Below are 144,179 nucleotides of genomic sequence, written 5' to 3'. Positions count from 1 at the left end.
GATACAATATGCTTCTGAGCTACCTCTGTTTCCTTTGACTCAGGGGAACCCACAGAAGGCAAACTCAGTCTAGTCACTGAGAGCCAACAAAATAGAGTCTGTCATTTCCAAAATACTCAATGCATCCCAAAGTCAAATATAAAATGGGAATGAGTTAGGTATGTTTCTGGCTTCCATTCAATTATTGCAAGTTGACTTGTTTTTAAAGTTTCAGCTTTAATATTTTTAACAGTCATTAGTGTACGTAAATATGACTCATAAAGGTTTTACAGCCTCTCCCCATAGAAATTCTGGGGAACAGGTCATTTTGGGCAGGGCAGCCTTTGCTAGAGTTCAGATGCTAGAAGAGAACACCCAGCCCCACATCAGTTCTGTAGTTTATAGGGAGGAGAGCAAAATCACACAGTGGGTGAAGAATATGGACTTTGGAGTCAGATGTGTCTGGACAACTGTTCAGGTTGTTCAGATCTCTTCTTGCTGTGAGATCTTGAACACATTAGTTAACTTTCTGGTTTCTTCATCTGAAAGATGGGGATGACATAGAACTTAATGATTAGAAGTACTGAAGGAGATAAATCACATAAAGCACTCAGCACTGAGCCAGATACGAAAAGTGCTCACTTGGTTGGAACAGCTACAACTTCTGGTAATATTTCTACTCTACCGTCATCTCCTGAGAGCTGTTTAAATCCACTAATATGCAGAACAGGTTTTTGCTTCATATACAGCGACAAAGAAAAATCTGGGTTGAGGGAAGCACTAAGGGATGAAGTAGAAAGTGTTAGGTTTGTCTCTCAGCAGGCACCATGCACTGAGTTTGAGACTGTACAGTCACAGGGGTGACAGGCAGACAGAATCCTTGTGTCTTTTTTCTGTTTCATTTTGATTTATTTGTGTCTCTATTTTTTTTACGTGTGAAGCTTGGCAACATTTTAGCTCAAAGCAGAATCGCAGTTCCTAGGATAAATGGGGAGACTCCGGGCATGAACAGGGTGGCCTTGAGGTCCAAGAGACAAAATAGGACAGGCTATGGAGAAGAGGCTCTTTTCACCATTGCATGGTGCCCCCTATACTCTGGCACCCCTGCTGCTGAGAGCCTTAGGAGCACACAGAAGCAGCCTTGTTGGAGTTCTCAAGGTGGGTCCTGAAGACTGGAAGTTTCCACCCAATGGTTGGGCACTAAGTGCTGGGAGAGCTGGGTGATGGGTGAGGCAGGTGGGGACAGCAGTTCACAGGTCACAGGTCTGTCTGGGTGTGAGTCAGAGGCATCATTGGGGGAAATACCTAGATGGCCAATTTCTAATTAAGGGGCAACAAATGATCATAGAATTTGATCACTTACTTTGTAGCATGCCTTTGAGTCATTATCATGGGGTCTGGGGATCTATGAATGCCAGATTGGAGTTCATATACCTTGTACTAAGGTTAGCATTCATAAAAACATGCAGACCTTGTTAGTGAAGCAAAAAGACTTCCCAACTTTCATCAAAGTAGTGTTGTGCTATCTTTGCCTTTATGCATCTACTTTCAGCCAGAATTCCCCACATCTGGCCATCAACTCCTCTAAAGGGAGAAAAGGCTAAGATCCCCAACCAAAGACCTGTTCAGGATGCCTGGCTTTTCATCCAGCTCTGGGGAGTGGCCTCATGGAGCACTGGGACCCCTGGGCTAAGGAGACCAGGGCAAATATCCAACTCAATTTCTGCAGGTCTTGGTTTTGGGATATATTTTTGCATGTTTTACATCTCAGAGGTGAAACTCATCTCTAAACAACTACCCCCTTGGATAATATTTGATGTATTTTCAAACTTACAGAAAAATGTGACAAATAAATACAAAAAAACCCCCATGTATTCTTCACCCAGATTCATGAATTTTTAAAGAATTTATCTTGTGGATACATATTAGTATTTTTTAGGAATCACTTAGAGTAGGTTGCATACTTTATGTCCCTTAACCTCTTAATACTTCAGGGCATGCATCCCAACAATAAAGGTATTCTCTTACATTACCACAGTGCAGTTATCACATTCAGGGAACTTAACTTTGAGGTACTATTTTTATGTAACCTACAGTGCATTCTCTAATTTTGACAATTGTTAGGATAATGCCCTTTGGCCAATATTTTCCCTTTAGTCAAGGTTCCAGTCTAGGATAATTCACTGCATTTTGTTCTTATGTCTAGAGTGGCTTTTGAGAGACTTACAATCTCTGTTCATTTCCTAAAATCCTGACTCAAGGTGTGATTGGAGGCTTTAATCTGTGTATCAAACATTCTGGTCCATTTGGCATAGAGGTACACCTCCTGCATTCTTCCCTGGGCCGCCATGCTCATGCTGGTGGCCTTGTGTCTAGGGATCCTGGATGGGCTTCACATCAGTGCAGAATCTCTGTATTTACCTCACTGTAGGATGACAGAGACAAGATGCAGAGTCCTACAGTTTCTCTATCAGGGCAGTCGTAGGAAAGGTCAGGTTAACAATCGTCACGAGGTAGTAACATCCACTGTCCCAAGATGCTGAGCTAAGATGCTAGTGGCCTCCCCCAACCCAATCCCCAAACCTACTGCTTCTAAAAAGACCTCAAACTAGACTGTTACCTTTGATCTTTTGTAGCCCTATTATAGCGGGGGTGTTTTTTTCATGAAAGATTTGCAGGGAGGCAAGAAGTATCTGGTCCGCAGGGCCTGAAGTGGCATGAGGACAGAGAGGCATGGGCAGGGCCATACAAAGGAAGCCATGGTGTCTGATATTCAATATATCCAGTAATGTCCTGAGTGTCAGTCCTACCCCACTCTGGGAGGAACACCATGGCATGGTGCTGGCAGTGCCAGACTGGCACCAGGGAGGTTTCCCAGCTTTGGGGATCAGTCTCATTAGAAGAGCTGCAACTGGGCACACATGGAGACCATGATGCTGGTGGAAGAGCTCAGAAGCTCCGCCAAAATGGGAACTCTCAGAAGATACGGCCAGTCCCAAAAGCTACCCTGAGGGCAAGTGACAATGACTCACAGAGTGAACTTGTGGACCCCTAGGAAAAACATGGAGTGTAGGGACCCAAGCCCACATTGAGAACTGCACAAGAGAGAGTAATGGGTTGTTGACATAGGGGCCTGGTCTTGCCTGGGCATGCTCATTCCAATGGCAGTGGCGCACAGCACAGCCACATTTGGTTGTCTCCCTTCTTAAGGGCTGAGCTGGGTGTTTGGCAAACAGGTACTTTTCTGCCTTTGGACAAGAACTGGCACTTACAACTATATCTCAAGTGTGGAGTTTCCAAAAGTGTGTTCCACAGATGACCAGCCCCATGACATGGTCTGCCAGAAGAGACTCCTTGGCCTAAAAAACTGTAGAAAACACTCCAAGCTGCAACCCTTTTTTAGAATTAAGACCTCTGAGAGAAAACAGTTTAATCCAATGTTCCTGGGTCTTGCTTAGCCAGGGAACCATTTTATATCCTGGTTGTAGCAGTGTGAGTGTGTGTGTGTGTGTGTGTGTGTGTGTGTGTGTGAGAGAGAGAGAGAGAGAGAGAGAGAAGAGAAAGAAAAAGAGGGAGAGAGAGTGCAGATGTGCACGTGTGCCTATGTACATGTGGTAGCCGATAACATCCTACAGACTCCACTCTGAAAACGTTCTCCTGATAAATTGACTGCAAGAAGCCTCCAGCCCATTCTGCCTCAAGGCTCCCCAAGCCCCGAAATGCATTCTGCAGCTGGTACTACCCTCTGAGTACTGATGGTAGCTCCTGACTTGGAGGGTAGCCCCTAAAACAGGATGTGTTTCTGGGCACAGAACATTCTTACTCTGGCAGCAGAAAGGAAGAAAGGACGTGGTCCACATGAGCCTTGGGAATTGAGACTTTTGGGAACTAGGATGTGAAGGCAGAGCACGGGAAACCCAGATACCAGCCATAGTCCCATTTGCAAAGGCAACAGGATTTCTAACCAGGCCTCAGGCACTGTTACTTGAGTTGTTAAGAGACAGCTGTCTTCACCTGATAGAGGTTTTCAGGAGGCCTGGAAATAAGCCCTTCTGTCAAAAATCCATCCTATATACCCATGAGGCGCTTCCAAAATCCAAATGTTATAAAGTTTGACAGCACAAAGGAAGCTGATATGTACACCTAACCTGTATTTTCTCATCCAAATGGGGTACCCAAAAGTGTCTGGAAATAGAGTGCACAAGAGAGGAAGGAAAGTGAAGTAGGGACAAAGGGAAGAGGGGAGAGGGGGAGAGAACAACAGAGAGAGATCTACGGTAAGGCTTCAGAACTGTGACACTCCGGCCAGTGCTGGCCATGAGACACCTGCTGAGGAAGGAAGCAAAGTGCCCTTTGCTTCTTTTTATTTTTAATTGATAAATAATAATTGTACATGCTTATGGGGTCCATCGTGAAGTTACAATATGTACAATGTATAGAGGTCAAATCAAGATAAGTCACATCCATCAACTCAAACATCAATCATTTCTTTGTGTTGGGGATATTCAAAAGCCTCTCTTCTAGCTATCCAGAATATATAATAAATTACTGTTAGCTATAGTCATCCTACAGCACCCTTTGCTTCTGAGCCAGAGAAGAGAGACACTCAAAAAAGACGTAAAATAACTCTGCTGAGACGAACATCTTGCATGCCCATTTGCTCTGCCAAACAGTCAAATCCCTCCAATAATTTAGAAATACGGGGTTATCTTGGGATATGGAGTGTGTTCCTAACACCAATCTGGACTCACCAACTGGGACTGTATTTTTGGTTTGGAATTAGCATGGACACAAGCTTGGAGGCAAAACTCACCCAAAAAAAAAAAAAACCCATAGAGGCAAAGAATGGAACATCAAGAAAATGCTCTTACAAGCAGAATCTCAGACTAATGATGAGGCTGCCATGAAACCGAGGAATATACAGTAGGAAATTCATTCAGAAAATTAAGACACAAGGGCCATTAACTTAGTGACAGATTCCCAGCCCTAGAGTTAACTGCTGTTTGCTAACTGTGTGACTTTAGAAGCACTGCCGAACCTCTCTGGGCTTTATTTCCCTCATCAGTAAAGTGGTGATTAAAAGTTCCTACCCAGTAATGCTGCTGTGAGGTTTTAAGATTTTCTTAGAATAGCACCTGGCACATAGTAAGCGCTGAATAAATGATAGTTGTTACTGTTGTTGCTGTTATTATTAATTTAATATGTAGTATGTTCCGCTAACCAGGACATAGGAAAATAGTAGCAGAATTAAATTCTAAGCAAAACGGACAGGTTGGCATGTTTTTATTTGAGAGGAGAAATCCTGCTGTGAGTTAACTCTTGGTGGCTTTCGTCTGGTGATGCTGAGTTACTTCTGGAACAATAAGCACGAGGCTGCTGCTATAGTCTCAAGATTCAATAGTAAATCACTGTGTATCCCTGCATCGGGTTGTTATTCTATGGATTAAACAAGATAATGCATGTGAAATGCTTAGCCCATAGTGGCATTTAATAAATAGCAGCTATCATTTCTGTTATTCTCATTATCAATATCATTACAGTAACAATAATATTGTCACATACTAGCACCGAGTGATCCCATTTACAATCTGACAGCCACGCAGATGGAGGACTCATCTGCAGCCTACCTGTTTTCCAAAAGGGGGTTAAAACTGGTTTTCATCTTTTCCCTTTTTACGGTGAGATAATGAATGCAAAAGTGTTTTGTAAATTCTAATGTATATTTCATCTTTTGTCTGAAAAATTAAAAAATATTAAAAGGCTCTCCCAATTTGTGGTCTCCAAGGTATTTTGCCTGCTACATTTTCTATTCAAAATGTTACCAGTGCTTATTCTCCCTGGTCCTCGGCAGTGGAAGTGCTAAGCCAATTGAAAGCCTCTGGCTGGAACACAGGAGAAATTCCGCCATCTCCTGGCCGCTCCGGAGAACTGCTCGGGAGAAGCTGCCCACAGACAGGTAACTACCGGGGGTGGTAAAGGTGCAGGGCGGCTGACAGTCACCTGCTCGGTGGTTTGAGATCCAAGGGGCATGGAAGACCCAGCCATCATTGTGGTCTCTGGAGGGTCACAGCTTGAATCCGTCTGCCATGCTGCTGCATGTGTGGCGTCTGCCTCTGCCTGTATCTCAGGACAACACCTGCCTTTGCAACTCCAGAAGCAGGTGATAATTCAGATAGATAGCGCAGGCCCGAGGTGTCAATCACTCTGTTCCTTGGCATTTTGCCCCATTCCTGGTCTGGCGGCACATCAAAGCCTGTTGCTTTCTGGCCTCTGCTGGAGGCTTAGGCGACCACAGGCTCCAGGTCTCCTTGGCCAGGTCCTTTCCTCTCCCCAGGGCCTCTGCCACGTGTGTGACAATGCAGCCCACCAGGAACAGAGGCAGGGGCCACCCCCACTGAGCTGGATGAACAGAGACGCTGTCCAGCCCCAGGGTTCACTGCGCCAGGTTCCATCTCTTCTGGGAAGTGAGCAGCTCTGGTCAAGTCCTTATTTTAAACACACATTTCTACACAGAGAAGGCCTCACATACAATAGAAGGCTCTCAGCACCTAGGAAGAGGACTCTAGGAGACTGTTTCTGAGCCAAATGCATGAATGTGTGGACAATACAGAAGCTGACCCACGTTAAGCACCTACCATGTGCCAGGTATTGTCACATGTGTTTTCATGGATTAGGCATTTAATCCTTACAACTCTCTAAGGAAGATACTATTACTATCCTTATTTTACAGGTGAGAAAACTGAGGCACAGACAGTCCCAGCAGCTTACACAAGGATTTCTAGCTTGCCACTGGTGGAGCTGGGACTTGAACCCAGGCTGCCTGGCTCCAGAATTCACATTTCCAATCCCTATGTTTGATCTAAATACTTAACATTGAAAGACCAAACGCAGTAGTACTCCTTATGCACAATTTTGCTTTCATGGTTCCAGTTACCCAAAGTCAACTGGGGGTCAGAAGATATTAAATGGAGAATTCCAGAAATAAACAACTCATCAATTTTAAATTGCATGCTCTGTGATTGTGATGAAATCTCACGTCATCCTGCTCTGTCCTGCCTGGCATGTGAATCCTCCCTTTGTCCAGTGTGTCTGCACTGTCCACCCTCCCTGCCCACTAGTCACTTGGCAGTGAGCTTGTTTATCAGATCGACTGCCAAGGTACAGTGTGCTTGTGTTCAAGGAACTTGTATTTTGTTTATTAAAAGCTCCAAAGCATAGGAGTAGTGATGCTGAGATATTGTTGTGAATTGTTCTATTTTTAATGTTGTTGTCATTAATTTCTTACTGTGCCTAATTTATAAATTAAACTTTATCATAGACATGTATGTATAGGGGAAAAAAACATAGTATATATAGGTATACAGGGTTTTGTACTATTCGTGGTCTCAGGCATCCACTGGGGGTCTTGGAATGGTCACCTGAAGATAAGGGTGCATAATGCAACAGCATGAGAGGTCATTGACATGATGGAGTCTTATGATCACCAGCAGAGGCTCCCCGGTACTGACAATGGGGACCCAACTTGAGAGATCACAGATGAGTGATGGCTAGAGTGAAAAAAGGAGGTCCTGGGAAACAGAGGAACTCAGGGAGAATCAGGGATGGGTCAATACAGTCATATGAGAACATGACAGAGATAGAGCCCAACAGGAAAACAAAGACCAAGGGGCAAAAGACTTATGTATTTAGTCTTCATATTTATTTATGTTTATTATTGAAACTGAATAAGCTTAGCTCAACCATAGACCCAAGCAGCTGGTGGAGCTGAGGACGGGCACTGCTGATAAATAGCATGAAATAGTTCAATTGCCAGCCTGGGGGTTGGCCTTGGTGTTAAACTACTGCCCAACATGGCAGAACTGGTGGACCATTTTCCATGCCCTCTGGTGTGGTGGATTGCTCACACCTACCCATCCCACCACCAACAGGCCCTGCGAATGGCACTGTTACTCTCACAGGTCTACAGAAGGCCAGGCACTGAGGATGCTGGGGAGACCAGGAGACTGCATTACATACTACATGTACCCCACCTCATGGAGCTTACATTCTGGTGGGGACAAGGGAAGGGTACAGAATGCAAACAGGTAAAGTAAGTAAAATAGTTACAAATTGGCAGATACGCTTTAAAGGAAATGAACAGGGTACTGTGCTGAAGAACAATGGGGAAAAAACCCACTGAGCACAGAGAAGAAGAACCAGGGGTGTTTGGCCAGGCCTCTCATTTCAAAGGGTCTCCCATTCCCAATGCTGTGGGGACATACAAAGGTGCAGGGGGCAACTTACAGACTGAAAGATGTCACACTTGTAGCTCTGATGGGTCCTGTGCCAGAACGTCATCACCGCACCGCAGGACTCAGCTTCTATGCTACATGTTCTGTTCATGAATTCTCCATCTTCTTGCGTGTGTCAGTGAATTTGAGTCCCATTGTATCTTTTATTGTGATAGACAAATGATGTCATTTTAAATATTCTGCAACTTTGGGCCCTTGATTTGGCTTTTCATTTTGGGGGGTGCCTGGGAGCTTTTAATAAACAAAATACAAGTTGTGTCTAACTGCTGATGCTGAAGGAAGGCCTCCAGGAGTGGAGGGGTGGGGGGGTGGCCTTCAAGTTGAGAGCTGCAAGAAGAGCTGGGGGAAAGAAGGGCACTTCCAGCTGTATCATGAAGCTACTGCCTGTTTGTGGGACAAAAGCCACCTTTCAAGGACTTACATTAAAAAGAAAATTTAAATACAGTTAGGAAATAAAAGATCTCGGTAAGCTCCAGTAGAAGGGCTTAGAATAAGTCCAAGACAAACCGATTCTAATTTAACCAAAAGTGGGAAGAACAAAGACCTTCTGTACAACTTAACACTATCCTTAAGCTTGATTTCCTAAGATTCACAGGGAGAGATTTTGAAATGAATCAGTGAATTGTAAGCAGCTAGGTCAACTGGCAGATTGTGTATCTCAGATTCATCCTGCTTCTGAAAATAGGCATTAAAACTGCAGCAACCTGGAAAAAATAAAAGCCGAGGTGGAATTTTAAATGACAGCCATAAGGACATGCCTTGTGGTGAAAGATGGTGGTTGGACAAGGAAGGGCTTCTCAGTTGTCTACTAGGGGCTGTGGTCTCTGGTTCGTTCCTCAAGAGTTTCCATAGGCTGTACAGGAAAACCAGCTTTCTCATTTAGGCTGAAGTTGAGGACACTTAACGTTTTGTTTTTTCCACAGCTACCTGCACTTTGAGGGCAATAAAGTGAGACTGACGCATGAGAGATGGTCCTGTTTGGACCAGAGGCAAAGCAACAACCAGCCCATCTGGAGAAAACTTGTCTCTAGGAGAACAATGTTTGTGTATTGATAATATAAAATCAGATGACAGCATCCCCTTGTTCTCCTTCCTACCACCAAGGAGGAACTGAACCTTCAGAAATCCACTGTTTTTTTTTGTTTGTTTGTTTGAGACGGAGTCTCACTCTGTCGCCCAGGCTAGAGTGCAGTGGTGCAATTTTGGCTCACTGCAACATGTGCTTTCCAGGTTCAAGCAATTCTTTGGCCTTAGCCTACCAAGTAGCTGGGACTACAGATGCATGCCACCACGCCCAGTTAATTTTTGTATGTTTAGTAGAGATGGGGTTTCACCATATAGGCCAGGCTGGTCTCGAACTCCTGACCTCTTGATCCACCTGCCTTGGCCTCCCAAAGTGCTGGGATTACAGGTGTGAACCATCACGCCCGGCCTGCCACAATTCGCTGTTTAAATTTCTCTTTCACAAGTGATGCCCTGGTTAAAACCCTTCATCACATTTTGCATCTCTACTCCCCTAGATGAATTTCCCAAGAGAAGTGTTCAATCAGTCTCCCTCCTTGGTTACTAAACCAATGTCTAAAACATCACTGGTCTAACTGTTTATTAAATGACTGAATTGCCAGATTATCAAAATCCATACATACTACCAGAGAAGTCTCTCTGGCTGTTATGAAAAGATTGGTTTTTCCTAAATCAACAGTCACTGGGAACCAACCATTCATTGAATAACCCATTCACTTCACCACTGTATATCTAGCAAGGATCTTAGTGAGGCCAGACCCCTTGCAAGGTTTTCCAGACACAGCAGCAAATAAAACAGACAAGTTTCTGGCTCCCAGGGAGTTGATAGCGGGTAAGACCAGGGATCATCACACATTTCTATAAAGAGCCAGAGCATAAATATTTAAGGCTCTGCAGGCCACATGCAGTCTCTGAAGTATATTTTCTTGGTGTTTTTTTGTATACTTGTTTTTAATAACCCTAAAAACTATAAAAACCATTCTGCTATCAAGGGTCTTTCAAAAATAGACCACAGGCCAAATTTGGCCCATTAGCCATAGTTCGTCAACCCTTGTGTAAGACAGACATTAAACAAAAGTCCTTAGGCTGACGTCAGTATAGGTGAGATAAGCATGTAGGAGAGTGAGACAGGGAAAAAAGGCTGCATATGGCTGTGATTTTGGAGAGGTCAGGGAAGGCCTCCCAGAAGAAGCATTCAACGTGTGATGTGGTGGAGGAGAAGGGCTAACTCAGCAAAGAATGAGGAGGGCGAGGGAGGAGGGCGAGGGGGCTGAATGAAGGTAGAGGGGCTACAGGTAAAGACTTTGAGCAGCATAGCTGAGCTGGATCCAGATAAAAAAAGCCTTGTCAACCACATCAGGAACTGGGATTTTACCTTAGGTACAAAGGAAGCCTTGTAGGGGTGGGTTTTAAGGAGAGGAGTGCCTGGATCTCCATGAAATTGAAGGAACTCTCCTGGCTGCTTGGCAGGTTCTACTTTGAGAAAGTAAGAGGCTAGTCCACTGTAGCCTTGTGCTATGGGTCCAATTGTGTCCTCTCCTCCCCTGCCAAAATGTGTTGAAGCCCTAACCCCCTATTCCTTGGAATGTGACCTTATTTGGAAATAGGGTCATTGTAGATATAACTTGTTAAGATGAGGTCACTGGAGTAGGGTCCAACAAATGCCTGGTGTCCTTATAAAAAAGCAGGCATGTGAAGACAGGCACACAGGGACAACCCCAGATGACATAAAGGCAGAGTGTGGTGTGCTGCAGCTGCAAGGCAAGTAAGGCCAAGAATACTAGAGACCACCAGAAGCTAGGAAGAGGCAACGAAAGATTCCCCTGCAGGTTTCAGAAGGAGCCTGGCCCTAGTGACACTTTGATTTTCAGATATCTAGCCTCCAGAATGGTGAGATAATATACTCCTGTTGCTTTAAGTTACCCAGTTTGAGGTCCTTTGTTCCAGTAGCCCTAGGAAATAAATACACCTAATGGGTGACAATGGCTAGGAAAGAAGGAAAGAAATGTACTGCTTTGAAAAACATTTTAAAGATAGAATTCAAGAGCTTTGAGATGGGTTGGATGTAGGAAAGTGGGCAAAAGGAAATGTGTAGGCTGGCAATGCACACCCAGCTACTGCCCTTGGTTACCTGCGGAAGGGCAGCAGTGATTAGTGGGAAGGAAGAAACAATGAGCATTTCCTTATAAAATACACCGCTCCATCCTTTGTCTTCTTAAAAAAGGGAGTCGGACTTTCATAATGAAAACAATAGAGTAGAAAAGTAAACAGGAAAAGGAAGGAAAAACTGCAGGGCTCCTGGGGCTGGCCTGAAAACCCTGTGGATAGAGAAAGCCTGACTGTGCTTGTGAAACTAAAGCAGCAGCGAAGGTTGGGGTAAGGACAGACCCAGATTTCAGCTTGGGGCATAAGGCTGAGATGCAGGAAGGGTATTGCATGATGGGAAGCTTGCCTTGCTTTGAGAGGTCTTCTGAGTTTTAACCAAAAGAAAGCAGAAGAGGATGTGATAAACAGACATAGAGATATTTGTGGGAGACAGAAACGTGTGGCTTTAGGGAACAACTTCCTAAGTCAGCCCGTCGTGGACACACATTCTGCATCGGTCTTCCCACGTCTGTCTGGTGCAGGACGGGGTAGCCCTTCAAAGCATTATGTTAGCTTTGGGCACCTCCTTCAGAGGAATCACACCATGAAAGAAATAAAAAAGGCTGAATGTTATTTTAATTGAATTTGTTTTCAATTTATTTTCAGTTGTCTAGGGAAAAACCTTTTACACTCACATCATTTGATTCCTTTTTACTTTGTGTCCATTATCCTCATAATGAGCTTTTAACGCATTAACGCAGCCCTGTTTGCCAAAGAGTGATTCACGTTGGTCAAATCAATAAGTAGCAAAAGCACAAAAATGTACCAGATTGAGACACTGAACCAGTGTATAAATGGAAACCTTGGTCTTCCACTTCCTTAAAAGTGGAGGCTGCATTCTGGTGACCTTCTAATGCTACAGTATCAAGGTGAATATGCAGAAATTCCTCTAGTTCCTAAATTCCAATTCTCAAATGTCCATCGAACAACCAGAGCTAAATGTTGGAGCTGGCAGAAAGCTCCCCTGCCTGTCAGTGGCATTTAGCCTCAGCCTTCCCCTCTGCAGTTTTATTCCCAGCAGCATGCGGTAGTTGAAGCAATATCTTGTTATAAAAGTATTTGCGACGAAAAGAGGGAAATAATAATGCAAACTTCTCTGGATTTTAAGGTTCAAAGGAGGTAAAGAAGAGTAGGAACTTTTGCCGTCTACCTCTATGGTTCATGTCCTTAAACATCCATATAGATGACATCTATTGCTCATTGTGTAGTGCCACCTTAGGCTTACAGAAAGTAAAACAGCTCTTCATACTGTAACATAGCAACTCCTTTTGAGGGTTTAGCATACTGCTTAATCCCAGCAAGAAGGAAGATTTGCTCTGGTATCCTCTCCACAATGGTAGCAGAGAGAGGACGATGCCTTGGGATTCAACTAATCCAGAGCTTCTCCCATGCCTGTCTCTGCCAGGATCTTAGCCTACACCAGCTGAGAAGCTCATAATCATCAAGTAGAGAGCTTATATATACCTTTCTCCTATGAGTTCTGTCCCTCTAAAGAACCCTAATACAGAAGTATGAAACAGCTAGAAAAAGAGGAGTCCAGAGTCCAGATAATATTTGAGTCATCAAACCTCCCCAGCTTCCCTGATCCTTGCCTTTCTGAGACTTGGCTGCTCACCATGTCCAGACAGGTGTGCTTCCCCCAGCATTCTTTCAGGAAGTACTGAGGAGCTCATAATGATCGAGTGGAGATCCCAAACTGTGTTCAAATCAACACTGCTTCTCTGAAATTTGATCAGACATTGCAAGAAAAATGCATTTGCTTCAGGAACTTTGGGAATCCCTGCATACTCAATTGGTCTCTATGATACTCCAAAGTGCATCAGCAACAAGTTCTGCAGCAAATAATTCTACTTATTTTGGTTTAACTTGACATTTACCATACTTGTTTGACTGAGAAAGCTTAAAAAAAATTAAAATATTTTAATAAAAAACATCAATTCACATGGTGGAATACAAGGAAAGTATTTAACCTAAGAATCATTTTAAGAAAACTTAGTGTTATCACTGGACATTAGAGAAATGCAAATCAAAACCACAATGGGATACCATCTCATGCCAGTTAGAATGGCAATTATTTAAAAGTCAGGAAACAATAGATGCTGAGGAGGCTGTGGAGAAATAGGAATGTTTTTACACTGTTGGTGGGAGTATAAATTAGTTCAACCATTGTGGAAGACAGTGTGGTGATTCCTCAAGGATCTAAAATCAGAAATACCATTTGACCCAGCAATCCCATTACTGGGTATATACCCAAAGGATTATAAATCATTCTACTGTAAAGACACATGTACACATGTTTATTGTAGCACTATTTACAATAGCAAAGACTTGGAACCAACCCAAAGGCCCATCAGAGATAGACTGGATACAGAAAATGTGGCACATTTATACTATGGAATACTGTGCAGCCATAAAAAAGAATGAGATCATGTTCTTTGCAGGGACATGGATGAAGCTGGAAGCCATCATCCTCAGCAAACTAACACAGGAACAAAAAACCAAACACCGCATGCTCTCACTCATAAGTGGGAGTTGACCAATGAGAATACATGGACACGGGGAGGGGAACATCACACACTGGGGCCTGTCAGGGGGTGGGGGGCAAGGGGAGGGACAGCATTAGGACACTTAATGCATGCGGGGCTTAAAACCTAGATGACAGATTGACAGGTGCAGCAAAGCATCATGGCACATGTATAACTATGTAACAAACCTGCGCATTCTGCACATGTATCCCAGAACTTAAAGTAAAAGAAAGAAAGAAAGAAAGAAAGAAAGAAAGGAAGGAAGGAAGGAAGGAAGGAAGGAAGGAAGGAAGGAAGGAAGGAAGGAAGGAAGGAAGGAAGGAAGGAAAGAAAGAAAAGAAAGAAAGAAAGCTTAGTGTATCACAACTGAAACTGGGTTTTCATGTTTTGACAAATGTTTTCATGTCACATCATCCTCCTAACCAAACTATGCCACTGTTGTCTCTTTCAGTCTCCCCCGCAAAGCATCAGATCCTTTAGGGCAAATGTGAGGCCTTATGCATTTGTAATGTAGGTATTCTTTACCTACTCAGTGACTCATTAGGCAAGTGAGCGTGAAAGAAGAAAAGCTATTTAGGACTCATTTCTTTTCCAATGACAAAAACCTAGATCAGACAGCCTGAGAAGGTTAAGTACTTACTGAAAGAATGCCGGGAGGAGCACACAGGTTTGGACTTGCTGAGCAGCCACGTCTCAGAAAGGAAAGGATCAGGGAAGCTGCGGAGACTTGATGATTTAAATATTATCTGGACTCTGGACTCCTCTTTATCTAGCTATTTCTTACTTGTATTCTCTATTAGGGTTCTTTAGAGGGACAAAACTAATAGGATAGATGCATATAAAAAGGGGAGTTTATTAAGGAGTATTGACTCACATGATCACAAGGTGAAGCCCCACAATAGGCCGTCTGCAAGCTGAGGAGCAAGGAAGACAGTCCGAGTTCTAAAACCTCCAAAGTAGGGAAGCTGACAGTGCAGCCCTCAGTCTGTGGCCAAAGGCCTGAGAGCCCCTGGCAAACCACTGGTGTAAGTGGAAGAGCACCAAAGCTGAAAACCTCGGAGTCTGATGTTCGAGGGCAGAGAGCATCCAGCACAGGAGAAAGATGTAGGTTGGGAGACTAAGCCAGTCAAATCTTTCCATGTTCTTCTGCCTGCTTTTATCCTGGCTTTGCTGGCAGCTGATTAGACGGTGCCCACCCAGATTGAGCATGGGTCTGCCTTTCCCAGTGCACTGACTCAAATGTTAATCTCCTTTGGCAACACCCTCACAGACACACCCATGAACAATACTTTGCATCCTTCAATCCAACCAAGTTGACGTTCAATATTTACCATCACATGTTCCTTTCTGCAAGTTGGCTTTGTTCTCCCAAATAGCCAATCCTCACAGCTATACAACTAAAGAAAAAAAGTGACACCCTCTTAAAAATGTCCTGAGAAGAATTCTAATTGACTTGACTCATGGCCTGGGCCTACTATGATTGGCCCGCTTGAATCTTGTGCCCATTCCTGAGAGCAGGTACTATGTTTAGCAGCCCTTATGAGAATCACGTAGTTGGAGTAGGGAGAAAATGACCCCCTAAAGAAGCAGGAGAGATGTGTTTCACACAAAAGGAAGGTTTTCAGGTTGACATATTGTGCTTGTCAATACAGATATGAAGAAAGGACTACTGGTTCTGGCGAAAGAACCATAACCATTCTACCCCTTCCTTCATGCTCTCTAAAATCACCCAAACCACATACATGTTGTTATGGACAAAGCAGCCCTTGTAGCTCAGGTGCTGCCCTTGCATTCTGCACGGAACCTGTCTCTGCTTCTCCCAGGAGGAAAGCACACGGGGCTAATTGCTTTAGCAGGTGCAGTACTTTGTTGGTGATTCTCTGCCTAATCTGCTCATTATGCAGCTTATGTCATTCTATAAGTGGGGAGAAATAGTGTTATCACAGGAGAAATGAGCTCTCTTGTTTCTTGAGAAATTCTCTTAAGCCTAGACAAAGGGGTTTTAAGTTTATCAGCCTCCCCTTTGTGATACCTCATTCTAAATGATGTATTAATCATTTGTTGATTATACAGATCAATTAAACGTGTTTTACAGGTTAGGTTAATTAAATCTTTGGTAGAACTTCCTATTTATTTAGACCTTCTGCTTTGCAATTATAAAACACCACCTAACCAGCATGTTGACTTTTAATAAGTTGCAAACAAGGGTCGTAAAAGAACATATTCCCCTCATTGTATTCCTTATAAAGTGTTCTTTTTGCTATCGTATCTCTCTGCATAGTTATATCCACCTGCTAATCCATCCCATCCAGCCAGCCATCTGTCAGTCAGCCTGTCTGCCTATCTTGGTATGGTTTGTGCTACCAAAACTCATGTTGAAATTTGATCCCTAATGTGGCAGTGTTGGCAATGAGGGCATAGTGGGAGGCGTCTGGGTCATGGAGGTGGAACCCTTGTGAATAAATTAATGCCTTCCCAGGAGCTAAATGAGTTCTTAGTAATAGATTAGTTCCCAGGAGAGTGGGTTGTTACAAAGAGTCTGGCTTCCCTGGTTTTTCTCTCTCACTGTGTGATCTCTTTGCACACTTTCTGCCATGAGTTGAAGCAGCCTGAGGCCCTCACCAGATGTAGCTGCCAAATCTTGAACTTCCAGCCTCCAGAATTGTGAGCCAAATAAACCTCTTCTCTTCATAAATTATGTAGCCTCAGGTATTCTGCTATGGCAATAAAAAACAAACTAAGACATCTACCTACTAACAAAGGTTTTTAAATCTGGTAGCCTTGTCCAAGTAGATGCTTATCATCAGTATCATGCAGAGGCATGTGATTGTTCAGAGTTAGAAAATGGCAACCCCACCTCCTACTTGAGGAATTTGGGTAGATCCAGGCTCAGTGTTCCCTAACTGCCTTACTCTCTGGACTAATCACAAGAGGTGATGCTCTGGTAGCAGAAACAGACAATTCAAATGCACATCAATGTACTATATACTAGAGCCATTGGAATGAAAACTATTACCAACACCAGTTTGTCTGCCCAGCAGACCAACCACAACTACACAGACTCACTCATCAACCATAAGGTCTGTAGAATGTTTTTTTTACCTCCCAACCCCTGCCTTCTTCAACTCCACTGGCTCTTAGATCTTAACATCTCTCCAAACTCCATCTCCAGAATCAGGTTATGTTTGCAGCAGAGAACAACAAGGAAAAGGTTGGGCTCCCTAATGAACAATCTCTTGAGGAAGTATCTTTAAAAATAAAACCCTGTTCTCATGCACACCCACACCTCACAGAGCTCGCCTGGGACCATAGAATCCAGCACGCTCTCATTCACCACTTGCTCCTCCTCACCTCGCACTCCTAGCCAAACTCTCCTGGTGCTCACGGTCACTTTTTTGTCTGGTTTTAAGTATTTACGTCTCAATGAAAAATTTGTGATTTTATGCACACTCAGAACAGACAGACCCATGACCCACGTTTAATGATATATGTAGCTCATTTCATGTATTTTTGAGGGTTCCAGTTCTTTCCAATGCTGCATTTTTCCTCACATGAAATATAATATTTTGTATCCAAAAGAGCCTTTGGTTTTAGGATAAGGTCTTTTGTTCCCATGTCTGGGCACTGTTTTCTTTTGTCTTCAAGATGAAAAACCAACATTCAGCAGCAAATGTTCAAGGGGCATCTACCATGTGCCAGAAACTGCTTTGCAAGGCATGGGGGACCTGGCAGTCAGTGTAGTCTACCAGGGAACAGTTGCCTGTCAATTGAAGTGCAGCCTTATACAGAACTGTGGGGGGCAGGACAGGGTGGTGCTGTGAGCCAGAGGACTCACTCCCAGCATATAATCAGGTGGTCTGGGAAAGCTTCCTAGACAAAGTGACTCCACACTGAGGTCCCAATAACGAGTTGAAGTTAGGCAAGTAAATGAGGGGAGAGGGCAGAGGATGACTGGTTGCTGAGTGGTGCAGGTTGGAGGTGGAGCTTCCATGCAGAAAAACAGCCTTTTAAATTAAAACAGAGACAGACAGAGAAAGAAATTGGACAAGACGGAAGAAATGCATCTTGATAGGAACACAGTAAGAGACGGATGCTATTGCTGGAAGAACTTTGTAGGCCACATTCAGGCTGATCTTGTAGTGAGCAACCCTCTTAAAAACCTTCTAGTGGGCTTGGCTCCCTCTGGCCACCTACAGGGACTGGATTGGAGAGCAAAGGGCAAGACAGGAGTCAAAGCAGCCTGCATGGCAGCTGAGGCAGTGATGAGCAGTGTGAACCAGGGTAGAGGCAGGGTTTGGGAAGTAGTGCAGCACTTGGTGACTTGGCTGGAACCTGGGGAGGTGGCCAGGATTATCCCAGGTTCCTTGAGTAAGGGATGTCATTCACAGGGCTGGTCACACAGGAAAAGGAGGCAACCTGGAGGAAGACCATGGACCTGGGGAAAGTTGACTGTATATATATGTGTGAATGTATGGAGCCTGCCCACCATGTCAAGTCACTCAGGGCAGGCCAGATCACGCTGTGGTGACAGCCAGAATAAGCCTGGTAACAAACGTGGCTCACACTGTATGTCCATCGGCAGTGGGCTCTGTCCATATCACCTTCACTCTGGGATCCAGGCTAAGAGGCAGCCTCTGACCAGAACACTTGCCTGTCTCATGGCAGAGGAAAAGACTCTGAAGTGACACACTTCACTTTAACCTACTCATATAGTTTGGATATGTGTTCCTTCCCAAATCTCTTGTTCAAATTTAATCGCCAATGTTGGAGGTAGGGACCCTGTGGGAGGTGATTGGATAATGTGAGCGGATTTCTCATGAATGGTTTAGCACCATCCCCTTGGTGCTCTCCTCATGATAGTAAGTTCTCATGAACTCTGGTTGTTTAAAAGTGTGTCACACCTTCCTGCTCTCTTTCTTGCTCCTGCCCTTGCCATATGATAGGTCTGTTCCCTCTTTACCTTCTGCCATGATTAGAAACTTCCTGAGACCTCCTCAGAAGCAGATGGTGCAATGCTTCCTGTACAGCCTGCACAACTGTGAACCAATGAAATCTCTTTTCTTATAAATTACCCATTCTCATGTATTGCCTTATAGCAATGCAAGAATAGCCTAATATACTCACATTGCATTGGCCAAAAACAAGTCACACAGATTACCTAAGTGGGACAGAGGTGTATAAATCTCTCAGAGGGAAGGTCACTGGGAGATTTGATGGAATAGCTAACACACTGTACCACACACAGGAGAGGTGGCTAGAGACCCATTTGCAACATCTACTCAAAACAAAACACTAGCTTCTCCCCTTCCCAGTTGGTGGAACTGCTTATGCAGCAGCACTTTGGGATACTTAAGAGAAGCAAATGGACAGGTGAAAATGGCATATGACACCTTCATCCATGCAGCCTCGTGTAAGTCCACTGCCTGTCTAAATTTGAGTTTCCTCATCTGCCACATTAGGGTACTAAATATAGAGGCTCTTCAAAAGTTCCTTCCAGTCCTAAGATTCAGTGGATCTGACCTCTACTCTGCTTCTGTGGTCTGAGCACCTGATTCTCAGGCCTTTTACCTTTCACTTTCAAAGGCAAGGATCTCTCTAAGTGCCACATGGTTATGTCACAGGAGTCAAGATTCAGAGGGGTACCTAAGCGTCTGTGATTCTTGGGGCATGTGTTCTGCCAGCTCATTTCTCACTGCTCTGAGAGGGTCTGCCTTCTCTGCCAGGTCCTGTCTGCTGCACTGCATTAGGGACTAACACCTTACACTTGGCCTACTTCTTAATTCTTTCCTCAGAAGGCCTCGTGGCACCTTTAGCCATGGCTTGTCATCCCATCCAACTGTGAGGAGGCCAGAGGCTGAGCACTTGGACCCTCCCCCTTCTACCCCAACTTGTTGACTTCACTTGATCATCCTTCATCTTGGCTGATTTCAGGGCCAAGACTGCCACCGTCCCCTGCTTCTCCTTTAATTTCTGTCCCCTGATGTTCATCTAGTGAACAATGATGCATTACAATGTCTAGGTGCCCAGGGCTGCAAATCCTTTCAAGATATAATCAGTTGAAAGGAAGGATTTTTGCATTCAAGGCTGATGCCAACCTGACTATACACTTATTACCAAGCCTGTATAATTAAAATGAACATTTCATATACACACAAAACTGTCACCTTGATGCAGAAAAATATGAGATGAAAAAATTCAAGGAGGCACAGAATAGAAAGAAAATGGCACAGGAAGTGGGGTCAGCAGAGAGAGGAAAGAGAAGACTGGAGAGGCCTTCCGCTGAGAACCACAACGGCTACATTAGCCTTGTTAGTTAAAGTCCACCATGCAGAATGCAACTCGGTTTACTGGTTAATCTGTTTAATTAAGGAAATGGCATTTTGCTGGATTCCCTTGGTCTGTGTTCATGTAAATGTAGAAGAACTTCCAACAGCAGCCACTCAAAAAGTCTGTTACAAAGCATCCCTTGGAGGGAAGGTATTGTGCAGTGTTCCACTCCCAAACACTGTAGAACTCAGTCGTGGGCACTTGTGATGGACATACCCTAAGATGGCCCCAGTGAACCCTGCCTTCTGGTATTAATGCATTTGTGTAATTCCCTCCCAGTTAGTCCTAGATAGGACTTGCTTCTAATCAACAGAATATGGCAAAGGTGATAGGACGCCACTTCCGTAATTACGCTACATAAGATTTTAACTCCCATCGTGCTGGTAGACTCTTCCCCTTGCATGCATGAATGAAGCAAGCTTCTGCATTGTGAACTCCCCTACGTAGAGGGTCACAGGTCAAGAAACTGAGGGCCACCTCTGGCTGACAGCTAGCAATGAGACCCTCTGTCAATCACTGAGATTGAATTTTACTAAGATGCTGAGTGAACTTGAAAGCAGATCCTTCCCCAGTTGAGTTTTCTGCTGAGACTTTACTCCTGGCCAACACCTCAATTGCAATGTTCTGAGAAACCTAATAAATGGGTGTTAACAGCAAAGACTGGAATGACACAGTCGAGATGCAGGCTCAGCTGTGCAGTGGGGAGCAGGATCACAAACACATGGACCCCTTTCCAGAGTTGATTCCCAGTACTGCAGACTCTAGAGTCAGACCTATGAATCATCTTGCCCCTTGTTTCTCACTCACTGGGAGAACACAAGGTTACTTAGCAACTCTGAGTCGTACATTATTCTACTTCATCTATAGTGTATTTCAACACTGACATCACAGGGTTGCATCACAGAAGACAGTTGCCTTACAGAACCCAGCACAATGCCTTGCTGAAGCGTATGCTTCAATCCCTCACCATCTCTTTTCTCCTGTGATTCGAGGTCCTGCCTGAGGAGCCTAGAAATCCCATGCTCATTTTGGACAGGCTCACACAGTTCATGGCTTCAGCACTCTCCTGGAGGGCAAACCAAACCTGATAGGAACCTGACTTCTCTATCATTCCAAGATTCAAATATCCCCATGTTCAGTGTTTGGCCCTTTTATGATGTTAGCAGAGTTGATGTCTCCCTTCTCCTTTTCTCTAGGGAGGGAAGATAGGGTATCATTTAGAACATAAGCAAAGAAGTCTGACTCTTATGTTGAAATCCTAGCTGAGTCACCTAACATCTCTTATCTGAGCAAATCTCACTTCCCTGAGCGTCAGTTTCCTCTTCTGTAAAATAAGGATAATAGCATTTATTTCATAGGATTGTTTTGGTAATTAAAAAAAAAGGATAATCCATGAAAATACTTAGTATGCAATCTCAATATCTGGTTCATAGTAAGAATTCAATAAACAATGACTGACGCTACTGCTGCTATTATTACTCCTTCTATACTGCTGCAACTATTGACTAATCTCACTGCTATTAGTATTGCTAGTGGAGAGCCCATAGAGTATAGTGATGAGAAGTATCAGCTCTGGGGTCAGTTTCTGGTTTTGCCCATTATTAGGTGTGTGCTCTTGGGACAATTTTACCTGCCTGGTATGAATTCCCTTCTTCCCAATTCTGCTCCTCAAATCCGGCATCTTCTGGACATTGCTTTCGAAGGTACAAAGTAATTGCTTTCACTATCTGTTAAAATGATTAGGCTCTTCTCATCAAGATAATTGTGGGCAAATAATGAAATCCCAGTAAATATTTGGATAGTAATCATAAAAATGTAAAGTGGCTTTGACACACAATGGCACCTAGAATGTGAGGAGAGACCTCCTCTGTTTGAAAGCGGATTGGACTTCATAGTGGCCAGGAAACTCATCATATGGAAGCCATGATTTTTGTCTTTGCCCAGACCCAGGCATCTTGCACAAATCCAAGAATATACTATGTTTTAATCTGAATTATTTTCTTAGCCATATTCCTTACTTTACTGCTAGAGCAGATTCAAGAGAATCTGGGAAGTAAACACTCATCTTTCTGTGGAAGGAAAAGCATTAATAATTAAGTTTGGTTAGGAATTTCTATACTTTTGTAACCTCTATTGAAAATTAACATGGTTTTCCACTTGCAACCTATATCCTCTCCCCAGGAGCTGACTTCCTAGGGAAAATAGCTAATATTTTGCAGCAGCTATTGAAAGCAAGAACCAGGCTGGTGTAAAATGTGCATGCTTCTACATTCCTGTTTCCCTTTGCACAAAAAGCACGGCATCAGTTGGATGAAATTATAGCTATTCAATTGGTCATTCCCTTATGACTGCAAGCCATTTGGAGCTCAGTCATGCTTACGAAAGCCAGTATCGACTATGTGTAGAAATATCTGGAATGCGATGCTTTGCCACTGACATCTTTCATTCATAATTACTGCAAAGTCTGCCTGCATAGGCCTAGTCAATGGTCAGTCAATATTCCCATTATAAGTTGGAGCAGGGTGAATGGCCAGGGCAGAAATACGAAGCAGACATATACTCAATGGGGCCCACAGACCCAGACATCAGAGTTGGTTGGAGAGGGTCTCATGAACCACTGAGCTCAGAGGGATAGGCAGGCATGATTTGATGTCTTCTGGAATCTGTGTTTTATAGGGTTGGAAATTAAGTCTCTTCACAACAACACAACGTAGAAGAACATCATGTAAGGCATCATCTTTTATACAGAAGTGGATCATTCTTTTTTTGAGTTGCTTGTTGCAGTTGCTTTTGCATTGTGATGGTGCTGAAGGTCTTGTCATAGGAGAACACATTTTAAATGGGCATGAGTAACATGGTTACACCCAATTGATAAATAATTTAAATTAGAAAGCATGAGCAAGTACTTCTCTTCCCAAAAAAGATACCTCACTCTGTGGCATTGGGGTAAAAACCCTACTCTGCAACAGCAAGGAGTTGATGATCAGGGATTATCACAAAGTAGCTTAGGAATGTTAGAAAGTGATTTGGCTTTATATGGGTTGCTTGCGTTGTACTCCAATTTGGTGATTTCTACTTTGCCAGCATGAAGTCATTCTGAACCTTAATTCAGAATCTTCTCATGAACCCTGTAAGTCAGCCAATGTTAAATGTTGTATGTGCTTGGCACCTGCTACCAAGGGGGACTTTTCTTTTAAGCCACTATTTTGTAAAGACTCGTCCACTGCAAATAACTGAATAAGGACATCAGAGTTTTTGGGTTTATGAATGTCCCTCACACAGAGAGTTTCACAGAAAATCCTTTTAGGTACCATTATTCTTGGCCATGATGGATATCAATACCCAAATCTAATTTAGCTAATTTTCCTGTCTTTCTCATGTACTAGCACAGAAATGAGTATTAATTTACCATTAATTTAGTGTGCTAACCCTTAATTAGCAACCAGCCTGTTCTGAAATAGCTGATATTGAAAGCTCAGCAAACTTTTATTCAAAATAAAGTCACCATTGCATGTGTGTGTGTAAATACAGTCACACATACTTTCACTTCTCCATCCAATAAATTTTAGGGATCCACCACATAGATATTTGCTTTAGGTACATTAGTAAACTTAAATATTACCATAATAGTGTGGCTTATCTAAGAAAAAAACAAACTTGGACATGAATAGCTGCATGAAGAGGTCTTCAGAAATAGTTCACAGAGCCTCTCAGGTTCAGAGAACCTGGGGAAGCTCCCAGTGAAACTACATGTCTATAACAATGGAGTCAACAGAGTGTCCTATAAAACAGATATTCTTTCATTTAATGTCTTCATCATGACCTCTGAAGATGGTCTTTATTAATTCCTTTTACTGCTGAGGAATCCAGGGTTCTGAGAAGTTCATTTATTCATCCGTCCATTTATCCATTCAACTAATATTGAATGCCTACTATAGGAAAGGGCTCTCCTAGTGGATGGGGCTACAGCAGGGATAAAACTCCTCTGCTGTCAGAGGAGTTTACATTTTAGAGACAGTAAATAACTAACCCAAAGTCACACATTCAAATTGGGTCAGGGCCAGAATTCCAAGTCATGACTTCTTGATTTCTGTGCTATGTTCTTAACCGGAACACTATGCTCCCCTCTATGACAGGAGGATATTAGGAGCAACTAACAAGTCTTGCCTAGTATTTAATGTTGCTTTCTCCTAAAGAGATACTGGGTGTTGCTACGCCATAATAGCTCCTCTGTTAAACCAAGCCACATGCAATGTCTTCTTTCCCTCTCTCTCTCTCTCCCCTCCTCCCTCTCCTATTTTTAAGACTTTAGACAGGCAGACAGCAATTCTTAATGCCAAACTATGGAGACACTGCTCACTCAATATCTATCCTCCCTTCTTTCCTTACTACAAGAACCACAACTTTGCTTGGGGGAAGAACTATCTAAAAAACAGTTTCCCAGGCTCGTTTGTACGAGGGATGCCCACGTGACTGAATTCCAGCAAATGAGGTGTTAGAGGAAGCGCACTGGCTGGAGCTTCTAAGAAAGCAGTGTTTGCCTGGTGAAAAAGGACTGACTTTGTTGGCCCAGGTCTTCCAGGAAGCAGGGGTGTGATTCCAGAAGGGGTGGGAGGATCTTGAGACTGTGAGGATAAGGATCTTTTGCTAAGGATGGCAGAACAAGAAGCTGGAAGGAGCTTGAATGGTTGAGGATTTACTCATCAGCCATACAAGCCCAAGGATATCTCTCCCTGGACATGAGAAAAATACACCAACATTAAGCCATTGAATTTGGCTTTTTGTATATGCAACTGATTTACAATACCATTCTTACACACACACAAAATATACTATTGATAAACTCAATGTTGAATAACCACCACCTCTACACCATCGCCATTTATAGTACTTTGCCCTGCACAAGGCACCATGCTGTTTCACTCCATTGTATCATTTATTCATCATAGGAAACTTATGAGGGAGGTATCATTATCTTATTTTAGAGATGAGAAAACTGAAGCTCAGGGCGGTTAAGCAACTTGTGCAAGTTAGAATGAGTCAGAATACAGTGGAACTGGTATCGAAATCTGGCTCCAAAGCCTAACCTTAAGCACCTGATTTGATCTTTATAAAAATCACATAAGCAGCCATTGGTGGTATCTGAAAAATACTATTATCTTGATATTTAGCTAAGATAAATCTGCATCTCTAATTTCTTCATAATTGTTTCAATAAAATGTTATTTCCCGACATTATTAAAGCCTAACAATTTCCAATTCCTTTCTCTTTGTAACTTCAAACAACATAATAAAGTGTGCAAAACGTACCTCCATGTTCTCTGCATATTCAGATAGAAAATAAAGCCTATTTGCCCACCAACTTTATATGAAAGATTTCCAAGAAATCCAATATTGTGAGTCACTAATATCCCAATCTTCAGTCTCTCTCCCCCTTTGACTTATTCTGACCATATCAGGATGGAGATTGTGTTGAAAAACGTCATTAAAGGAGGAAGTTTAAGAAGGATGAACAAGCTCAGAGATGTCAATGCAGACGACAGCGGAGAAATGCTGAGAGAGGACACCCTTGGCTTCGGCTTCCAGCCTTTGCTTCTCTCTTTCCTCTGCCTAGGTGTCTTCCTTCACACTCTGAAACTTTTCCCTTCTCTCTTTCCTCTGCCTAGGTATCTTCCTTCACACTCTGAAACTTTTCCCTTCTCTCTTCCCTCTGCCTAGGTGTCTTCCTTCACACTCTCAAACTTTTCCCTCCAGATCCCAAATGCCCTGGGTCTAGTTTTTTGTTGTTTTTGTTGTTCTCCTTTGCAGGCTAATCTTCCACCTATTACCCATTTGGGATTTCTTTTAAGCTGTTTGATATTTCATCAGGGAGGGTCTGACTTTTTTTCTTTAGTTTGTTCAGGATTAAACACATATTTCGCACACACATTCTCACACACACACACACCCCTCCTGAGCTATGCTTCATCCAGTCTTTAATTTATGTACATCATGCCTGGTTGAGTCACCTACATGAAAACACAAAAATTCTATCAGAAAGCTCCTGGGAGATGTGTTCACGGGGCCAATTTGAGTGGTTACCTGCCCAAAACATTAGAAGGACTTTGGTACTCATTCTCCTCATTCACTCACCCCCACCATGTAATTAAAAATTAAATCAATACCAGAGCATAAGGTAAACATAAACCCAACTCTGAGTTTTCTGATTATGATTGCTTGCAGTCTTTCAATTTGAAATCTCTTGTTTAAAACTGTCTATGTATATACACACATATATACGTGTGTGTGTGTGTGCGCACGCACATGTGCATTTGCTCTACTTGCCCTTTAAGCCCAGGCTCGCATTGTCAGTCTGTCAGCCAGTTGGACAATCCAGCACTAGGTATTCAAATTTTTATGTTGGGTCATTTTACTCTTACTTCATACATGAGGTAAAAGCTTGATTGTTGAGTGCTTGGGTCTTAAACATAGAAAAACATGAAAATTCGAGAGAACGAGACCATACTGTAGAGAAGTACAGTATACTGTTTAATTATATAAAACGAATAGGAATTGGTGTCTATATTGCCCACAACCAAGAAAAGCCATTGCTTTTGGTCTGTATGTGATAGCAATATTTCACTTTCGATTCACATATTGGCTTAAATGCTTCGTTGAAAAGGCTGTCTATATTTTCCATCCATACTATTAGACGATGGGTCTATGTAATTATCTTGTCCATCCATACTCAATTAGGTACTTAAAATACGTGAGCCTTAGTTGATTGATGATGCATATAAAGAAACAAAGTTCACACTTTCAACTTTTTCACTCCACATTTAAAATTTTGAACTTAACTTAAACCATATGTCACTAATAAGGTGAATAATACTTTCTAACTGGCTTTTTGGTTGTTTTTGGAAAATAGTTATAGATAAGTATGAAGAAAAGAGTGGCACTCATCCATATTTCTGTAACTAAAAATTATCATTAGTTTGATACACTTGTTTTTTCTATACATACATTGTTAAAACAATGATGAAAGTTGAATGTGAACACAGCTCCCCTTTTAAAAAATTAATTTAAAAAAATTAGAACATTACAGAGGAAGCCAAGTGCTTTTTCTACTGTCATCACTCCTATCCCCACCCACCTTCTTTCCATTTCTCTCCCTCTCTCCAAAAGTGCCACCTATAATCAGTTTTGTATGTTGTCTCACAGTCCTTTAAAAAAATGCTTTTACATCTATCTATGTCCAAAGGAAATATGCAGTATTGATTTTTATGTTTTTCAAGTTCAGATTTTACTCAGGCAGAGCATTAGTCTTCAACGTACTGTTTGAGAAAAGCCATGTGATTATATTAGTAGATTCAGGAAAAGAATCTAATACAATTAACACCGATTATTTAATTCAATTTTTTACCACTTTTAGCAAACAAAGAAGACAAGCGACCTTCCTTCACCTGGATAAAGAAATTAACAAAAGCCCTAGAGCAAAAAGCATCTTTAATGGCAGAATATTAGAATACCTTTTAAAGTTAAGAACAAATAGCTTTCACAACATCTGTTCCATAGATTCAGGCCAGTGTGGTACAGACACAAAAAATAAGTGAAAGGCATAAGGGTTGGGAAGGAAGAAATAAATCTACCCTAAGTCATGTGTGGTATGATTTCGTTTTCATGACAATTCAAGGGAATCTACAGAGTTGGAACTAATAAAATATTTTGGCAAGTTTTCTAGATAGAAGTTGAATACATAAGAATTCTCTGTGTTCTTCTGCACTAGCAGCAACTCAGTAAAAATGCCACTTGTAATAATAAGCCAAACTATAACTTGTTGAGAAAAAAATCATCCAAATGTATGTAGTAATTTTATGGAGGAAATTATAAAACATATATAAAATGTTTTCTATAAAAATGAATTACACACACACACACCATGTTAATGGTAAGATCCAACTACAAAAATGACAACTTCGTTCATATTCATCTCTATGTTCAGCAAAACATAAATTAAAACCTTAACAATTTTATTATGGAACTTCATAAAATTCTTCTAAAATGTATACAAAACATTGAAAAATCTAGAATAGCCTGTCAAGTTTGGAATAAGACAATGTGGGGGGACTGGTCTTGCTGGGAATGAGATTTTAATGCTATATTAAGACAGCATGTTGCTCATGGGCATGAACTAGACCAATGACACATAGCAGAGATTCTAGAAATAGATTGACACGAAAAGGAACCAACACACCTGAACACTGAATATATGACAAGGGTAGCAATTTAAAAAATAAAGTATTAAAAATAGTCTGGAATAAGCGGTTATCTTTTGGGAAGAAATTTTTTAAAGATATCTGTATCACATTATAAGCAAAATAAACCCCGGAGCATTAAAGACATAAATATGAAGAGTTAAACTAGAATTTTAAAAAGACAATCTAAAGGAACATGACTTAGAATATAGACGGATTTTCTTGACTAAAACACAAGCATTAAGCTTAACAAAGACCAAATTTGTATATTAGATTTCAGACTTCTATATCACAAAAGATGCTATAAACAAAAGGGGAAATAAGCCAGATTATGAGTAATATTAACACTACATATAACTGACAAAGATTAATATCTAGAATATATAATGAATCTCTAAAACAAATTAGAAACAGACAACCAGTAGGAAAAATATGGATACAAACAAATAGATAACAATTCATAGGCAAGGAAACAAAACGACAAACAGATGGAAAAATGTTCACTCTAAATCAGAGACATGCAATTGAAAACTACAATGCAGCGCCATTTGTTCCAACCAACTTTCACACTGATTTTCCTCTCTTCCCCTGCTCTTGTTCATATCACATGTAGCTATTTCAAGCTTCCAGGTAAGTCTGACCAGTGGAAGGCACTGGGGGAGGACTGAACGACAGGAAGAGGGAGAAGACAGGCATTCCTCCCCTTTCCACTTTGTTTCCTGCAGCACCTCTGGCAGCCTCCATGAGCCTCTGGAGGCCTTGTTGTGTCCAACTCCCACCTCACCTCCTGCATCCCCCCTTGGTGTTAATTTCAGACAGGCGACCCTAGTTTCTGATTTCTGTTAACACCACCTCCTCCATTGGTCCTGGAGCCGTACCGTCGAGAGTGGCGTATTGTGAATGTTGCTTCACTATCCAGTTTGGTTTATCAGCTATTCTATCATCTGTCTAGTCAATTGCCTGTGTTAATTTTCCTCTGTTGAAAGGCCAAGAGTGTTCCAGCTGGACTCTGACTGATGCACCATTTTATACCCATTAGATTGACACAAATTTAAATGTCTGTGAATACCACGTGCTGAAAAAGATATGGAGTAATATGAGCCTTGTACGCAGCTGGTGGGGTGTAAACTGATAAGACCACTTTGGAAAGCAGTAAAGTTTTAGTAAAATTGGACATGGGTGATTCCTGTGACCTAGTAATTCCAATTTCATGTCTGCTTACAGATACTCAACCCATACCCAACCCATACTCTCTCATTTTCACAAGATGAGAAATTCATTGTGTCTTTAAAATATGGTATACTAAAGAAATAATATACTATTGATCAGTTCAAAAATATCAACTAGAGCTTCTTGTGTCAATATGGATAACTCCCAGAAACGTAATGCTGAGTAAAAAAGAATGCAGAATGATACATATATAGTACAATGTCATTTATACACAGTTATTTTAAAATGCCAATTCTTTATATTCTTTCAGGATACATAAGTAGTAAAAATATACATACACAGAAATGATAAACTCCAAATTCAGGATAACTTTTCTCTCTGGAAATGGAATTGGAGAGTGGTATACATGGAAATTTAACATATCTGTAATGTCTTATTTCTTAGAAATACCTCATGCAAATTTGGTAGAAATCATATTTAATAAAGCTGGGTAAAAGGCATACGGGTGTTTGCTATGTAATTTACCATTCTGTTAGTATTGTCGAAATGTTTTATTTAATTTTTTTAAAAGAACTTATCTTTCTAAAAATAAGTAGCCTTTATTAATGTAGAAGGGACAATAACAGGTATCTAATCATGACCCCTAAATTCATGTGGAGTAAAAACTTTTGGAGAACTGAAAAAGGCTGTCTATAACACCTACCTAATTTCCTCTGAAAGGAAAGTCATATTTTACCCACACTCACCCCCATTCATCTTCAAAATAATAATACTTTTTCCATGTTCGTCATCATCAACCATGTCTGCCTGCTGAGACCTACTTCTGAATGGATGCAACTTCAAAACACTCTTCACTATTTTCTAAAACACTGTCTGTCACTGCTGGCCTTCCTCTGTCCACTACAGTACATCCATCTCTTTGATGTGTAGTTCGTCTGCCTTGAAGTTTCTAGCCATTAACAAGTATGCTGTTTCTCCTTGGGTCTTGGGCTCTAGCCTAGCTGCTTGGCCTCATTTCACTTGTTTTTGCCCTCCATCATTGGTTATGGAAAGCCTTCGTTTTTGGGCAAAGCCTCAGTATGTTTTCACAGTTCTCATTACTTCACTGTAAATGGTGTCTCATGTATTAATCCTGAACCAGTTGCAGTTGTATGGAACTTCTTTGCATCTTTGGGTGTCCTAGAGTCTCTCTTATACCTGAGCTCCTGCACATGATCCCTGTTAGTATAGAATGAACACTTGTAGCCACACCCCTTACTTTCCCTACTGATTTCTTATTCCCTTAAACCCCAGCTTAACTCCATCCTCCTGTAAACTATCCCAGATCCTTGAGACCAGCACCCTCCACTTACCCTGCTATTACATTCAGCACATAATATCATAATCACTCTCACCCACCAAATATAAGCTCCATTCAGCCAGGGAAAATGGCTGTATCATTTATCACACACTAATTGTCAAGCACAAAGCCTGGCATATAGTAGACATTCAATAAATATTTTATGAATAAATGAAGGAAAATCAAGTCAGACTAACGGTCTGCCTGCCCAGTGAATTATTCTTTTTCTGATGAGGAGTGTAGCTTACATCCACGAAGTCAAGTTCTCTAAACAACTCAAAGTTTCTCAGTATCTCATTGTAGATCCATCTTCCAGGTATTTACCTAACTTTTTTTGCAGAATCTTCACTTTTTAACCATTTCTGGAATAACAAATTCCACAGAATTATGTCAAATTATGCAAAGTTTTAGTTCTTTTATGAACATCCTTTTTTCAAGCCTGATGTCTTTAAGTCTAAAATGCTTACAATGAAAATTCTTTACTTTTTTTCCTTCCAGGTAAAAGTAGAAAAGAAAGCTTTCTAATTTCCATAGCACAATGAAGGAAGACATAACAGAGATGAGGGAGAAAATGCAAGACTGAAGTCACAGCACTCACAGAAGGCAAATCAGTCAGCTCTCGTTAACACACACAGAGTCTGGCATTTATGTATTAGTGATAATCACGGATTATTGTTCTATTCTATCAGCCTTTGAGGGATTTGCCTTTGCTAAATCTAAAACAACAACATGCAAATGCAAGTGCAGAAAAGGGAATTCTTACTAATGGAGCCTGTTTGATAGCTCTTTTCATACCAGTTTAGAAGGACTCTTTAGTTTGCTTTTGCAGCAGCAGCTGGAAGCAATACCGTTTTCCAATTATCAAAAGATTTAATGGTGTAATGTGATCCAAGAGCAGAACTAGTTATAACAAAAGAAAAGCAACAAACAACAGTATAAACAAGTTATAATCTACTATAATTGTACCAACGTAATTTTTAACTTGAAGAATATTTTATTATGTATGTATTTATACATATTAAGTATATGTATAGATATATTTCACTTTTCTATATATTTCATCTTATATATTACATATAAGTTTATACATTTAACTACATGTATGCCATATGTTACAGAAATAAGTGTATTTTGCATTTAGTCTTTCTTAGACTATAAGCTGGTTTTTCCCCAGGGAACTTTTCTTGATGTTTCCGTAAGTGATTTGTTTTTTAATATTTTTAAGGGCACTTTAAGAAAAAGTTTTTGCTTAGCTTGAGGATAGAAAATCCTCAAGGGTTCTACGTTCTAATTTTACAACATGTTTAATATTTTATAAATAAACTAAGTAGCATTTGTCCTAAATAAGCATTAGGAAATTCTTTGAAAATGCCCATCAGAGCATGCTAACCAGTATGTTTTAATAGACTTATTCTCTACGTAAGCATTGTTAATCTTTTGCATCTTTTTTCTGAAGAGCTTTAAATTGTACTCTAAAGCAGGGCTTATTACTATGAATTTCAAGTAGAAAAATTATTGTTTCTATATTAAAAATATGTTTTGAAACGAAGCTGCTCATGCATGTGGCTAACAGCAGATTTGGGACACTGAGTTTTGCAAGTTGGAGGGAAGCACAGTGTACTAACAAATAGCTCCAGTGTCTTTTTTTTTTTTAAACCAATGCACGTATCTCAGAAAAACTAATATTCGGAGTTTGGCTCTAGGTGGCTGCAGAGATAACTTTAGGTGGCAACAGCTAATATAATTTGTAGACCTAAGTGTTTAAAAACTGTAAACCATTACCTGTTTCCCTGATCCTGTCCCCCCACACCTCCAAAAATCATTCCCCTCCTTTTTATCATAAAAAGAATTAAAACAATAAGCCAATATGCCTCCTTTCAAACTCATACTTAAACCTATGATGTATGGTCTGTTCCTGGAATTGTCTTACACATGGTTCAGTAAAAATAACTTGCAGGTTTATTTTCTCTTAAGGTTTTGTTAGGACTATTTTGAAATCGTATGGCTTTTAAAAAAACAGAAGTAGAACAATTAAGTGTATGCACGGTTAGGATCACAAGTTCTGAGTCAGACAGCTCTTTTATTCAAACCTGAATCACGAATTCCAAGCTATGTCCCACTTAGCAAATTACATAACCTCTCTGTGCCTCAGTTTCTGCATAAATGGTATGATATAACAACAGTATTTTTGGCTTAGAATTGTTGGGTGATTAAATTTAAAAATTGATATACGCTGGTAGCACAGTGCCTGGCACAGATAAGACCTCAAATATTGGCTGTATCTGCTGCTGTTATTACTAGGACTTTTGTATTATAGTGAACAAACTTCTTTCATTTTTCTCCAGTGTTGAATGAGCGCATTGGGGTGATAGAACTCAATACAGAGGAAAATAACCAAGTGCCACCCTATATTAATATGGTAGGTGCTAGTTAATATCTTGGCTCTAACCTGAGCATATTTTGAGCCCTCTGAGGTTTTGCAAGCAAAATGAAGTCATATTTCATTAGTCAGGTTTCTTAGTTGCAAGAAAAACAAAACAAACAAAAAAAAAAACTAGACTCTGGCTGATAGGAGCAGAATAGGAATTTTAGCATAGGATTTTGGGGAACTCATCAAGAATTACAGGGAAGGCCTGAAGAACTAGGCTTTGAACAAATGGAAGCCAGGTGGGTGGGATCTGGACTTGTATCAAACTGCCCTTAACCTTCAGCCTGCACCCCTGTGTCATGTCACTACTCCCAGATTCTCGGCCACACCCCCGTTGTCCCTGAAAGTGGGGTACTACTGCTACCAGCAAGAGTTTCTCTGTGTTAATCATTCTTTATGGCCTCAGTAAACCTCTTTTGGATTCTATTCTTCTCTTGGGATACCAGATGACCAACGCATTTATGATCACATAATAAGCAAGTTGCTCAATTGTTCCCATACAACCCAGACCTTTAATGACTCCTGTGACCAAAGTGACCAGCAACTGCACTTATAGGGGGCCATGGCAGTCACTGATTATATGAAAACTCTAAGTACGTCTTACCTAACCAAGAAGTAGGAAAGGGCTTAAAGTTGCTTTTTAAATTTATTTTTGTTTTATTTTATCTTGAGAGAGGGACATAAAATAAGCAGTTTCATGGAAAACTCCAATGAGCTTAGGAAAAGGGACTTGGGGTGTAATAGAGATTTCATTTTTCTGTCTTTTGTTTTTACCCTTTATGAAACCATATTTAAATATGCTTCCAAAAATATGCTTCTGATGCAGTGAGTAAATTTCTTCTTGTCTATTTAGAGGAGAGTGACAGGCATCACCTAGTTCGTTTGCTGAATTCTACAATTCCAGCAACTGTCACTGGTTTTCTTTATTGAAAATAATCAATGGCTTTGACAGATAGAAAGGGGAGAATATAGTGGCATATTTTGATGTATCTTGACAGCATGTCTCAGAGTGGCTGTCGCTGTCAGTTTCTGCTCTTTGATTATTTTTTTTCTAACCAGGACCCAAGGGAAAGTTCTTAGGGTCTTTAACGCTGAAACTCCCCAAATCTAAAGGACAATGGATACCGAGTACTTGCCTGTTTTCCGTCTACTGATGAATTTTATATTTTAATTCTTCATTTTAACCCAGTACATTTTCAGCACAGTTATATAATTTGGAAAGACTCATTTGGACTTAGGTGCATGTTTCCTTGGCAATTAAAAGAGGTTTAGATCGACAACTATGTACCAGACACACTTTATTCTTGGTTCTTTTATGTGACTCCAAGTAATTTTAAAAGTTCATTATAAAAAAATAAAATCCTCTGGCCATAATAGAGAATCAAGGAGCATTTTCATTATAATTCATTACCTATACCTAGAATTCCCATCATTACGGATGCCTGAATCAGTGCAAACATTTTTTATTAGAACCCACTATTGTATAAAATACTTTTCTTTTTATATAGAAAAAAACGAGTCACATTGGCAACTGGTCTACACTTAAATTGCCCTTTCTCCTCACAGCATAAAATAATCTGTTGTGCTAAATAATTTGAAATATCATTTTGTTAACAGGTAATGAAAATGTGTAGCTAATGGGCCTCCTGAGACTTGACGCTAAAGCTACATGCTGTCATTTCAACGACTCGAGGCAGTTGCCAGTGCAGGGGAATGATTTGGAATCTCAATCTATGGGTAGGCAGGACTTCAAGGACTATGAGTCTCCTCCAAATGGCGTTACCTTGGATTCTACGTGAGACAAGGACACAATCAAACCACATTCAGAACTCCTGTTTCTCCAAATTGTGACCATGGGTGCGAATCCATACAAGATGCAAGATAAGAAAAGAAAATTGAATGGCTTTCCAAGACCACTGTCACTGCTTCCAGCCTTTGCATGGGGTTTACTGTCCAGCTGGGTTGATGTAGCACCTCAGCTTCCTTACTTAACACCTCCTGATGACTTGCCTGACATCTCAAAGAGTTTCTTAAAATATTCTTAAGCCTTTGGCATCCCTTCCTGTCCTGGGGCACATGAATAAAACATTTATCCAGTCAGCAGCTTTGGCAGAGAGGAAAAGCCAAGTTGCATCCATCAATGTCAAGAGCTGAATTACCCAGTGATTGCAGATCCTTTAATAACTCTGCCTTTCTATGGCAACGTTGGTAAATAGTCAAATATTGCCAGCACCTGGTTTGTTGGTACGTATTCATTTTCTACCCTGGTAACATACCACCACTAAATGAAAAAGGTGAAAAGCAGTGGTGATTTAATTGTTTTGTGTTTTTCCATTTGCAATCTGTATTAGTTTACTAGGGCTTCTGTAACAAAGTGCCACAAACTGGGTGCTTAAGCAGAAATTTGTTGTACCACAGTTCTGGAGGCTACAAGTCTGATATCAAGATGTTGGCAGGGATGGTTTCCTCTGAGGACTGTGAAGAGAAGCTGATGGCTTGTAGAAGCTTTACCCTCATCTCTGCCTTCATCTTCACATGGCATTCTCTGTGTGTGTGTGTGTGTCCACATTTTCTCTTCTCCTAAGAACCCAGTCATATTGAATTTGGGCACACCCTACTAAAGTATGGCCTCAATTTAATCAATCACATCTACAATGGCTTGTCCTAATTTCCACATAAGGTCACATTTGGAGGAAGATGTAACTTCTTCTCAAATTTCTATAGAAGAATTACTAAAAACTAAAAAGTTGCCAAGGTTGGGGACTGGAGTGGTGAAAGAGAAAGCATTCATGTTTTTATGAAAAGTCATAGGACCTATAAAATTATTAATAAGCCAGGATGGTTTTATTAACTACTGAACAAAGGTAATATTATGTTTTCATATTTCCTTATGGGCCAAGTCTCCTCTAAATACTCAAGTATATACAAAAGGAAAACATGTCCTCAAGAAACACAGAGAAACCATCTTCATCCCAATAAGTAAGTTGACTGATGATTAAGACGATTTTGCTCAATACATTTTAATTTTACATTACCTTTAAATAAAAGTTTCCTGGTCTATTCAAAATAACAATATACTTCTGCTAGACTCTTCCATGTTGTTAATCTCATAATTATAGATTTTTTTCACATATTTACAAAGTAAATATAGGTGGTGAGTATATCACTACAGATCTTAAATGCATTATTATGAGCTGTTTATTAAGGCAAATACGATACAATCCAGTCCAATAAAAAATCAATCAAATTGAAGGGAAAAATTTCTGGTTTCATATAGACAAAGCAACTGGCTGAAGAGTTCACTTCCCTTAAGGTCATGTTGCCTCTGTTTATAGGAGAACCCTCTGGATCTCAAGTAATGAACACCCTTATTATACACGCATGCCACACACACACACACACACGCTTCTCTTATAAAGAATGCCAAATCCAAACAAATTGTCTTGACTAGCTTTCCCGTCTATCATCTTCTCCATGTTTCAACAAAGCTACTAGAAAAATAAAACCCATCCACAACATAGTTCCTTTCTATACCTATCTTCCCTGTATTCTACAAATGAAGCATCTTAAGTATGTGTATAATTGTCAATTCTGACCTGAAGACCTGTCAGCCAACATTAGCTTGTGAAATTACTGTAGTTTCATCAGATTGACTACTCCCAGCCCCCAACAATCTCACCCACAGTGCTGTCAGTGTAAGGACAGAGAGAATTATTTTGTGGTTTTGTAACATTCTTTTAAGAGAAGAATCATCTCCTTAAATAACATTTGTTTTCCATATCACAAAATACCGTTTCAGAAGGTTATTTGATTAACTCTCTCCCATTGAAAATTATATTTGATATAAACAAGAGAGTAAACCTAAATACAAATGATGCGTTTGTCTGTTAGAGACATATAACATAGAAGGCAACACAATTCGTCAATTACTTGCAAAAACACTCTTTGCTTTTGCATGCTTTTTAGTTAGATTTCAGTTATGCACGTAAGATGCAGAAAAGAACAGTGAGAAAGACTCACCTTCACGGGACGCTCAGGGAGTATTTTCTTTCTCAGTTAGGGTTTCATTTTCAGATACCTTTTTTGATAACTGGGGACCATTTTCTGAAGGACCTTCCTGTTTGCTCTGTCTTCAACACTGTGACATTTTTATGTACCTGTTTTAATGCATCGTTAATTTCATCACTGCATGGTTTCCTCAGGAAGCAACAGTCAAAGCCCCAGTTCTTAGACTGAGCTCATCGAAAAAGAGAAAAAGATTTAACGGCTTAAGCCTCATTTTCCAAGGATTACTGTTATTGATTATCTGTATGAGATGGATGCAGCAGGGATTTTGCTAAGTCTCGTTGCTACCCCTTCCCTAGGAGCTGGATCAGGCTTTCTGGACATCACAGGGAGATCTACACAAAGGCCATTGTTCAGTGTCAATGTGAGCTGTGGCCTGCTGCACCTGCCAGAAGGGAAGGAGCTCTCCAGAGCAGTCTCCTTAGAATTCTGGGAGGACAGCCTGTAGGAGGTGTGAACACTTTCCAGAGTCAAAGGCCTCAGTGCCTTGAACCTGGGAGATGAATTCAGCCAAGCAGAGCTCTTAAAGCTCTGCTGAGACTCCAGGAAATGGCTCTGGAATGGACACCCAGCTTCCTAGAGAGGCTTCAGTAAGGCCTGGAATGGGAAGAAATGTTGCAAAGAAAGACAATCACAATTATGAGCTCAAGAAGCCTCCATAGCCCACTGTTAACCACAATCAGGTAGGGTACCAGGTCCCTGGAGCATAAGTACCTTTCATAGACTCTAAATGTATTCTTTTCAGCTTCTTTTAGCTTCATTCTGAGGCCTAGTGTCACAGCTGAGAAAATGTTATAATATGAATTGGAAGACAGCCCGATTGCAAAGAAAGCAGAGCATCCTGGGGAGGGTGGTGCGGCAGTGACTGGGGTGAAGGAATGCCAGTCTCTCAGTTGCCACCACTCCTCCACAGCCCTCAGGGTTCTGTGCCTGAGGAGGGCCTATGAAAAAGCTCAGCTCTTTCCCACCTCAGTGGCTTTGCCTCTGCTGTTCCCTGTGTCCCGAACACTATTTTTCTGGCTTTCACAGGCCTGGCTCCTCCTCATGCATCAGAGTTCAGCTCAAAGTCAGCTCCTCAGAAGGGCCCTTCCTCCCCACCCAATCAAAGCAGCTTATCTGTTCCACAGCCTGTCTCAGCAACATGCTGTTGTCCTGCATAGATGATGCCACATCCTCTGCTCGTCTTATCTATAAATATCTGCTTCTACACTGGGCCAAATGCCCACGGAGGCAGAGACTGTGTCTTGGTTTCACCAGGACAATGCCTAGCACATAGCAGAGGCCCAGGAAAGGTTAACTGAATAAATGAAGGTATTCTAGAACAGTACTGTCTGATAGAACTTTCTGGAATGATGGAAATATCCCATATTATATGCTGCTCAATATGGTAGTCACTATCCATAGGTGGCTCCTGAACACTTGAAATGTGGCTAGTGCAAATGAAGAACTAAATTTTAAATTCAATTACATTTTCATTCATTTAAATTAAAATTTAAATAGCCACATGTAGCCATTAGCTGCTATATTGGAGAATGCAGATTTAGGACAATCCTCTTAACCCTGAGAAAGATCACAATGATTCCCAAAATGCTAATCCGACTCAAAGAGGAGGAGCTATCCTAAGCCCGAGTTTGGTAATTTTGTGAGCTACTTGACCACTCGACCATGCCCATGCAACCTAGAAATTACTATTCTTAACCTTAATAATACTTCACCCGGGTAGTATATGTAACATATTGAATATGTTATAAAACCAGATAATTTAGGCCATATTTCCAATGGAATAAGTTAACATTTTTCTACATGATTGTTTCATACCCACAACACTCAAACATCTTAAAAATGAATAAAATAGGCAATAACTTAAGCTACATCCCAAGTGTACATTTAAGCAAAATATCAAAATGCCAGGATCAGTGTCTTCTCATGGATTCAATGGCTGTGACCTTTCAGGGTACAGGCTGTGCCTGCCAGCTCGATGTGTTCATCTCCAGGGGCCTGGCACAGCCGTGGAGAAGGCACTCGGCAAATATTTCCTGAACACAAGTAAATACCAAGAGCCATTCTGTTCAGTTACTCAGGTTTATTTATTTTTCTTATTTTTTTCTCCATTTATTGTGCTGATGTTCTCCACTAAAAAGGTAAAAGTGAGTGTGTGGGAAAAGGCAGGTCATAGAATAAAAGGCCTTCCCTGCCCTCCCCCCCCACCCCCGCCATATACTCAAGTTAACCAGATAGAGCAGCCCAAGCGATGAGTCAATATGAACAGACTGGGAGAGACACAGACTCAGGGAAGGCTCAGATCCTAACCTGTCCAAGCACAAAAGAGGGCTAGAATGAGAGTACAGGAAAAAACAACAGCAACAAAAACAACAAAAACCCAACGCTGGCCAGGATTACTTTTACCCAGATACCCCGGAACAGCTAACTAGTTGACCCCAAAGTCTTGTTCTCAAAACAATACCATCATGAAAATACCAAGGGAGGAAAAAACAGAACACGATGTAATCAGCAAATAAGAAACCAAGCACGCCTTGTAAGCCTGATCTGAATTCAGTCACACTTGAGGTTTGCAGTTCTCTCTCTCAAAAACCCCAGGTTCCACCGCCTCCTCTCACTTCTACAGCAGAAACTCATTGCACTATTTTCGCATTCCTTTAGGTTCCTATCTTGCAAACAGACCTAGATAGAGTTTATTCTCATTTGAAAGTGGCAACCCTGCAAATAATTTTCAGGAGAATTAACACTCACGCTTTTCCTTTCTTCCTTTTATCCTCCCTCCTTCCTCTCTGCCTTCCATCCTCCCTTTACCCTCTCCCTTCTCCTCCATTCTGATATAATGAATCACGGACAGAATTTTCTGTTTTGATCTAGTTAGAAAAATAGTCTCATTGCCTCAATATTGACAGCAGCTGCAGCTGGACCACCCCAGGCCAGGAATCCTTTGTCTGAAACAAACAAACAAAAACTGCCGCTCCCCATTCCCCCACTGAAGCCTGTCGCCTGCCTCTCAACTGGAAATCTAACCCACAGGCATTTACATCATGAGGTTTGTTTTTATAAGTTACAGCAAAAGGCAAAAATGAGCATGGTTCTCTGGCTACAGGGCAGATTTCCCAATGCCTCATTTGTTAGGAATGACATTTCTGTTAATGCCCTTGTGTTAAAATTGCATGCCCATATTTTAATTTTAACATATCATATGATGGCATTTAGTAAGAGAGGACCATCAAGAACCATTACCAAAAAAGATATTATGGAACTTTATTCAACTAAGTTGTATATTGACTTTTAGTCAGTGTTTCAAAACAGTTTCATTAAGTTTATGTTGGAAGAAAGAAACAAGGAAAGAAAAGAAAGGAGAAGGAGGGACGGAGAGAGAGAGGAAGAAAAGGAGAGGGAAAGAGGAAAAGAGAGAGAGGGAGGAAGGGAGAAACGGACATATGGACTCTCAGAGTAAGGACTCCTGATAGAGAATAACAATACTTTTGTTATTTATTTTGCAATTTATCATCCATTCTACTATGCACTGCAGAAAACATCATTTTTCTTTAAATGGGTTTGATATTAAATCTCTTGTTCTACTGGATCAGGTATTATTATATACCCACCGACTCTGGAATCTGCTGTGCCTGAGAAGTATGTTTAGAAAAACGGATGCTAACATCAAGGTTTCCTTTCTGCTAAACGACAAACTTCCACAAAGCACAAAGCAAGGTTTAACCCAATCTCTCTGGTAGCCATGACTGGGTGTTCAAAGCATACGTGACCACCACATCCAGGATGATACTAATTTCCTATGTGACAAGACAGTCCTGAAGATCATACACAGAAATTCTTTGTTTTTATGGTTAATCATAAACAGGAGAAAAAGATCAAATGAGCCAGCTTTCAGTCATACATTAGGCACTCATTTTACAGCATAAGAAACACATGTTTTTACCCCTGATTTTAAAAAAGCTAACAAGTGCATCACAGAAAATACAGATTCAGTTGCTTCGCTTGTACATGGTGAGGGCCTTCTCCAAGACCGTGAGTATCAGCTTCTACTAGACTTGGTCAGAATTTGATCACAAATCCTTCAGAAGCTTTTTGCTTAAAAAGCAGAGAGCAATTCTTTGCATAGCAGAAGGTGGTTTTCACTCTTCCCAATTCTCTGACCCAGCAAAAATTACTGTCAGCTATCTGCCCAGTTGAGGGATATTGATTCTCCTGTTGCCGTGGTAACACATTAGTTGTCAGGTCTGTGTGACTCTCATACTCAGTGCCTAATCTGTTCCTCCCGGCTTTTGGATTTTGACACTTTCTAAGCCTTAATTAGTTTATTTGATGGGACCCGCACATTTTATTTTTATACTAAGTAGCTATTGAGAACATCGTCATCCAAAGAACAGATCACAGAGGTAGAAATCGGTGTGCTGTCAGGCCGACTGGAGATGACAAAGACAGAGAGCAAAGTGGGAGGCACAGGCTCCGCTTGCTGCTCCTCGGATATTGGGGAAAATCAAAACAGTTTTTGCCATCTGTCACACAGCACAGTGTGAAAATTACGGAGCTGTTCGTTTCAACGTTTGAGGAACATTCTGCCACTATGATTAGATCACAGTAATATTACCCAGTCACTAAAGGTTTGGATCAATGCGCTTTAATATTTTTCTTCTCAGAAAATCTCTGTCTTAACTTATTTTTCAGTGTGAATGTCTGCTGAGCAATTCGCTTAGAGATAAATATTTCATACAGATAAAGTACTTAGGATGGGAGTCAAAGGACAGCTGATGACTTAGTTAAGTTTAGAGTTAATAACAAAAGAAAATAAGAAGTTTAAAAAAAAACTTCATAAAGGATTGCTGTCCAGAACAAAGCATTATTCTAGACCCATTCTCGAAGTATGGCCCACAGAACCCTGCCAGATTTGGGGAGTGGAGTCCAAGGAGTTCTGTAGGGAAACCAATAAGTCAAAAAACAATTGTCATGATAAACCCAAGAAATTATTGCCTTTTTCACTTTCTTGGCCTTTGCATTTTGATGCTAAAGTAATCATGGTAAAACTGCTAAGTGGCTTAGCACAAATCAAGGCAATCACACACACACACACATAGAGAAAGAGAGAGAGGTGGGGGGAGAGAGGGAGGAAGGGAGGGAAGGGAAGGAGGAGGAGGAGGTTGCATTTTAAGAATATCTTTGGTGAGTTTTAAAAAATCACTTGATTAAATCTTGGCCCTTAAGTACAAGCCTTCTTAATATCCTATGTGACAAGATGGGAAAGTTGCATAAAACATTTATGTTGTATACTGAAGTGGAGTGGCTAACTCAAAGGAAAGCACTTGTGTGATTGTTTGAGGGGAGAGTCAAACTAATTACTTTTTTAAAATTAAAAAAATCTAAAAGAGATGGAGTCTCACTGTGTTGCCCAGGCTGGTCTAGAACTCTTGGACTCAAGCAATCCACTGACCTTGGCATCTAACCACTTTTTAAATGGAACAACTTTTTCTCAAAAGAACAACAGAAATATCCAAGGCACTGAGACCACAAATAAAGGACCTAGGGCTCACAGAGAAATAAGTTTTTGAACGTCCATTGCAGTCCCTTGAAGAAACAAAGGGACAAAGAACAAAGGGACAAAGATTGTACAAAGAACAATCGCTTTGTACCCAGGCCCTAACCTCTTATCCCAAAGTAATGATAACAAAAACCTAGAGCAAGGAAAAGACAGTCCAGGTTTAGCCCTAGGACACAGTTCTGCTTTCCTGGATAAGACATATTCCTCTCTTCTTTTTCATCTTACAATATTTTTGCCTAATAGGTCTCTCCATCCTACCTTAATAAGAAACATTTTATTCCATATTAATATTGACAAAATGCTTTGGGATCAGGAGAGAATCTTTAACACCAAATATCCTTTACCAAGACAGAAGGCAGGACTAAAGATGTGACATATTTTACCCTTTAATGAACACCATTCCCAATATCTATGATAAAAGATGCAGTAAAATTCTGCTGCCTATGTATCTTACACTATTTGAATAGAAATCACAAGTCCTAATATCACTAAGGCATGACTAATGGCAGACTAGGGCGTATGGACCATGTTTCCAGCAGAGATTGGCATCTTCAACCAATGTAACCATTCCAGACTGTCAGATTAAGATCCAGATCACTCTAGTATCAGGGAAATTTTGAGAGGCAATGCATCTTGCAACAGTTAGGAGTCAATGATTCAAACCTCCAAAAGCACAAAATCTTATTCCATAAACAGAACATTTATCATCTTGGGAATGAATGAAACCAAGTAAGTAAAAATAATAACTCAGCTTCTCATGTATGTTTTTCACAATAAATACAATAGTAACCATTCTTCAACATGGACTGTTTTACAGCCTACATCCTCCAGTCTTGGGAGGACTGGATTCGCAATTTCCCCATCAGTAAATGTAGAGAAAGGTCATTCGGCATTTACCTGACTCCAAGGCCATCCAAGCAGCTTGACAGCTAGACCTGCCATCATGTCTTCCTCTCACAAAACTAGAAAATATAACAAAACAATTATTAAAATCTGGCCTGGAACCCTTCCATACTTCCCTATGTACTTTGCTTCTTCACTTCTGAAATTAATGACAGCTTCAGAAAAAGGAAACATGAGGGAGGAAGCCACATAATATTCTCAAGAAATTGTCCTCTGGAGCTCACCTTTGCACAAGCTCATTTTCTCTTTCACAAGCTATAAAAACTGTGATGCTTAATTTATGATGGCAGTGCCAGGGTACCTCTTTTTTTAGGATACAAATCAACTTTATTATACAAAATTAAGGTTTTCGTGTTTCTAAGTCTACCAAGGCTAAATATAACAAAAGCAAAAACAAAAGTCTCTAAAGAACCTTATTTCAAATACTTCACCGAAAAAAAGGTAAATGCTTAGCTTCACTAGTCCCCATTTCTAAAATTAGCAAATTGGCCTAACCAAATGTTATAAGAAGGAACGCTATAAATAACACCAAGTCTTTAAAAGGAGAACATCTATACATTCTTGGCTTGACGATCTTTATAGGGTAGGATGGTGTGACCTTAAATCCTTGGGACTAGCTGGCATCTCCAGCCAACCCACCATTTTAAAAATTCAACAAAAGCAATATCATGTCTCCCAGGTACCAAACAGTTCCTTGAAACCAGAGAATGGAGTAGCTGATAACATCATCCCATTCGTTTCCTCTCTTTAGTTATTAAGGAATAAAATACAGTTTGGAGGGTGAGAGTGAGGATCTGGTATCCAATTTCCTGGAGTGTTAGTTGAAGCCTGAGGCTCCATGACCAGGCATGTGTAGCAACATGAGTCTGTTTCATTGTTTTGACCTTTTCTTTTGTCAGTAAAGGTACCACACATTTTAGATAATATATCCCAATCTATCTTTGCACACTCCATTTGCATTAGTTTATCATGAAATAGAATTTCTTTTAACTATCTCAAGCTAGTTGTGAATAACACCAGTTCTTTAAATAAAACAGATACCTTCACCCTCATCTTCATGGCCAAAATAAAGAAACAGGGCACACATCTCTCTCTTAAAATGTTGTGATTCATATTGTAGATGTAAATTCCATGATTCAGTCTGTTATCCAAGTTTTGGGGTTAAATATTGTCAAACAAAACAAAACTAGCTTTTAAAGACTCAACCCCCAGCCAAGACTGCCCTTAATACCTCTTTGTTACTATTAATCATTAAGTAATCAACAATTTTGTTCTGTTTGATAATTAAATCAACATGACCACAGCATACTGTTGATTGTTAGCCCCTCTTCACTAAAGGATTAAATTTTTCTAAAGCTTTAGTGCTAAGCAACTATGAATAATTCCAAAAACACAATTTGTTAATCCAGCAACTAGTCAATGAGCTCTTCAAAGACTTCAAAAAACACCAAAATTAAAAACAAATTATGCTTAGTTTATATTTCTTAGTATTTCTCCTTAATCTCATTTCACTTCACATTGCCTTAATCTTGTTAATGGGTGCAGCACACCAACATGGCATATGTATACATATGTAACCAACCTGCACGTTGTGCACATGTACCCTAGAACTTAAAGTATATATATTTAAAAAAAGTCTCTCCTGGACTCTCTGCTTTCCTGTGTTCTCTCACTTTAGCATTTAAAATATGCAAGGAAGTTTATCATCTGGGAAGAAAATACAATTACACCTCTCAACTTATAGGAGGGACAGTTGCTCTGTTTGCCACAGGGAGATTTAATCACACCCAGGATCTGCATCAAATACTTTAAAAAATAAATCTAGGAGAATCCCTGTTTCAGAAAGAGAGGCCAACTTCAAGAAGAAAATGGGCTGTTATCTTGGCGGACCCTGGTTGCAGAAGTTGGCTACAAAGATTAACAGTCAACATATAACATAATTCTTTAGGAAGGGACTACTTGTCCTTGTACTTACAATTATTTCTTATTACTGTGGTAAAATACATGTAACATAATATTTACCACTTTAACCATTTTCAAATGTGCCATTCAGTGGCATTAAGTAAATTCACATTTTTGTGCAACCACCACCACTATCTAGTTACAGAACTTTTTCATCACCCCAAAAAGGAAACCCCATACCCATAAAACCTACAATAATTTAAATCACGGACTAGATGTTTGGCTTGGGTGAAATTTCCTTAACTCCTTCCTTCCTGTCTCGGTAGATGATAAGATTTGGAAGCAGAGGCTCTGGGACCTGATTGCCTATATTTAAATCCTGCTTCTACTGCCATCCTGGGCACATTGCTCAATCTCTCTGAGCTTTATTGTCCTCATCTATGAAATGGGAACAATCATAAGACTTCTTACAGGGCTCTGGGGAATAAACTAGAACCCTGTAACCCACTCAGGTCAGTGTCTGGCAAGCAGGAAGAACTCAATATATGCTTTCTGTATTTACTAACTTATATTTCTTATTAGACCCTCTGTATATTAGGCACCACTCTAAATGCTGTGTATACATGAGCTCTTTTAAACCTCTTAGTTCCATAAGATAGTTACTGCCACTAACTTCGTTTTATCTACATGGAAACTCAAGCACAGAGAGGTTAAGTAATGTGCCCAAAGTCACACAGCTCATAAGCGAAGGAGCCAGAATTTGAAACTCCAGAGGCCATGCTCTTGAACACTCTGCATGCTGCCGCTACATTATTATCAGTTATCACACTCACCCTGAAACACATATGATTAGTCTCTTCTCACCATTTTTTTACTTCATGAAGCAATTTAATTTAATATTGATAAAATAAAAACCATCCCTATCCCTGCCTTCTTCATGCAGCATCTTGAAGGGTTTGTGTGTACTCTCACCATTTTTGTTTCTCATTAAATGTGTGATTTTACACCATCATCAAAAGACCGGACATGCAATTTACTTGCTGTTTTGCACCATGATGTTAATAACATAAAATATTTTATTCCCATGAATGTCTGTGATCATAATACTTGAATTAGCCTGTTGTACTTCCCGTCTATCTATGTAGGTATGCTACACCCCCCACACACTGAGTAGCAGTTTCTGTGCAGCTAGTTAGCTCACATCAAATCAAGTACCTGCATCGAATTCTGGGGTATGACGTTAGAATAATTAGAACCCCAAGGAAGGTTGGAGCTCTGCCAGGTATAAAAAAAATCATGGTTCCTTAACTCATCCTGTGGCCCCTAGGGCATTGTGCGGGAAACACCATCCTGGTCACAGGATGGAGGAGAAGGGAGATTATGGAGAAAACAGCACATCAGCTACAGAAGTCCGAACTGTACAGAAAGTGAGGGAAACTAACATCAACCAGCACATGTGCATGCCAGCATGGGGATGAGATGCTGGTCTAACAAACAGCATTTCCAGTTACCGTCAATTATTAGCAGAGATCTGCATATTTAAACAAAGCAAGCCTACTGGAAATTCAGGGCAAGCTGCTTCATCATACGATTAAAAAATCATACAGGTTCTGATAAAATAAATTTCCCTGGAGGCACAACTGTTGTTCTTCATACCTTCAAAAGGATGAAAGGGCTTCATATTACTTGTAGGGATGTCAAATTTAATTTCTTCCCTTTTTTCTCTTTTTCTTTAATTACAAAAGCAATATCTGCTTATTATACAGAGTTCAAACAATACAGAAGGATGTTGACTAAAAATAAAGTTCCCCTCTTGCCATCACCATCTTACAGTTCTAGTCCTCACAGGCAACTGCTGCTAACACTTTAGAATAAGACCTTCAGACTCCTGTCCTATTTACTGACAAATATTTTTACACATACATGCATGTATATGGATATGCAAGTGCATTAGTATATACATTCAAATACACAAAAGTCTAACTTTTGTTATTAATCACAGGAAAAAAAGTATAAAAAAGAGAAAAGATAGATTGAATCAGAAGTTAAAGACATATTGGGTCTCCTGATACCCAGAAAATAGCATTGAACTGAAAAGAATTGAAGAGAAAATGTTCAAATGAACATACCTTTTGGCTGAGAATACATAACATCATTCGACAAATGATGTACATACTTGTAACTCCAAATTGGGGCCAGTTTAGGGTGATTGGTTATACAACCATGCCCCCTCAGCAGAAGCATACCTATAGAACCACCATCTTTGAACATCTGTCCGGTGATACTTACAAATAGGAAAAATTTGCTACATATACTCATTGCTGTCCACATTCTTGCTCATTTGATTTGATATTCTCTCCAACAGTGTTGCTCATACATTGCTCGCTTGCTCAAAATATACTTCCCCATCCGTATATCTTTCCTTCACCTACCTAAGGCTTAGTTATGCTTCAAGTGATAGATTATTTCCTCCCACCTTTGCAAAGACTTTTCTTGATTGCTCTGACCCAATGAGATTTCTTTGTCTTGTCAACCCTACAGAGTGGGGCTTACCATTTTGTGCTCAACCAACCATTTTATATTAGCTTCACTTTGTCCCCACCTAAACTGTATGCTCTGGCATGACAGTATCTCAGGTACTCCCAGGTTGTCTGGCATGATATATGTAGTGTGCATCAAAACAACGTTTGATGACAAATTTATTTCATTTGCTGTGGGCTGTTGTCAGATGTCGACCAATGTTCATGGTTTAAACCTCAAATAAGAAATCAAAGATTATTTCCCCACAGCTTACAAGTTCTGGATTATAAGAAAAAGAAAGAACATTAACAAGGATTTCTTAAGGCCCCTCAAAGACTCCAGAGGGTCATTAAGAACCCCTTAAATTATTAGCAAAATTGGTGTGTTTAACCGCGTGCATTGGGGCTGGGAGGAACAGGTCCATGGGCTTTTGTCAGATGATGGATAGAGTCTATACCTCCAAAGGGTCAAGAAACATCATCGAGGTCACACAGCAGACACAGAAGGGAAAGTGTTCAGGAAGGGGTAGTGGCATTTGTGTGGCAGTGTGAGGCTTAGATAACACAAGGGGCTGTGCCTTTTTCCATGGATGGAAGAATTTGCAGGAGCGTTTGTTTCCACCCCTCCATTTCAACCGGCTGCCCAAATGGTTGACATTAATAACTATCTACTTTTTGATATTTTTCAATGAGCAAAAACTCCCTTTATGGCAGGAGACTGCAGCAGGGAGGGTTGTCATGAGAAAAGTGCCTCAGGCCAGAGAGGGTTTACATAAAAATAAGGCTTGCACTTTAATATGATCTCCAACCTCAGTACACCACTCCACGTTCAGTTAAACACATCACGCAATACTACAAATTCCTATTTCTATTGGTATGTGCTTATGCATAACTGGTATGAATGATCCTAATAAGAAAACATGGCTCTAAAAACCCATGTAATCCTTCAGCTCCTTAGAGGATATTATTAAGAATGATCCTAATGTACAATACAAAGTCAAAGAGAAGTCCAGTGAGTAGAGCTCATTATTTCTGAAACTTGTCATGCCCTGCAAGAGAAAAAAAAAAAACACATCGTTTGCTCTGACTTAAATTAGAATTGGTTTCCCACTGAGTACTGTGTTGAATCTTTGGCAGAATAACAGATGATGCCTTAGACAATTACACATCCATCTTGAGATGAGACTGAACCCAGCAGTATTAGACATATCTCAATTTCAGATGATGGAGGCAATTACACCTTTACAAGCCTGGAAGCAAAGTTCGGATTTCCTGGGAATCAGGATATCTGGGTTTCAGTCCTGAGCTTGCCATTAATAGATATGTGACCTTGGACAAATCAGTTAATCATTTGTAAAATGAGTGGGTTGGATTCTGCTTCCTTTTGGCTCCCTTCCAGCTCTGGGATTCTAAACCTCAAGTATTACTTTGAAATCAGAGAAAGGATTAAGAGATTTTTAATTGGAAGAAAAAGTGAGGAAAGAGATTTCTCTCCCCTTAAGAAATGAATTTTGAAAAACTCATGTTGCATTATGATTCTATAAGGTGGATCCTGTTGTTTTGTTAGATATGTAAATATGCTGCCTTTGATAATTTATAGCTTAATATTCATGCTTTAGGTTTCCTGGCCCTAGCTTCTCTCTGGAGGTGAGAGAGGCTTGTTGTTTGTTTACCTAAACAAAACACGTAAGTGCAATAGAGTCAACATCTAAAAGATGATTCGTGTTTGTTCATTTTGCGTGGTCATATATCAGGATTTCTGAAGTCCAGTTTACCTAGGACCAAAAATCACTTGAGTTCCTCTTTTCATTAAACAACTCTTAGTGGTCACCTATGGATATGGTTAGGCTTTGTGTCCCCACCCAAATCTCATCATGAATTGTAATCCCCACAATCCCCATTAATTCCCACGTGTCAAGGGAGAGGCCAGGTGGAGGTAACTAAATCATGGGGGCAGTTTCCCCCATGTTGTTCTAGCAATAGTGAGTTCTCAGGAGATCTAATGGTTTAATGAAGAACGTTTCCCTCTTCACCTGGCACTTCTTCTTGCTACTTTGTAAAGAAGATGCCTTGCTTCCCCTTTGCCTTCTACCATAAGTTTCCTGAAGCCTCCCCAAGCATGCTGAACTATAACTTAATTAAACCCCTTTCCTTTATAAATTACCCAGTCTCAGGCAGTTCCTTATAGCAGTATGAAAACAGAATAACACATCTATCATGTGATAATATAGGACCATGTGCTGGGAAACAGGGGGACCTCAGTGAATTTGGTCTTAAAAATTGAGAATTATTTTTAATGTGTGTAGCTCTCTCATCTTTTACCAATGTCTAAGGAGATGAGAATAATTTATCTCCTTCAGTGACAGTATTTCAAAGGAAAACAAGAGGCATGTACATATGCTTTTGACTTGAGAAAAATTTCTTCCAGAACTGAGAAGAAAGGCATAGAATAAACTCTTTTACCTCCTCCTTAGGGAATGGCCAACCCTCTTTAAGATGGAAGAATTAGAACAACGTCTCCTGGAGAATGGTTTATTTTCAAGGCTTTAGGATCCACTACTGTCACTCACCAGGAAGTAAAAATACCTAATAACTTGGACCAAAGGATTTCTGAATTCTACAGCTCAATTCTAGAGTTAAGTGAATACAACTACCCCGGAACACACTGTTGATATAGATGAGTTTCCTTTTCTTAGCTGAGGAATATACCAATGGCCACTTTCCTATCTAAAACCATCAGTAGTGGTTGTATCTCTTATCTTTTATTTGTATTTTTTCTTCATAATGAATTGCTGAATAATCATATTTTCTCCTGAGGATATATTTATTCAATTACTCGTGATATGCAGCCAAATTTTCTATGTTGGCAATGTTTTCTTTAAGTAGAAGGAAATAATTATTAAATCAATATAATTAAATGGTTGATGATCCAAATCACTCCACATTCACTTTTATTTTTAGTGCCTCTACAGCTTGTATTCAATAAAGTTATGAGGACCTACCCTGTACTGGCTGCCTTGCTGGGTGATGGTGAGAGAGGGAAGGTAAAACACCATCTCCAGCATCATGACAGAAAACAAGTCATTTAATGCAAGAAAATAAGGTCTCTATTTTCTTTGGTGAAAACTGAGACTCACAATGTTTCAGAGCAGAAGATGTCCAGGTGCAAGAACTGCATACTTATTAATTTACTTAGCCTATCTGAGCATCTGAGGGTCCTATCTAAAAACAAACAAACAAACAAACAAACAAAAACCTGCCTCATAAGTTTGCTATGAGGATTAGACAAGTTTTACAGGACCCTGTATTCATCTGCTCGGGCTGCCATAACAAAATACCACAGACTGGGTGACTTAAACAACAGAAATTTATTTTCTCAAAGTTCTAGTGGCCAGAAGTCCATGATTGAGGTGCCATCAGAGTTGATGTCTGATGAAGCCTCTCTTCCTGGCTTGAAACAGCTACCCTTGTACATGGAGAGAGAGAGACAGAGACAGAGACAAAGACATCTGATATTTCTTTCTCTCCTTCTAAGGATATCAGTCCTTTGGATTAGTCCCATCCTTAGGACCTCATTTAGCCTTTATTACCTCTTTAAAGGTCTTATCTACAAATACAGTCACATTGGGCATTAAGGCTTCAACGTATCAACCTTAAAGGAATACAATTCAGTCCATAACTGACCCTTATCACATTCTTGGCACATGAGTTAACATTTCTTGGGAGCTCACTACAACTGCCACTGTTATTTTTACAAGAGTAGGAGAATATTTTCCCCATAAACTCAAGAAAGGTTAGAAAGATTGTTTTATTATAAAAGTGACAATGAAAATGACTATAAAATCTTTTCTAAAAGACCTTGTCTCCTCCCCATCTTACTTTTCACCACCTTTGAAAGGAATTGTATTTTTTATGGTGAAACCCAGTATCTGTGGACTGGGGTCCCTACTAACACATCTGGCCCTCTTCTCTGAGGTTGGTCACTAGTTATGGTACCCAGAAGGCTCAGCCTTTCAGCCCTGCAGAGGCTACCTCCACAGCCCATGATCCTCAGCTCAGTTAATCACACGCCTAAGTACTGCATTGCTGCCCGCTGTAATACCAACACAGCTGTTCTGCTCCATAAAGCGGGGTCCGATCTGCACACAGGAGCCATTACAGTATTTCTCTGTGCTTTAATGAACAAGCTTTGGAAGCAGTACACTTTCCAAAATGAACCTCCATAACATCCACTGTGACTCTTCTCTTGGCATAGAGAGAAAAACTATCACTTTAGGAAACTGTGACCATTTGCAGGGGGCTTTCAAATGTAATTTTCTTTATAAAAATCTGAGAGATGAGCTGATAAGAAATAGAAGCTGTTTTGTCATTCTTTGATGATGCAAAATAATGCTACCTCTTCTAAACAGATAATTGACAATGCAAATACTACGTAAAAATCTCTATCTTTTATGCTAACTTGCCTTCTCAAAAAAAAATGTTTGCTGAGAACTTGGGTGGATTTGTTTGCAAATAAGGCCATATAATCAGAGACCCTTGATACTAATGCTAGATACCAACTGATTTTCCTGGCACCAGATGCATAAACCAAGGCTATAAGGGCTGTCCAAGGGATAAAAGTATAAATTAAATATATAAATTACTATAATAAAGTAAATTAAGGTAGCTTAACACCAAATAAACTTTTTATCTACATTGGAAAAATGTCTTTCAGTACTTGAGCCATTGTAATCCAAATAATCACATGGTGACTTGCCTCCTGACATTAAAAATCAAAACGTTTCTTTACACATTTTTAAAGAAAAGGCACACATGATGAATTCCCAGAAATCTCTATATTAGGTATGCCAAAGGAAACGATGAATCAAAGTGGGGGTGAGAGGTAGCCCCATGAAATGAAGCTACAGTGTCATGAAAACTCCCTGGGCCAAAAGAAAGTTATGGAATTTTCCCAAAGTACACTACCTTTCAGAAAGAGGGACTTTTATTTTAGCTTAAAGGGGAAATAAAACACAACTTCTAGTGGTTATATTCCATCCCTATAAGTCACACCCACCCCCTCCCACAGAAACCTATTTCTTCATTCAACTGTCCTCACTCTAATGCAAATATCATCATCTCTTCCTTTAGCTCCTGCATAAGGGTATTTCTTACTGCTACTCCCATTTATAATCTTTTCCTCTTCTAATCCAGTCTTATTTTTCTTTCCATTGGTAAAATATACATAACAAAAATTTACTATTTTAGTCATACAATTTAATGTCATTAAATACATTCACAATGTTGTATATCACAACTACTCATTTCCAGAACTTTGTCATCATCTCAAACTGAAACTTTGTACCCATTAAACAAACAGTAGCTATACCCCCAGCTACTATTTTCTATCTCTATGAATTTGCCTATTCTAGGTACCACACATAAGTGGGATCATACCATATCTGTCCTTTGGTGTCTAGTTTATTTGACTCAGCATAATGTTTTCAAGATGTTGTGGCATGTATCTGAGTTTCCTTTCTTTTTTAAGGCTGGATAATATTCCACTGCATGGATGTACCACAATTTATCTGTTCATCTGTTGGTGGACATTTGGGTTGTTTCACTTTTTGGCTGTTATAAATAATGCTGCTATAAACATTGGTGTACAAGAATCTTTTGAGTCCCTGTTTCCTATTTCTTCAGGCACATACCTAGAAATGAAATTGCTGGATCATATAGTAATCTACGTTTAACTTTTTGAGAAATTGCCATCCTGTTTTCCACAACAGCTGTACCATTCCACATTCCCAACAGTAATGCACAAGGGCTCCAATTTCTCCACTTTCTCAACACCTGTTACCTCGCAGGTTTTGTTTGTTTTCCTTTGTTTTCTAATAGCCATCTAATAGGTTTCTAATGAGTATGAAGGAGTATTTCACTGTTATTTTTATTTGCATTTTCCTAATGAATAGTGATGTTGAGCATCTTTTCCTGTGCTTACTGGCTACTTATACATCTTCTTTTGAGAAATGTTTACTCAAGTCATTTGCCCAATTTTGAATTGGCTTATTTTGTTGTTGAATTGTATGAGTTTTTAGTATATTTGGAATATTAATACCTTGTCAGATATGTGATTTACATGTATTTTCTCCACTCTGTATTTATCTTTCCACTTTCTTGATAGTGTCCTTGGATACACAAAAGTTTTTCACTTTGATGAAGTCCAATTTACCTATTTTTCTTTTGTTGCCTGTAGTTTTAGTGTTATATCCAAAAAATTATTGCAAAGTCCAATGTCATGAAGCTTTTCTCCTATTTTTTTTCTAAGAGTTTTATAGTCTTACCTCTTACATTTAGGTCTTTGTTCTATCTTAATTTTTTTATATGGCAATGTAAGGATCAAACTTCATTATTTTGCATGTGGATATCCAGTTTTCCAAGCATCATTTGTTGAAAAGACGATTTTCCCCCATTGGATGGTTTTGACATACTTAGTCATACATACTAAGGTTTATTCCTTATCCAAAATACTTGGGAACAGAAATGTTTCAGAGTTTGTTCAGATGTTGGGATATTTACATTAGACTTACCAGTTCAGCAGCCCTAATCTGAAAATTCAAAATGCTCCAATGAGCATGTCTTTTAGTGTCATGTCAGCACTCAAAAAGTTTCAGATTTGAGAGCATTTAGAATTTTTGAAACTCAACCTGTATGTGTATGTTTGTGTATGTGAGTGTGTGTGTATGAGCCTGTCCTTAGGCCACTACCACATTGTTTTGACTACTGTAGCTTTGTAATTTTTGAAATCAGAAAGTATGAGTCCTCAAACTTTTTTCTTCTTTTTCAACATGGTTTTGGCTATGAATTTTGCATCACTTTTATTTGCATCACATAAATTTTACTATCACTTTAATTTATGTAAAAAATTGGCATTTTGATAGGACTTGCATTGAATCTGTAGATCATTTTGGGTAATACTGTCATCTTAATATTATTAAGCCTTCCACTCCATCAACACAATATGTTTTTCCTCTTATTTATGTCCTTTTAATTTCTGTTGGCAATGTTTTGTAGTTTTCAGTTCAGTCTAACCTTGACACAGCAGCTAGAGGAAGCTTTTAAAATTATAAATGAAATTGTGTTTCTCTGCCTAAAACATTTCTGTGGTTTCCCAATGACCTTGAATACACAGTAATACCCGTATGGTCTTCCACAACCCAGACTTTGCCTACTTCTCCATAATCTCATATGACAGCCACCCCTCATTCTCTACTCTCCAGCCACTATATTCTGTGATCAGTTTCTAGAACATGTCAAGATTTTTCTCACCTCTAGGTCTTCATATATGTTGTTTCCTCTGCCTGGAACAACTACCTCCCTTGGGTGTCTTTCATCTCTCAGGTTTTGCATAAAAATAATCCCTTCAAAGAGTCATTTTCTAATGATCCTTGGTAATTAGTTTTCCCCATTTTATCACTACTTCCTGCCTCTGTCCTTTACAGCACTTAGCTCAGTGCAAAGCTAGGTACAATTGTCCCCTCTTTTCCTCAGGGAATACGTTCCAAGACCCCTAAGCAGATGCCTGAAACCTCAGACAGTACCACACCCAATACACACACTGTTCTTCCTATACATACGTACCTAAATTTTAATCTATAAATTAGACACAGTACTCTTGCGCTTTGGATCCATTATGAAGTCATACTTGACCATATGTGTTGTGATAACAAGACATTCGATCTGATAACCAAGACGGCAAAAAAGTGACCAACAAGCAGGTAGTGTAGACAGTGTGGAGATGCTGGACAGAGGTATGATTTATGTCCCAGGTGGGACAGAGTGGGATAGCACAAGATTTAATCACACTACTCAGAAGGACACACAATTTAAAACTTATAAATTGTTTATTTCTGGAGTTTTCAATGCAGTATTTTTGGACCGCCATTGATTGCAGGTAAGTGAAACTGCAGAAAGGGAAATAGAGGATAAAAGGGGACTCGTGCATTTGATTGTGCTTTTCTCTGTGTACTGTCTGACTCACTTAGGGTAAGAGTCTTAGCTATGTCCTCTGTGCCTGACACATTTTTGACTTGCAGCGAATAGTAATTAAATGAAAAACTAGCAATACCATTGATACCATGCAGGCACAAAAGTCTTGTCAAGATTTTCTTTTCTCCAAGGCCAACTTACCTCCTCTTCATTCTGGGTTCTACTATTACCTGAAGGGTGTTCAGAGGACCTGCTTGGAATCCCAGAACACGGAGGTGAACTGCTGAGCATGACCACACAGGCAGGGCGACTTTGCAGGTGTGTCTGAGGTACAAGAGCAGGTTCGTCCTGTCGTGGAGCACTTTTCCAGGTCCATGTGCTTCTCCATCCTCTCCCAGTGTCCCAGAGAAGATGGAGAGAACCTTATTTCAGAATGGCCCCCTCTGGCAGTGTTCTTCCAGCTCCTCTACAGGGTGCATGACAGAAATGCCCAGGTCTGAGGCCAGCTGACCCACGTAGGCATCATTACACAAGACAACGAGCTCCCTCAAACCCGCTGTTCCTACTTTGCTGTTTCCCAGGAATTAGGCATCAGAAGTGATCCCAGCACCTTCGCAGGACCAGCTCTCTCAAGACTCTCCCAAGAGAAAAGGGCCACATAGACTGTCCTGCTGCTGGGAGCAAACTGGAAAATCCGCAGTTTTGAGTTCCTTGTGATCAACCAGTACCTGAAGGGGGCACTAGCTTCTCTGATTTCTCCTATTGATATTTCTTTTAGTTTACTTCTGGTCCTGGGAGGTTTCCATGTTTTCTATCTGCTTTATTGGACATTTTCAGGATTCCTATAACTTTTGAGGACTTTTGTCTGTATTAAATGATGTTTGGAAATACATATTCTTTGCATATATAACTACAATATCTCACACACATATTTTGTGTCAGAACAGTATGTCATGGCACAATAGCATGACTATAGTTAACATTAATTTGTTGTACATTTCAGAATGGCTGGAGAAGTATACTTGGAACATTCTCAACTCGGGTTGATGATGGATGATTAGAGTGATGTGTATTCTGATTGCCGTGACTGGATCAGTACACATTATGTGTTTGCATCAGAATATCACATGTACCCCATAAATCTGTACAACTATTACATATTTAGAAAAATTAAAAATTAAAAAATTAAAAAAGAAATTCCAATTTTCTTCCTTTGGAACACCACCAATATATACCATGTAACATCATTTGTAGACTATATTTTTCAATACTAGAAAGTGTGTTTATGTTCTGTACATATTGAGTCACAGTTCTCTGTTTAATGAATAATGCCTGCATATGTCCAGAATTACTGTTTTCCTGTAACATGAAGATAGTACTAGAATAATTAATTGTGCGAATTTAGGTACCTTGGCTTCAGTCACAGGGTTTCCTCCTTAGCAATTCTCTGACTCTGTAAAAGTAATCTCAGTTTGGAGCTCCTATTTACTTCAATAGTTATCTTAAATGATCTTATAAAAAATTTGCATGTGGTTAAATATTACTTATTGGTTCCACTTTAATTGATGAATTCTATTGTACTTAGAAAATTGTATCATCTGTGGGATTTCTGTTTTCATGAAGTTAATAATACTTTTTCAAGCCTAAAACCTTGAAATTTTCAATAGTTTTCTACAGTGTTTTGACATTTTTTTCATCCTGTTTAGTGCTCAGAAATAGTGTTCATTTGTCTACCTGAATAACTAGTCAAACTTTCCAGTAAAGTTACTTAACACTCAAACAAACAAACAAAAAGTCTCATCAAGAAGGCCAGCAAGGAACAGAAATACTCCACAGTGATGGCTGATGGTTTGAGACATACCAAATCTAGTTGAATCAGGTCCACTTTTGGCCTTCAGGATCAGTGGTTTAGAGAGCAGATCTTGCCATAAGAAGGAACACTTTAAACTGAACATCATTAAAATACGTGTTGCAAGATCCTTTGGTCCACTGTCATTGCTCACTCTACAGTTTTAGGGCATTGTGCTTCTTCATTGTGCACAGTGAAGAACAAAGTTCAGTTCTATGTTCAGAGGTTTATGGCAAAATACCTCTAGAGGTTCCAGGAACGCTTCCACCAACATTCATACCTGGGGATGGTTCAGATCACACTAGCTTCTCGCAGGACAATGTATGAAAGCTACTGCCATCAGTATGCCCTCTGGGAGTGACATGGGTCACAGATGCAGTGGAACTGGGAAGTAAAGGCATAGTTTGGCTGCTTTGTGGAGAACGGGGAACAAAAGCAGCTCCCAGGTAGGAGGCATTCCATGTTGTAGCACTTGTGCAGATAAAGCAGGAAGTTATCAATAGATCCCCCAGTAGGTTTTCTAAAGAATTGGTTCTGAACCAGAAGCTACCAGATGCAGAACACTGCCAGGAAGCAAAACAGTCTGGTGGTTACCAGCCCTCATGGGAATCAGAGGTGGTTTTAAGCTTGTCTCTGCTAACCATGAAGACTGGTTGACCTTTAGTAAGTTAGTTAACTTCTCCGGCCCTTGCTTTTCTCATCTGTGAAATGAGGCCCGCGAGAGCACCTACCACATACATACAACAACAACATAGGCTCTAGAAAGAAAGTGAGTTCAGAGGCCGGGCACGGTGGCTCATGCCTGTAATCCCAGCACTTTGGGAAGCGGATCACGAGGTCAACAGATCAAGACCATCCTGGCCAACATGGTGAAACCCCGCCTCTATTAAAAATACAAAAATTAGCTGGGCGTGGTGGCGGACGCCTGTAGTCCCAGCTACTCAGGATGCTGAGGCAGGAGAATTGCTTGAACCAGGGAGGCGGAGGTTGCAGTGAGCTGAGATCGCGCCACTGCACTGCAGCCTGGCAACAGAGCGAGACTCTGTCTTAAAAAAATTAAAAGAAAAATAAAAAATAAAAGAAAGAGAGTTCAAATACTGACTTTGTCTCTTACAGGCTGCATGCTCTGGTAAGAGACTTAACATTTGGGTAAGTCTCTTCTTGGGGCCTCGATTTCCTCATTGGTAATGGAGATAATAGTAGTAGGCCACCATGTGTATTAAAATGAGATATCCCTAAAACCTCCAGATATCCCTAAAATCATCAGCTCTGAGTGTCAAGTCAATTCTGGTGACAGGATGGACTTCACCATCTTCCATTCATTCACTGGACACGTACTATTGGAGCCTCCTTTCCAAGCATATGTATGCCCTGTGCTACGATTCTCTGATAAACAAGACTTTGTTTCCGCCCTTGTGAGGCTCCCTGCTGAATGCAGATGTATTCACAACATAAGAAATGCCCAGAAAATGCCAGCAATTGCTACATTTTCTTATTTTCCAGGCAACTCTACAAACTTTGAGATGTTCCTGGATACACTGATCGAAATAAGTTCTTACATGTATCCAGCAAAGAATTTTCTGGTAGTGAAGTCAAAGGGTAAAATGAAATATCCTATATACTCTAAGATCTCTGAGACTAAAGCATTCAGAATCCCTCATCAACAGAGCAATTTATACAATTCCTTGTACTTTTTGCTATATAAAAAGTGAGGAGACACTTTGTGAGGTTGAGGCAGGGCAGATTGCTTGAGGCCAGGCATTCAAGACCAGCCTGGCCAAATGGTGAAACGCTGTCTCCACTAAAAATGCAAAACTTAGCTGGGTGTGGTGGTGTGCACCTGTAATCCCACCTACTCAGGAGGCTGAGGCACAAGAATTGCTTGAACCCAGGAGGCAGAAGTTGCAGTGAGCCTAGATCGCGCCACTGCACTCCAGACTGGGCGACACAGCAAGACTCTGTCTGGAAAAAAAAAAAAAAAAAGTTGGGGAGGTAAGCAGGCAAAACTGAAATTCTGTTTCTTGAGGAATGGGAGAAGAAGGATGGGGAGATACTTAGAGATGGATGGGCAACCTCTGTCACTCACACACATGACTTCTCATTTAATTTCAAGACTTTGCAGACTTCAAAGAACCCTGGCCCTTCAGGTACTAGAGTTCTGTTTAACTCAGAAAGCCTGGGGCCCTGACATACCCAATAACAAGTCCTACAGGAAGCCCCTCAGGACATAGTGCTGCTCCCACAGGGCAAAGATGTTTCTCAGCTACCACAATGGCAGGATCTCCAATTCACACGTATCTCAAGCCTTTGTCAGGAGGGTTCTTCCAGCATTAATCTTCCACTCTTAATGAGGTTATTAAATCTGAAGCCTCGTTCTCTGTGTTGATGACAATCTGCTTATCTTACAACCAAGCAGGGGTGACTTATTCTTTCAACACAAATTGAGTGCCTGCTGTGTGCAGGCACTCTGCTAGGGGCTGGGAATCAAACAGTAAATGAGATAGGTGTGATGTCTGTCCTAAATGATTTCGCAGTCTATGAGATGAAAGTACCAAGTAATTTGGGGGTGCAGAGCAGGTATGAGATGTCATAGAAAAAGACAGATGCCTGAATCAGTCTTGGGAGCTCAGAGAGGCTTCCCAGAGAAATATCAAAGCAAATTGTGAAGGGAGGCATTAACCAGCAAAGGAATGTAAAGTATAGTGACGGAAGTCAGGTGCTTATTCCAGGTAAAGGAAAAAGTATATTGGAACTCTAATGGCAAAGGGACTGGATGCTTTCAAGGTCCTGAACATCTCAGTGTGGTTAAACTTGAGAATATGAGATGGGAAGTGACATAAAAGGGGCCCAGGAGGACCTTTAAGGTGATGTGAGAAAGTTCTGCCTCTATCCTGTAGAAAGGAGAGTCAGGGAATTCAAAGCTGAGGAGTCACATAATTCACTCATTCCACCGGCTCCGAGTGCCAACTACATTCTGGTGACAGGATAGATTTCACCATCTTCCATTCATTCATTGGACAGGTACTATTGGAGCCTGCTTCCCAAGCATGTGGCCGATGCTAGGATTCTCTGATAAACACAACCTTGCTCCTGACGCAGGAGAATAGGGTCTGGAGACAGAGAACTTAAGGCCAATTTGTGCTGACTTCCTAAAAGAGAAAACACCAAGGTCTGGGGGCAGGGAGTCTAAGGCCAAGTCCTGCCGACTTCCCAAAGCTGGATCGAAAGGACAACATCTGGGTCTGAGGGCAGGAAACCTAAGGCCAATTAACACCAACTTCCTAAAGCTGAACCTAAAGGAAAAACCCCATCTCCCCGGCGAATAGCAAAGGATCAAAGGCCACTCTCCCTGCAGCCCTCCCCCTCCACCATGGCTCAGATGGAAAGGGAGAGTGCCTTGGATTGGCAGGGCCAAGCAGAGACCATCCCTTCATCTGCATAGGGCACCAATTCATTTCAGCCTTGAATTAGCCACAGGCCAAATCCTTCATCCAGATAAGGGGTAGCTGATAAGAACTTCAAACGGGGTACTTAAAGCCCGGAAAACTTTGGGCCCTCGAGCCGCTTGCTGGGACCCACTCCCACCCTGTGGAGTGCTTTCCTGCTTTCATAAATTCCTGCTTTTGCTGCCTCATTCCTGTGTTTCATTCCTCTGCTACTTTGTGCGTTTTGTTCAATTCTTCTTTCAAAACGCCAAGGACCTGGACAGTTCATAGTCAAGACCCTCCACCAATAACACTTCTGCCCTTATGAGGCTATTTGAGGCTACCTGCTGAACAGAGATGGCTTTATCAAAATATCAAGATGACAAATGGGTGGCAATCCTTAAGAACCTGAAATGCGTGCAGTCCTGGCTCAGAACAGCTCCCAGGACACGTGGTGGGTACCATGGATGAGGTAGGAGGGGAAAAACTCTGATAGGGTCTTGGTCTCTGTGAAAGCGGCACCGGGCTGGAGGAAAAAAAGGTGCCACAAGGAACACTCGCTGGGTGCCCTTCAAGGCAGGGAGAAATAACGAAGGTGTGAGCAAAACACAAGTGAAGTTTTAAATAAATAGTTTTTTAAAGGCTGGCTTATACCAGGGCCTCTGCAGCCTCATTACAGCACATTTAGAGTTTTTCCAAAACACTCTTATAAGATAATTAACCTAATTTGGCATGTTATAAAGTCATTTGAAATCTCCATTTGGTGAATGAAATAATATATTCACCAGCATGTGTATTTTAGTGATAACTCTGTTTATCAAGGGCCAGAGGAACCCAATCTGCCGGCGAGTACCTCCGTGTGAACCCAGGGGCTGGTAATTATCTCCTGCCAGCTTGGCCACCTGTAATAAGTTTGTCTGTGATGTGGCCTAGTTTTTTAAATAATACCAGGTCGTCTCTAGAGCCCCCAATCTGAGGATTTACACCTAATATGATCAAGTTGAAAGGAGGGAAGGATCCCATACTAACCAAAACTGCCATTAAGATATACTTAATTCAAATGTTTTTGAGCTGCTTTAAGTTTTATCTCAAAAAAAGGCCATTTAGTCTTTTCGTTGCTATTTCAGATGTTTTCAGAACTAGTCCCATATTAAGAAACAAGCCATTAGGGGCCATCTAGATGCACAAATTTTAATTACATGATTCACTTAATTAATTTTGACAGAGGGTTTCACAACAAAGATCCCAAGCCAGTCTTGCTTCCCCTAGAAAAACACTGTGCATGTAATCCTTATTCACGACACTCTGCTGAGGACGGGGTTTTAAAAGCCAGCATTTTTAACTACTTTGATTATTAATAGCAACAAGACAAATAAGCACACTTCTAGTAACATCATGAAGTCCCAATCTGTCCCAATTTATGTGAATGTGGCCCGGGATTGCACTACTGTTCATTAGCTTTACTTCTGCTAGGATCTGGAGGTAAACATTTCAGCTAAATATTTATGAATTATTAATCCAACATTTAAGCTCTACATTTAGCTTAAATGTCATGTATTCCAAATGATTAATGAGAAAAGTCATGTATTCCAAAGGAAGTGATAAAGTGATCCCCGAAAGAAACTAAGTCAGTTGTCCCAGCATGTCTCAGACTCTGTGAGTTGCTCCAGGGTGGAGGCCATATCGCTGTCGTAGGTCCCCAGTAAATGTTTCTATACCTACATGTTGTTCTTAGTCTCTAGCACCTCAGCCGGGAAATGTTCTTTCATTCCCCATCATTCAACTTGAAAAGGCAGGAAATCCTCATTCATTCTACCACAATTACACTACGTAAACAAACAAACCCATTTGCTCTACAGAAGCATTTTACATCTTTCAACCAACTGCTTTGGATTTTTACCATGGGGTAGTCGATTCCATTACCCTTTCTGCTCATTCAGTCAGATGTTTGGTGACCTCCTACTGTGATACAGCTGAACAGTTCCTGCCCTTCAAAAGCTGACAATTCTGATAGTTGTACCAAATCTGGCCCTCTTGCAGGGCAACTAGAAAAGCAATTCCTATTTCTAAGTATCCTTTTTCATCCCTTGTGCATGTTCTGAATTTCGCATATGCACAGTGGATCTCTCACTCTTTGCACGGTGGTGGTATGCCATGAGCTTTGCTATTTGTCGATGAGCCTCACTTGTAACTGGCTCCACAGACATTCCAACTCTAAGCCCGGGCTCTGGTGTTCTCCAGCCTCCAGTATGTATATAAATTGCACGAGGGTCTCATTTGATTTAGTGCCACTAGGGTGACAGGGCCTGAGATTCTGCCTTTCCAGCAAGTTCCCAGGTATTACCCATGTGGCTGGTCTGCAGCCCACACTTGGAATGGCAAGGGACAGGTTCCCACTGAGAGCTAAACTTTCCAGTTATTGCTCAAGTCAAGACAACATTTGGCTTCCTCTTTCCCCCTTGAGGTGATGTTTAATTCTAATTTACAATTTCTCCTTAGTATCATACTTGGATTTTGTTAGTGTTCCCCAATACTCATAAAAACCAACACCACAACCTAAATTAGTTCCACATAGGAACACAGCCATAAAAGTAGACTCACTTCACCCTTTCACCATTTGTCATTTCAATCACTGAAGACACACACATTAAAAAGGGAAAGAGAGAGAGAGACAATAAAGTACCTTACATCCCATGTTCCCCTGTTTATCTGAAGGTGTTGATTACCTAGAGGTAATTTTTTTCTTGTAAAGTAATTTATTTTAAATAAAAAAAGGTCAGGCAGCTATTTCATTTATCACTATTACAAAGGAGTCTCACCCAGTGATGGAGAAAAGGAAGGAGAAATTAATTACAAGTCAGAAGCTGCAATAACACTCTTGGTAATTGTGACAAAAATTTTAAATTAACATTTCTGTCACTGAGAGAAGTTTGATTAATTTTACAATTGGAGATGCTATCACCAGAATATTGGGGGGATTGGAGGACACAGCAGTTTGCAGTTTGCAGTTTGCAACACAGATCCGCTTCTTTAAGGCTGAGAATATATCTGCAAGGCACCTTCACACTTTATTAACAGCTCAATCAGTGCCATGCTGGAAATAATTAGCCAGGAAGCCATGGAGTAAATAGATCTTGACTGGCAAACCATGTGAAAAGAAATGTATGGGATGAGCTTCTCCGTAGCCATAACAAAGCAGACCTTGTTTTCTATGTACAAAGTACCCCGGGAAGACTGCTGTTGCCACTGTGATTTTCTCTTTGGGAAATAAAACAACAGCAAGCAGCAGTTAGACTTTTTCATTCACATTTAAAGGTGTGATGCTGGGAGGGCTGGGAGTGGATCCAAAGTCTAAATGATAGAAATTAAGAGAAAGGAAAGGGTTTATTAATAACGTATTTAAAACTAGCCGGCAATGTTCTTCTCATGACGAATTTGTCAATGATCTATGAAGTATACTGGTCTCTAGTGAAAACAACATTAAACACTTAGTTTAGGGCTTATTATGTTCCTGGCACATAAATTCTAAGGGCTTTATTTGCATGAATTCATTCAAACCTCATAACGACCCTTTACAGTAAATTCTATAATTATCCTCATTCTATGGATGTAGTGCTGTGGCACAGGGAGGCTAAGAAACTTACCTAACATTGTGGACGTAGAAAGAGAGGAACAGAGCCAGAACAGGCAAGCTGGCTGCAAAACCTGCAGTATGAGCCACACTCCTTTATTTACATATTGTCTATGATTATTTTTCATTACAATGACAGTTGGGTAGTTGCAACAGGGAGTATCGCTCGTAAAGCAAAAAACGTTTATTATCTGCCTTTTACAAAACCAACTTACCAACCCCTGCTGTTAACCATGATGCCATATTGCTTCTTAGATCATTTCTGCATTAACTCACAGCGTCTAGGAGAAACCCAACAGCGACAGACACTCTGGGATGCTGAAAAGTCAAGTGTCAGGGGAAATGTGAAACTAAAGGGATGGAAAACTTACTTGCAAATCCTATTTGCTAACTTTTTAATTTATCACAGGCCCCAAATAGTGTTACACCATATTCTAATGTAAAACCTGTCTTTCAGCTTGTGGAGGGAAGCTGGAAAGAAATGCATTTTCTTTGTACATGACCCCTATAGTCAAGGAAAGATGGTGGTTTCTAGCACAGATCACTGAGACACTCATCAGGGAAGTGGACCTAGGAGAACAGTATTTCTTTCTCTCTGCTGAGATCAAATGGAACTGCATGGCAAATTATAGTTTGAGATTACTGCTCACATTTATATCTTTTGGGTCTTTAGAGAAAGTTTGAGAACACATGGGTACTTTCCAATTCCCATAGGATGAAAAAAGAAATACAATCCAACTTGGGAAAGTATAGCTCTTTCAAGAGTCTGAAATAATTAACTGTATAGATGGAGAGACAAATGTGGTACAATTAGGAAGAGAGAGGCTAGAAGTACAGTAAAAATGGAGAGGATTTTTTTTAAAAAGGGTAAGAGAAATGATAATTAACAATTATTCATGTATCACATGAATATGTATTAACTGGCACTCAATAGAGGCCTCTGGCCTGAAACAGAAGCCTTAGATGGTATGAGTTAGGGCAACATGAGGGTGAATCAGCTGGGAATGAAGGCTTAAGCACTCTGGGAACATTTATAATAATCATTCACCTATATAATCAGAGGAGAGAAGTCACACATTAAAAAGCAGAAATAAAAGTAGAAATTAAGAAATACTTTCAAAATCAAAATAAAACCCAAGGGAATATGAACTATTTTATATTAAAATCTATTTAAAAGTCATAGTAACTAAAATGACTGCATTGACCTAAAAGTAAGTGGGCAGAAAAAAATAGAAAAATGAATTCAATCTTAAAATATGTACATACTCAGGGCCAGGCGCAGTGGCTCACTCCTGTAATCTCTGCACTTTGAGAGGCCGAGGCGGGCGGATCACAAGGTCAGAAGATCGAGACCATCCTGGCTAACACGGTGAAACCCTGACTCTACTAAATACACAAAAATTCAGCTGTGCATGGTGGCGGGCACCTGTAGTCCCAGCTACTTGGGAGGCTGAGGCAGGAGAATGGCGTGAACCCGGAAGGTGGAGCTTGCAGTGAGCCGATATCGCGCCACCGCACTCCAGCCTGGGAGACAGAGCCAGAACCCGTCTCAAAAAAAAAAAAAAAAAAAAAAAAAAAAAAAAAAAAAAAATTTACATACTCAATATAGACAAAGGAGGCATGTAAATCAGTGAAAAAGATATTTCATAAATGGCCCTTAGATCCCTCCTGACAAAATGTTAAATACCTACTACTCTTATATATCCAAATAAGTTTTAGGGGAATTAACATGTTTTAATAAATTAGATCTTATAAGAACTAGAAGAGTACAGGAGCATATTTAGTCACTCTTAGGATTAAGGAATCAAAAAGAAAGAGACTCTGGAAAAGATTCTTAAAATATTTGGCATCATAAAAATGAACTGAAAACCTAATTGTTAAATACCAAAGTCAGACAAAAAGCCTGTTAACAATTTATTGTGTGAATTAAGAGTTTAAAATAAAAAGATACTTTAATTACATTGGACAATACAAAAAAAAAAGTAATAAAAATAATAAAGGGAAACACACAAAAATTCAGTGAACCTAAAACACTTGAAAATCTCTAGCTATCAAAACAATGCAAATTTTTATAACGAGACACCCATTTTGACATAACAAATCACTAAAGATTAGAATCCATCACCCCCTCCATCTGCAGTGCACAGGGTTTAATCCAATGCAATGGTCTCTTCAAACAATTGTCGATGATTCAAGCCCATAAAACTTTAAAAGGCCTGATTAACCTAGCAATTCCACTTTGAAAATTTTATCCTGAGGGGAAAAATCACAGATGTGCAAAAAGAATTGAATGAAAGGATAGTCTCTATATAATAGACAAATGTTAGAAGGGGAAAAAAAGCCCTCTAAACTTCTAACAAAAGGGCGTGGTTCTATAGGATAAGGCACATCAATATAATAGAATAACGTGCAGCTCTAAAACTCCTGTTATAAAAGATGTAAAGGTGGGGGAAATGTTCCAGATATACTGTTGAGTGAAAAGTAATTACAGCACAGTGTGTGCAATAAGATCCCTGATTCAGAAAAAAAAAAATCATACGGAAAATATTTGTTACAGAAAGATGAAAGGAGGAATAGTGTTTTTCTTCTTCTTTGTGCTTTCTTGTATTTTCTAAGCTTTTCTTCAAAGTCAGAAATAACTTTGTAATTAGTATTGATAAGTGTGTTTGATGTTCACTGTGAAAGAGAATTTGGAAACAAGGCAAAGTTGATCAAACTCTCCCAGGGACTCAGTGGAGGTGGAGTTGGCAAGGGGGTTCTGGATGGCTGGACAGAGAATCAGGCCAGCAATAACTGACTGGCTAGTTATTTGGTCATATGCTAGCCCACTTAGAGTTAGAACCACTGTGGGACTCTTCTGTAGTACAGTGTTGCCTGGGAACCATCCCTCCTAATTTTCAGCACGTGGCAGAGGTCACGCCAAATGATCTTGGAACCCTTGGTCCACTCGCTCCAGACCCCAGGATCACAGTGCTATAAATGAGTCTCTGTGACGAAAAAAAAGCAAACTGACATTCCAAGACAGAAAGCATTTCATAGCGAGCATGTACAATGATTTTTCCTTCCGAAACCATCAAAAGTAAAGACTCCATTAGAAGTGTTGTCACCCAATCCGATTCTCTCTCCCCTTTCTAAAAGCCGCAAGAAATGTTAAAAGGCAATACGACAGAAAGCTTTTAGTTTGAATCCGTATACACGTGGCTCCTCTGATGGGAAGTGAGTTCTACCTTTGAAGGTGCAGGCTTCACGCAGAGAAGAGCCCAATTGATGCTCTGCTTCCACCACTCCACGTAGTCCAACCATCTCTTTCTGCTTTCCCAGGCAGGAGGAGAGCACACCAGGGTGTTAGGTAACCAGTAATTTGGGCTCATCTGCAGAATTACGCTAACGGGGTCCATCCCGAAACAGTGCTGGCACCTGGCACAGTGCCTGACATAAACGTGGAACAGATACTCCATAAATATGCTTGAATTAACAGAGAATTCCACGAAATCCACACTTCCTGGCAGACAACTTGGATTATGCTCTTTCTTAAAGCCTCTTTCTATATATTTAACTGGCCAATAGGAGAGTATCTTCAATTTTACTCATTTTTATCATTCTGAGATCATTCTGTGAGGTTTGGCTTTCTAGACATGAAACACTACTCAACTACTCATCACCACCAACCTTCAACTTCCAGTGGTACAAGTTCTTTGCTGGGTTCTGCACGTTCAGGGGAAGGGCTTATTGCACTCACCCAGCCCATCCTTCCTAGCTGTACAAATGACAATGTGTCCGCAATTTATTCCTTCTGGTGGGTTCTTGGTCTCGCTGACTTCAAGAATGAAGCCTTGGACCTTCACAGTGAGTGTTACAGCTCTTAAAGATGGCGTGTCCGGAGTTTGTTCCTTCAGATGTTCAGATGTGTCCGGAGTTTCTTCCTTCCAGTGTGTTCGTGGTCTTGCTGACTTCAGGAGTGAAACTGGAGACCTTGGCAGTGAGTGTTACAGCTCTTAAAGGTGGTGCATCTGGAGCCCTTTGTTCCTCCCCGTGGGTTTGTGGTCTTGCTGACTTCAGAAGTGAAGCCACAGACCTCCACAGTGAGTGTTACAGCTCATAAAGGTAGTGCAGACCCAGAGAGTGAGCAGCAGCAAGATTCATTGTGAAGAGTAAAAGAACAAGTCATCCACAACATGGAATGGGACCCCAGCAGGTTGCCCCTGCTGGCTCTGGTGGCGTTTATTTCCTTATTTAGCCCTGCCCACATCCTGCTGATTGGTCCATCTTACAGAGCGCTTATTGGTCCATTTCACAGAGTGCTGATTGATGTGTTTTTACAGAGTCCTGACTGGTGCGTTTACAAACCTTTAGCTAGACACAGAGCACTGATTGGTGCGTTTTTACAGAGTGCTGATTGGTGTGTTTACAAACCTTTAGCTAGACACAGAGCACTCATTGATGCATTTACGATCCTCTAGCTAGACAGAAAAGTTCTCCAAGTCCCCACTCAACCCAGGAAGTCCAGCTGGCTTCACCTCTCAACAAGATTAATGAGAGAGCAGGGTGAATTATTAGCTGATTTGAGATCAGGTTTCAAGTTTTCCTCCTCTCAGGCTAGTCTCTGTCAGAGTAACCTTTCACTCAGCCAGTCTTCTAACAGGTACTGCAGGCGGAAGAAGATAAAACTCACACTTGCATGTAAGGAACTATACATTGTGACTTCTTTCCATGTTGAGTTTCTTCCCTCCTGTCAGGTCACAGCCATACATCCCCAAATAATCAGTTTAGGTAATTAATGTAAGTCATCTAAATAGGGGAAATAGATAGGACAGTATGGTGGTTTAACTGTGTGGATGTGATTAGAGCAAATCAGCTGGTCTATGTTTTCAAAATAGACATTTCTGCCCCCTACCACTCCCACCATCACCCTCAGTGATTCTGATTCAGTCCGACTGGGATGGGTTCCATGAATCTGTGCTTTTCACTTGCTCTCCAGGTGACTGAGGAAGATGGCTTGAGAAATATTTTATCTCACTATGAGCTCCAGAGATACTGGCAGTCTCTTATGTATTTATCCACAACATTTAGCCCCATGCTTATCATGGAGAAGTTGCTTCATAAATATTTGATGAATTCATGTTTACTAGGGATGTTTGTACCCTCTTAAAAAAACCACAAAGACAGTCTATTCTTTGGGAAGGAATTTGGGGTAAATATTTGAAATCAATATGTTACTGCTTTACCACCACAACACAAAGGTCTGCTTTTCTCATTTGGGTCTCCTGGGATCCTGTCAGCTGTGCTCCCACACGCTGTACCTCAGGAAAAGACAGAAAAGACAAGGAGACCAAAGCTCAGCAAGTCCTCAGTTTCCCCAGATCACACATTCAAGATCTGTTTGAATCTATGACGTGGGCCTGCCATACTCGGTCTGAAGAAGGTCATAGCAAGAACAGCAGGCAAAGTAACAGCCACAGCCATGGAGTTCCAGATGGTTTTAGCACCACCTGTGAGCCATTTGCTCTTAGGTGACTTACAATTACTCTGAGTCTCAATTTTTTTTCCTCCATAAAATGGGGAGCTGATTTCACTTTTTCTACTTTGAGGCACTCTTAAGACAGATGGATCACACAGAGAAGGGTAAATGTGACAACTGTGTGAGGCATTGTGTGTAAATTTGAAGATTTATATATCTAAGTCATCACCATGAATACTATTAGCCTGTTAGTACTTTGTTTTCAAATACTCATATTTTCAGTAATCATTTAGCTTGAAAACTAGACAAGTTTTGACAACATGCATTTGTGTGTACCTATTACAGTGCAGTCAATTTATTGAAATTGTTATTGCCCAGCCCCTAAACCCCCAAAAGAAAGTAGGGGGAGAAAAAGTAAATATCAGGTCTCCTCACAATTCACTGTCTAAAATTATCATGAATTGGGGTTAGTTCTGTCTCTTGAAACTCAGTCTTCTTAATGAACATCATCTCCTTCTCTTTATATCTCTATTATTACAACACAAGCCTGTAAATAGTTTATATATCTTAACTTTTAAAAACCTACTTTTGAGATACAAAATCCAAAACACATGATTATCTGTAGAATAATGCAGAGTACATCTTCACACCCTCCCTGTTTTACTGTATTTATCATGTGTTTTCCCTGCCTTTGATCCCCAACTATTTGAGAAGTATATGAATACATCCTAATGAATATATTAAATCTTAAACTAAGTGAGCTTAATAAAATAACAAATGCCACATGCCCTGTCTTAGAAACTATTTCCATTTCATTCCATTCATAATTTCACTGGTTCCATTTTCTTCTTCAGAGAATACTGGTTTTTGATTTGCCAATTTCTCCCACCTCCCCAATACCATTTCCCTTTAAAGTTAAATTCTCCATGTGTAGTCAGGTCTTGATCTGGTCAAAGATGGGAAGGGAGTCATGTTAGTCTGGATCATTGGGAGGAAGCTGGGGTAGCCTAGGGAGAGCAATCAGTTCATGCTGAAATCTGACCCCCAAGTCAGCCAGAGAGGAGACAAAGGAGGGTGTGTACCTTTGTCACCAGGCATAGGAGAGAACCAAAATTCATGGACAAATATGTCTCTTATTTTCCAGGAATGAGTCTGCCTTAGACTTAAAATAACTTTTAGACTTAGGATAACTGTGACACTCTCAGTTATTTGCAAGGAGTAGTTGGTAGGTGGTGTGGTCTTGTTGCAAACCCATGATGGATTCTAAGTTGCATAACTGACCCTCGGTCAGTTATGACAGTTACAGTAGGAGGTCTGCAAAGAGCACTCTGATGGCTGCCACTGTCATCTTCCAGGAATTTGACATCTGAAGGTCACTTTTCAGGTACCACATTTAATTGTCCCCATGAAGATGGAAAAGGAACAAAAATGGGGAGAGACTATAGTGTCTGGAATGGGCTCAGGGAAATAACAGTGTTCAGGAATTTTTGGAAGTAGACTTTGTTTGCAAACCCAAACGTTTGTGGGATTTTTAAAAATAAGCTTTTACTGTGAAGCCATAAGAGCTGATATGATTCAATCTCAGGAGCAGCAAGACCTTCTAAGTTAAAACAGTAAATAATTTGATTGAGATAAAGATTAATAGCCAAAATCATGCAAGTCAGTCAGAAGCACCAGAGAGCATCAATCTCCAAAGATTAATAATGGTAAAAGACAACACTGTGATCATCAGTTTCATAGTGATGGATCATGGGAGAGTTTAATGTGTGAATTTCGGGAGGAGAATTTCAATCGGGTAGACTAGACTTGGGGAAAGTGCAAATCACATGGCTAAACCTTAAAGCAGGCCGTCTGCCTGGAGGACACAGGCGGGAATAACATTTTCCTGTCTTCCTACTAAATGCTGAAATAGCACACAAATTGGTGTCAGGAGGTTGAATGGAATCTGCTGCAGCAAAACGTGACTGGAGCAGAGAAACTGTGCTCACCACTCTAATTTAGAAGGCAGGAGAGCTGAGCTCACAGAATGTAATCGTGTCTTAATGTGCTCAAGGAGACTGAGAATCATTAGTCATTGTCAGAGGAGGCACACAAACTGATGTCGTTTATGGGACTGTCATATTTCAGAAAGTTGGGAGCCATTGTCCTCAGCGTTTGTCTCTGCCTGCCCGTGCAGGCATGAATCAAGTCCTCTTAACAGGTACTGGGTTCTCACTGGGTAGCAAGCACTCTTCTGGGCCTGGGGAATAGAATGACAAATAAGCCATGGTCCTAGACCTCAGAGGACTTACAATTTAAAAAAGAGGGACTGGCAGAAGCATAAATCATAACAAAATGGAGTTTGTCCTGGCAATGGGTGGGAACAATAGTCTATGTTTGAGAATGGGGACTTTAAAGACAAACTGGCCCACGTTCTAGCATCTGCTCTACTACGTACTGGTTATGGAACCATGGTAAGTGTCTGAGCCTTGAATTCCTCATTTGCCAAATGGGGCAAGTCATAGGTAAGTTACCGGAAAGCTTAAATGAGATAAGATGAGTCTGTTCTTCACACAATGCCAGGTACATGGTAATGCTCTAGAAATTGTAGGAAATAATTTTGTCCCATAAATAAATAACTACAGTGGTGTATTGCTTAATGACAGGAATACATTGAGAAATACATCATCAGGTAACTTTGTTGTGCAAATATCATAGATTTACATACACAAAACTAGATGATATAGCCTACTACACACCTAGGCTATGTAGTATAGCCCACTGCTTCTAGGCCACAAACCTGTAGAGTGTGTTAATTTAAATACTGTAGGTGATTGCAACACAATGGTAAGTGTCTGTGTATCTAAACATAAAAAAGGTACAGTAAAAATATGGCATTATAATCTTAGAGTGCCACCATTATATATGCAGTCCATTATAGACCAAAATGTCATTATGCTGTACATGACTATACCTTACATTGTTATCACACACAAAATTAAAATGAAGAGTGTAAGGACAGATGAGTTGTTTCTGCAAAGGGGGATGGAACCAGGATGAGGATTAACATCAGGGGAAAACTTTATAAAGAAACAGATTTTTGAGATGGGTCTATATAGGAGAGTTTTCCAGATTTAGAAGCAGGAAAAGTTTTCACGGATGGAGGAAATGTTATGAGCCAAAGCAGAGTATGAAAATCTACAGCCAGTTTGAAAAATGGCAACAATTTCTGTGTGGCTAGGGTATTTCACAGTCCATGGGACAAGGCAGCAAAGGCTGTTTGGGATGAGACAGTGAAAAGTTTAAACACCATGCAAGAGGGTCCTGAAGAGCCAAATTTGTAGCTGGAAGAATATTTTTTTAAAAAGGAAAACACTGAAGATTTGTTAAGCATCTTCAAAGGAAAGAATAAGCAAAATGTATACAAGAAAATGTACTATCACATAATATGTAGATTTTGATATGTCCTTTGTCAAATCAGCTTCCTGCCAACAAAACTAAATTTCTCAAATAATTGAAACAAGTGGTTGGAATACGTGTATTGGACCCAAAGACCAAGTAGTAATGGATAATTTTGTCAACATCATCTATGTTTGTAATGATCATTGATGACCTTACTAAGTGCCTGAGCACAATGATGACCACTATCCATTGACTGAAATCTCCTTATGTGCTAAGGGCTTTGTGATGCGTGAGTTGTGTTATGTATCCTCATTTTGCTGATGAGGAAACAGAGTTCTTGAGAGGTTACATTACCTGCCCAAGGTCACACGGGAAGTAGGGCACCTGGGATGTGTCTGAGCTCCAGACTCATCAAGTAGCCCCTGTGTACCTCCTTATTTCCCTCCTTCTCCTTCTCCAAGACAACCAGCAGTGCAATCCATTCTCCATGGAGCAATAGAGACTTTAGACTCCCACTGGTTTCCATTCTATTCACATTGAGCAAATTACATTATAAATTAATCCTGATAAAACATTCCACTCTTCCCTCCCCATAAGCTAAGGAGACTCACTGCAGTCCAGAGGCCCTGCAGAATGCACCTTCAGAGAAAAAATCCAGAGGCTTTGATTGCATTTGCTTTTTAATTAATCTAAAGTGTTAATTTTCAGCTGGAGGAAAGTTAATTTTTCCTTTTGTTAATCTAATGGCCACAGGCAATACTAGTACTATTGCAGCAAAAGTTTGGAATGACTGTCAAGCTCCCCGGTGCTACAATAAATGCAGTGGCAAATAAAACAGCTTCCCTGGAAGGCACATGAATTTAAATAATTTCCGCAGATGGTCTCTGTTTCTCTCAGTGAAAAGAGAAAAAGGCTAATTCAGACCTAATCAGGCCACACTAACATCTAAGCAAATGGTTTCTTTTGATCCTTTCACATTTCTTTTCTGAAAATGAGAAGGGAAAAAGAAATACGACTTTCTTCCAACAGCAGAGAAGCACCACAAGTTTGGGGTTTAAGAAAGTTATGGCATGTTCTTCCTCTCTGGGGAGCTATTCTAATCCCAGGCCTTCTCTCCTGTCTCCCATTATACGACCTTATAGGTTGGGACCCTTTCTGACTAGAACAAAGACTGTTATTTGTAAAAGGAATTAAAGCTACAGGCTACCTGGTTCTTCGAAAGGAAACTCAGAATATGTCACATTTGTATGTCAAATAATTTAAGGCAGTCAAAACAAAGATGTTTGTTGTATGTAGCCAGGGTGCTCAAAACATACCGGGATGATGAGCCGAGATGAGGATCTTATGACCACATCTCTTTGTTCTAAAAACCTGCATGAAGGTTTGAGACATCCCAGAGAGGGCCATTAGGCATTGGTCAAAAGCCAGGGCAGGAACCTGAATTGTAGAATTTAGAAAGACTGGCAAGGTAGCAGCAGCAACCAGAGGGACATGAAATCTGGCCTTGAGTCTAGACTTCATGAGTGCTGCACTGCCTGACATTGTCATTTATCCTTTACAAATACTTTCTTACAAAATGTCTTATTTTATCCTGCACCATAATTTCACATATCAACTCAAACTGATTGTTGGTGACTACCTGGAGCACCATGTTCCACAAAAGATTGTGGAACTCAGTGGGAAAGGATTCTTTAATCTTAGTGATACCCAAGCAGGAACTTCATGACCTTAAGTGCCTAGGAAAATAGGGGCATATATATGAAGTATCTACTCCCCACATACCACAATTATTTCTTAGCTAGCCAGTGATAATAAGGCTTCAGTCATGAAGGGAATCTTAACTCCTAAAATATCACCTGTCCAATGGCCCTAACCCTAAACCATTTTGAATGACAGCTTCAATTATCCTTTAAAGAAATCCCGCAACCTCTCTTTTCCTCCAAAACCATTGTTACCGAAGAAAGTTGTTCCTTGCAGTGAGCCTATCTCCTTCAAAACCCTTTTCTTCCTGATGAAAAGAACTTGAAAGGCTGCAGCTTTGTCTCTGAGTCTCTAAATGAAGTACATGTTCAACTCTCTATATAAAACTAGGGGGAAAGACTCACGCAGGCATCAAGGGGTTACACCTTTGTGCCTAGAAAAATCCTTTCCCAGAGCGGGTGAGAAACAGGCACAATGAATTCAGCCCATCTACTTTTTAATGGCTTGCATTATTAAAAACATTACTTATGCCTTTTTGCATGACAAAGAACATGAGTAATAATTTTGATAATAACTTTGTCTTTGATACACAAAGGAACTCAGTGTGAAAGTTTTTAAAATACTATCTGTGGGGCAAAACGGGAGATTAGCAACACGCTGGGAAATGAGCTATTCCATTGAGGGAGAAGACTGCAGTGCTGTTTTTCTTCTTTTAAATTTTAAAATTGGAAACCCAGCAGAAAGCTGGTAGAATGCTTAAACAGTCATGTCCATTAGAATATTTGGTCTATGCAACAACATGTGGAACTGCTGATCAGAAAAAGTGTATGTATATATATTTACGTATCATTTCTTCAAACCTGTGCCTACTATAGTAGGTTTTCTATCTATCAAATACATCATGAAGACATTCTTTGTTTACACAGCAACGGTTTGTGGTTCAATGCAATTAGTGGACAATTAACATTAAACTTTTAGGCCGGGCGCGGTGGCTCAAGCCTGTAATCCCAGCACTTTGGGAGGCCGAGACGGGCGGATCACGAGGTCAGGAGATCGAGACCATCCTGGCTAACACAGTGAAACCCCATCTCTACTAAAAATACAAAAAACTAGCCGGGCGTGGTGGCGGGTGCCTGTAGTCCCAGCTACTCGGGAGGCTGAGGCCGGAGAATGGCGTAAACCCGGGAGGCGGAGCTTGCAGTGAGCTGAGATCCGGCCACTGCACTCCAGCCTGGGCGGCAGAGCGAGACTCCGTCTCAAAAAAAAAAAAAAAAAAAAAAAAAAAAAAAAAAAAAACATTAAACTTTTATGATTAGCTTTAAGCATACCTTCTCTTGAATTTTTTTAACCAAGTGACAGCTGACATTCATTCATTCACATATTTATTGAGTATCTACTATGCACCTGATATTGGATGTAAGGGTACAGTGAATAAAACAGAGGGAGATTCCCACCCTAGTGTATTTACATTCCAGTGTGGGGAGGAAGATGCCGAAAAATAGACATAAAGAAGAATATGTTGTATGTTTGAAGATAAGTGCTATGGGAAAAGGTATATCAGACTAGAGTGTACCATTTAAAACAGGGTTGTCAGGGTAGACCTTCTTAGAAAGGGAACACTTAATTCAAGATGTGAAGGAAGGGACAAAATTCACCACACTGTCCAAGTGTTGGTGTCCAAGAAAGAAGGTGTCCAAATCACTACCAGTTCCAAGAACCTAATCAAGATAGGCAAAGTTCTGTATGGAGATTTAGCAGGGTCGGGAGATCGGGAGTTTTATTTTGGATCTTTTGGGTTCAAGATCTCAGATGAGAGATGACAAGTGACTTGGATATACTAGTCTGGAGCTCAGGAAGGAGATTTGGGCTGGAATATAAATCTGTACACTTTTGCCATATAGATAGCATCTACTGCTGTGAAGCCATGTGAGGTTGCTGAGGAAATGAGTAAATCTGCATATGTTCATTGCAGCACTATTCTCAGTAGTAAAGACATGGAATCAACCTAAATGCTCATCAATGATAGACTAGATAAAGAAAATAGTGGTACATATATGCCATGGAATACTATGCAGCCATAAAAAAGAACGATATCATGTCCTTTGCAGGAACATGGATGGAGCTGGAGACCATTATCCTTAGCAAACTAATGTGGGAACAAAAAACCAAATACTGTGTGTTCTCTTTTATAAGTGGGAACTAACTAATGAATACATAGAGGGGAACAACACATACTGTGGCCTTTTGGAGGATGGAGGGTGGAGGGAGGAGGGAGAGGATCAGGAAAAATAATGGGCACTAGGCTTAATACATTGGTGACAAAATAATCTACAACAAACCCCCATGACACAAGTTTACCTATATAACGAACCTACACATGTATCCCTGAACTTAAAAGTAAAATTAAAAAAAAAAAAAAGAAGAAGAAAACCAGGATCAAGGGCTGTGCCCTAGAGCTTTCTAACCCTTCCCATATTGGGGAAAAGAGGAAGAACAGCAAAGGAGATGGAGAGGGTAGGAAGAAAAGCAAGAGCACGGGTTTGGAAACTAATTGAAAAAAATGTATCGGGGAGGAAGACGTCATCAGCTGAGTCAATGCTGCTGACTCCGAGTCAAGAAAGATGAAGGCAGAGCATCACGAATCTATGGAGGGCATGAGTCACCAACATCTTTATCCAGGCATGGTATTTGCCTCAGAGACTCACACATCCTTTCACTTCATTGTATGTCTCACTAATCTGAAAATAGTCCACAACCCCATCCCAGGCATGGTCACAACCTGGTAGCTCATGAGACGGGGCTGGTCTCAACACCTGTTTGTTGGTGGTGGTGGTGTTTTTGCTGGGTCATCACAGTATTTTAAAAATGTGAAGTAACACATTACGCTTGTGAAATTCCCTGCTTAAAAATTACAGCTTTCCGTGTCCTCTAAGAAGCTTAAAGCTCTCACTGATCTGACCCATATTCCCACTGCACAGCAGCCACTGGCTACAGCTGAGGGCTGTAGGTTTCCAGCTCACCAGGACCCGCGGCAGTTTGTACATGGGTGCAAATGAACTCCCATCTCGCCAGCCTCGCCTGTTTACCTGCCCTGTCTGGCTAGAGAAACATCCCACTTTGCAATCTCTCTTCTAAGAAGCTTTAAAAATAGAATCGGATCTCAAAGGTTCTGAAGGCAGAATGTGAATCTGCATTTGGATCGAAGTACAATTTCTGGGTAGTTTGTTTATGAATCTCAGTCTGAAAACCTTATATCTTATTGTGACAGATTTCCTGTGGACCAGCAGGAGACACTGACTTTAGGAGCTGTTTAAAAGTATTAAATGGCAAAAAGATTTTGTGTTTAAATGAGCATGAGAAATAGCAAGTTCAGTTTTCACTATTTCTTTCTTTTTCCTTTGCTATGGAACATCGCAGAGGTTGTAAATGTTAATTTGTCTTAGGATTCTTAAAGATTCATGTCCTGGCCAGGCATGGTGGCTCGTGCCTGTAATCCCAGCACTTTGGGAGGCTGAGGCAGGCAGATCATGAGGTCAGGAGTTGGAGACCATGCTGCCCAACATGGTGAAAACCCATCTCTACTAAAATACAAAAAAAAAAATTAGCTGGGCATGGTGGCGGGTGCCTGTAGTCCCAGCTATTTGGGAGGCTGAGGCAGGGAATCGCTTGAACCCAGGAGGCAGAGATCGCCATGAGCTGAGATCGTGCCAATGCACTCCAGCCTGGCAACAGAGCGAGACTCCATCTCAAAAAAAAAGAGTCATGTCCTATACCGTGTTTCCCAAACCTGCCTGGCCATGGAATATTTGTTTGGATGGATGGAATCTCCAGAGACATGAGAGATGCACAGGACACTCCCAGGGAATGGCTTATTTCCAGAGGTCCATACTTTCAATAGCATTTAATGCACAGTTGTTCAACAAGTTGTAGAACAAATTACAAACTGGCGAGGCTGGACATGTCACCCAGCAAAGATAATAGGATTCCAGACTTCACTCCATCCCTAGATGAGAGCTGATACAATGGGTCCTCAGTTCCTGCACAAAACCAGTGTCAGAAGGCAGGCCGTGTGAGCACCTCTCAGCTGCATGAGCGTCGATGTACTCCCTCCAGCAGCACATCTACCTCCAGCAGCCTGTCGAATTGATATTCTCAACAGCCCTGGAAAGGGCCTGTTTCCAAAGCTCTGGGTTTACTGAGCTAGTCACGTGCAGAGCGCACGACCCTCCACTGCCTCCATCAGTCTGCTCTCTGACTTCTCCACCTTTGCTGGTGTATCATCACTTGGTACCAAAACTGATCTTGCATTGAATTGGAAGACTATCTCTGGCAGGAGAAGGCAGTGCCTAGCAGTATGTGTCTGGCATTCTGGCTTTAGTATGTGGCAGTTTTGCTCCATTTGTGGAAGCATGAGTTTAAATCAAACCCACTCTGAGGATGAAATGCCAGAGAAAGGCACTTGCCTGGCAGCTGTACCAAGCTGGCCCCCAAATATCTACATCTCTGCCTTTCTTGTTCTTGCCAATTTTTTAAAAAGTTACTATTTACTCATAATTTTCATAATAACTTCATGAAGCAGATATTACAGATTTACAGATGAGAAACCCAAGGCTCAGAAAAGTTTTATTCATGTGATACAGAAAGGAGCTCAGTGTGAAAGTTTTTAAAATACTATCTTTGGGACAAAACTGGAGATTAGCAACACGCTGGGAAATGAGCTATTCTATTGAGGGAGAAGACTGCAGTGCTGTTTTTCTAGTAGTGAGTAGCAGGGCTCAGATTTTTAACGCAGGTCTGACCTGATTCTAAACCACCCTTGCTGCTTAACCAGTAATCCTCAAACATGCTGGAAGAGGCTTAGCACAATCCTGCAGGAGACTGATGAACTCACACTTGTCCATATTCTTTCAAGGGATTCTCAGACACATTCTCCACCTCGACATGGTGGACAGAGAAGAGCACGTACATTTAGCAAAAAATTTTCATGTGATTGTGTCCAAACTGTGGCCTGTGTCTTCTTTGTATTGTATTTGGGTTTCCTTGTGATTTTAAATATTTTCGAGTTTTCTTGCATTGAAAATAAATTGTGTCTATCAGTTCTAAATAATTAAAACAAGACATCATTTAAAAATTAAATTCAAAGGTGATAACACAGCTTGCTCTTCATAAAATTTGTCCCTCATAAAAATGTCATTATCAACATAGGCAGGCATAACGACCCCATTCCTGTGGGCCTGTGGGGTCTCATTTGGGGATGATGAAAATGTTTCAGAAATGGATAGAGGTTATAGTCATACAACATTGTGAATATATTAAATGCCACTGCTTATATATTTTAAAATGGTTAATTTTATGTTATGTGACTTTCACCTAAAAAACAAAAACAAACTACCCCATATTCCTGGACCACAAAATTGAGTTCAAACACACTTCATCCTGAAGACCCAATTCTACTCATAGTGAAGCCTCTGCAAGCTGCAGCCCTCCCGGGGAGCCACCAGGCTTTACCTGAAACTCAGGGACAACAGCAACATGCTAAGCCTCCAGATCACCCCTTACCATTGGAAATAGGGCTGCAGAGTCAGCTCACTTGGGATAAAGGAGAAAGTGACAAAGTAAATGCACCATAATTACCAAGTTTTTAGAGCACTCAACAGCCTTACGAAGATCTGAAAGGGAGTCCTCCACAGCCTAGTCCCTTATGGTGAAATAGAAAAAGTTGGCCCAAATGTCTGCTGGCTCAACAGCCCCCACCTGAGCCAGGGTGATCAAACGTGTGTCCACCTGCTGACAAAGCCGAGTCTCATTGGTGTTGAGGAGTACCCAACAGGTGCTGTTGTCACCACATCTTTTAAAATTTTTTTTAATTTTTAATTTTTGTGGGTAAATAATAGGTGTATATATTTATGGAGTCCATGAGATGTTTTGTTACAGCCTTGCAATGTGTAATAATCACATCACAGAAAATGAGGTATTTATCCCGTCAAGCATTTACCCTTTATGTTACAAACATCCAATTACATTCTTTTAGTTATTTTAAAATGTACAATTATTTTGACTATGGTCACCCTGTTGAGTCACCACATCTTTGTTCTTTTCCTCCTCCCCTTTCCTACCTCGGTTTACCAAGTGCTGCTCAGTAGACCAATACTCCTATCCCTCTCCCTGCCCTCCTCCACACTTACTAACACTTGTGTGGAGGCAAGCATGCCATCCCCTCGCATGGAAGCAACACTTCTACCCCTGGGTCTTGCAGAGTGGAGAGCCTGGCCCCGCCTCAGCCCAGTGCTGTGCATGGTCACCTGAGCCTTGAAGGTCCTCTGCTTATGCCCAGCATCTCATAAAGTCCTCTCTCTCAAGTGATAAACAGTTCCAATGGTTTCCTGCCCTTGCGCTCCTCACCCCAGGGCATTGCTTCCATGAGTCTCATCTGAGCCCTGCTCAGCCAGCTAAAAACATTTGTTACACAAACATGTTCTTCTCATCACACGCAACACCACACTTCCAAGTCACTGTCACAGGCACCTTTATTTGGTGTTCAGGAATGTGGGTGAAATGTGCATTGTCATCTGCTACCCCAGGTGACCAAAAGCACACATTTACACCCCGTTCTATGAGAATTCAAAATGCAATTTCAGGCTATGTGATGGTTTTGTGCCATGCAAGGCTAATAAGCCATGCGGAATCAAGGCCACAATGCTGGCCTCGTCAGCGCTCTCCCCAGACTTGTTTATACTCCACAAAGATCAAAAAGCATATAGAGAATGAAGGCGAATACCATGAAATGGCCCTATACTTTAATTTCTTTCCTAAAGGTCAAAGCTTTATAATGAGGCTCACAAAGGAGCAATACAGCAGGCCAGAAACACACATTAAAAGAACCTCTCCGACATCAAAAGGAAAAAAAAATAGGTCATCGACCATTTTAATGGGATGATTTCAGTCCACTGGCCCCTGGTTCTAAAACTGTTTTGGAAATAGAAAAATGACGGGGATCTTTTATATTCACTAATGTCCCAACATCAGTGAGGTTGAATTTAGTCTAAAATGACACACTTCTACAGAAGGAGGGAGAGGCCTGTGAGTGGAATGTGTCTTAGGAAGGGTTATCTCGAAAGAGAGCTTGAGACAAATTTTGCATGCAGGTGGTTTAGTTGGTAAAAGGACTCCTGGAGCAGGAGTGAGGGACTGGGGTCGTGATACGGAGAAGGGGCAATGCAACACAAAGCCATGCCATCAGGTTGGCCCTCCTTGGGCACTGTGAACTGAGCTGCTCAATCCCCTAGGACCTTCTGAGGGGCCTTATGAAATGTGTCTTAGAAATGTCCACCTAGGTGGGACTGTAAACTAGTTCAACCATTGTGGAAGACAGTGTGGTGATTCCTCAAATATCTAGAACTAGAAATACCATTTGACCCAGCCATCCCATTACTGGGTATATACCCAGAGGATTATAAATCATGCTGCTCTAAAGACACATGCACACGTATGTTTATTGTGGCACTATTCACAATAGCAAAGACTTGGAACCAACCCAAATGTCCATCAATGATAGACTGGATTAAGAAAATGTGGCACATATACACCATGGAATACTATGCAGCCATAAAAAAGGATGAGTTCATGTCCTTTGTAGGGACATGAATGAAGCTGGAAACTATCATTCTCAGCAAACTATCGCAAAGACCAAAAACCAAACACCGCATGTTCTCACTCATAGGAGGGAATTGAGCAATGACAACAAACAGTTGGACACAGGAAGGGGAACATCACACACTGGGGCCTATCAAGGGGTGGAGAAGGGGGGAGGGATAGCATTAGGAGATATACCTAATGCAAATGACGAGTTAATGGGTGCAGCACACCAACATGGCACATGTATACATATGTAACAACCTTCACGTTGTGCGCATGTACCCTAGAACTAGAACCTAAAGTATTAAAAAAAAAAAAAAAAAAAAAAGAAATGTCCACCTAGGAGATTAGAAGAGAAAGCATTTATTCCCTGGCTCCCCACTTTCCCTGCCAAAGTTTTCCCTAAAAAGCACTAATCCTTGAGCCTCCAGGTTGTACCCGCAAACTTGCCAAACAGCTCTGACAGTCACCCTGCGCCATGGCATTGGAAAAAGCACAGAACAAAGGCAGCAGGTGTGTGATGTGCAGCTGAGTAAGATGCTGTCTTGCTGCGCCTGTACTAAGCTGCTCGAAGGCCCCATGAACTGGTTGTCGCCCTCGTAGTATAATAAGTCAAGAGAACTCAAAGCCATGTCCACTACAGACCTCTGAGGCCCAAAGCCTTGCTTATCAGCACTGGAGGAATTCAGGCACACTTGTTAAAAAGATACCTAAAGTTTTGCACGTGAAGCAAGACTCCCCTAATCCGACCTTCTGAAATAAGATTGCTCAAAATTGAGTGTACTCAATTCTCTGAGGGCCTCTTAACCACATACTTCATTCTGATAAATTAACTGGTACTCCCTTACCACTTTACATGAACAAAAAGGAGATTCTCAGTTTCTAATACCCAGACTGGCTCCTGTCCCAAACATGTTGATATTATGGTTCAGAGAGTGATTTTGAATAGAAACAGCAAATATTCATAGTTCTGCCAACGTGGACATTTTAATTCTTTCCTCTTTCTCAGAGTAGCCTCTGACCAACCCTTCTTTACCATCTTTACCATAATTTTACTCCCCCACCACACAAAGAAATATCTATGATTCAAAAATCAGAAGTTCCTTTCCCATCTTGTTCATTGGCAGAACACAACTAGAGAAGAACATGCAAACCAAAGGTGCCCTTTCCCGGGGTACACTATAAACGCCTGGGCAGCAAAGACCACTTGTTTATGAGTTTTTCATTTTCTTATTCCAGTAAAAAAGAGTCTCATGGAGACTTATGAAAAGTACTCATTGAATAAATCTGTGTATTTTTCAGTAAGAGGAGAAAAGGATAATTCTCTAGAGATATTGCTCAGCATAGTAAACTCTATAGTGGCTGCAGGTGTGTGATGGACTAAACTAAGAAGGTCTCCCTTTCTATTGTGTGGCTTTTCTAGGTTTCTTGAAGGCATAGTGACTTTTTTTCCTCCTTGCAACCTAAACCTGGTTTGCCCGGCATCTGGTTGTCAGCAGTTGGAAGGTTCCACCTTCAATACACGTGCTGCAGCCATTGCAATCATTCTGCTTGCTTTCTCATCTGGGGATTTAAATTGTTCCATGAGATGTACAGACACCCAATTTGGGTTAGGGGTTTGATTTAAATGTGCTGTCAGTTTTGATTTTTCACATTACCTGCTCATGCTAGCAGAGAGGGCCACTAAACTAGCAATAAGTTTTCAATCCAAAGAGATCAAAATAAACTCGGGGTCATGTGAGCAGCGAGGGGCTTCTTCTGACCAAGTTCAGCAAACTGAAGGAATGGAACTGCCCAGCAAACATGATGAACTGGATGGGGTTGGGGGAGAGGGGGATGCTTTCCTCTCCAGAATTCAGCCACAGGTTTCTACTCTCATTAACTTCTCACCTTTTAGAGAATAGATTTGTAAATTGTCTGCACAAAGATGCAACAGCTGCTAATTAGGTGTCCTCCTTACTGATTGCCTGACCGCAAAGAAAACAAGTAAGAATTCAAAGAGAATCCTTGCAGCTCTCCTTTCAGAAAATGTCTGACACAGCAGTCTGAGGTTCTAACAGAGCCTTGTATACAGGAGGCACTCAATATGTGCAGAGTAAAAAGCAATGACATTCACCCAACTGTCCGGAGTTCTTCAGCCAGTGCATGGCTTTCCCCTTCTGTGACAGAGGTTTGGTTTTTGGTTTCCTACTCAAAGACACAAAACTGCCCACTGCTCCAGCTCAACAACTGTGGTGAACAAAACAACAGTATCCAGAAATAGCCTCACTGGAAACCATGTTTAACAGTGTCAAACAAGCAGCTTGACAGATTTTCTCTTTCAACTCTCCTATATTTGGGCTAGCTAGATGATAGCAGTCAGGATGGGCTGGGTTACGATGCAGTGACAATAAAATTCCACATTGCAGTGACTTACAGCCACCTAGGTTTATTTCTCACTCACACTACATGCCCTGTGTTGAGCTGAGGGCTCTGCTTACCTTAGTGGCTCAGGGACCGAGGCTGATGATGGGCCCATCTCCACTGTGCCTCTGTGTTCCCCACAGCTGGGTAAAAAGTAGCACTTCAGTGTTGCTCTGCTTACTAAGTGCTTTGGTCTAGAAAAGACATACACTACTTCCTCTCACATTTTATCATCCAAAGCCAGTCACTGACCACCCAACTGCAAGGTCGCAGGGAATTGTAACCTTCCACGTACTGGGAAGGGGGTGGTGAAATGGAATACCTGGGCACATCCCCAGTGACTAGCACACAGCCCTGTTCTGGCTTCAGGAAAGGAGACTGACTTGTGGCTTTGTCTCTAACTCTGCCTGGTGCTCAAGACCAGACAGATGCACAGCTGAATTCTACAAATGTACAAAGAAGAGCTAATACCATTCCTACTGAAACTATTCCAAAAAATTGAGGAGCAGGGATTCCTCCCTAACTCATTCTATGAGGCCAGCATCATCCCGATACCAAAATATGGCAGAGGTACAACAACAAAAAAGAAAATTTCAGGCCAATATCCTTGATGAACATCGATACAAAAATCCTCAACAAAATACTGGCAAACTGAATCCAGCAGCACATCAAAAATCTTATTCACCACCATCAAGTAGGCTTCATCCCTGGGCAAGATTGGTACAACATACACAAATCAATAAATGTGATTCATCACATAAACAGAACTAAAGACAAAAACCACATCATCTCAATAGATGCAGAAAAGTCTTTCATTAAAATTCAATGCGGCCTCACGTTTAAAACTCCAAATAACTAGGTATTGAAGGAATATACCTCAAAATAATAAGAGCCACTTATGAAAAACCCACAGCCAACATCCTACTGAATGGGCAAAGCTGAAAGCATTCCCCTTGAAAACAGGCACAAGACAAGGATGTCCTCTCTCACCACTCCTATTCAACAGAGTACTGGAAGTTCTGGCCAGGACAATCAGGCAAGATAAAGAAATAAAGGACATTCAAATAGGAAGAGAGGAAGTCAAATTATCCCTGTTTGCAGATGACATAATCTTGTATCTAGAAAACTGCATCATCTCAGCCTACAAAGGTCTTAACTTTATAAACAACTTCAGAAAAATCTCAAGATACAAAATCAATGTTCAAAAATCACTAGTATCCTTATACATCAACAACAGTCAAGTCAAGAGCCAAATCATGAATGAGCTCCCATTCACAGATGTTACAAAAAGAATAAAATGCCTAGAAATATAGCTAACTAGAGAAGTGAAAGATCTCAACAAACAGAACTACAAACCACTGCTCAAAGAAATCAGACATGACACAAACAAATGGAAAAACATTCCATGCTCATGGATAGGAAGAATCAATATCATTAAAATGGTCATACTGCCCAAAGTAATTTATAGATTCAGTGGTATTCCCATTAAACTACCATTGACTTTCTTCACAGAATTAGACAAAACTATTTAAAAATTCATATGGAACCAAAAAAGAGCCTGAATAGCCAAGGAAATCCTAAGCAAAAAGCACAAAACTGGAGGCATCATGCTACCTGACTTCAAGCTATACTACAGGGTTATAGTAACCAAAACAGTACAGTACCAGTATGAAAACAGCACATAAACCAAAGGAACAAAGAATCCAAAAACAAGACTGCACACCTACAACTATCTGATCTTCGACAAACCTGAAAAAATAAATGGGGAAAGGACTCCCTACTCAATAAATGGTGCTGAGGTAACTGGCTAGCCATATGCAGAATATTGAAACTGGATGCCGTCCTTATACCAAATACAAAAATTAACTCAAGATGGATTAAAGACTTAAATATAAAACCCAAAACTATAAAGACCCTGGAAGAGAACCTAGGCAATACCATTCAGGACATAGGCACAGGCAAAGATTTCATGATGATGACATCAAAAGCAATAGCAACAAAAGCAAAACTTGACAAATGGGATCTAATTAAACTAAAAAACTTCTGCACAGCAAAAGAAACCATCAACAGAGTAAACAGACAACCTACAGAATGGGAGAACATTTTTTCAAACTATGCATCTGACAAACATCTAATATCCAGTGTCTAAAAGAAAAATTTACAAGAGAAAAACAACCCCATAAAAAAGTAGGCAAAGGACACAAACAGACACTTTTCAAAAGAAAACATACAAGTGGCCAACAATCATATGGAAAAAAAGCTTAACGTAACTGAACATTAGAGAAATATAAATCAAAACCATAATGAAATACCATCTAACACCAGTCAGAATGGCTACTATTAAAAAGTCAAAAAAAATAACAGATGCTGGCAAGGATGTGGAGAAAAAGGAATGCTTATACACTGTTGGTGGAAGTGCACATTAGTTCAGCCATTGTGGAAGAAAGTGTGGCAATTCCTCAAAGACCTAAAGATAGAACTATCATTTGACCCAGCAATCCCATTACTGGGTACATACCCAAAGGAATGTAGATCATTCTATTATAAAGACACATGCATGGGTATGTTCATTGCAGCACTATTCACAATAGTAAATCATGGACTCAACCTAAATGCCCATCAATGATAGACTGTATTAAAAAAATATGGTACATATACACCATGGAACACTATGCAGCCATAAAAAATGAGATCATATCATTTGCAGGGACATAGATGGAACTGGAGGCCATCATCCTTAGGAAACTAACAGAGGAACAGAAAACCAAACACTGCATGTTCTCACTTACAGGTGGGAGCTAAGTGATGAGAACACATAGACACATAGAGAGGAACAACACATGCTGGGGTCTTTTGGAAGGTGGAAGGTTGGAGGATGGAGATGATTAGGAAAAATAACTAATGGGTACTCAGCTTAACACTGGGGTGTTGAAATAATCTGTACAAAAAACCTCCACGACACACATTTACCTATGTAACAAACCTATTCTTGTACCCCTGAACTTAAAATAAAAGTTTAAAAAATGGGAAGAACTTTCCATAGAAGAAAGCCCACATGTTATAGTCAAAATACAGTTTAAGGTATAACCCAACAAGTCAGTATTAAATGGTCAGGCAGTTCTTAAACCTCTATTATAATTACTACCCCCTTCAGTGAAAAACGAGGCCTCATGCCCATACATATAGAAAAACAGCACTCTCAATTGGCCTAACCCTAATTGCTTTCATGGTCTCACCCATACAGTAATACTCCCAACACAAAGTTTTATTGATACCTGAAAATCTGACAGCCAAATCTAGTGGGGTTTTGGATAAGTGATGTGTCCCTGAGGAGAGTTGGAAGACTGGAAAAGCAGAAAGGCCTCCTTCAGGGACCTCTAAGTAGAGGTGAGAGAGACTCAATGGCCAGATGGCAAAGACCCAGCAAGACTGCCCACCTAACAAGCTACACCTGACCAAGGAGGTCCCAGTGAGAGAATACATCTCCTGTGGCCAAAGTGAAAGGTATAGCCTTTTCCAACTTTCTACAGAAGGGCTGCCAAGACACGAGCATAGAAGCCAGCGCACCCCATACTCTCCCTGCACCTCCAGGGAAAGGAGCCACACATCCTTGGTTGAAGGCAAGGTCAATGAGATTTGACGTTGTCCAGGGAACCTCAGGGTATGTATTGGGGACATGCCCTTTAAGGATATGTACACACACAAACACACATATAATCATGTATTAATATACATATATGTATATTCACAGTGAAACTCAACATAATGGAGTCCTGGGATAGTATGTCTGCATTTCTCCTAAAGCAGAGATTGTCCAACTACAATCCACAGGACAAATCTGGCTGTTTTCATATGGCCCATGAGCTAAGAGTAGATTTTACATTTTTAAATTCTAGAAAAAAATTGTGGAAGTTGGTTTTATCTCTTGTCATACAAAAATCTACAAAATAGCCTCCATTTTGTTTCTTAGCCTGAAAAACCAAAAATTTCTATCTGGCTCTTTACCAGAAAAAAATTGCTGACACCTGTTTTGGAGTATTAGGAAAGGAGACTGCCTCCAGGTTCCCTCCTGGGAACACATTTATTAAGGAGATTCACTAAAGACCCCATGGATATGCTGTTATAGGAGGCCTTCCTCTGTTGGTCATGGAATTTCACTGAGGTTGACTATGACTGTCAGTAAAGAAGAAACCAGAACAAAGTGACAGAGGACCAGGAGAAACACAGGGTACATTGGGAAAGCCCAGACTGGAATTCACAACCACAGTATACATTGAGTTCTTGTTTTTAACAGCCTTGTGATAAAGTCTCTGAGCCTTGGTTTGCTTGTCTACAAAATGGGGTAATGTTACTTGATCATCACAGTTGCCTGTGTTACTGTTTACATCAACCAGAACCATACAGCAGAACCCCTTGAAACACTGAATAGGGCTGGGCAAATGGAGCTTACTCCAGTTGGTGGTGGCGGACCATCTCCACAGTTATAGAGACAGCACCTTTGTCTCGTCTATGTGGTATACTCAGCAAATATTCAACTAGAAACTTATCCACTCTATTTAAATGTGAAGAAATACAGGTAATTAAGCAAGGTTAGACATGGATCTCCAACCACCATTTACCAAGATAGCTTGGCATCTGTGATGTTCACAATTTCAGGGTCAATTTTGTACTGGACATATAGTAGTAGGGAGGTCATGGACCCTGAGGTGAATGGAGAGAAAGAGAGGTAGAGAGAGAACACACAGCAGAGATCAATTAAGAACCCTATTACACTGTGTTCTCACTCCTTCCACATCCATGCAACCCTCCATCCATGGAGTAAGCGTCTTCTATATTCAATGCCCCCTCAGTGACCGAAGAGATAGATGAGGCTCCTGTGTTCAAGGACCTTACATTCTGCAGATGGGAGGGGACAGAGGGTAAACAAATTGACAAATAAGGTAACTATAGATGGTGATATATGCTTTGATGGCAATAAAAATGGTTGAGAGAGTAACTGGGTGAGGTCAACTTCAGGATATTTGAGAATGACCTGAAAATATGGGCAGGAGTCAGACATGTGATCTGCTGCAGGAAAAGCATTCCAGGCAGAGGGAATGGCCATGTAAAGGCTAGAATGAGGTAAGGGGAGGGGAGAGAAGCCTGAAAAACAGGCTGGAGACATTGAGGAGGTCAGATTATGTGGAGCTGTGACCCTTACACAAAGTTGGGCTTGATTTGGATTGATCACAGGACATAAGGTTGCAGTTTTACAATTGAGCATCTGTGGTCCAATTCCTGATCTTGGAGGCTGGTTAAGTCAGCGAAGTCACCAAGAGGAACTGGGGGCCAGAATTGCCAGGAGTCAGAGGGTCCTGCAAAACTACTGCTGGGGCAAGAGTAGGACTGGTCAAACTGGAGTCATTGAAACTGTATCCAAGCAGGATGGGTAAGTGTGGGACCAGAGTGGCAGATTGGAGTTGAGAGCTGAGAAGACACAGGAGGCAGGAGGTAAGGAAAGATGGCACAAGGTCAGGGGACCAAAACTTTTGCTACTGACCTGAGTTTCTTGGGACTGCCTCTTTTGATGCTGGTTCAATGTACCCTGGTTAGGTTGGGCACAAGGAAGCATTATGAGTCTAGAAATATGCTGGGCTCCACGACAGCAAATTGGAGACTAAGTCTTCCATAGTCTCAAGAAGTTCAAAATCTGGTTAAAAACATGGAGTATAAGACACAACTAAAGGATGATGCCAATACTGAGCTGTGTGTGACATGTGTGTTTCTGTACATGCTATTGGTGGTCAAAGGAGGGTGAGCTCCTTTGATATGAAGCATTTGGGGCAGAGGAAAAATGAGCCAGAACTGAAGAAGGACTCTTCAATTGACAAATGGGCATTTCAAATGACAAAACTGAAATGGCAAGGAATGAGCAGAGAACAGTGAAGCCAAGAAATAGGGTGACAATTAAGAATGTTCCAGATGAAGTCCTCTATTATTTCCTTTTCTGGTAATTAGAGCAAAATAAATTTTATAGTAACATTTTAAGTTAACAATAGACTTAATTCCCTCCACCTACCACCTGGCTCAGATCAGTATCAACTCCCCCTTCTGAAAAGAGGGAGATCAGGAGAGACTCTTCAGAGATAAGAGAGGAAATTGGTTGTTCTGAAAACAGGGCCCTTTCTTCTTTGCAACTACTTTCAAAGGGGAAAGCAGCCTGATAATGAAAAGTATCATTATCATTATTATTGACTTCAAATATTGGGCTCTGCCATAACAAAAGCTTCTTTCTCTGTAATCTTATTGTTGTTTGGTATCATGAAGATGTTGAAATTCATTTACACCTCCAGCTCTGGATACAACGTGTGCCAGCTGCTGCTCTCCCTCTGTGGCCAGTTTTATCCTATTATGCTATTTATAGGGCCTTCTTGGTGAAGGTGGCAGGAATAGTGGTGCCAAAGTTTCCTGCTTCCCTCCATCTGACAGCTGGCATGTTGTCTGACAACACAAAGGGAAAGAAGAAAGGTTGCATATCAAAATATTTTGAAGGCATCACTGTCAAACTTACAGACACACAACATGGATAATTACTCAAGTTTCACTGCAATGTCCAAAATGAAATCTTTCTAACCTGCGGACAGTTTATGAGTTTCAAGAAAATATTTGGTTTTTGACTCCAAATGTATAATTTTTCTTATCGCACATTCACATACTTGTGTGCACACACACAGAAAACTCCAAATAATTATTTTGCCAAACACATCAATTCTGAATATGAAGGATTTTTTTTACTTCTGAAGTGTGCAAAGAGTTGATCTAGGTAAATTTCCATCAAGTAAATCATACTCTCAACTAATTTTGATAAATAAAAACCCGAATCAACCAAAAGCAACATGGAAAACTCTGGCTGGCTGAGATGCCACCTAACACAACTAATTCTCAGGAGCGCTAAGACGGAATGAGCACTCAGAGTTTGACTCGACTGAATCAAAATCTGTTCCTAATTAAGTAGGTCCTCTCCATCTTCCAGTCCTCGAATTTTAAGAGTTTCTCCATCCGTAAACATCTTGGAACTTCCCGTTGGGTCTTTGTATTATTAAGACATCACACTCCACAGTAGTGTCACAATTGGGCGGCCTTGTTGTGAACACTCCTTAAGGTAAAGGTCTTTTGTTAAGATGAATTCTCTCCCTATCTTATTACCTGTAAGAAATTCTGAGGTTGAGGTGATGAGAGGGTACAACTGTCAGTAACAGAGACTTCATTCATGCCCCTCAGCCTCCCAGTCACCTTGCTTTCCAGAACCTTCTCTCCCACCCCCAGTGGCCTGAGGACTGGATGCCCAGCCAGGAATGGTTCTCACTGAGGTTGTTCCTGACCTTCAACTTGTGTGCCAGGGCTCCAGGAGTTGCACTGCACCAATTAGATCCTCTCTCAGGAAAGCAGCACTGGTAAGCTCCTAGGGTAATGATGAGAACTTTAGGGTAGAGTTGGGGCACAAAGAGGGGTGGCCTGTGCCCATGTCCTGAGGGCCTAAAGACCTAAGGAAAAGTGGTTCACAGTGAGAAGAGATTAGACATGCAGAAAGAATCAGAGAAAGCAAGAGAGACAGACGTAGTGTCTTAGTTTGGGTGGCTATAACAAACTACCATGACAGGGTGGTTTAACAACAAATATCTATTTCTCACAGTTCTGGAGGCTGGGAAGTCTGAGATTAGGATGCCAGTATGGACGAGTCCTGTGCTGTGCACAATGAGGGTCCGGTTGTGCACTGCAGATGGCAGACTTCTTGTGTCTTCATATGGTAGAAAGAGTTCTCTGGGATCTCTCTTATAAGGGCACTAATCCCATTCATAAAGCCTCCACCCACATGACTTAATTATCACCCAAAGGCTCCACTTCCTAATACCTTGGGGTTAGGATTTCAACATATATATTTTGGGGTGACAAATAGTCAGTCCATAATAGCTGAGGGTCAAGCCAGTCCCTGGAGCTGCTTTGGTGCTGGACCTCGCACAAGTCTGCTTGTGTAATATTTCCTGTATTCCCGGGCAATTTCTGTATCCTTCCAAAAGAAAGATGGCCTTTAAACTCCATCGACTCAAGCAGGTCTCTGTTCCTGGCAGCCAAAACAGCCCTTCAATGTAAGGTGGCAGACAGACTACTAGAATCTAAACCACTTGGTGCTGGTTAAACAGACCGAATGCTGATTTCCATGCCAGACCTCCTGAATCAGAAGATGGGAAGGATGGAGACCTTCTTAAGGATGGAGACTTAAGAAGCATCACGTACCCCACTAGAATCTGAGAGCTACATTCCTTTCAGAAACATCTTCCAAGGCATTTTATTACATACCTATGAAAATTGCTGAAAACACAAAGTACAAAAAGTCAACCAAATCCCTACTCAGTTTTCAGAACATGTCATGTTCACATTATCTTTAAATCATTAAAAAACTACTGTAATCATTAGGTTAAGTTAATGCATAAGCGGCAAATGCCTATGCTAATCATCCCTTATTATTGCAATGAGTTCTAATTGTTCTCCTTAAGTAAGGATGTGCCTATTAAAATGAGCATCATATGCACCAGACACCATGTGTCACATACAGCTTGATTTTCCCTTCTGTCCATGCAGTGTTATGTGTCATAGAAAAGCTGCTGTGTAATAAGAATCAGAGCTTCGCCTTTCAACAAATATTCGCCAAGTACTAACTCTGTGCCTGCGACTCCAGAACTGGAGTTCTCCTGGGCACAAGGAACACAGAAAACTAGAGTGCTAGGCCTTCACCTATAATTAATATTGCCAGGAAGAGTTACGAGCACCCAAACAGGCATATGCACAATGGAGACATGGAGAGGGCAGGGTCACTGCTACACAAGGGGAGGGAGAGAGAGGGTGATCTTCAAGACTCCATTTAAGCACAGTCTAGTGTAGCACTGCTAACAATGGGCTAAGTTGGTTAAGTCTGGAAGTGAGAATGAGAAAGCATGTTGGCTTACAGGTATACTATATGTCCTCTAATCTTACTTTTCTTGCTAATAGAATATACATAATATACTCCATTTGCCATTTCTTCTGTTTAAGTCCAGCATATAGCATCCTCTTGAGTTTTGACTAACCTCTTATTTCCCAGGTTGGTCAAAACTCAAGAAGATCTTACATGTTGGATTCAAAGACCCCCACGAAGAAAAGAAGTTGGTTAATAAAACAATTTTTCCTAGAACTTCTGTACACTTAATTTCAATAAATATTTCAGTGTCTACTAAACTGTGCTAGTCATCAAAAATGTATACACTTTACCATGTAGAGTTTAGAGAAACACAGACATAGACAATAAAGGTATAATGAAGTATGGTATCAGTGTCTCACGTAAAATACAACGATAGCATGGAATTATTAAAAAAGGAACAATTAATTATGGTTCACAGATAGACACAGATCTCTGAGGACAAAATATTTGATCTTGGCCTCTACATGAATTAGGATTTGAACTCTTAAGGTTTGAGAGAAAAAAAAATAACAATTCTACGGTAAACAATTCTAACAAGTAATATATACTGTATGAGTAAGCTTTTACTATGTAACAAAACCACTGAAAAACATAGTGTCAGAATAGCATTTATTATTTCCCATGATTCTGTGACTCAGTTCAATAGTTCTTCTGGTCTGAGTTAGCCTGAATGGGACCAGATGGCAAATACGGAACTCTCTCCCATACCCGGGGCCTTGGCTGGGATGGCTGAGACAGCCAGGGACTTTGCCCTTGTGGCCTCTTATTCTCTAGGAGGTTAGCACAAGCTTGTTCATATGAGGGCAGAAGGCTTCTCAGCAATAAGAGAAGGCAAGCCACAATAAACATACACTTTCCAAGCCTCACTTTAAATCATGTCTCCTAATGCCTCATTATCCAAAGTGAGTCACCAGGCCAAACCAGGTTCCAGCAGGGGAAAAGTAGATGCCGCCTCTTGATGGGAAGAAAAGGAAAGTCACACTGCAGAGGGTGTGTGCATACATGTATGAGAGGAATGATCACAGCAATCCTTGGAAACCATCTACGGTGCATATTAAGTATACATGAAACCACATCTCAGGTTGATCCCATTATTTTTCCTTGGATAGGGGTAGGAGGGGAGAAATAATATAGAAAAATACCTGTCAGAGGAGCCTGACAGTCATCGACACCTCTATTGCCATCACCATCACAACCTCAAAAACCCAAATTAAAAAAAAAAAAAATTCCATAAGGGTTAACCTTAACGTCAAACTGCTTGAAACAGTATCATTTAAGTTACCCTTAGATAAGAAAGTGGAAGAATGGTATGAGCAGCTGAGCTGGACGACCACCCATTTTAATCCTATTTGGTATGGTATAAAGAAAACCCAAACTGGAACAACTTGGGGCAACTGAGAACTGTGAGCAGGGTCCTCGATTGCCAGGTCACCAGCCAGAAGACGCTCCGCTGACACTGGTTGCTGAGTTAGAAAAGGGTTCCAGGACCATGAAGTGACGCTGAACATCTGCTTATTCTGGATCCTCCGTGGCTGAGGTTGCACTTTGGTCAGAATGTTAGCAAACTGAGCCTTGTCACAAACTTTATCAGACACTGAAAGTCAATATCTGGAGTCCTCTCCCCACCCAGAAGGTGAATTGATATTGAATTGAATCCTCCTCGTGCTGTTACAAAATAAGCCCTTAAAAAACAATGAGCAAATGGAAAATAGAGTGTCTTTTATTGATTGTGATGTTTCCACTTAACTGGATTCCGGCAGCGGAGCTTCTAAGGTGGCACACACGTAGGGAGCAAGGGCATTGCCATGGTGGATAATTCCGAGGAAATGGACAGCTTCGTCCGCCTAATGGATCGCTCCAATTTCCTCTATTGGGATCCAACTTGGGATTAGTCACTCGACAGATTTTTCAACAGTTCCTCAAAGCAATTTGGGAAGTGTCAGCTGAGCATCTGGGCAAACTTTCATGACTAAGGCCTTTTTATTAAAGACACCTTCCATGTGGCACTGATACGTTCTCATGCCTTCCTTTTGGAACCAGTGGTAGCCTTTGATTTTCTGTATTACTTTATTTTTCTCAGTTTGTGACTAGCAAAATACACACTCCTGCATACCACACGCACACACTTGATAGGGGGAAAAAAGTGTCCATGAGGCATTCTTATCAAAAAGAATGTTTCAGTAATTCCTTAAATTCTCTCTTTCTACTCCCTTCCAAGTGTCAACATCATTTTAAATAAGTTTTTCATTTTAGTATCATTTTTGATTTATAGAAACATAGCAGAGCTGGTACAGAAAATTCCTATATAGACCTCACCCAGTTGAGTTTCCTCTAATGTTACCACATTGCTATGGTACATTTGTCAAAAACAGGAAATCAGTATTTAGTGAACTCTGGACACGATTCAGATTTTACCCTTTTTTCCACTGATGTCCTCTTTCTGTCCCAAGACTCAATCCAGGGAACTTCACTGCATTTAGTCCTCATGTCTCCTTGGTTTCCTCTGGTCTGTGAGAGTTTCTCAGTTTTTGTTTGGAATGAACTTGACAAGTTTGAGGAGTACCGGTTAGGTATTTTGTAGATCATCCCATGATTCAGGTTTGTCTGCTGGTTTTCTTGTGATTAGCTTGGGGTTATGAGTTTTGGCAAGAATGCCACAAACGTGAATGCCTTTCTTGTTATATCATACTAAGTGGTAAGTGCTATCAATAAAACTTCTCACCAGCAACGCTAAGCTTCATCACCTGGCCAAGGTAGTATTTGCCAGGTTTCTCCTCTGTAAACCTATGTTTGTTTGTTTTTAAAGCAGCGAAGCCTCAAAATGCACTGTCATATTTAGGTAGTATTTCTAACTATTATGTTGCTCAAGTAGTGCCACTACTAGGTTAGTCTCCTTAATCGTAGGCTGAGAGAAGTTGAATGGGAAGTTAGAAAGTATTTGGGGGAGAAATGAGGAAAAAGGAGAAGGATATAAATTGTTCTCAAATTTAGTTTTCATTTCCAAATTCTATAGCAAAAAGTTTCTTTCAAATAAGATATTTATGTTGGCCAACTGGTTAGTGTCAGCCTCATAGAATTTAGCCTCAGACCCCTTCGTTAGTTATAAACAAGTCAAGCTGATACTCACTTCTGAACTTTTTAGATATTTTACATTGAAATTAGCAATTGCCAACTTAAAGTCTACTTTGCATTTCAGAAGAACTGAGAATTTATGTCTGTGTAACTAATTCAACCGTATCTCGGAAAAAGGCAAACAAAAAGAGCAGTTCAATTTATTGAACATCATATGAATTAGCACCTACTATGTAAATAATGTTCCTTCATGGTGGCAAAATCTGTATGGTAGTAGAGAGCCCTGCTTCTCAAAGCATGGCGCCCTAATCAGCTGCATTGATGTCCCCCGCGGGAAATGCAGCCTCAGGTCCCACCCTGGAGCTCTGGAATAAGAATTTTTAACTAGATCTCCAGGTGATTCCGCTGTACATTCCAGTATGAAGCACACTGCTTTAGAGACTATTACCGATGAAACCTCTATGTGAAACACAAACATCGTGCTCATGAAAAATATATGTGTATGGACTTTAGTCCCTTGGTCCTCGAGCCAATGATAATGTATGTGTTTTAAAAACACAGTTTGCTAAAAAAAAAAAAAAAAAGATTGATATTAGTCTGTCAATTTTGCTTTCAAAGGCAAAATTGTTCTCTTGAACAAATCTGCTAATTGATTACATCTTAAGGTAACCTATGCACCCAGATATATCCATTTAACACAATCTTTCTTTTAAAAAAAGATTGGAAAAATAAAGCTCCATTTAAAAAAATGTAGATATACAGAAAGTAGAGCCTCACAGTTTGAATTTCATCTCATAACTGAGAGACAGGACAGGTTTCTGGTCCCCATGGTTTGTGACAAGTTCTTTCTCCTCTGTGCCCTGTTGCTACTTGCACTCCTAGTGGGTCTTCCAGGCAACAAACTTTTGTTTTCAATCATTACATGAGGGTGAAATTTAAAACATGCTTTCAGGACACGCATAGAGTGGCTAATTTGTGAATTGTTGTATGTTAGTTTTAAAAAACCACACACACACACTAAATCACATGATGGTGGTTCTTACAGATTTCCAAATGCCAAAGGGAAAATTCCATGTCTCCTTTGCTCTAAGTTTGGTGAAAAAAAGAAACATGTCCAAGAAGTTATAGTTGAAAGCAGACTGGGTATGAGGAGGGACTTCCTACAATTTGGGGTAGTAGAATAAGTCATGGACAAAAAACCAACATCAAAGGCAACCCAACTGTCAGTCGCCAGAAATGCTAACATGCACAGATGTAAAATACGACTGAAGGGAGCAAAGGAGGAAAATTCTGGAGTGAGACAGAGTGAGATTCATGTCCACCCCAGCCCCCACCAGCTGTGTGACACTGGGCAAGGTGCTCAGCCACTCTTAAGCCTGTTTATTTGTAAAATGGGATCACAACTATACAAACTTCAGAGGGGTGGCATAAGGCTTTCATGACACAATGCACAATGCCCATCAAATATATGCTAAAAAACTTAGTTGTTATCAGTATTATCACCATTATTGTCATATGTAAGAATGTATATCAAGTGCTTTGCACAATGCAGGCACATATAATTACTTAGCAAATAATGGGCTATTATTATTGTGATGGTAGTAGCTTCCTTGATTTTTAGAATTTCAACTTTCAGAAAATGATAGAAGAGATTGTAAAATTGGGTCAAAAACTAAAGTCCTTCCAGCCCACGTGGCCTCACTATACCCAAGTCCCCTCCCCATATGAGCCTCTGAACAGTGGCTTCTAATTCTTCTTTGGGCTTCCCTCTCTCGCTGAGGGGAATGTGCCCTAACATGACATGAAGGATAAGGTCAATTATGATTTGGAAGAAGAATCCGGTCCCTAGGCTGGGACACAATGTTTCTTCAAAGAGACATAACAAAGGTCACCCTAGAGACTTTTAACAGATGACTCTCCTGGGCACCAGGAAAGCCAAAATGAACCTCAATGTGAATAACCTGCCGGCATCCTGCATTTTGACAGCTACAATTCTTCCTTTTTCAATTTCAATTCTTATTGATTTTGAAGATTCTCATTTCAGAGATGTATGCCATCATTGTACTACAGTGTTTAGCAATTTATCTGTGCCTGCTTTTATATGCTAGATTGATTCTTTCCTACCGAAGCTGTAGGTGGGAGAGCGCCCCGGTTGCTATTTGGTGCCATCTCTGCTCACAAGTGATTAAACTGAGACATTTCACGCTCTCACCTGAGGAAAAAACGCTAAAGTAAGCCTAGTGCCGGGGGAGGTTCACATTTGGTAATGAAGCAGTGGAAGTTGGCAATGAACTCAATGAACTCCTTCTGAGAAGAAAGGCATAAATTAGGGAGAAGTGGAATCTGAGGGGGGCAAGGGCAACACAGACATTGCTCTGAATTTCCATTCAAAATGCCCAGATTTCCCTCTGGGAAGTCAATAGAGAACTGCATTAAATGATTAAATACTTGCTTGGTTCTTGTTAGGGGCAGAAATGGTGAGCATGTGAAAATAGGTAGAAAAGATTAGGAAGTGTGGAGAGGGCAAATGAAATGAACCTGGATGAGAGTATGTTTCTTATTGGCTAGATTTTCCAAAAAATAAATTTAAGAGTAAATAGTAAAATTTATTTAAGTTAATCTACTCACGGTGAATAACTGTAAGAAAAATGTTCCAAAATTTAGGGATTAAAGCATAACCCAAAACATTTAGCAATCAAAATAATTACTTATCTTTTCCCTTTAACCTAATTTCAATTATTTCATCTGTAGGGACTATGATCATTGTGTTTCCTTTTTGTTGGTGAAGGTGTTTCTTTATGTCACCACACTCTTCCTTACCCTTTCTTCTGATTCCATTGTAAGTGCTTCCCAAATTCCATGTAACATAAAAGGACTGTCAGTCATGGGGCTTTCTCCCACCTCCACTTAAATGGATCCTCTTGGCCAAATACTGCATGGGACTTACTTATGCTAAAAAAAAAAAAAATTGTTTTCAGTAGATAAAGAATGTGAAAATCATGGAATACTACTCAGCCATAAAACGGAATGAAATAATGGCCTTTGCAGAAATGTGGAAGCAGTTGAAGGCTATTATTCAAAGTCAAATAACTCAGGAATGGAACACTAAACATCATATGCTCTCACATAAATGGAAACCAAGCTATAAGGATGCAAAGGCATAAGAATAATATAATGGACTTTGGGAACTTGGGGGGAAGATTGGCAGGGGGGGTGAGGGATAAAAGACTATATATTGATACAGTGTATGCTGCTCAGATGATAGGTGCACCAAATCTCAGAAATCACCACTAAAGAACTTATTCATGTAACCAAAATACCACCTGTTCCCCAAAAGCTACTGAAATAAAAGTTAGTAATCATGATTATGACATGGATATTCAACCCTTTATCATTTCATACTCACTAGAAAGACTTTTCAGGATCATCATATGTATATAGATATAAATATAAATAAATATATATATATATATAAAGAGAGATATATATGTGTGTATATATATATGTGTGTGCATATATATGAGAGTTTATTAAAAATTCCAATATAACTGGGCTGTCTGGGATCTACTTAAACACTAAAATATTACTTGTTTATCTAAAGTTCAGATTTAACTGGGAATCCTGTATTTTATCTGTCAATCGTACGTTGTGCCCACCTGTTCACTTGCCAGTGCCCTTATTTATGTCCCATAAAATGTGCGGCTGGTCTCTCATTCCATAAGGCAGCAATTATCAAGTGCCACCATCCTGTCAACCTATGGGAGTTTGGGATAAACTACGTTATTCCCAGCTGGATTTTTTAGTAGTATAGCCCTTACCTGGCCTTATCTTTGCCACAGCTGAGGAGCCCCAACCCATGTGAGAGCACCACCATTGAGACTTGTTGTCAGGAGAAAAGACAACTACTGACTTAGGAAAGGTGCAGTCTATTGTTGTGTATTGACAGGAAAAGGCTCCTACAGTCTACCCTAGGATACTTCCACTGCGCTGTGAGGAGAGTGCTTTCGTCCCAAGAAAGGGTTACCTCCCACAACCAAAATGGCTAAGGAAAGACTGTGGAACTGAGCAGGATGGAGTCAATGAGGCAGGTTACTCGAAGTGAGGATTCACCTTTGCTCCTTCACTGTTCCTGGGTGACAACTTTACTCAAATGTGACCAGTCCATTTCATGTGTTGTTTGGTTTTGGTGGGAGTATGTAAGTTTGCATGTGACTACATGCCCATGCATATGTGTTTGGGGCAGTGAGTGTCCTAAAAATCCCAGCCTCCTCCCTACAATCACTTAAGGGCCTGGAAATCATACTATGATGTCAAACTTTCCTTCCTCTTCTCTCAGCTTCTTTCATTCCAAAGCATTTATGATTGTAATCCACACACACAGTTCAAGAGGACATCCTGAGGCCACCTTCCCCCACTCTTGGGGTTGGAGGAACTCACTCAAAGGTATGCATTTTCCTGATCTGCTGCATCAGCCATGTAGCCCCTACAAGGACCATGGCATTTAGATTCGCTGCGTAGGCGTTTCTAACAACATATGTGGAGTTCAGGCCTGCCAATGGGCTGAAATTTGAAAAGTTTTCCAGGTATTATTTATTCAGCACTGAGCTACATGAAGCATAAATGACCTATTTACAAATAAATCTGTTGGATCTTGCTGTCTGTGTCCTGTTAGGAAGGCAGAGTGGACTTTTTTCCAAGATGTATTACAAGTGCCTTGTAATGGGGAGGGAGAGTGTTACAGGAGAAAGGGAACAGATTTAGAAATATTGGTCCAAACAAAAGATGCATAAGAAACACGTCTTGAGCTTGGTGAAATGAGATGGTCCTGAAATGTGGAATTATAGACCTTGAAGGAATCTCAAAAATATATCTACCCAGGTTAACTGGAAAGGGGGAAGAGTGCCTCTTCCATGCCTGAAGAATTTTACTCTTTCATGAGCTCTTGATTGCCATCCAAACAAATGGCAACACACAACACTTCAAACACTGGATGGTTGCGTTTTTTCTTTTGTTTCTTCTGATTTAAAATGAACTTTGAAATAGAATTATTACCCCCCTTTTTAGATGAGAAGACATTTAAAAAATGGGCAAAATTTCCATTGCCACAGAACTAATAAATGATACAAACTCCAGGTTTTCTTGCTTGAAACCTCTTGGAGTCACCAGCTGTATCCCAGGCACTATTCAAGACACTAGGTGAATAAGATAGACATCCTTCTGCTTCAAAGTGCTGAGCATAATACCTCTCCACAGACATTAAACACATTTAATTCAGTATTGTGAAATATACAAACTACTTCGCATACCTTTAAAAAGTAGGCACAGACAACATTAAAATTCATTCAAAGTATGTAATACACACTAAATCTTGAGGTCTGAGGACAATTTGAGAAGACAGACAGAAGGAATAAGAAAAAAGGCGGTAAGAGGCACATGGAGAGAGCTAGTGAGAGAAAATCCAGATGGCACGGAGTAGGAAACAGAACTCAAAGAGAGACAATATTTAACAACCAAACATACTCATGAGATGAGGGCAACACACCCATTTCCTTGCCTTCATAGTTTTCACCACCTAGTTCAAATAGCTTGTTCTAGACTTGCTGAGTTTCATCTTCAAGGTGCTCATGCTATATAGGACAATCTCATCCTGACATCTAAACCTCTCCCACCAGCTCCTTTAACTTGCATTATTCCTTTCTCATAATGTGGTTTTTTTCTACTATTAATGAGCAAATCAGTCCTCCTAAAGCAGTAAACTTTCTGAGGCTGAAATCATTTCTGATTCCTGGTGGCACCTTTTAATATACCTACCAGTTTTCAGGGTCTAGTAGGCTCTCAATAAATCTTCACTAAAATGAGATTAAATTGAGGTTTCCCATTCCTAATTTACTATAGGACTTTTAAGATATCTACCATGTTGAAAACCGTGTCCTGTTTTAATAAGCTGAATATGCACACTGAGTTTTCATCAAGAGAAGGCACTCTAATAGATTCTGAGTGAGAGAGGCTGAAATGGAGAACACAGGAAGTGTCCTCTAGAGATTTACATTCTATGTCCCTTTCCAGGGTGTGTTTTCAATTTTATTTTAAAACTAACTGAAACAGTCCTGTTTGGGTTAACCAGGGACGAACTTGGTCATTGAATCATCTGAACTGCCTCCATCATCTCACCTCCTGGTGAGCATCACTGAAGTTGGGGTGGGGGTCAGCCAGGTCCACAGGGTTCACCTGGATTCCGTCCAGCCACATGCTGTTGGGGAAACTACATGCCAAATAAATGGACAATGGCAGCAGGCATACAACACAGAAATATACCAGAGATGAACACAAAATCAGCACTGTTCCATGATGTGTCTGATCTTTTTTCTTAAAGAGAAATATAACTTACTAGAGGAAAACAATGACGAATATTCCCTACCTCGCATGGTACTCGCCAAATGAGGATCTCAGCCATTAATTCAGGGTGTCCTCTAGGATACCTAGGACATTGTTGATGTTCAAATAAGATTCTCCTCAAGTGAGACCAGATGGGAAATGAAGATGAAATACAGCAATACATTTATGGTTCTTATCTGTTCCTTGCAGAATTCTGATTTGTGAGAAAACAGGGCTATTCCATAGGCATCAAGATATGTATGTTGTAATTGTCGTATTAGAAAAACAAATATCTTGGCTGTCCTGAAAAAAGCCAGGATCTCTAAGATTTTGCAATTCAAAGAGAGTTTAATAGGCCAGGTGTGTTGGCTCACACCTGTTAAGCTTAGCATTTTGGGAGGCCAAGGTGAGTGGATCACTTAAGCCCAGGAGTTTGAGACCAGCCTGGGCAACAAAGTGAGACTCCATCTCTACGAAAAATACAAAAATTAGTTGGGGATGGTGGTGCATGCCTATAGTCCCAGATACTTTGGAGGCTGAGTTGGGAAGATGGCTTGAGCCAGGGAGGTCGAGGCTGCAGTGACCCGTGATCATGCTGCTGCACTACAGCCTGGGTGACAGAGCAAGATCCTGTCTCAAAAAAAAAAAAAAAAAAAAATAGAGAGAGAAAAAAGAGGCCCTAATGAATAAACAAACTGTGGTACATCTACTCAATGGAATATTATTCAGCAATAGAAAGAAATGAGCTATCAAAACATGAAAAGACATGGAGGAAGCTTAAATGCATATTGCTAAGTGAAAGGTGTCATTCTGAAAAGATCAGGGGTTGCTAAGGATTCTGGGAGACGGAGAGAGGGAAGAATTAATAGGTGGAGTATAAGACTTTTAGGGCAGTAAAACTACTCTGTACCATATTCTAATAGTGGATACATGTTGTTATACTCAAAACTCACAGAATTTACAAGGCAAAGAGTGAGCCCTAAACCACAGACTTGAATAACCGTTTGTCAATATTGACTCACCAATTATAACAAATGTTCCACACTAATGCAAGTTGTTAATAATAGGGGAATGGAGGATAGACTGAGGGGTCTGTGACAGACTGTGTTGGAACTCTGTACTTTTTCCTCAACTTTTCTGTAAACGATCAACACTGATTAGAAAAAAACCAGCCTATTAATTTTTTAAAGCAGCCCTATAAGGAAAAACACAATTTACTAGAATGAAATCTTAACAAATAAAAATGAGTGTTATATGATTACAAACCTATTTTTGGGGAGTGAGGAAGACATAATGGAGTGGCTTGGTCTATGGTATGCTTCTGTCTATATTATTTACCACGCGTGGTGTGAATTTTGAGAGGCAGTAAGGCTCACAGCCACAAAAAGACAAAACAAAGGAATAGACTATATAAGCAAGCAGCCCCAAACATCTTAAGGCAACCAGAGAGAGCAGAGACGGTGAAGCAATGACAGCGAAGGGAGAACACAAGAACAAGATAAAAGGTCATGATAAAAATGGAGGAATTACAGGTAAGACAGAAACATACATGAAATGTGGGTAAATGTAAAGAACTCCGAGAAATTTTTTTAACCACAGTACTTGCTTTATACTTTCAACATGAGGCCACTGCAGCTGTATAGTATTGTGCAGTCAAAGGGCAGTATTTGAAGTTTTCATCATCTTTCAAGAGTGAAGGGTAGGGAACTATAACAGGCTGTAACAACTTTTCAAAACTTTCTAGTGCTTTTTCACCCCTAGTGATTTGCTCTCATCCATTTTCTCCAGTTTGCCTTCATTAGGAAGACTTTTCACATTCATATGGCTTCCAGACACACTCAACTTTTGATTAGAAGATAAGGGCAATAAGATGAACTAAAACAATTCTGGCTTGCTTTCTTCTCCAATGTTATTTCCACTCTGTGCAAAGAAGCCAGGTGAGGGACAGGGAGGAGGTGATTGAGTGGAGTTAGGTCCTCTCCTGTCACCTACTACATTAGCTCAGGTGACCACAAAATCTTCCTAAAAACATATTTTTTAAAAAAGGAATGAATGGGCCAGGCATGGTGGCTCACCCCTGTAATCCCAGCACTTTGGGAGGCTGAGGCAGGTGGATCATCTGAGGTCAAGAGTTCAAGACAAGCCTGACCAACAAGGTGAAACCCCGTCTCTACTAAAAATGCAAAAATTAGCCAGGTGTGGTGGCAGGCACCTGTAATCCCAGCTACTTGGGAGGCTGAGACAGGAGAGCTGCTGGAATCTGGGAGGCGGAGGCTGCAATGAGCCGAGATTGCACCACTCTGCACTCTAGCCTAGGCAATGAAGCGAGACTCTGTCTCAAAAAAAAAAAAAAAAAAAAAAAGGGAATGAATGCCTTCTCCTGAGATTGAAAGATGCCATCTCTCTCTCGAAGGTATAAATTAGATGAAGTATGTGTTAGGGTGTTGGCAAAAGTTTACATACCTAAACAGATGGTCCCTGACTTAAGATGGTTAGGATTTTTCAAATTTATGATAGTACCAAAGTTCTGCATTCAGTATGCTCCTTACACACTTTTGAAGTATGGTCTTTTTTTTTTTTTTTTTTTGAGATGGAGTCTTGCTCTGTCCCCAGGCTGGAGTGCAGCTGCGTGATCTCGGCTCACTGCAAGCTGCACCTGCTGGGTTCAGGCCATTCTCCTGCCTCAGCCTCCGGGGTAGCTGGGACTACAGGCGCCCGCCACCATGCCCAGCTAATTTTTTTGTATTTTTAGTAGAGATGGGGTTTCACTGTTTTAGCCAGGAAGGTCTCGATCTCCTGACCTCGTGATCCGCCCACCTCGGCCTCCCAAAGTGCTGGGATTACAGGCTTGAGCCACCGCGCCCGGCCTCGAATTATGGTATTTTCAACTTACAATTGGTTTATTGGACTTAACTCCCAAAATGAGGAATGCTTGTACTTCATCTTTGAGGATGTGAGTCATTGTTTCTTCCCCCAGTGAAAGAAGAAAGAGCTAGGCACCCCAGCTTGGGAAGGAATGGAGTGAAAGTGAGGGAAACCTTTAGAGAGACTTTCCTATAACACTTTACACAGCTCACATACCTTAAACTCTTCCTGGGAGAGAACACACACACACACACACACACACAAGTCGCCTGCTGAAGAGATGGAAGCCCATGAGGAAGGAAGAGTTGCTATTAGAGACATTTGGACACTCAGCAGTCTCCTTGCAATTGGGGTTGCTATCTGCTATGTGGGTCATGCAATCAATTCACTGGGTCATAGTCAACATAGTGGCATTGGTTTGTTTGAGGGGTTTAAATTTGGTATTTACCCCTATGTTCATTTGAAACATTACTAAGATAACTAACATTAACTTTTAAATTGTATCATGTCATAAGGCTATTATTTTTTAAACTATGTGTCCTGGTTTTTTTTGTTTTTGTTTGTTTGTTTGTTTAAGTCTGAAGAATAGTGCTCTGAATGGGAAGTGAGGTATCTGAAGTCACTAGAAATAGATGAGGAGGGTTAATTTGGTTCCCTCACTCCTTGCTGTCCTTGACACCTGCAACCCACCCCAGCTTGAAGGCAGCAGCCCACTCCACCCCTGTACCTCCTGGTGGGGGTCGATTTATCTATCAAGGTGCTGGGATAGTTAATATTGAGTGTCAACTTGATTGGACTGAAGGGTGCAAAGTACTGTTTCTGGGTGTGTCTGTGAGGGTGTTGCCAAAGTGATTAACATTTGAGTCAGTGAACTGGGAGAGGCAGACCCACCCTCAGTCTGGGTGGGCACCATCTAATCAGCTGCCAGCATAAAAGTAGGAATGGAAAGAGCAGACTTGCTGAGTCTTCGGGCCTCCATCTTTCTCCTGTGCTGGATGCTTCCTGCCCTTGAACATCAGACTCCAAGCTCTTCAGCTTTTGGATTCTCGGAATTACAGCAGTGGTTTGCCAAGGGCTCTCAGGCCTTTGGCCACAGATGAAGGCTGCACTATTGGCTTCCCCACTTTTCAGGTTCTGGGAGTGAGGTGGGCTTCCTGGCTCCTCAGTTTGCAGATTGCCTATTGTGGGACCTCACTTTGTGATTGTGTGAGTCAATTCTCTTAATAAACTCTCCTTCATATATTCATCTATCCTATTAGTTCTGTCCCTTTAGAGAACCCTAATACAGGTGCTCTGCAGGGGAAGTGGCTCCTGTGTTGCCTTATTCTTTATTTCTCTCTTAGAGGACTGACCTCCCAACTCAAGAATGAAAATAAAGGAAAAAAATTGAGTTCCTTCAAGGATAATTCCAGACACCTAGCTAGCCCTGAGAAGCAAATGAGCAATTTGATAAGCAAGGTCATAGTAGCTTAAGACAATAGTCAAGGGAGTTGGAGTCAGATGTTTTGCTCCCCATGGATGCTAAAGACAACATCTTAACATATGTCCCCGAGTTGATTTTCAGAAGCCTGGACCCCCACCAAGTGGATCTGCTGGCAGGGCATGCAGACCTCAGATAAGGGGGAACTGGGGACTAAACTCTGACCTGTACTCTTTGTTCTAAATTTCCTCCTGAGGGGCTTGGGGCCCGGAGGAGTCACACCCACAAATCAGAATTCTTTTCTTCTGATTCAAAGTTTTAGACAAAGCTTTGCCTCCTTAACCATTCGCAGATCAGAAAACCTTTGAATCCACCTCTGCCTGCCTCCCACTTCAAGACGTCTCACCTTTTTAGTCAAACCGACATATAGCCTCTATGTATTGATTTATGACTTTGCCTATAATCGCTCCCTCCCCATCTATGCAAACCCTTACCTGTGAGCCATTGGGGAATTAAAGTCTTAAGAATGAGCTGCCCAATTCTCCTTACTTGGCACCCTGTGATAAGTCCCTCACTTTCTCTTGTAACAGCCTAATGGGTTCTTCTTGCCCACTGCCCAGAGAAGTCAATGCACTGAGAACAGCAGGTTTTGTGGCAAAGAGAGTTTAATACTTGCAGGGCCAGCCAAGCAGAAGGATGGGAGATAATTCTCAAATCTGCCTCCTTGAGAGCTCGAAGGCTAGGATTTTTAAGAATAATTTGGTGGGAAGGGTGATAGGGAAAGGGTTCTACTGATTGGCTGGGGATGAACTCATAGGAGCATCCAAACTGTCTTTGCACACTGAGTCGGTTTCTGGATAGGTGTCAAAGATCCAATTGAGTCAAGGGTCTGGGTTGAGTCAGCAGGTTGTCAGAATGCAAAATTCTGAAAAATATCTCAAAGATAAATCTTAGGTTTTGACAATAGTGATGTTATCTGAAGGAGCAATTGGGGAGGTTACAACTCTTGTGACCGCCAGCTACGTGACTCTTGAGCCCTAAGTGATTACAGAAAGGCAAGCTAGGGAACAATGGCTGGTTATTGCTTAACTATGCCTACATTTTAGCAGATTTCAGGCCCTTCCCACAATCCTTAACTTGCGGCCTTTGGTTAGTCTTACAAAGGTGGCTTCAGTCCTCAAACAAAGAGGGGTTAGTTTCGGGAAAGGACTATTATCATCCTTGTTTTAAAATTAACAAAGGCAGTTAGCTTGTGAGGTTAGAAGCAGTATGGGGTCAGTTAGGTGAGATTTCTCTCACTGTTATAGTTTTCACACAGGTGGTTTCACTCTCACTGCAATCTTGATGTCAGTGTTTGGCTTGCTGCACCAGGTGAGTGGGCCCCAGTTCAGTTTAATAACAGGATCAAAAGATAAAGATGCCAGATGAGTTGGTCTGCCCTGTGCTGAGACACCCATGGGGAGCCATGGGCGGCCTCTGAGGAGAAAAGTCTCCTTATTGCCTTCATGTCTTTATGCCCGAGAGCATAACCATTCAGTGGCATTCCACAGGTTGCTCAGGAAGGTAACACTCCCTTGAAGCAGTGGAGTATAATCAAACATCTTGGCTCTTCCTGAAATCATCTCCCACCCATTTCAGTCCCGATAAGTTAAAGATCTTAAGTAGTTTAGACACACACCTTTGCTCAAAGAAATTCACAAAAACTGCCACTGCTACACATCTTATTGAATGACTCACCAGTTCTCCTTCACTGATTAATCCCTTTCCTCATCCCTTCCTACCCCTTCCCTTTGCCCTAAGAACAAAGAGCTTGTAAACCAATAAATTAGGCAGAGCCAAAGAGCTCTGGGCCGTGAGCAAGCCTCCAATGCTGCGGTCCCCTGGACCCACCTTTTAAACAGTCTCTTTCTAACTCCTTTGTCTCCGCTGGACTCGGGGTACCTGCTGTGTGGTGTGGGGCTGGTTTCCCCAACATCCTCCATGCAATATGTTCTAGGCCTACCCCAACTCATCCTTCCTGTGTGATTGATATTGATATTTTCTACTTTACCATAAACAAGAGCCACAAAGCCAGAGGCCTGGCCGTACTGTAATCTGGAACAATGTGATACAGCTCTTGAAGGCATGACTGCAAAGTCCATGAAGAAAGGTCCTGAGGAATATCTTTTTAAATATTTTTGGTCATATTGTACTCAGACCAAAAAGCTGTTATATTAAAAGTGATGGACTTGTTTGTTGTCAGAAAGTATTCAATGCTCTCTGATACATTCGAGCACAGAACTGGGAGGTGTGGAAGGGAGAAAAAAATCTGTGGGACTGAAACCACTTGAAATCTGTTGGGCAGTTACAGGGTCAGGACTGACTAGTCTCCTTAATAGCACATCCTTGTCACTGACCTTGGCTGGGCTATGTCACCTTGGCAAAGGAACATGATAGCAGGGAGTGTTAGTGGGGTAGATATGGAGGATGTTTCTGGAAAAACTAATTTATTGAGCACTAATGGGCCAGGTATTGTTCAAAGGGCTTTGTATATGTCATCTAATGATTAGAAGTCAAAGAAAATTACTTTTCCTTATTTATATATTTATATATGTATTACATTATCTCATTCCAATCTCAATTTTTAGGAACCCCAATAAAAAGAAACCATTCTCACTTCAGAAAAAAATTATAACAGACAGTGAAAAAGATCTGACCTAACCAACTCCATCTTGCTTCTCACCTCTAACCTGTCTTTGTTAACTCCTGGGCCCAGGCCACCTAACTTTCCGAAGAACTTTCTTTACAGTTTAAAATAAAGATGGTAACAGCTCTTTTCCAAAACAAATACCCTTCTTGCCTGGGGACTAGACTGCCTTTCACTAAGAAATTAGCCAAAAGATTAGAAGTTATGGTTTAGGAATCATGCAGCTGGAGGCTATAAGTTCTAAACCTCCCCAAATTTTTCCTGGGGACATCACAATGGCAAAATCTAAGATCTGTGGTTGAGATATTTTGCAGACCCTGCACTTAATGGATCAGCTGGAACCACCTAGATAGATAAACTGGTTCATCTGACCTTGGGGCCCCTACTCAGGAACTGACTCAGCTTAAGAAGATAGCTTCAACTCCCTATGATGTCATCTCCGATCCAATCAGCACTCCCAACTCACTGGTCCCTCATCCACCAAATTATCCTTAAAAACTCTGATTCCCTGAATGCTCTAGAAAACTGATTTGAGTAATAATAAAACCCTAGACTCCCACACAGCTGGATCCGAGTGAATTACTCTTTCTCTATTGCAATTCTCATCTTGATAAATTGGCTCTGTCTAGGGAGCAGGCAAGGTGATCCTGTTGGGCGGTTATAGGGTCACTGGAGGTGTAGGAAAGGGGGGACTGAAAGTTCCAAATCTCTAATCACAGGGTGGGCCCCTCTGGCCATCAGCCCCCAACCTGAGTTATCTGGAGGCCCATTAAGAGTCATCACATCAGCATAAACTCAGGTGTAATTGAAAGGAGTTCACTAAGAATAACAAAATACACTCCTATCGCTCTGGAAATCCCAAGCGTTTTAGGAGCTCTATGCTAGGAACCAGATACAAAGACCAAATATAATTTTTGTATATCCTACAATGTTTCACACTTTTTTGTTTGTTGTTGTTGTTGTTGTTGTTGTTGTTGTTGTTGTAATTGGCACTGGTGGATATAAGAATTTCACAGATTTTAAATAGCTGTCCATCAGATTTTACTGGTGTTCTAAAGAGCTAGGAGGGGAACTTGATTCTTTACTTGAAGAATCCAGCTGGCTGGCAGCTGGCTCCTTCGGGGTATGCAGCAGACAGAGCCCTTTGTTGCTATTAGCATGTTGACTACAACTGTAGTTACCTGGTGACAGGATAAAATTATAGTCAGTTTACTCTCATATACCCTGCATGGTAGTCAACTTGCCAGAGTAAACCACTCTCCCAGGGAGTATGTAATTTTGATACTTGTTTAATTTCAATCCTCTCTCATTTGACAGAATGATTTCTCACCCATTTTAGATAGTGCCATGAACCCCTCAATTGAGTTTCTTCTTCCTGCTGTTATAGACTGTTCCTGCCTGAAACATTTAGAGAAACAGTTCTCCAAAGGCAGTTAATTTAATTGGGATTGCTTGTAGGCACACATAGTCTTTTTTCTTTCTCTGACGTAAAGAACAAACTCCTTCAATATTTTTATTTTCCATTTTGTTAAATATTTATATTGTGTCCCTTCAAAGCAAACTTCCACTTAAGGAAATACAAAACTTATAATGTATAGATTCTTTTCGGGGAAAGTCTAAAGATAAAATCAATCCTTTGCAATTTTCTACTGATTTCAAACTGTCTACATAAACAAAAAAGCACCACAATTTCTAATCTATCATCAATTTCTTCCATAAGTAACTCTTGAAGATCTATAAAATCTAGTTTTAGTGACTCAACAAAATTCTCAGTGTTCAAGTCTAGGACCTGGTCACAGACCTGCTATTAGAAAGCAGTCAATGTCATCCTAGGGATAAAATATAATTTACTTGACATCCCACTCCTGGTAAAATACTAGGATTGAGATACTGAGGAAATGATGCATGTATACACATACAAAAAAGGCATATCACTCCTTTTACAGACTACTTTTAAATCAGGAATAAAGCCAAAAGGACAACCTATGCAAACGACAACCCATGCAAAATTATTTCCTAATCTAGAATCTTCATGTTTATTTCCAACACAAACATTTAGTCTCTAAGCCCATTTCTCTTTTGCCCCTTCCTTTGAAATGGGGATAGGAAATGGAAGGAAAATATTCTCATGAATCCCCATAAGCAGGGAGCTGTTGGATAAGTTGCTTCATTTTCCCATCTCTAATAGTCTAATAGTGTCTCCTCTTGGTTGCATCTTTGGGAATGCCAATAAAGAAATTTGGTTTTGTTTGTTTGAAATGGAGTCTTGCTCCATCACCCAGGCTGGAGTGCAGTGATGTGGTCTCAGCTCACTGTAACCTCTGCCTCCCAAGTTCAAGTGATTATGCTGACTCAGCCTTTCTAGTAGCTGGGATTACAAGTGCATGCCACTACAGCTATTTTTTGTATTTTTAGTAGAGATGTAGTTTCACCACATCAGGCTGGTCTTGAACTCCTGACCTTAGATGAACTGCCCACCTCGGCCTCCCAAAGTGCTGGGATTACAGGCGTGAGCCACCACTCCCAGCCAGAAATTTGTTTTTAGGAAATCAACTTCAACTTGTCTGGGTTCTAAAAAGAAATTTTCCCATTCCCTGATGTCCCACCCACCAATCATATGAACTAATGAAGGAAAACGAATGCAGCATGCTTGGGAAGGGATTAGATGTTCAGGGACGAGGGAAGGTTAACTCATATTTTTGTAAACCAAATACAGTGCAGGGCCCCATGCGATTCTTATAAACTCCACAATTACTCCAGAACCTCCCCAACTCCCTCTTATCTTTCCACAGAAATTCTCTCTAATCTCTAGGCCACATGATCCTGAGAAACAGACACACCAAGATCTACATGGAAACACACATATATATTACACATATGTGCTGACACACTTGTATATACCAGGCATGTGTACATATAGGTAGATAAATATATACATATACCCATGTGTTTGTATATTGCACACACATTCAATTCCCAACTTCTGCATCACAAAAGTCTACATCAAGGGTGTCCAATCTTTTGACTTCCCTGGGCCACATTGGAAGAATTGTCTTGGGCCACACATAAAATACATTAACACTAACGATAGCTGATGAGCTAAAAAAAAAAAAAAAAAAAAAAAAAAGAAAAAAGAAAAGAAAAAAAAAAAAAAAAGAAAAAAGTCCCCCCAAAAATCTCATGTTACTGGTGAAGGGTCTTGACTACAAGTTGTTCAGGTCCTCGGCATTTTGAATAATTGAACATAACACATAACATGCAAAAATGTAGACAGGAATGAAATGCAGGAACGAAGCAGCAAAAGTGGGAATTTGTGAAAGCGAGAAAGCACTCCACAGGGTGGGAGTGGGCCCCAGCAAGCGGTTCAAGGGCCCAGTTACAAAGTTTTCTGGACTTTACCCCATTTGAGGTTCTTATCAGCTACCCCGATGAAGGATTTGGCCTGTGGCTAACTAAAGGCTGAGGTGAATTGGTACCCTATACAGATAAAGGGATGGTCCCTGCTTGGCCCTGCCAATCCAAGGAACTCTCCCTTTCCATCTGAGACACGGTAGGGAGGGCTGTAGCCTTTGATCCTTTGCTACTCTGCTGGGGAGATGGGGTTTTTCCTTTAGTTCAGCTTTAGGAAGGTGGTGTTAGTTGGCCTTAGGTTTCCTGCCCTCAGACCCAGATGTTGTCCTTTTGATCCAGCTTTGGGAAGTCAGCAGGACTTGGCCTTAGATTCTCTGCCCCCAGACCTTGGTGTTTTCTCTTTTAGGAAGTCAGCACAAATTGGCCTTAAGTTCTCTGTCTCCAGACCCTATTCTCCTGCCTCAATAATGTTTTAAAAATATTTATGAATGTGTGTTGGGCCACCTTCAAAGCCCTCTTGGGTCACATGTAACACATGGGCTGCGGGTTGGAAAGCTTGGCCTACATAATGGATCAGCAAAAAACAACAACTGGACTTAGAGATTTGAGAGAAGGAAAATTGAGCCACCAAGAATAAAAGTTTCTGGGGTTTAATAGGGCTGGGGAATGGTTAAAAAAACAAACCAAACAAAACCCACTCCTGTGTTGATACAGTTTTGCCCTGATCATAGTTATTAATCCTTTCTCTTCTTTTTTCTCATTTTTCTGTAGGTTCTTCAGCTACACCAGTTCCCCTCTCTCCATGCCTAGACGGGTTATGCTGACTTTCTACTTTAACTCTTCTTTCAAAGCCAAACGATATCAAAATGATCATGTAATTCCATAAGAAGTGCTCCTCTGCAAGAGGAAAGTGTAGCTGAGACCGTTAATTTTCCGGACAACACAAGAGTTCTCTTTCAAATCACTGAAGTCAGAGGCATCTGATAACAAATGGAGTGTGCCATTTTTCTGAAGCAAGAAACAACCCTGGGGCTGATTTTCTCCTGTGTATGTACCAATGGTGTCTACAGGCAGAGCTGAGCCTCTGTACAGGGGTCTGCCTATCTTTGCATTCGAGACAGTTGGTGCAAGTCAGAACAATTCACTGGAATTCCCCAAGGAATTAAATCCTCCAGGATCTTTAAAGTCACAGACAGAAAGGTGCCATTTTAAAACCCCAAAGAATTTACACCAAACTTTTTAACATTCCTGTGGGTCTTTGTTAATAATCATATGAGGTTTCCTTCAGTAGCTGCAAGAAGGGACCTGGGGGGAGTCTCATATGCAGAATATGAGAGAATCATCAACTAGGGAAGCACCTAGAGATAGATGATAGTATCCCAGGGGTGTGCAGGCCCTCAGGACAAACATGGAATATCTTCCTAAACCTCAGTCTAACAAGAAGATTTAGGGGAAGACCCAGTAGAGAGTGTAGTTGAAAATTGTCATGTGTTTTGAATTACAACACAGGATTCAATGAGTTTTAAGCAGTGTGGGGGCCAAAGGAAACTTGGCCTTCTGAAGGTTCACTGAAAAATCAACTCAAAAAGGCAGATTAATAAAGAATAGGCATACACATTTATTTAATGTGTATACACAGGGTCCTTCAGAATGAAGAGCCAAAGATACAGAGAAAATTGTTCATTTTATGTTTAGTTTCCTACAGACAGTATGTGTGGAAATATGAAGGAAAATGCTGTGATCTAATGCTAATAGGCTGAGTGGGGAAACCCAGCAAGGCTGTCTGCCTAGATTCCTCTTGGTCTCTCTGAGCAGCCTTCCTTCCTTCTGGGTGTGGGGGAAGACCCTCTCCGGAACGGGGGCCTTGTGACCTACAGTCAAACAAGGTGGGGCAGATGATTTCCTTATAGCCAGCTTTTGTACCGAAAGGTGGAGGGAAAATTAGAGAGATGTTTTTAGATTTTATGGGTGGCTTTAGGGAAAAGGGGCTTGGGTTTCTATGACTCATGATGGGGAAGACAGAGTCTAGCTTCTATGGCTAGCCTTGTGGGGAGAATAAGTCTGTGGGACGGGAGGGCAGAGAAACACGTTTGCCTCAGAGGCTTCTGCTGAAGCCTTCATTTGGGGATATCGTTTTCTAAGCCCCAACAGCAGTATACTTTCATTCTCTTCACCTATGGATAATCGGGGGTAGCCTTTGAGAAGCTTCTCTGCCTATTCTAGAGCCTCCAAATTCCATCTACCCATCTACTTGAGTTCATAGATTCTGCTTTTCTAGGATAGGCGTTAAAATTACATATTTGGTTTACATCAAAGGATGCTTAAAGAAATCAGACACCCATTGTTACTGTTTTATTTGTAGAAAGATGTTGCCTCTTATGCCACCAGTGACTCTCCTGTTTGAAGGCTACATTTGAAATTTATTATATATTTCTGTACTTCTTTAGGAAAAAAGAGTAGGTTTATTTCATTTTGACATTGAGAAGTATATGAATATTTCCCCCCTTTTCTCTTTGACTTCTAGGAGGCTCAAAACCAAGCTTGAAACAGTTAACGATATCATAGATCCTGAGATCTTGCCCTTTTAGTGTTATTCCTCCCTCCATCTTAATCTTCTCCTCTAATTTATGTACTTCCAGCCCATGATCATCTTTAAGTATCTATATTTCTTAATCATTTTATAGAGTATGTTTTTATCTTAAAAGCTTCAATCCTTTATGGAATAAATTAGGAAGTAAACATTTAGAGACTGTATATATTAGAAGTGCATGGGGCCTTATATGATTTAATTGAGTCCTCCCAATGATGCATGAGGTTGGTGTTCTATAAATGTGCAGTAACTACTCAAGGCCATACACCTAGAAAATGACTGAGCTGAGAATGAACTTTTATTTCTCTCACTCCATGCCCCATAGTCTTTCCATCAGTTGGTTTCCAGGAAGAAACACTGAGAGTTCAGTCAGTCAGAGGCTCAGATTGCCCCACCATGCCTGCCCCTGCCAGTACCCCTGTCTTCTCTGTCTGGAATGTTTAGATGGACACCATCATGTCCTTCCAGATTCATGGGTTCCTACATTTTCAGTGGGGCCTCCATTCATCAGTGGCCCATGAAAGAAACCTGACTCTAAGTAACTTAGCAAAACATAAACAAAAAACAAAGCAAGGCAAAAATATCAATCTATTGACTCAGATGTGGCAATGGGAGATGGGATCTTCAGGTACGGAGTTCTGTATCCCCTCTCTTAGCTCTGCTTCATTCCACTTGACTTCAAATTCAGCAAGGTTATCTTTACATGGCAGGAAACACAGACACAACAACTTTAGACTTGCATGGCCTCCTAGCTCTTGATCCCAAGAGATAAAACACGACGCTCACTGATATAGTTTGGATCTGTGTCCTCACCCAAATCTCATGTTGAATTGTAACCCCAGTGTTGGAGGTGGGGCCTGATGGGAGACAACTCGATGATGGGGACAATTTCTCATGGTTTAACACCATCCACCTTATGCTATCATGGTGAGAGTGAGTTAAGTCAAGATCTAGTTGTTTAAAAGTGTGTAATGCCTCCCCGACTCACTCTTCCTCCTGCTCTGGCCATGTGAAAATGTGCTGGCTTCCCCTTTGCCTTCTGTCATGATTGTAAATTTTCTGAGGCCTCCCCAAAAGCAGAAGCTGCTACGCTTGCTGTATAGCCTGCAGAACCATGAGCTAATTAAACCTCTTTTCTTTATAAATTACCCAGTCTCGGGTTTTATTATTATACTTTAAGTTCTATGGTACATGTGTACAACGTGCAGGTTACCTATGTATACATGTGCCATGTTGGTGTGCTGCACCCATTAACTTGTCATTTACATTAGGTATATCTCCTAATGCTATCTTTTCCCCCTCCCTCCACCCCATGACAGGCACCGGTGTGTGATGTTCCCCTTCCTGTGTCCAAGTGATCTCATTGTTCAATTCCCACCTAAGAGTGAGAACATGTGGTGTTTGGTTTTCTGTCCTTGCAATAATTTGCTCAGAATGATGGTTTCCAGCTTCATCCATGTCCCTGCAAAGGACATGAACTCATCCTTTTTTATGGCTGCATAGTATTCCATGGTGTATATGTGCCACATTTTCTTTTTTTTTTTTTTTTTTTTTTTTTTTTGAGACGGAGTCTCGCTCTGTCGCCCAGGCTGGAGTGCAGTGGCACGATCTCAGCTCACTGCAAGCTCCGCCTCCCGGGTTCACGCCATTCTCCTGCCTCAGCCTCCCGAGTAGCTGGGACTACAGGCGCCCACAACCGTGCCCGGCTAATTTTTTGTATTTTTAGTAGAGACGGGGTTTCACCGTGGTCTCGATCTCCTGACCTTGTGATCCGCCCGCCTCGGCCTCCCAAAGTGCTGGGATTACAGGCGTGAGCCACCGCGCCCGGCTATGTGCCACATTTTCTTAATCCAGTCTATCATTGACAGACATTTGGGTTGGTTCCAAATCTTTGCTATCGTGAATAGTGCCACAATAAACATGTGTGCATGTATCTTAATGGCAGCATGATTTATAATCCTTTGGGTATATACCCAGTAATAGGATGGCTGGGTCATATGGTAATTCTAGTTCTAGATCCTTGAGGAATCACCACACTCTCTTCCACAATGGTTGAACTAGTTTACACTCCCACCAACAGTGTAAAAGTGTTCCTATTTCTCCACATCCTCTCTAGCACCTGTTGTTTCCTGACTTTTTAATGATTGCCATTCTAACTGGTGTGAGATGACATCTCACTGTGGTTTTGATTTGCATTTCTCTGATGGCCAGGGATGAGCACTTTTTCATGTGTCTGTTGGCTGCATAAATGTCTTCTTTTGAGAAGTGTCTGCTCATATCCTTTACCCACTTTTTGATGGGGTTGTTTGAATTTTTCTTGTAAATTTCTTTGTAGATTCTGGATATTAGCCCTTTGTCAGATGGGTAGATTGTAAAAATTTTTCCCCATTCTCTAGGTTGCCTGTTCACTCTGATGGTAGTTTCTTTTGCTGTGCAGAAGCTCTTTAGTTTAATTAGATCCCATTTGTCAATTTTGGTTTTTGTTGCCATTGCTTTTGGTGTTTTAATCATGAAGTTCTTGACCATGCCCATGGCCTGATGGTATTGCCTAGTTATTTCTTTATAGCAGTGTGAGAATGGACTAATACACACACTCCCTCAGAGTCCATATCACTCTTTGATAAAGATGTGGATTGGCTTTGCTTAGGTATCATGCCCATCCCTAGATCAATCACTCTGTCCAAGAGGATTGGGTTCAGACCAACCAGCCTGGGTCCTGTGCTGCCTTCTGTCATGGGGTGAGTGAGACCGCATAATGGTGGTCCCATCAGCATCATATAGAATGAGGGAGAAACAGTTAGGAAAAGGAAGGAATGCTGCAAAGACAAAGACATGAGCCCACAGCAGCCTTCATTTTCATATTGTACTTGATAAAGTTGTAAACTAAAAAATTTACTGCATTGGTAGAAGTGCTATAGGGCTGAACCATGTCTTTTGCATTTATGTCACCAGCACATAGCAAATGGTAGTGGTCAAAAAGTATATGTGAGTTTGAAGGAGTAAGAGTGGAGAAGAGAAAGATAAGAAAACCACACCCAGATTAATTGCTTTCCTATATAACCAATGATTAAGGTAGGACACTCTTAGTCAACAGTAGCAAAACTATGTGCTTTCTGCTATGTCCAAGAAGTGGCAGTATTAGGCACATCCACTATCCACCTTTGGATCAGCTAGCCCTTTTTCTCCATGTCCACAGAGGAGTATTGGCCTCTATTTGCATTCTAAGGAGTAATCAAATGGACCCTTCCACCTCATACCAACTGCACTGTTACTCACCTGGCTCCCATGAATACTATGTCACTCAACTAGTGAGGAATTAGTAGTGACCTCCTAGGGTAACACTGTCTAGTCCACTCATTTAATAAACTCATGGAATAGTCTCAGGGCATAGGTAGGTATGAATTTTTGCTCTTCAGTTAATTGCAACCTTCTGCCATCGATGTAAGTTCTCCAGAGGAGCACTTCTCAAAATGTAACAGGATTATGGGTCACCTGATGATTATTAAAGTCAGGTTCTGCATTAATAGCTCTGGAACGAGGCCTGAGATTCTGCATTTCTAACAGGTTCTCAAGTGATAATGTTTTTGCAAATCCTCAGACTACATATTGAATAGCAAGGATTTAGGTGATTGGAGTAGGCTTGCTGAGAGAAGATGCAACACTACTGTCACTTTCCCAGCAAGGAGTAAGTTGCAGTTATTAATATAAATAAAAATTGAGGAAAATGCATGGAGGCTGGTGGATTGAGATGTTTCTCCTATAACGTCAGAGACTCTGTTGCCTGTTGTACCTCAATGAGAGCACTCAGCACAGACTCCCGTGTCACTGTCCATGCAGTAAGTCATGTCTCTTTCTCTTCAATAAGAACTCCTGGGAAAGTGTGGTTTATAACACCAGGCCTGGTGTCATAGCCCAGTGAGCTGGAGGCCATTGTCCTTAGCAAACTCACACAGGAACAGAAAACCAAATACCGCATGTTCTCACTTCTAAGTGGGAGCTGGATGATGAAAGCACATAGACGTATAGAGGGGAACAACAGACACTGGGGCTTTTCAGAGGATAGAGTGTGGGAGGAGGGAGAGGATTAGGAAAAATAACTAATGAGAACTAGCCTTAATACCTGGGTGCTGAAACAATCTATACAACAAACCCCCATGACAAGAGTTTACCTATGTAACAAACCTGCACTTGTACCCCTGAACTTAACATGAAAGTTAAAAAGGAAAAAGTGCTGAGGAATTGTAACAGATTATTAGAAAATCAGAGGGACAATAGTAAGTGAGTCGTATGATAAAGGGAATTTCAGCAGAGGAACTGAATAACTGATACAGAAAAGGAAGAGAAGAATCGAGTGGAAGTGGGTCATATGTCTAACTTGAAGAGTAACCAGATTTATCTGAAACTCAGGGGGTTTCATTTCTCTTGTGAACATGTTCAATAATTGAGCACATGGCTTACTGTTGAGAGTGGAGAAAAATATGCTGTCATAAATCCCTAGGTTCTTCAAATACTCTTAAATTCATAGTATTATTGTGAATTATTATTCATAGCCAAGAATCTGCAGTTCTTGACTATGGTTGGGAGCATTGCTTGAAGTTACATGGTATACCACTTTTACTTTTTGAAGTTAACATTAAACCTACAAATGTGAGAAAATGCCACGTGGTTGAGGTTTGGTCTCATCTCAGTTTAAAAACAATTAGAATAGTAAGTTGAATGCTGCATTATTGTAACACCTGAATCACAACAAATATACCACTAATTTACCTGTCCTGCTTCCTCCCCCAACTCTTTCCCCAGCAGAACTTCACTGTTCCTCAAATTGATCATTACTAGATAAAAAGATGGCCATGTAAACATATCAGCCACCTGCAGATTCTATTCACAGGGCAGGGATTGATAACACACATGCATCAGGCTTCTCCAAAAAACAGAGCCAATAGGATAGAAGTAGGACAGAGATATATAGATATAGCTAACATAGGTTTATAGATAGTAGAGATACATACGGAGATTATGAGGAACTGACATATAAATGGAGGCTGAGGAGTCCCAGAAACTACTATCTACAACCCTGAGACTCAGGAAAGCTGGTGATGTAATTCAGTCCAAGTCCACACACTAGAGAGCCATGGAAGCCAATGGTGTAAATCTCAGTCTGAGGATAAGGGAAGATGAGATGAAATGCTCAAGCAATGAGTTAGAAAAAAAGGAGTGAATTTCTCCCCTTCCACTGCCTTTTGTTCTATTCAGGCCCTCAGCGGATTGGATGATGCCCACTCGTATTGGGGAGGATCATCTATTTTATTCAGTCTACCAATTCAAATGCTAATCTTATCCGGAAACATCCTCACAGACACACCTAGAAATAATGTTTAATCTGGGGACCCTGTGGCCCAGTCAAGTTGACATACAAAATTAACTGTCACAACATGGGACTCTTCTCAAAGATATCTCCCTGTAACTGTCTTAATTTTAGATGAGTGTATTTTGTAAATTTGCCTGTAGATCTTTATGGCTTATATTCATGGTTGGATTTTCATCTTATTTACAGATAGGCATCTTGAGACACATCCACTTATTATTCAACATGAGTTGCCAGCAGACCAGATAACATGATTCCTAGCAGCACTAGAGTGATGCCTAGTTAGGCTTCTTTAGTTCACATCTAATAGGGGTAATCTCAGGAGCATTAACAATTTAACCATATGTGTGTCCCCACACCGCCTGCAACTGCCAGGAAGAGCTGCCCAACCCTCCCAGACTCCCCTTCATCCCAGGGTGAGGGAGTCTCCATTCCCTGAATCTGATTTTCACCTGTCAGAGTCTAACTAGAACAATTACTCAGATCAGCATCGGCTCAAAGTGTTGACTAAAACTGAATCCAGCAGTGTCCCTCTACCAAACTCACATTAGACCAAACACAGGGAGGCAGCTTGCCTTCTCAAATGAAAACATTTGCCAAGCTCATGCATTTAAACACAGAGGGCAGAGGCTTTGATAGGAGGACAAGCCTGGCAAAGGTCATATACAAATGACAGTGGATGATCAGAGGTGGAGAGTGGGTGGTGGTGGTGGGGAGAGTGCCAATGAGCTCATTGTGAAGCTAGAACAAGCCAGGTCTTCATTATGTTGCCAGGCCACAGTCATAGGTTTGGGACCAAAACCTGAAATCAAGGTGCCCTTTAGGTTTGTTGATTCAGAGGGGATTTAGGTCCTGGCATGAATCCTTACCTGACAATCTGACGGAGCAGCAGCATGGGAAATCAGACAAGTTTAGGTCCCAGCTCTGTTTATCACTAGCTGTTTAACAGTGGGAGAGGAGTTTGCCTCTTTTGAGCCTTAGTATTCTCATTTGCAATGTGCATAAAATACTGATTATGTAAGGAGCTTGTAAGTATTCCATGTGTTAGCGTGGCGAAGTATGTGCCTCACAGTAGGAGCTCAGCGATCATGGCTGTCGTTACTTTGAAGGGCCAGGCATTCTGACCCAGAGCATGCGGTTATTCTACTCCCAACAGTCAGTCTCACTCAAGGGGAGGGAATCAACTGCAGATTCCCAGGAGAGTCAAGGCCTGAAGTCTGAATGGTTAGCCAGTTCAACCTGTGCATTAAGCATCTAAAATATGAGAACCATTGGGTTATGATATGGAGACCACAGTTAGACCATTTTTGGTGCTGAAATTATTTTAAGCCAGACGTTTTCTTCCAATGGCCTATAGAGAGTACTACTTGGGGAACATACAAGAAATCAGAGATTTTGCAAATTCTGTTATCTATTGGAAGTTTTGCATTTACATTCTTACATTTTAGTTTCAAAACCCATAATTTAGGGCTCAGAAATACATTCCCATAGAAATACTTTTTAAAAGGTTGGTTAGATTTCCAGGAACACTTGCAAAATCCTTGAGGTAGCTGAAAGACAGCACTCTTAATTTGCATTGTTATAGGCTAAAAGGACTTCTTTTTGGATATGATATTAAAGAATCAAAAGGGAATATGACTTTAAAGGCAAAACAAATACTAAAGTAAATATCAATGTACCCAGAATAAGTAAAGCCTTCTGGAGGTCTCTAGTTAATTACTCAAGTCACACATTTGGCATTTTAGTTATGAATATGAAGGAACAGCTCATGGGCGGAGGTCAAGCAATGGTAGGTGGCACCACGGGCATCCACCCACTCAGCTTCTGGGAACTATTTTCCACTTTGAACAGTTGGTAAAGTAATCGAGTGGGTACATTTAAAGACCCCCTTTAAAAGGAAGAACTGTCTCATGAACTCCCAATGTCAGCTAATTTTAGAGACTTAGATAATATAAAAATATGATATTTTCTGCTGTTATATCATTACAAAGAACACAAATCAGAAATTAGCAAACCTACCAAACCAATGTAATTAACATTAATTAATGGAATATGATGTTTTGTTAAATGAAATTGCCACTTGCACTGTGAATGCATACTACTTGTCTGTTCTTGTGAGTTTGGCATGTTCAAACCAACTTTCTGTTTACAAAATCCCATAGAGTCATTTGCCTTCATTTGGCTTAAACATATAGTCTACCTGTGTTTCTTTTTCTATTGATACTAGTTGCCCACTACTGACTCTGGGGCAAGAGATGACTCACAAACACGGAGACTCCAGGGAAGGCATAGACGAGAGAGACTCGAATACCTCATCTTCTGAATGACCTTCTGAGTGAGGGAGCCTAGCCCTTGTAAGGGCAGAGTCATGGCCATGGGCCCACCAGCTGCACAGATACTCATGAAACTTTGTATATGGAGGTCACCAAAGAGAGAATAGCAGTTTTCACAGTTCAGCCTTTTGAGACAAAAAGAACAGCCTTCCTGCCTGTTCAGAGGGAAACTGCTGCATAAAAGGGTTCAAGCCTGGTCAGAACACCTGCTAGGTTCTTGTATGCTCAGCTAGGAGGCCAACCAGACCTGTACCGCCCAATACATTGGCTACTGAGGGCTTCAAAATGGGGCTGGCCTGAACTGAGAAAGGCCTTAAGTGTAAAACATACACTGAGTTTCAAAGACTTAGTATGAAAAAAAGAACTTAAAAGTCTTAGGAATAATTTTCCTATGGATAATATACTGAAATAACATTTTTAGATACATTGGTGTTGTAAAATACTGTATGTCATAAAAACTTTACCTGTTTCTTTGTACAGTTTTTAATGTGGTTGCTAAAAAGACATATATATATATATGGCACTTGTATTCTGTTTCTACTGGACAGTGCTCTGGGAATTACTTGATTCCTCTCTTTCTCATCCATCCATGAATCCCAGGGTTCTCCAGCGAAACAGAACCAACAGGATGGGTGTGCATACGGTGGGGGCGGGGGGGGTGCGGAGATGTGACAGCGAGCAAGAGATAATTTAATTAATTGGTTCATGCAATTCTAAAGGTGCAAGGCAGGTTAGGCCAGCAGGCCGGAGCCCCAGCATAGAGTTGTAGTTCAAGTCCAAAGGCAGTTTGATGGAAGAATTTCTATTTGCTCAGAGGAGGTCGGTCAGTTTTTGCTCTACTAAGGAAGCCAACTGATTGGATGACACCCACCCACATTATGGAGGATAATCTACTTTGCTTAAAGCCTACTCATTTAAAAATAAATCTCATCCAAAAAACCACTTTCACGGAATCATCTCAGATAACATATGGCCAAATATCTTGGCACTGTGGCCCACCCAAGTTAACATAAAATTAACCACCATAGTTCTACTGTTATATCCTGAGCTCTACCATTTCCTTCCCTTCTCACTGTGGCCACCCTAGTCTAAGCCACAATGTCTCACACCTGGACAAGTGTAAGAGTCTTCCTAATGACTCCCAAAGTCTGTTTTTACAGAGCTGGCAGTATGGTCACCTCAAAGACTTCACATCATGCCTCTCTTGCTCAAACTCCATCAAGGGTTTCCCATTGCTGTTGGTATAAATATCAAACATGTTGCCTTGGGATCCCACATGATCTGGCCCCTGTCTCTCTCTCTCTTCCGCCTTGAGTTCACAAGCTCTTCCTCTTCAAGATTTAACTGTGTTGCCCCTCTCTTGGCTTCTCAAAACAAAACAACAAAACAAGCTGGTTCTATTTCAAGGCCTTTGCATGAGTAGTTCCCTTTGTCTAGAAATCTTTTCTCCCTGATATTCACATGATGGTTTCTTGTTGTAAAGATCATTTAAATGTCACCGCCTCAGAAAGGCTACCCTTGACCACCCAATTAAAGCAGGCAAACTCAGTCATACTGTTGGGATATATTTTCTTTGTTGCACATATCAGTCTTTAAAATTATTTTATGTATTCACTTGTTTGCCATTTCTCCCACCCAAGAGTGTGAATCTTATCAGACCAAGGCCTTGATAGTATAGTTTGTCAATAGTGCTATAGTCCTAGCACCTAATATATAGTAGGACATCTGTATATATGCGTTCAATGAAGAATGTTATCTTAGGTAGAATTAGTGTTACTTCATCCTGTACATTGGAAGAGGGCTGGAAATTTACCTCTGTGGTAGGAAAGTACAATGAACATCTCTTCTTATCCAGTGAAAGGGAAACTGCCTCATAAAGGTCATTCAAACTTTTTCCTATTGGAAGCATGTGATATTTGTTTATTTTCAGAGTCAAGATAAGACTAGGAGGCAGGGGCTATCTTTAAATAAATGAATCATAATTAAGGCTGGACTCTTTAAAAAGAGACCAGATCCTGCCTTCTTTTATTAACCAAACATAAGGCTCTCGCCTGGCATGTGATGGTGGTCATGGGACAACGATACACTTTATCAGCAATTCTTCAAGAGCATGCTCCTGAACTTTCCCAAACATTGCACATAAGGTCCTCCCTGCTATTTTTAGATTACCCAGTTAATCTGAACATGGGTAAAAAGGTGATTAATAATATTTCAAGTCTGTTATATTTTATAATCATGAAGTCAGTAAATATTGGTATACTGGGAGTCAGTGACAATGTGGACAACATAGATCTTCTTACAGCCTCCATTTTACTTACAAGTTTTGTGTGTTTGAAGGGTAACTAAACAATTTCAATGTAAATATTAAAGGAAACATGGATAAATGAAAAGTTTGCCTGAATTTTTTTAGCTAAACCTTGACCCTTCCAAACCAGTTTTGCATTTGACAAACTGCCTCGTGCTAGTCTCCCAGACCCAAGTCCTTGACAGTATGTGTTTATCCTCTTCAGCTACAGGGGATTAGATGGGAATATTTTAGAATCATTAATGCAGTGATTCAGCCCGAACCATGGCTGGTCTCTCACCAGCGAGCCACATAGTCTTCCGATGTGGGAATGAGGTTCAAAAGTCTGACAAATATCAAAAGCAATGTGGTTCATTTCTGAAATGGCAAATTAATTCTATTTCCAGGGCAGACGTGAGAAATAAATATCTCTATTTGCCACTCTAAAAAGATTTCATATTTAGGTCACTAAAATACAAAAGTTCTAGATCTACCTCCACCCCATCCCTGTTTAAAAACTCCCACAAACACAAATCACAAAAATATATAAAACAAATAATAAGGCCATCAAAAAGCAAACTGATATGGTTTTCAGGGGCTTCCTGGCAACCAGGGGAAATAATGGCTTATATAATGGATACAGAGCTTCAGTTTTATGTGATGAAAAGAGTTCAGGTGATTGGGTACACAACAATGCAAACATACTTAACACCCCGAACTGTACACTTAGAAATGGTAAATTTTATGTTATGTATATTTTACCATGATTTTTTCAAAATCATATTGTGATATCAAAACTCAAAGTCTTACAGTTTTGGTCTTTAAAGAAGCTGCACATACAAGTTTCTGGACCTCAGGAAAACGCATTACATGATATCATGTGTCAGTTGGCCAGAATGCCTTAGACCAATGAGAACCTTCACCAAAGGGGCAGGCATTTTGGCTTGGAACCATCTATTGCCTGCCTGACTTGGAAGTATCTGGTCTAGGCACGACCAGATCCTGCCTCCTTCCACTTATTTCCACCCTTTGGAATCTAAGGCCCATCCTCCTCCCACACCTCTTTCATGGATTAACCCTGAGTAGCAGTGGCTACACAGTGGAGCTCATTTCCTGGTGGGGCTGTGCGAGAAGCTGGCATGTACCCATTCAGGGGTCCTCACCAATTCTGGGAAGTGAGTACTGTTCTTCCTCCCATTTTATGACTAAGAACACTGAGCCTTTGCATGACACTTATTAATCTGCATATGTCTACATTTTCCTCTTTCCAGGGAGAGTCACAAATACAGGAATGAGAAAGCAACGGAATCTCTTCTCCCTGCCCGTTCACCTCCAGTCTTCTGGGTTTGTGGAGCATGCCCAGAAATCCCAGCAATTATTTCATCCACTTCACTATAAGCAACATTTTCCTGCATGAAATGCACTCCATCTGGGCTCAAATGGAGATTTATAAAAGCAACCTTTATTTTCTTCACACAAAAGAAAGGCTAAGAGTGAAACCGTGGTGAGGTTTTGGTGCTCAACAGAAGGCTTTGGGAGGAGTCAAGTGCAGTTAGATATAAATAACATCGTTTAAGCCAGGATGTGGCTTGGTGACATAGCTAATTCTGACTCCGGTCGCTTTGCCAGAACAGCTTTCAACTGTTTCACGTGATTTCACAAACCCTGGAACTGCAGAGTTATTTCACACCTGCAGAGGTAATGAATGCTTTTTGAGAACACTTGCAAAGTTGGTTGGCAAAAGTCAAAGAAACCAGTGGAACACAAGCTCTCCAGAGGCCTTTTTCCTGTTCCACATGTGCTGTGCCTCCATGAGTAAAGGGAGGCTGTCAAATGGAATGACTACGAGTTCACAAATAAATTTTCTTCCTTACCAGTGTGTCAGTATGCCTCAATCTCATCAGAACAGAAAAACAAAAATGAAAGAGCCTCAGATTTCATGGTAGTGGCAAGACACAGGGCTGAATGTCCTGCCCGCAGACATGGGGCCCCTGTTCATAGACTATCATATCATCTAGAACATAAGCAAACAATGTGCAAAATGCCTGTGTATACTTGTTACAATTCATGCCAGGAGTTTACCTCCTGGGTATGTGAAGTGTCTGTGTTTCAGGGAGTGGAGATTTCTTATCTCTCCCCCTCCGCTACTTCCCATTCATCTTTTAACTCAGAAGCTGTAAGTCTCCAAATACAGAGATGCCAGTATCCCACTTTACATATTCCGAGAAAAAGAGCAGCCCAAACATAATTCAGAAATTCATAATCAGCATGGCCACAAATAAAATTTTAAAAGTCATTATTTCTGAACATTTCATGGTGGTGGATTCTTCTGCATATAAAAGGACTATGTCCCATAGGAATTTATTAGTAGTCTAAGAAGGATTCTATGAATAAATTATACAAACTGTGGAAAATGTGTCAAAAAGAATAGAACTATTTGCTCAAAAATTCTGGTAAATAGACTTAAATCATGTGCATTATGTGTGGATGACCAATTCAGAGAGAATTCATTTATTGAGAAAATGTTTATTGCTAGGCATACCCAGTATAGACAAGTGAACACCACAGTTTTGGTTCCTGCCTCATGGAGTTTACCATCTAGTTGGAGAGGTGGCTGGTGAATAGACAAACAAATATAAAAACAAACATGGGCAGTGCTGAGATACAGAAGGGTGATAGGAAGAGATTTGGAGCCCTTTTTTGTACTGAAACATGCAAATTTTCTCATTGATTGCTTGTTAATGTTTTATAGGACTCTTTAGGGTGTAGCAGGGGGCCTCAAGTATCTTGAGAACAACAGTCATTGTTCCAAGTGGCAGTGAATAGAGAATTCCAGGGAATACATGATCAGATACTTACAATGTCAAATCAACCTAACCAAATACCTTCTACAGAAGTATCTGGAGAGGCATGTGAGACAGTGTAAAAAGTGAGCTTGGGTGGCAAGGAGACCTGGATCTAGATTCCACCTGCACTATTCATCAGTTGGGTGATCTTGGGCAAAGAATTTGAACTCTCTAGGCCTCAGGGTCCTAGGGTGTTAAAGGGGAAAACTAGACCTACATCAGATGGTTTTTGTCAGGAAGAGCTAATAAGTCATATAGTATCTGTCAAATTCTGGTCACACAAAATAGATGTTTAAAGAGGCAGCTGTGATTTTTATTGAGGAAATTCAGTCTCTCCCTCTTACAAAGGGGCAGCACAAAGTATGGCCATGGGCTTCCAGGAAGACAGGCTCTTTCTGGAAAGTCAGAATAGGGATTCATCTTGTCCTCCCCACTCTCCTCCCCTTGAAATGAAGGTATATCTAGTCACCTAAGATGAAAGACACAAAGCAATCCCACCAACTAATACTTTTCTGCCCTCCAGTGCTTTTAAAAATAGTTACTTCTACAGTGTCCCCCAAGTTATAAATTACATGCCTTTGATCAAGATAAAAAGATGAGTCACTACATTAATGTGTCTGTTGGAAATTGTCTTAAGGCAGGAATGACAGACTATTTTTAATAAAGCTTACAACCTCCACCATCCCTAAATTGGGTCTGTGGTGTTATGCACACCCAATGGACTCAATACAGTAAATATCTGTTGAGAACCTACATAATCCTCTGTGTTCCTAGCCCAGTTCTAAAATGTGTGAGAAAATGTTTCAAGTACAGAATCTTAGTGGAGCGCACATATGAGTTTCTGGATGGACTTGTCCTGAAGCTGTGGCAGTCCCTATTTGCTAGGAACCCCCTCCAGCTGCTTTCACAGCTTCTTCTCTGGTGTGTTTACTGTGTATTTTCTTTCCAGTTTGTTTGCAATCACAGCCCTGGAACTGGAAAGATTTTCTGTGTGAGTTGAACCCAGATGGTCCCAAGCAAATATGAATCTTGCCTGTTTTTAGAGATCCAGTGTCTAGACTTCCGTAAGCTGATAGCCACTCCCCTCACAACCACCACTGACGTATACTGAGCACTTGTTTTGTGATGGGGCACCATTACGAACCTTTGTAGGTAGTATTTTGACTCCTCGCAACCCTCTGAGAAAAGTATATGGAGAGAACAAACCCATTTTACAGCTGAGGAAATTGAGGCTCAGAGGTGCCATGTTTGCTGAAAGTGAATAATCAGAGTTGCGATTACAGCCTGACTTGCCTTTTAACCATTCTCCTCTACTGCCCCTCATGGAGGCCATCTCCCAGGAAAGGATGTTCTTAACAACTAGGGCACTTTCATCCCAAATTGTAAACCAGTGACTGCTATACAATTATGTGTGTGTGTAAGTAAATTATTGATGGGGACTCTCAAGCTCATAGCTCTCTTGAAAAGGGTTTAGTCTCAAAGGGTTTCTATAGTTTTCTTTAGGTAGTAAGCTCCCTGGGGCTAGGAATCAGGTTATTTCATGTATCACTATCTATTCAGCACCTAGCACACACCCAGTACTTTGTAGGTTTAATCGCCATGTGTTAAATGAATAAATGAATGTGTAGGACTTTGGTATAATCCAAGAGAAAAGTCATGATTATAAAACATGGCCCTTACTCTGTTGACGTCCACAGAGTAAGGGCCATGGGGTGTCAGAGATGGGTTGAAGAGGCCAAAGGTCACTGGGCACAGTGGCTCATGCCTGTAATCCCAGCACTTTGGGAGGCTGAGGTGGGTGGATCACAAGGCCAGGAGATCGAGACCATCCTGGCCAACATGGTGAAACCCCATCTCTACTAAAATACAAAAAAATTAGCCGGGCACGGTGGCGCATACCTGTAGTCCCAGCTACTCGGGAGGCTGAGGCAGGGGAATCACTTGAACCCAGGAGGCGGTGGTTGCAGTGAGCTGAGATCATGCCATTGCACTCCAGCCTGGCAACAGAGCAAGACTCCATTTAAAAAAAAAAAAAAAAAAAGGCCAAAGGTCTATATGCAAGGTTGCAAGGTGAGGCTCAGCCAGGGGCCTGGGCAAGTCAGACCCTCTGCCACTCTGCGCCCATGGGAAACACAGAGGGGATGATACCCAGAGTTTGGGGGAGGTCAAGACAATATTAAGAGAGCCAAGCACATCAGTGTTGGCTTCATGGAGAAGGCAACGTCAGAACCGTGACCAGATTTAATGAGGAGATGGAGGTGGTATTCTTTCTAAGCAGAAGAAATGGTCTAAATAAAGACCAAAGCTGGAAAATTACGGGACAAGAACAGGAATTAGCATGGTTATTTGTCAGTAAGCAAGGGCGTGTAGAAGGAAATAGGATGGGAAGTTTCAGTGGCACTGCAGTCCAGCTTGAATCCTACACAAAGGATGGTGGGGTTTATTCCATAGAAAGATATTCTCCAGATTGGGGATCACACGTGTTACTCACTGGTGTACATGCATGGTACAAGGTGGTACAGAGACAGCCTACCTATCAATTACTCTTCAATTTTTGATGAAGCCAAGGATAAAGTCTCAGTTGATGCAGGTCTATCTATAACAACTAATCCATGATAATTATACTAGTCAGGGTCTCCACAGGAGACATATGACCTATCAAAGCAGGATATTTCAAGGAGGGTGTCATAAAGGGACAACCAGCTAAGTACAGGTATAGGGGAACCACAAGGGCAACACACTGACCCAGGGCTAGTAAAGGCAGAGCTGTCACCATTTCCAGGCTTGAAGGGACAAGGGGAGGGTTTAAGAACAAGCCATCTTCAAATGGGCAGCAATCTTTGGACAGGGTGTGGTGACCCTGCAGGAGGGAGCCAGGGAACAAAGCCCTGGACCTGTCGCTTCCCTCCTTCCTAGACTCTGCTGGGCTCCCATAGGCTAAGGCCAACAGGAAACCAGAAAGTGAGGGAACTCACTGACCTGTCATCAGGCTCAGCCTCCTGGGCAGAGGGCAAGAAGATGAGAGAAAAATGGATCCTGAGGGACAAACAGATAGTCACTGAATCATCACCCACCTTTGTAAACACAGAGAAATCAGGCCTCAGGTTCTGAGCCTCAGGCAATACTATCTTGCTGGAAGATAATACTTTGTTTTCATTGCATTTATTTTTATAGTTAGTTTCTATTATGATAGATGGTACTGGTTTTCCATTTACTTAGAGATAAAGTTTCCTTTTAGAATACATTTAAGATTTTTTTTAAGTGAGCCTATTTAAAGATAAATATGAAGTAAACCACAGCACAGATGGAAAGGGAAAATAGCAAAGATAATGGAGGTGGTATGACTAATGCTTGGGAAAGCCTCATATAAAAAAGGGAGGTATGGACAGGTTTTGAGCAGGAGAGCGATAGGATCGAGGCTCTGCTCTGGGAAGCTAAATGTAGCTGCAGCATATACAATAGACAGCAGGGAGATGGGAGGTAGGGAGGCGAGAGATGGGAGGGTGGGGCTGGAGAGGTGGGGACACAGGGGAGAGGATAGCAGGAGAAAGAGTAGAATCAACAATATTTAGTCATTCATTGCATGGAGGGTAAGCAAGATGCAAAGCAAAAGATAATAACTGCTGCCCAAATTGCCTTTAAAAACATCTATTTCCAGGAATATTAGAACTGATGGAGGAAATAATGTGACAGCAATCCAGGCCTGCTAACAGGTAGAGTGCTTATGTCATTCATCTCCTGCGAGGCCGTCCATGATGAAAGGAAAACACAAACATTTATCTAATGTATGCCTGTGCCTGATGTTTCTCCAGACAGCTGAGTTTGTTTTTCAGATTTATAGCAGAAAAATTGGGAAGGTCAACCAGGCTTGGCATCGAACACCAGGAGGGCAATTTTCATGCCTTGGATCAGTAGCATAGAGGAGTTTTTATAATGTTTTTACAGTACACAGATACTCTGGATATTTATTTAGAGCTCTGAAATAAGTCAGGAGATCTATTTCCTGAAAAGCTATTTAGTTAGAAAAATGAAGTCAAATAGACATAAGTGTCACATAAAAATAATTTGCAACTAGAGGTTAGAAAGAGTAAGAGCGTAACAAGATTGAAAAAAAATCTTTGGCCCAGTAAGCATTCTGAAACTAATTGCTCGCCTTATCTTGGACTTAAAAAAAAATTACATACACACACAAAAAATGAATTTCTAGACCATGCCTCACTTGTACAAAAATTACTTTCAATTAAATGCTCAAGTTCTGGTTCCTTGAGAGTTTTAACTAGCATGCTTTCAAATGAACCAGTGATTCACAGGCACTGAGGGAAGGAAGAGACTGATCCGATGATCAAGTCCGTCCCAGAAGATATCCAGGCAAGTGTTCCCTGCAGTTTATTTTCAATCACTTTGTTCAGTTCTGGTTTAAAATGACTCCAGCAATGGGACTCTTCATCAATCTAAGAGGCCCATGGGAGTCCTTTCTCAGTCTAAGAGTCCTCATTTTAGCAAAAATATTCTGATATGAAGTCTTGTTGTACCACTTGCCTCTCCCAGTGGAACCCCTCTTTTTCCCTGCATTTAGGCCCTTCAACCCCTCCAATTGTCAGAAGTGGCAGTATCTTTTCTCATCAGTACTTCTTTCCTTCCCCTTCATCGTTTTTTATTCTTTTTCATCTGAAGATTTCTGTGCTTTTGCCTGCTTCTTTGTGATAGTTCCCTGTCAGCACAGGAGCTGACAGCTCTGACAAGGCTACATTTCAATGGAGGCCCCAAAGCATGGCTATGTGGCCTCATGGCCTTCAGCTCCAGTCCAGAATGATACTTCTAGAACCCTGAGCATTTCAGACCTGGCTAATCCCCTGAGTGACCAGATACTTGCCTGGTGGGTAGGGCCTGCCATGTAATCTGCCCATCCAATGCTCAATAATGAGTTGGGGGTCAATGTGGTAGAGGTCCCTACCTCTCCAAGATAAAGAAGACAATGAAATGGTGGCTGTGTATTTTTGCACATTCAGAAGCACAAAAAAGAATGCAGAACTAGGAATCATCCGATTCCACATGTAACCACTCAGCCTCTGGATCTCAATTTCCACATTTGCTAAAAGAAGGAGCTGGGCTGCATGACATCTCAGGGCAATTTATGCATTAAGACTCTAGAGGATGCTTCCAATTTGAAGAAGTAACAGCAATACCTTCTGCCAGATTTAGGTGTCCAGTGAAAACACAAGATGCCCAGTTAAATCTGAATTTCAGAGAAATGAATGTCACAGTATAAGTATACCTGCAATATGTGGGATATACTTATCCTAAAAAATGACTGTTTATCGGAGATCCAAATTTAGACGAATGTCCTGTTTTTCTCTGGCAATCCTACCCTCCCTTCTACCATCAAATTGTCTTGGTGGATGGATGGCGTCTAGGCAGCTGAGTGGTTGTCTGATCCTCATAACCTCTTACCCCATTGTCCTAATATAGCTTCCAAGGCTTGGCTGAAGTTTGTCAGATATTTCCAAACGAGTGCATGCTTAATTGCTTCTCAATGCTCCTTAGCAGTCCAAATATGATCAAATGAGTGAAAATATTTTGAGAGGTATAAAGTTCTATACATGTGCATTGTTAATATTAATCACAAAAGCCTGCACTAAAATGTGAAGACAAAGGTGATAATGAGTCTGCAGTTCCTAGACTGCAGTTCTGTACAACTAAAAACCAGCCTTTGTTTTGAGATTCTAGCACTCTCCACAACAGGCCCCCACATCTCAGCTGTAATAGCAATAAAACCACTTCTTTACTTGTTGACTATTTCCTGGGTGCCAGGCACTGTGCTGGGAACTTTACATGCATTCTGTCACTTAATAATCAAACACTGACTCCTGTCAAAATGAAACTATCATTTTACAGATGAAAACATAGGCCTAAGAGGCAAAGTGACTTATTTGAGATCACACAGCCCATCTAACAGAATAGAATGGCCACAAGAGGATTTTCACAGACCCTGACAAACTGCTTTTAAAATTTACATCTGAAAGCAAAGGCCCAAATATACCAAGAAACTCACAAGAGGGAAACAAGCCAGGAGACTTGCCTCAGCAGATAACAGGTCTTATTTTAAAGCTATAATAATTGAGACAGTGTGGTATTTGGAAAGAGGCAAACAGAGAGACAAATGAAACAGAAGACAGAGTCTGAAAACACACCCGTGCCTGTCATGGAAACCTGACTCACGACAGGGCTACGTGCAGAGCTGTGGACCAAGGAGGAGCAATTCAACAGTGTGTTCAGCAGTGTGTTATCCATATAGATAGTTGAAATTAAAGCTTTCCTCAAACAATACCCAAAGTTCAAGTCCATATGGATCAAGACTGAAAGCATAAAAGACAAAATTTTCAAACTTCTGGACAAAAGACAAGACTTTCATCACCTCAGTGCAGAGAAGGTTTTAAGCACAAGGCAAAAAAGCACTAAGAAAGATTAATCAAATGGGGCTATGTTCAAGTGAAGCACTCCTGCACGTAAAAAGAAGCCACAAAAAAGTGAAAACACAAGCTACAATTTAGAAGAAAATCTAATTGTCAAAGGAGAAGCCTCCAGACATGTGTTGATCAATCCAGTCGCCATGGGGCTGGTGAGCAACTGCAATGTGACTGGCACAGAGTAAGATCTGTTATAACATACACATTTAATTTCCAATACTTCATTAATAATTTTATATTGATAATTTCAGGGACATTTGGAAAATGTTTAGTGACATAAAATAATGAATTATTAAAACCAGTTTTATCAGTTTCTTTTTACTTTTTTTAATGTAGCTACTAGGAAATTTTAAATTATGTGTGGCTTGCATTATATTTCTGTTGGACAGCAAGGATCTAGAATATGTGAATAGCTCCTATTAGTGAATAACAAAGAATAAAACACAATATAAGAAAAAAGGAGTGACTCATGCCTGTAATCCTAGCACTCTGGGAGGCCAAGACGGGTGGATCACAAGGTCAGGAGTTCAAGACCTGCCTAGCACGGTAAAACCCCATCTCTGCTAAAAATACAAAAAAATTAGCCAGGCGTGGTGGCGGGTGCCTGTAGTCCCAGCTACTCAGGAGGCTGAGGCAGAAGAATGGTGTGAACCTGGGAGGCAGAGCTTGCAGTGAGCCGAGATCGCGCCACTGCACTCCAGCCTGGGTGACAGAGTGAGACTCAGTCTCAAAAAAAAAAAAAAAAAAGAAAAGAAAAGAAAAAAGGAAAAAGTTAATAGAGAGGCTTTCTACAGAAAAAGAAACATATATTCAACATGAAAAGGTGCTCAAGCTTATGACCAATTTAAACTATTTGCAAACTAACATTGTAATAAAATATCCTTTGTACCATCAGTTAGTAAACCATAAGAAATCCAACAATATCCAATATTGGTAATAGTATGAAGCAATGGGAACTCTCACTCACTGCTGGTGGGAGTGAAAACTGGTACAAGCACTTCAGGAAACAATTTGGCATTGGGTAGTAACACTGAACATATATACAACCTGTGAGCTGGCAAGCTCACTCCTAGATATCTACCTGAGAGAACTCTTGCCGATGTGTGACACAAGACATGCACAGCACTGCTGAAAACTGGAAATGACCCTGGTTTCCACCAACAATAGTGTGGGTAACCCAACTATGGTATATTTATATGATGAAAAGCTATACAGAATGTTAAAGAATGAACTGGTGCTACACACAGCTCTACAATTTTAGAACTATGTAGAGACATGTATCTCTTAAAACAAAATGACTACATAAAATTCAGAGGGACTCCTTGCTGGGAGGCAGAGAAGCAGCATGCCTGGGGAAGGATTTCAGAACAGAATCCATGGGAACAGAAGGCATGGATCATGTTCTAGTTCTTAAACTGGGTGGTGAGTCCACAGGTGCTTGTATTTTTTTTTATTTATCTGATTTTAAGTTCTGGGATACATGTGTTAGGACGTGCAGGTTTGTTACATAGGTAAACGTTTTTTTTTCTAAATTAAACTGTAAATATGAACTGTAAATGCTTGTTTTAAAGTATATTTCACAATTTAAAGATTTTAAAAAACAAAAACAAAACTGTGTTGTATATTTGTGATACTACATTCCAGCAGAAAAGTTGCCTTTCATTTGTCTTTTAACAATGGCTTCTCTCAGTGCTGGTCTGTCTTCTACAACTGGACTCTTTTTTCTCATATCCCATCAGATGAGATCTCTAGATTCATATATCACATCTACATATATACACACTCACAATATAAACAGCATACTTGGAAAAACAATACAAGGAGGCTTGTTGTTCTTGTGCCTTGACTCATCTCACTCACTTTCCCCGAGGACAGCAGAGACTTAAGGGAAGCAGGGCCCCATTTCCACGTGGTCGCTGAGCTTAGAAGCCCTGTGGCGTGTGTGATGTGGAGGAGCTCAGTGTCTTGTCTTCACTCTCCAGCGTCCTCAGTCCAATCCTCTTTGTCTTCCCTATTTGAGCTTTTGTCAGAGTTAATGAGCAGTAATTGGAGACACCCTTGAAAAAGAAGTGCAGCCACTTGCCCATAGTCTTAGAGAAGTACAAGAAAATCAAAGGGCACAGACTTACTGACATATGCTTGGAGTGACCAGGTTCCCATAGATGATTCTGTGACTCTCAACTCATACTGAGGCAAGGCATCAGAAAAATAAGTTCAATCAACCTGATAACTGGACCTACATCCTGAATCCAAACACAATTATATTTCTTTAAAAGGGGTCAAACCATTCTAGAGGATATTTTCCCCAAGTTTTATTTATCCCTTCCCCTTAAAAATGCCAAACTGAATCTCCCAGTGGAAACGTTCTGAGTATCAAGTCTGCTCATCTTTCATCGATTAGAACAAAAATAAACCTATATTGCGCTCTCATGTTCATTGTAGCATTATTCACAATAACCAAGACATGGAAACAACCAAGGGTCCGTTGGCAGATGAATGGATAAAGAAAACATGGTACATTTACACAATTGAATACGATTCAGCCTTTGAAAAGGAAAACCTGCCATTGGGAACAAGGATGAACCTGGAGGACCTTATGCTAAGTGAAATAAGCCAGGCACAGAAAGGCAAATGCTGCCTGATCTTACTCATATGTAGAAACTTAAAAATAAAATAAAATAAAAAGAACTCATGGTAACAGAGTAGAATTGTGGTTACTAGGGACTAGAGTGAGAGGAAAGGGGAGATGTTGATCAAAAAGTATGAACTTTCACTTACAAGTTACAAGCATGAGGACTATAGTTAATAATAATGTATATTTGAAATTTGCTGAGAGAGTAGATCTCAAATGTTCTAACCACATACACACAAATGGCAGCTATGAGAGGTAATAGATATGTTAATTAGCTTGATTGTGGTAATCATTTTACAATGTATATCAAAACATCACATTAAATGTCATAAATTACACCATTTTATTTGCTAATAATATCTCAGTAGAAGTGGGAAAAAAATAAGCCTGTATTAGTTTCGTGGGGTTTGTGTATTTATTTTTTTTAAATTCTGGTACCTGCAGCACTTGTGAGCCATCTTTGTCTTAAAATTATTATTGACTCCACCTGAGGGCACCTGAGGGTTTTTCTTGAGCAAAATTACTCTTAGCAAACCAAGCTTGTGGGGTCTGCTAATCTCATCGATCCTAGGCAGCTTCCGCCACAAGACCCTGGGCTCTGTCTTCTCTGGGTGAGCCCCAACTCCAGGACATGATGAATCAATACACAAACCGTTATTCTCACCGTGGAGCGGAACAATTACTAAAATCTATTTGCCAGTAAATGTGCCTTGTCTTGTAAATCATTGGGTCGTTAACCTTAACAATTGCAATGTGCCATCTCTATCCAATTCAATTAAAGCACAGACCAAGGTAATACTTAAGAATACATTTCAGGCAAAGGAATATACTATTATAGTATAATATCCTCATAAATTAAACAATACATTTATTCCCCTTCTTGGAAAAGGAACACTGCCTGACAAACACAGGACAGAGAAGAAACAAAGGTAATGATTCTAATTAATAGCTCAAGAGGACTAGACAGGAGAAGAGAACAAAAATTTGAAGACAGAAGCAAGTCACCCACAGCCACCACTCCCTCCAGCACTGCTGCAGAATTTCTGCTTGGAACACATGGTGCACTCAGACCCTTAGTGGCTTGAGCTTGTGAAATGGAGATGCCTGGATTGTAACAGAGGGCAAAAACAGTCCACTGCTTATTCCCAGTCTGACACTGCTGTAGCTAAAAAGTTTGACGCCCACAAGTAGAAACCTCTAGGGTCCTGGCACTGATTCTCTACAGTCAGGGAGGAGTCCCTCTATTTCACATGCATTTTGAGAGCAAGTCAAGGAAAGCTCCCCTTGGAGTGTCCTCTGTTTCCTTTCTTTCTGTTTTCTGTTTCAGGGGTAGGTAGAGTAAGCAAGATAACATGACAACAGGGAACATGTCTCAAGATTATGTGTCTACTTGGTTTTCTCTGGGCAAAACTCCGTCATGAGATTAGATAATACAACCTGTGTATTCCTGTTCTTCCCAAGGGGCTCAAAATGAAGCTGCTCTTCCAGCTTCTTCCTCCCAGAATTCCTCCCACCTAGGCCACTTTCTAACCAGCTACTAACCAGCACATTTTCATTCATAAGATGTATTCGTTACCTATTGTTATCATAACAAATGGCACAAACTTAGTGGCTAAAAACATCACAAACATATTATCCTTTTGTTGTTGTTGTTGTTGTTTTTGAGACGGAGTCTTGCTCTGTCGCCCAGGCTGGAGTGCAGTGGCGCGATCTCGGCTCACTGCAAGCTCCGCCTCCCGGGTTCACGCCATTCTCCTGCCTCAGCCTCCGGAGTAGCTGGGACTACAGGCGCCGACCGCCACGCCCGGCTAATGTTTTTTATATTTTTAGTAGAGACGGCGTTTCACCGTATTAGCCAGGGTGGTCTGGATCTGCTGACCTTGTGATCCGCCCGACTCGGCCTCCCAAAGTGCTGGGATTACAGGCGTGAGCCACCGCGCCCGGCCACATTATCTAAAAGTTCTATAGGGCAAAGGCACAACGCAGGTCTCACTAGGCTAAAATTAACGTGTTAGCAGGGCTGTCTGCACTCGTTTCTGGAGGCTCTAGAGGAGACCCTGTTCCCTTGCTCATTCATGTTGCTGGCAGAATTCAATTCCTTGTAATTTTAGGGCTGAACTCCTTGTTTCCTCGCTGTCAGCTGCAGGCTATTCCAAGCTGCTAGAGGCCACCTATACTTCAAAGCTCCTGGCCCCTACTTCTGAAAACCAGTCACAGACAGCCGAGTCCCTCTCATGGCCCAAATCTCTCCTGCCTCTCCTTACCTGAAGGCCTCTCTCTAAATTTAACCAGGGAAGATTTTCTGCCTTCAAGGTTTTATCTGATTAGAGTGGGTCCGCCTAGATAATCCAGGGTTATCTCCTTCACTTTCAGACCCATAACTTTAACCATAGCTGCAAAATGTCCTTTGTCCTGTAGGTAACATTGTCCTAGGTCCCAGGGTTTAGGGTACGGCATCTTTTTTGGGGGGTTTGGGAGAAAGGGAGTGGAATTACCCAGCCTACCACATAAGAACAGTGCTCATACTAGATGGGTCACTGCTAAAGATGGAAGAACCAGGGAAACCTGGCTATCTGCTTGCGTTCCTTTCCTATCTCCTTCCCAACACTTCCATTCTCTACGTTGAGAGTAAAGTTTGGCACTCACCATAGTCCCATTTTCAGAAAGATGGCCTGGTTGCAAGACTGCCCTCGCTGGCCACTAAACACAGCCTGTGTCTACTCGGTTTTCTTTGAGCAAAACTTTTTTTCAGCATCTACCCAGCATCCCAAGCATTCGTCTACATATGGCTCACCTGGGGGAACACGTTTTCATTCAGCATCTGGTTCTGATGTCCTGCTGTTGGAAACTGAGTTCACCTGGCACTCAACAAACTGGGTGAAGGCTAGGAAGCTCCATGCCACCTGGCACCCAGCAGGCCAGGAGCAATTCAGATACGAATGGTCCAAGAGGGACCTCGGACCTCAGCCTTGGCAAGTAACCCTTGATCCAGAGGCTCTCCAGACCCCCTCTTCTTCTTCCTTTGTGGCCAGAAGAGACTCCTTTCTTCACAGCAGCCAGGTCTGTTGTTTCTAGCCCAACACTTCCCCGAGGAAGGCCTTAAGGCAAAGTTCTCCAAGATGCCATATTATATAGTCATGAAAACCACTCCCTTTGGGGTAAGCTGAAGGTTGTGTGATCTTGGGCAATTTCCTCCTTGAGGCCCCAGTTTCCTCATCTATCAGATGGGAGTAATAATGGTAATTACCCCGAAGGCAGTTACAAGGATTCCCAGAGATGCTTTCTGCAAGGCTCTGAACACAGTGTTAAAGCTTAAGCCCAGGGAAGATGAGCCGTTTGGGGATAATTGGCATCATTATGATTCCATATTTCCCCTCTAGCTCTGTGCCCTGGCAAGCAGGTTGGGCCCTCTAAATGCTGGTTCACTCTCCCCAGTTAAAAGAAAAGAGGAAGACCTTTACCTATTTCGGGGCATAAGATGGGAATTACATTAAGGCCCCAGTGGTTTGCTTCATTGCCAAAACCTGGGGAGACACAGCAGGCGAGATGATAGAATTTGTGGAAATGATATGTTCATTATGTTTATAATATGAGTTGTTATAGATCAAAGGTTAATAAACTTTTTTTGTAAAGGCCCAGTAGTAAATATTGTTGACTTTGGGTAACATACATTCTTTCTCACAACCTCCCAACTCTGCCGTTGTAATGGGAAAACAGCCATAAATTATACATCATAAATGGCTGTAGCTGTGTTTTCTTAAAACCTTATTTACAAAAGCAGGTGGTAGGCTGGATTTGGCCATGTGCCATAGTTTGCTAACTCCTGTTTTAGACCAGCATCTAGAAAATTCCAGTTTAGTTCTAGTGATAGAATTCCTATTCTGCCCCATCTTTCATTGTTTTTTGTTTGTTTTACTATCCTAACCATCCTACAAAGCACATTTCTGTGTGTGTGTTTTGTTTTTGTTTTGAGATAAAATCTCACTCTGTTGCCCAGGCTGGAGTGCAGTGGCATGATCTTGGCTCACTGCAGCCTCTGTCTCCTGGGTTCAAGTGATTCTCCTGCCTCAGCCTCCCAAGTAGCTGGGACTACAGGCGCCCACCACCAAGTCTGGCTATTTTTTTTGTATTTTTAGTAGAGACAGGGTTTCACCATGCTGGCCAGGCTGGTCTCAAACTCTGACCTCAAGTGATCCTCCCACCTCCGCCTTCCAAAGTGCTGGGATTACAGGAGTGAGCCACTGTGCCTTGCCTAAAAGCACATTTCAATAAATGTTTGGCCAGGTGTGGCGGCTCATGCCTGTAATCCCAGCACTTTGAGAGGCTGAGGCATGTGGATCACTTGAGACCAGAAGTTCACGACCAGTCTTGCCAACATTGTGAATCCCTATCTCTACTAAAAATACAAAAATCAGCCAGGTGTGATGGCGCATCCTTGTAATCCCAGCTATTCAGGAGGCTGAGGCAGGAGAATTGCTTTAACCCAAGAGACAGAGGTTGCAGTAAGCCAAGATCATGCCACTGCACTCCAGTCTTGGGCAACAGAGCAAGATACTGTCTAAAATAAAATGAAACAAAACAAAATAAAATAAAATAATGTTTATATATATGGGCACACATTGAAAATTGAAACTGAAATTCATGCAAATGCCCGGGACACATTCTAAAACCCACAAAATAAGTTGATACTAAAGGATTAGGTTATTTTTTTAATAATAATTTTTCTTTGGAGGAATCTCAAAGCTATAGAGCTGTGTGATTTTAGACAAGTTACTTAACTTCTCTGACTTTCAGTTACCTCATCAGTTAAATACAAGATTCTTGTGGTACCTGTTTTGTGAGCATTAAAAGAAGTAAGCATATAAAGTGCTTAGCCCAGTGCCTGATGCATAGAAAACACAGAATCATCACTATCTTTATTGCCTGTTGCCATACAGAGACCATCTAGGAATCAGAAGGGTTTATTAACTTTTAATTAAACAAAATAAGTCAACATCCATAGAGAGAGCACTGCCTGAGGAAACTGCCCAGGTTTATT

The 144,179-nt window shown here is 40.9% G+C and overlaps 1 long non-coding RNA gene across 1 annotated transcript; it reads left to right on the top strand.

Annotated features, from left to right (window-relative positions):
- Nucleotides 1–72,046: 72,046 nt before the first annotated feature.
- LOC105483037 (uncharacterized) lies at nucleotides 72,047–129,081 on the top strand. The gene is made up of 3 exons (XR_987992.2): nucleotides 72,047–72,124; nucleotides 115,396–115,824; nucleotides 128,468–129,081. It is a non-coding gene; the product is annotated as an uncharacterized lncRNA (long non-coding RNA).
- Nucleotides 129,082–144,179: the final 15,098 nt, after the last annotated feature.

Source organism: Macaca nemestrina, chromosome 2 (genome assembly GCF_043159975.1).
Source record: "Macaca nemestrina isolate mMacNem1 chromosome 2, mMacNem.hap1, whole genome shotgun sequence".
In the NCBI taxonomy this organism is placed as follows: domain Eukaryota; kingdom Metazoa; phylum Chordata; class Mammalia; order Primates; family Cercopithecidae; genus Macaca; species Macaca nemestrina.
Note: the sequence above shows the minus strand (reverse complement) of the source record. Positions and strands in the feature narration are given on the sequence as shown.